Source organism: Scleropages formosus, chromosome 2 (genome assembly GCF_900964775.1).
Source record: "Scleropages formosus chromosome 2, fSclFor1.1, whole genome shotgun sequence".
Lineage (NCBI taxonomy): Eukaryota > Metazoa > Chordata > Actinopteri > Osteoglossiformes > Osteoglossidae > Scleropages > Scleropages formosus.
In genome coordinates, this window is record NC_041807.1 from 41772070 (window position 1) to 41884410 (window position 112341).

General features: G+C 48.3%; 5 protein-coding genes across 7 annotated transcripts; 3 read left to right on the top strand and 2 right to left on the bottom strand.

Annotated features, from left to right (window-relative positions):
• Positions 1-3527: 3527 nt before the first annotated feature.
• LOC108923278 (sortilin-like) lies at positions 3528-17940 on the top strand. Its single transcript, XM_018733942.2, has 20 exons — positions 3528-4153; positions 8869-8928; positions 10267-10340; positions 10446-10548; positions 10719-10880; positions 10969-11042; positions 11134-11183; positions 11284-11411; positions 11493-11637; positions 11760-11915; positions 12037-12143; positions 12227-12329; positions 13681-13852; positions 13959-14149; positions 14276-14465; positions 14552-14668; positions 14768-14876; positions 14981-15087; positions 15342-15468; positions 15877-17940. Exons 1-20 carry the CDS (start codon positions 3836-3838, stop codon positions 15889-15891), a joined length of 2508 nt encoding a protein of 835 aa, XP_018589458.2. The 5' UTR covers positions 3528-3835; the 3' UTR covers positions 15892-17940.
• On the bottom strand, positions 17855-20286 carry ngrn (neugrin, neurite outgrowth associated). The gene is given in 5 exon segments (XM_018733885.2): positions 17855-18287; positions 18289-18607; positions 18987-19097; positions 19174-19414; positions 19745-20286. Coding segments are annotated over 4 exon segments (915 nt in total). The 5' UTR covers positions 19371-19414; positions 19745-20286; the 3' UTR covers positions 17855-17999.
• A 555-nt stretch (positions 20287-20841) lies between these two features.
• Positions 20842-24315, bottom strand: LOC108923257 (uncharacterized). The gene is made up of 2 exons (XM_018733899.2): positions 24231-24315; positions 20842-23414 (listed from the first exon to the last, which is right to left on the bottom strand). Exon 2 carries the CDS (start codon positions 22042-22044, stop codon positions 21055-21057), a length of 990 nt encoding a protein of 329 aa, XP_018589415.1. The 5' UTR covers positions 22045-23414; positions 24231-24315; the 3' UTR covers positions 20842-21054.
• A 1236-nt stretch (positions 24316-25551) lies between these two features.
• ahcyl1 (adenosylhomocysteinase-like 1) lies at positions 25552-60943 on the top strand. 3 transcript variants are annotated; one of them, XM_018733947.2, is made up of 17 exons: positions 25552-26050; positions 45141-45258; positions 45872-46015; positions 46573-46673; positions 47138-47240; positions 51766-51860; positions 52325-52431; positions 53112-53228; positions 53304-53367; positions 54004-54092; positions 54495-54565; positions 54716-54810; positions 55063-55161; positions 55409-55477; positions 57120-57198; positions 58762-58882; positions 59210-60943. In XM_018733947.2, exons 1-17 carry the CDS (start codon positions 25895-25897, stop codon positions 59214-59216), a joined length of 1635 nt encoding a protein of 544 aa, XP_018589463.1. In that variant the 5' UTR covers positions 25552-25894; the 3' UTR covers positions 59217-60943. The 3 variants fall into 3 exon arrangements, with proteins under 3 accessions (XP_018589463.1, XP_018589464.1, XP_029104002.1); XM_018733948.2 differs by having other exon boundaries at positions 45144-45258; XM_029248169.1 differs by lacking the exon at positions 25552-26050 and adding an exon at positions 38181-38216 and having other exon boundaries at positions 45144-45258.
• Positions 60944-71050: 10107 nt separating this feature from the next.
• On the top strand, positions 71051-78657 carry LOC114909265 (zinc finger protein 134-like). Its single transcript, XM_029247110.1, has 3 exons — positions 71051-71114; positions 71816-73434; positions 78571-78657. Exons 2-3 carry the CDS (start codon positions 71884-71886, stop codon positions 78655-78657), a joined length of 1638 nt encoding a protein of 545 aa, XP_029102943.1. The 5' UTR covers positions 71051-71114; positions 71816-71883.
• Positions 78658-112341: the final 33684 nt, after the last annotated feature.

The following is a 112341-nucleotide window of genomic DNA, read 5'->3' on the forward strand; positions in this document are numbered from 1 at the left end:
CATGTCATGTTTCCATGACGCTCCGCAAACAACAGCATTTTACCTTTTATCTGCCCCCCCACAGCGCTCCATCTGTCCACACAAGATTACATTGTCCAGGTTCCACCGGTCTGATCCAAACAGCACCGGTTCCACACGCTAATCCTAATTAATACAATTAATACAGCTCCCGTCCTACAACATCAATAAATGCCACTTTGTAGTTATAGAGATACCCGGAAAAGGCATCAATGAGTTTTATAGTTTATAGTTTGGCTCACGAAAGTGTCACCAGGTGCAGCTGGAACCTGGACCGTGTCCATCTCCAGGGGTCACCAGAGCGTTCCCACCCCCAGCTCTGTACAGGATATAGACAAAGCGTTTTTATCATTATCGTGTTGTTATTATTGTCATTATGAACTTTTCTTCAAGGTGAGTTACAGTATGACTTTTCTACACTAAGTTGCTTACACTGATTTAACCATTTAAACAGCAGGGTAATCTTTCACTTGCGGGGGGGCGCGGCGGCGCAGCGGCGCAGCGGGTTTGGCCGGGTTCTGCTGTCTGGGGTTCGAGTTTGGGGTGCCCTCCGGCGGACCGGTGTCCCGTCCTGGGTGTATCCCCTTCCCCCCCCGCCCTGCGCTCTGTGTTGCTGGGTTAGGCTCCAGTTCACTGTGACTCCGCTCGGGACAAGCGGCTTCAGGCAGTGTGTGTGTGTGTGTGTGTGTGTGGGTAATCTTTAATTAATTTATTCCGAGTAAGTTCCCTCATCAGGCTACTACAGCAGGAGGTGGGATTCGAGCCTGGGTTCTGCTAACTAAGCTTCTAACAATAAAAAAATGACTGAAGTACATGGTGCTAGAGCAGGGACCTTGATGGGATTTGAACCAACAAGGCACAGTGTGCGTTCAGTCGCTGAGATGTAGCCGTTATCCAAAGTTCCCCGATGCGAGAGCTGGCGTGGCGTCCGTACCGCGGTGACACCGCGCCGTAGCTGTTCCGAGCTGCTGCAGATCTGGCGTAACCCGGGGATGCGTGTTAACGGCAGGCCTGAACAGATACACACACGACACACACTTAGCGGGATTAACGGGACTCGGGAGACTCGGAGCCCGGTGTTCCTGCGACCTCATAATCCCAGGCAGACGCTCCCTCCCATTCGCGAGCCGTGTGCGCCGCTGCCTCTTCAGTCCACTGCACTGTAATATTTCACAATACATTTATTTAGAGTACATTCATTTTTTTTTACATTTATTTAGCAGACACTTTTCTCCAAAGCGACTTACAATGGATACTATGTAGTGTCATCAGCCCACACACCTTATTCACTGCAGCAACTTACACTGCTAGATACACTACTTACAATGGGTCACTCATCCATACATCAGTGGAACACACTGGGTCACTCACACACTATGGGGGAACCTGAACAGCGCGTCTTTGGACTGTGGGAGGAAACCAGAGCACCTGGAGGAAACCCATGCAGACACGGGGAGAACATGCAAACTCCACAAACTGAGCGGGGATCGAAGCCACGTCCTCTCGCACCACCTAGGCGCTGTGAGACAGCAGCGCTACTTACTGTACCACCTGTTTTTTTTTTTTTAAATTAATTTACATTTATTTATTTAGCAGACTATATTTATTTATCTGACACTTTTCTCCAAGGTGACTTACAATGTTAAGCTCCTTACTATTATTTACCCCGTTATACAGCTGGGTAATTCTACTGGGGCAATTCAGGGTAGGTACCTTAGCGAGGGGTCCTATGGCTGGAAGTGGGAATCAAACCTGTGACCTTTGGGTGCAAAGGCAGCAGTTCTAACTACTGTGCTTCCAGCTGCCCCCCACACCCTGTTCATACCCTTTCATTGTTGTACCGCATTCAGCAAAATTATCACAGAGCGCTACATTAATACATGGGAAATTTAAGTGGCAACGAACTTGGTGACGTGCGGCTTCTGAAATCAGCACAAACGAATCCACACTGAAAACAAGGACGCGACGTCGAGAGCCGAACAAAAGTGCGTTTTTAGTCTCAACGCTGCAGCGCCGCGACTCGGACAAAAAGGCATGTTAAAAATGTTATGTCGAGCCAGCGGTTTCTCTAACGGGAACTTCGGCACAAAACATTTTGTGCAGTCCAACGCTAATAAATCACTCCATTCCCCATCAGGACTCTGCAGTGATGACTGTGCGGTATGAGTCATCAGGGATGCTCAGATTGTCGTGCACTTCCAGAACTCGAAATCACCCGGTATTCAGTGTGTACCCTCCACAGACATGCATTATGCATGTATGACATATGTTTCATCTGATGTAAGAGCTGGAAGTTCCGCCACACTGGAGTCACATAAGGGGCGGGGGGGATTGAGGCCCCTGATGGACTGGGGGTGTAAACCTTCGTGACGCCCACTGGCTCAACAGTGTAAATGCGCTCTGATGGACCTTGGCAAGAAGAATAAGCCGAAAGGACAGGCCGGGAGTCTCGGACCGAAATCACAGGAAGGCCCAGAGCCCCAGCGGTCTGGCTGGACCCCTCGCCATGGCAACCGGAGCCATGATTGCGCAATACAGGTCTTGTTCACATCGGTGTGGAAATGATCTGGTTGGGCCTGCGGGCCTCTTTCTGTCCTAAGTTCTCGATCAAGAGTCCAAAAGAAGGCAAAGTGCAGAACTGAGCCCTTCCAGACATGCAAACAAGTGGCACTCTTTCGTACCCGTTATGTTTCATCGGGGATGCGGAAAGACAGCGCTGAGCAAGAGCAGGTGTCGTGCGTTTGGACTGCAGCGGTCACACTCTCCGAGGTGGGGGGTCCTCACACATCTCAGCTGCAGTGAAATGTGGAAATGAATGAAGCGACACGTTGTGTGCGTGCGCACAGACACACACACACACACACACACACACACACACACACACACACACACACACACACACACACTCTTCCCCAGCCTTGAAACCCACCCCCACAACTTTCCACATTTCAAACCCTGAAGACCGTGGATGCTGCTGTGTTAAATGTGAGCAGAGAACACAACAATACATGCTAGGGGCCTGTTCGAGGACACACACCGGTAACCTTCCGGTTGGAGTTGAGGACCCTTCTGTTGTACCTTCACTTTTACCAGATTATTTATCTGGTTATGCAAAAGTGCAACATTTCCATTCTCTGCAGAGCTCATTTCAAGGGCGATTCCTTATGATAGCTTCTAAAAGGTTAAAAATAGCTAAAAAAAACCCGAACTTAAACTTTTAAAATAGGTTTGATACATGTCATGTAAAAGCATCCCTGATGACGTCATGACATATGTTGGACACATTCATTTTCGCATTTCCGAATGTCTCATCTTCATTTCTTCGCGCTAAGAGAAGCAGGCTTGAGAACAACTGCACATCGACATGCAGCGCTTGGAAGCAAGTAAATTCCCAGTGCGCCATTTGTCATAATAAATCAATGTAATGCGATACATTCAACCAAACTTGATTCTCAGCATGATCCCGGGGAACAAAAACAGTGTCCCTGATGTTACCGAGCGACGACGAACACCAATCAGAAAAATCGATGAAAAAACGTGTTGAGAAGTAGCCAATCGGCGCTCGATCTGGGTTGGTGGGCGGGGTTTCCCGCAAACACAATAAGCGGTGCTCGGCGGAAGAAGACGCTGCCCGGGCTGTTATCCCGCATCGCCGTTAGTGGGAGGGAGCTGAGCTCTGCGGTCGTCCGCGGCTTTCGGCTGTGACGAAGCGGGCCTGTGTGGCTTCGGGCCAAGCCGGACGCGCAGCTCAGCCTCAGCGCTTCCTATATGGGCGCCTAGGCTACGCTGCGGCTGCGAAGCTGAAGCTGAAGAAAAGATGAGCTCTGCGCTGAGGCTGAGGCGCTGCCTGTTCGCGCTGCTCGCGCCGCCGCTGCTGCTGCTGGCGCTGGGCGGGAATCTCGAGGACTTCGCCGCGGAGGAGCGAGGCGGCGGCGGCGGCGGCGGCGGTGGCGCGGTGCGGACCTGGCGGCTGGTGCAGCGGCCGGTGGAGCGGCTGCAGCGCGTCCGCGGCGCGCCGTCCGCCGTGCACGACGAGCACCGCGTCCGCCGCCGGAGGAGGAGCGCCGAGCGGGACGGAGAGCAGTGCGCGGGACTGCGGGGGTTCGAGGCCGCGCTCGCCAACAACACGCACAGCGTGAGTCACGTGGTACCGGGGCGGCGAGGGGTGTCGGGCGCTCTCCTATTATTTACAGTACTTGTGTGTGTGTGTGTGTATCAGAGAGAGGAGTGTGTAAGAGACTCAGAACCCAGCACTTCTGTCCAACAGCTCAGGTCCACGAGATTTTCCTCCCTCCAAGGAGGCACGAGACACACGCACAGACCGCTGGGAAAGGACTCCGTTGTTCTTCACACCTCATTTTCTATTGACCCATGATCATGTGGGGCCAAGTGGCCAAAGTTCTGCAGGTCCTTTTATCTCGATCTTATTATCAGTAACACACCCAGGCCATGATGTGCACTGGGTGTGTGTGTTCCCACAACGAGCGCACACTCCTTCAGTGCCATGATGCATGGCATGGATTTTACATGCTGACCTAACCAGGTCCTCACAGGAGCTCCATCGCATCGTCCCTCGTCCCAAACTGGTTGTACGGTGTCCGTGTGATCCAACACGCACGTGTGTGTGTGTGTGTGTGTGTGTGTGAGAGAGAGAGAGACAGAGAGACAGACTGTAAACGTGCCCTTGCTGCTTGGATACCGGCTGTGTAGGTCACTAGATCCAAGTGCATGCGGACAGTCGATCTTTAGAAGGTCCCCGCGATGACCTCCGAAGAGCGGCTCCTTGTCGTGGGACGGGCTGCGACGTCGCGCGAGGAGAGATCGCGCGGCGGAGAACGTGGCTCCTCGGCTCCAAACGCAGCTGAGACGGAAACTTCCCTACGCAAAAATTACCCGTCTGTATGAATGTGTAAATCCTCGTAAGGAGATTAATGCTGCAAATAAAATGCACATAAAAGGAAAAAGTAAAACAATATAACTTGCTATGTCCATAAATTGTGGTCAGAAGTTCATAATACAGGCACTACTTGATCTATCTGCAACACTAGACAGGAGTTGTAAACACTGTGGAAGTGAGTTGAATCGGTAATCCCCCCACACACACACACTGCTTCTTCCTCTCTCTATCGTCTTTACTTGGCCCGGAGGGTAAATACAGGTTGTGGCTCCGACTCCTCGGTCGGGAACGGACTGAGCGCAAATGGCTTCCGGGGAGCAGCGTTCCGGAGGGAAGCCCTCTTCTCCGAAGAGAACGTTCCGGCACAGCTCGGTTTCATTTGGCTGAGGTGACCAGGTCCTGTCTGCGTGATGGCTAACGTGTGCCTCAAGGTGCGCGAAAACCTCTCGCGATGTGGTGACGAGATCTTCGGAGAGCTGCGTGCGAACGAGTGCCTCCGACCTGGCCGAGCGACCGGGGGAGCTTCTGCAGGCGTGTGGTGCGTGTTTTCACACCTGGCTTCGGCGTGTGGACCTGCTGACGCTTGTGGAACCCTATCGCGTTGTTCGCGCCGAGTACGTCACACTTAGACCGTCTGTGTGAAACCCGAGTAGATACTGAGTGCAGCCCACGTTTGAGCCGTGGGAATGGAAGACGGCACCTTGGCCCGGGGGGATGACTCGCTCGCCCCGTGTGTGTGTGTGTGTGTGTGTGTGTGTCCAAGGATGTGGGTCAGAGATGACTGTACGGTGCGGGAGAGGGGCACCATGCGATTGCTGCTCGCTGAAGGCTGTCGTGATACTGTGGTACCGAATAGTTCTTACCTTATCGTCTTTTCCCCCCCCCCGTTGCTTTTCTGTCATGTCCAACATGAACATCTCAGGTTAGTTTGTTCAGCTTCTCATCTGTTTTTTTTTTTTTTTTTTTTTTTCTTTTTTTTTTAAAACAGCCCTGCCCTGACCCTCCTGTAGGAGATTAACTGACTCCACCTGGTTGTGGGGTCACTTGCATTGAGCCCATGACCGTGTTCCACTGCACTTGACGCGAACAGAATCTAATTGCGGTTGTTGAGCTACGGCTGCATAGAGAGCAGAGTGCGGTGAGACATTGTTTCCTGTGCGGGTAAATGGTGCCGTGTCATTAGATCTGTTTCCGACCTGCTTGCAGGACTTAGTTACATTTGTGTGTAGGGAGGAGTGTTTTTTAAAATAAGACCTCTCCTCAAACCTGCAGCTACACCACATGGTGGCGGAATATTCAGTTGTCTGTCCATCTTTCTTTCTCTTTTGAACCTTTGAACAGCATGATATTGGAGTGTTCAGCTGCTATCAGTCCATCTTTTTTCTGTAGTTTCTTTAACCCTCCCCAACTTGCGAACAGACCACATGATAGCAGAATATTCAGTCGTTATCAGAACCTCCACTCCTCATTGGCCTGTTGCTGGTGGAGCTCTGGTGTCATGCATCTCTTCCCCCCTCAGTACTCTTTGAATATTGTGGGCTCTGAGTTAACGGTGTATTGTTCCAAACGTGTGGTCATTGACACCGCTGAGGTCAAGTAGCCTCCTCCAAGGTACAATAACTGGGCCCTCGGAGGGGTAAGTGGTGGCCTCTGGGTGTCAAGTGTGGGCTCTTCAGCGCTCGTGCTCAACTGCCTCTTGTTCAGCTCTGTGGTGTTGCAGTAGCTCTCAAACACCTCTGGACCGCATCCCTCCCGCTCTCAACATTGTCGCTGCGCTTGAGCTCGTCAGCCGCAGAGTTTGTCTGAGACGCCTTGCGACGGCGTTTGCCTTTACCAGGAGAAGCTGATAGAGCCCTAATTTCCTGCTGATGCTCTGCTGAATTCTCGTTCCCCCTTCATTGGGATTGTGCTGCAGAGGAGCAACGAGCGTCTTTGCTGCAACACCGAAACATCACTTCAATGCGGTGAAAAGTGTGCTGCTGTTCTCAGCATGTCAGCTGCTGCGCTTCCCGAAGTTTTCCCTCTTGTACGCGTTTGTTTCTCCGTGTATTACTGTGTTTTAGGGGTACGAGGAGCAGCTCAGCAGGTAGCGCTGGTGCCTCACAGCTGCTGGACTCAGGGTGGGAACCTGGCTCAGTTTGTGTGTTTTCCCTGCATTCGCGGGACTTCCTTTTAAAGAAGCGTGTGGAACGAGGCGATGGTGAACCGCTTCTGCACCCTCCTGCTTGGGGTGGAGTCCAACACGGCATGTTCTACTACACAAAAGTACGTGTGGAACATGAATATGAAAACATGTTTTCCGTCCAACTCAAACTCATGATCGGTGTTGCCTGGGGTGTTGGCCCCCTCTCTCCTGGCAGCAGTGGTGTGAAAAGGAAAAAGAAGAGAGAGGGGGGAAAAAAAAAATGCAGAGCCCGGGTGACGTGTGCAAGAAGGGCTGCCGTGCTTTTCTTGGATCGTAGCGCTGCAAGGGAACTGTTTACCGCGCTTCCTGTTGCTTGTGTGAGGCACTGGAGCGCTTTAGGTTTGGGATTGTGGAGGAAACAGTCATGCAGCGATCTGAGTTGCCCATCAGCTCGGGTGAAGTATCAAGCAGCAGGGGGTGGAGTTGTAAATACGGAGCTGACACTGGGGCTTTGGGATCTGCTGGGCAAGAATGAATTCAACACTTTAGTGTGCTCTCTACACGTTGTTAAACACCCACGTACATGTGTGAAGACTATTTCTACTTTTATTTTACATATTCGTACAAGCAGCTCAGGAAGAAGGAATAACATTCGACTTCAGAAATACGTTTTTTCAGCCTTTCTGCGGGGACACACCCTGCTTGTTTGTGTCCTGTTGGAACATGGGAATCGGAGACGTTCCTCTGCGCGAGACCCTGTTTCTACCGTCGGCTACAGTACTCACCCTTTGCACACTTGGCTCAGACAATGCCATTGAGGACACCCTCCTGCGGTTGCTTGCATCATTCAAACCCTTAAAGCTGCTGGAGATGAAATGAAAGTGAGCTCTGTAAAAAGGGAGACGGGCTCATCTTCGCCGTTTGCAGTTCGTTCTGCTCCGACACTTGATGTGCAAATAGGGTTGTGTAGTTTTGTCCTAATAAGCAATGGCTGCTGTTCAAAACGCATAGGCTTCCGCAGACTGTGTCAGCTGAGTGGGGTTTTAAGTCTTCTGGATGGAAGCTTCCTACACGATGCGGTCTCATCCAGAAGGCTTAAAACCCTAGTCAATGTCCACTGTTTGTACCTCATCTTGGAAAAGTATAATGTCAGAACCTTAATCGCCTATCTCAAGGTGCCACCAGGACCTCCACTAGTTGGACCAATTGGCTGCCTTCCAGCCTAGAGCTCTTTCCAGGATATTGATAATGGTGTTAACTACTACGTGACAATATTCTCCAAAGTGACTTACAATGTTAGGTTTGTACACTGAGCCGTTCAGTGATGTACCTATCAGGGTAAATTACTGTCAATTCAGGATGAGAACCTTGGTCAGAGGTACTGCAGCAGGAGCAGGGATTTAAACCCTGGGGCCTTTTTTTGTTTTCCTTGCCTCATTTGCCATATGATATATCTTGATACAGTTCACTCACAGCTGCCTTTGTACTTTATTGCCTTATTTTTCATTGGTCACTCAAATGTTAACTTTTCCTTTAAGTACCACTCTGTGAAAAGTTACTGCAGTGTCCAGTGACACTACTTCATTTTGTGTCATCGCAGCATAGCGGATTGTCTGCATATTCTGCCTTGTATTAGTTTACCATGGTAAACAAAAATCTGAAATTATGGCCTAGTGCTGGTTTTCACATCCAGCTTGGCGGGGTTTTGTCCTGAAACCCTTTTGTTGGGGTGTGTGTGCGTGCGTGCGTGCGTCTGCTCTGGTAGGCTCACACGCTGACCTTGTAACACAGCTCTGCTGATCTCTGACCTCTGCCTTTCTCCCCACAGTACGTGTTCGATGCCCTGAGTGGTTCTGTGTCGCTGGCCTGGGTAGGAGATGGCACTGGGGTGAGTACTGTACCTCTGCGCTCCCAAGATTACAATGATGCGCAACACTGTGACAGCTGCACATGAGATGGGCTCAGTGTGTTTTTCATTGTTTGGTTTCCACTGGGACAGATGAGGTTGTTCTGTGTCTGTCTACACTGTAGGTATACTAGACCAGTGCAGTGAGAGTGAGGGAGATGGCTTTCTGGGTCTGGTGCAGGGTGCCTCATGCTCTACTTGTTTAACCCTCTGTGTTTCTAGGCTCCAGAAGGGTGTGTGTGTGTGTGTGTGTGTGTGTGTGTGTGTTGCGGGGGGGGTTATATTTAAAAACAACAAAGGTGGGTGTTGCGGACCGCACAGGAAAGAAACATTGCGCAGAACTGGTAGAAGCACGTTGTCAGTTATGTGGCTTAATAAATGCTGATGTGATGGTGCTGGGAGTCATGAGGAACTGACCTAGCGTGCCTGCCCCCACACACACACTTTCACATACTCGCTCGTTTTGACTTCCTGAGGGCTCATTGTCCCTTCAGTGATAGATGACCACAATGCTAGTTATTCGTTATTGCTCCATTGTAACCTGGGTCCATCAGAGAGAGAGAGAGAGAGAGAGAGAGAGAGAAACAACAACATGGATGCAGATGGTGGCTAGATGTGTGATCGTACAGCCTGGTCCCTCACTCCCTGTCTGTCCACCGACTGTGAGACAGGAATCTCCGGAGCATTAAGAGACCTTCACCCTCTGATCTTGCGCAGCTCTTCAGTCCTTCATGTTCAAGAAGCAGTTCTGCTGCTATGTACAGAAGTTGGGCCTCAACACGGGCAGCGAAAAATGGCAAAACTGAACCGTGACTGTAAATTGAGTTTGAGGTTACAAACTCGGATCATAATCTTAATACAGACATTTCCTGGAAAAAGTTGTTGATAGTTTTTTTTTTTTTTTTTTTTTTTTTTTTTTTTTTTTTGAAGTCTAAGCTACATTAAAATGGGTAAAAATAAAAAAGGCATTTTACAAACTCTTATTCTGATTGTCGACCAGTTCATACCATGAACACCATGTTACAATGTTCCTCATCTTATTGATCAGACACTCCTGCACACCAGACAGGAGCTGTAAACATCGTAGAAGTGCATTGGCATCAAGGTGGTCCCACGCTCCCATTCTGCCTGGGCACTTTTTATTACCGGTATTTCAGGACTTGGAAGCTAAACGGAGATGCTGAAAATGGTCATGTATCTTCAGAAACTAGACCGCTGATGACAGGAGGAGCCCGTGTACAGGCTGCATTACTGTACACGGCAGCAGAATGGCTGGCTGGGTTGATTAGAACTGTTGTTAACCCCTCACTTTGCACACAGGTGGTTCTGGCACTGACAACATTTCAGGTGCCGCTCTTCATGATGAAGTTCGGCCAGTCCAAGCTGTACCGAAGGTGAGCGCCAACAGTTGCCCCCCCCCCAATGAAATTGTCTGTGGATAGATGCACCTGTCCAGGTTTTCAGTCTTAATTGATGTGTTGCCATCTCCCTCGTCTCAGTGACAACTATGGGAAGTCCTTCAGGGATGTGACACATCTCATCAACAACACCTTCATCCTCACTGAGTTTGGCATCGCCACCGGCCCACAGAATTCTGGGAAGGTGGGGCAGCATCCTGCTGTGCTTTGTATCTGGTGTGCACACAACTGTCTTTCTGCGTCTGAGCGTTCTGGGGGCTCCAACCAATAACCTTCTGGGGACAAGTTCAGAGGATGGAACCCAGGATCTTTGTGGCCAGTTCTAACAGCAGTGCCACCTGCTGTCCCTCCCAGGTGATCCTCACGAGCGACGTGTCAGGGAAGCAGCGAGCGCGCATCTTCCACTCGGTGGACTTCGGCAACAGCTTCTCGCACTCGGACCTGCCCTTCCAGCCACTGGCGCAGATGGCCTACAACCCGCAGGATGCCAACGTGTTGCTGGTCATCAGCGTCGAGGTGAGAGCCCGCCGTCAGTCTGCAGTCTTGCCTGGGTCACCAGCTGCCTCTTCTGCTAGCCGACGATCTCCTGTCCCGTGTGTTTCAGAATGATCTGTGGATCTCGGAGGACTTTGCCGCAAATTGGAGGAAGATCCACGAGAGGGTGTGCCAGGCGAAATGGTTGGTCTGGTAACTCCACATATCAATCTGACAGTTAATTGCAGTCATTGACTGGTCGGTTGATTGATTGAGTGATTGATTTTTTTTCCAGGGGCTCAGGCAACACCGTGTTCTTCACGGCAAACGTGAATGGATCCTGTAGTGAGTGCGCCTCCTTGTGATTGCCATGATGAGCTGCTGATGGATTCCACCACCCTCTGCTGATACGTTGTTGTCTCATCTTCATTGTGTTTGTCGTCAGGTGACCGTGGGCGGCTGGAGCTCAAGAAGACGACCGATTACGGGAGAACCATCAAAACGATTGGCACCAGGATCTTCTCTTTTGGCCTGGGGGGGCGATTCATCTTTGCCTCGATCATGACTGCGGAGGTGCGTCTGTCTGTCTGTCTGCACTGTGCAGAGATACATATGGGTGTATGTAGCTGCCACGGGTGGTCTTTCTTCCCCCAGGGCACCACGCGTGTCATCCATGTCTCAGTGGACCAGGGAGATATGTGGAACATGGCCCAGCTCCCAGCCGTCGGACACGAGCAGTTCTACTCTATCCTGGCCGCGAACGACGACATGGTCTTCATGCACGTGGATGAGCCAGGAGGTCAGTCCGCATTCCGTCTGTCTTCTGGGGCTTCAACCCCTGACCCTGCAGATCCAGCTCCTGCTTCACTCTCCCTCTCGCTCTCTGCTTGTGTTAGAGCCGTGTATGTCTTGGGTTCGCAGACACCGGGTTCGGCACCATCTACGTGTCGGACGACCGCGGCACGGTCTACTCCAAGTCGCTGGAGCGCCACCTGTACACCACCACGGGGGGCTACACGGACTTCACCAATGTGACTTCGCTTCGCGGTGTCTACATGACCAGTGTGCTGGCCGAGGGTAAGGAGACCGCCAGTCTCGCCATGCTCTGCTTAATGGAGTCTGAAGGAAGATGGAGAGGGTTGTTCTAGCAGAACTGACTGCCTGAATCCCCTCTCTCCCCCCCCCCCCCATCTCTCAGACAACTCGGTCCAGACAGTGGTTACCTTTGACCAGGGGGGCGAGTGGAGGCCGCTGCAGAAGCCCTGGAACAGCCAGTGTGACTCCACTGCCAAGAACAAGGATGTGGTACGAGTCTCACGTGGCTGGCTGGCTGTTTGTGTAAGACTGAAAGAAGAGCTATGACCATCTTTCCTGTTTTTCCCCCACAGTGCAGCCTCCATATCCACGCCTCCTACAGCATGGCCATGAAGCTCAACGTGCCCATGCTGCCACTGACCGAGCCCAATGCTGTGGGACTCATCCTGGCACATGGTAGCGCCCCCTTCCTGCTCGCACCCTCTATAACAACATGGGGTCACACCCAAACACATGACGTCATCCCAAAAACTCCCAGCTGGCCATGTGTTCCTTATTTGCATTTATTCAAACTCCTCCCTTAACTACTGCTGTGCTACTAACAGTAATACACAAGCAGGCTAAGTAGGGGGGGGGGGGTCCAGTCATGTGATCGATTGACTGCTCATTCTAGTGCATAATATGATTTCTAACCATTCTCACATGATTGTAATCTTATTCCAAGTGTAACAGCTTCTTTACTTTTTTCCCCATTGAGTAAGACAAAATAAAGGCCACGTCGGATGGTAAAGCGTTCACTGTGCCACATCTCCATTATATTTTGTTATTGGTAGTTTTCTGTAAGTAATTCCCTTCATCTACTGCAGTAAAATTTAACATTGTTTTACATTTGCTTTTTTTAGTTGGTTTTCTCCAAAGCAGTCTTGGGCTACATGCTGTGATTTACCCATATAGCTGGGTACTTTTTACTAGAGCAATTTAAAGTACCTTGATTACGGAGGGGGCGCGGTGGTGCAGTGGGTTGGACCAGGTCCTGCTCTCCAGTGGGTCTGGGGTTTAAGTCCCGCTTGCGGTGCCTTGCGACGGACTGGCGTCCCGTCCTGGGTGTGTCCCCTCCCCCTCTGGCCTTACACCCTGTGTTGCCGGGTAGGCTCCGGTTCCCCGCGACCCCGTATGGGACAAGCGGTTCAGAAAATGTGTGTGTGATTAAGGTTGCTTCAGCACTAGGTGAGATTTGAACCTGCAACCCTTGTTACCAAAGGCTACTGACGCTCTGACTACTATACTGTCAACTGTCTCACTTTAGCAATTTTTTTTTTAAAAAAAAAAAAAAGGATATTTGTTACTGGACTGACTGCTCTTCGATATCAGGGTTATGTGCGGATGGACTATTGTATAGTAATAACAAAAATGTAGCCCCACCTGCATGGTAGCATCACTGCTGCACTGGACCCATGATGACCAGTGAGGGGAGTGGGGGGGGGATGGTGTTGGGCTCATGTTTCTGGAAGGTCTCTTGTGATCTTACTATGATGATAGTGTCATGCTGTGTTTTGGCTCCTCAGCTAAGGCCCGTTCAGTCAGTAAGCTATAACTGAGGCAGCTCGCTGGGTTTGAGTGTCTGTGTGGCAGAGCTCTGCTGATTGTCCTGCGCTCTGCTCGATGTTCTGTCTGATTTGCATGTGCCATCAGACTGTATGTATTCTCCATCTGCCGCCACTTTGCTAAGTAAATTCAATGCAATGGCAGTGTGTCATGCCCATTGGTCAGCTGTTCCAGTTTGACCTCTGACCTCCTGTACACCCAGGGAGCGTGGGCGATGGAATCTCAGTGATGTCTCCCGACGTGTACGTGTCGGATGATGGGGGCTACTCCTGGCTGCGGGCCCTTGAGGGCCCCCACCATTACGCCATCCTGGACTCTGGGGGCCTGCTGGTGGCCGTTGAACAGACTCTCTCCCAGCCTATCCACCAGATCAAGTGAGTGCTCCCCCGTTGGCGAGTGATGCGTATCTCTGGGTGAAGAGTTTTTGCCAGAGCAACGTGTAATGGGGCTATAGCTAACTGGATGTCCGTGTTCTGGCAGGTTCTCCACAGATGAGGGACAGTGCTGGCATGTCTACAACTTCACACGCGACCCCATCTACTTCACGGGTCTGGCCTCCGAACCTGGGGCTCGCTCTATGAACCTCAGCATCTGGGGCTACCGGGAGTCTCTGCTGAACCAGTACTGGGTCTCCATCACCATCGACTTTAGCCGGATCTTCAGCCGCGACTGTGAGCATGGAGCTTCCTTCTGATTGTGCACTTGTTTACCGGAGACTTCCTGCAGTTTATCAGGCAGCAGTTTATGCAAATGAGTAGCTGGAAAATGACACAAACGGTGATCCGCCTGCCCCTCAGGTGACGAAAAGGACTACGTGCAGTGGCTGGCGCACTCTGATGACCTCAGCAGTCCGGACAATGGCTGCATGCTGGGATACAAAGAGGAGTTCCTGCGGCTGCGCAAGGACTCGGTGTGCCTGAATGGGCGCGACTATGTCATCGACAAGCAGCCGACACCCTGCCTCTGTACCCTCGACGACTTCCTGTGGTAGGTTTCTCCGCGCATACATAGTTGGCAGTTGGAATTTAAACTTGTAGCGTTCTGCTGTCATTGTGATGTCCATCTTCCCGCAGCGATTTTGGTTACTACCGGCAGGAGAACAGTTCGGAGTGCATGGAGCAGCAGGACCTGAAGGGCCACATCCTGGAGTTCTGCCTGCACGGCCGAAAGGAGCAGCTGCAGACGACAGGGTACTGTGCTGTCCCACTCCTTTCTGCACTTCCACGAATGTTTTGTAACGCTATCGATTATTCTCTCAATCTGATGGATCCGCCCTCGTCTGCCCCCAGTTACCGGAAAATTCCTGGAGATAAGTGCGAGTCCGGCATAGTCCCGGAACGGAAAGTGATAGACCTCAGCACCAAGTGCGTCAGTAATCTGCTGGAGCCGGAGCCGCTGGTGAGTTCTTCAGCATCATCTTTCTAATGATGGAATTATTTACCTGGGATTTATGTAATGATAAAGTTTGCACCATCTCATCGCGATGTCTCGCGCTGTCCAAGGCGAGCTCCTCGAGCTCAGCCACCATCGTGGTGGCCGTCGTCCTCGTCCTCCTAGTCAGCGCTGTCGCTGGAGTGCTTTTCGTCAAGAAGTACGTCTGTGGCGGGAGGTCAGTGACTCTGGTTGTGCTCTTCTCCTGGGGGAGGGGCCAGACCACAAAATGCTTCCTGGGAGGGAGGGCTGTTTTTAGCATTTAGCTTTGAGCTCCAGTTCTGTTAATAAGGTTTACTATTGTCAAATGCTGTGGGTGCTGTAAATAGCAGTAGTGGGCGAGGTGCTGTGTGACATCTCGAAATGGACTGTAGCGTACCCATCCCAGCAGGGATCCAGTCATATTGACTGTGTCCTTTTGTATTTGTGCAGGTTCCTGGTGCACCGGTACTCAGTCCTGCGGCAGCACGCCGAGGCTGGGGGCACTGACGCTCCGGATGAGTTGGACAACCAGGTGGCCACACCCACAAAGAATGACTATCACGACGACTCAGATGAGGTATCAGCATTGATCACGGTGGTGGTCAATACACAAACGTTGGCCCCCCAAACATGTAGGACAGTCAACATAAAAACACGCGTCCATGTTCATCACTGACAATCAGGAACAAACTATAAGCACTATGGAAGTGACTTGAATTAAGGTGGTTCCACACCTCTGGTTGCATCAGCATGACACATTTATACACACACTGTGTTTGCTCTACTGCAGAAAGACATTTTAGAAATTAAATTTTAAAAAAATTGCAATGAAGTGTATAAGCGGGAAAATCTAAGTCAACCGTTGGTAACCCACGCGCTTGTCCTGCACTGCTCCTTCAAAAAGCAGCCACGTCTATAAACGGGTTGAAATTCTTAGCTTGGGAAAGTCTGCTTAACAATGATGTCATAATCTGTCCATGTGCAGGATCTCCTGGAGTAAGAGCAGCAAGTCGGAGGCCACCGTCGCCCCTGGAGAGACGAGTCAACGTGTTCTCCTCATCTCCATGGCCACAGCCCCCTGCTGCTCTGTTTGCTGATCCCCTTCAGACTCTCCTTCTGTCGGTTTGTTCCACCTCCCCCATGCTCCTTCTGTTGGCCTCTTGGCCCCGCCCCCTTGTGCTCCCTCTTAGCTCCGCCCCTGGTGTGCTGTAGCGGCTTGACCAGTGGGGGTGAACATGAGCTCTCACTCGATCCAGCACGTCCAAGGATTTGGTGTGAGAACCTTCTGCCTGCTCGCTCCCGTCTTCCTGGAGAACCTCCTTCCCTCTCGACACACGGCTCTCCGAAGTGCAGATGGAGACGTGGTGGGACGTTGGGTCAGAGCCGTGCGCCGCTTGGAGAGACTTTGACTGAAGCGCTATGTGCTGCGGAATTCAATAAGGCAAAACCACAGGATCTCCGCAGCAGTCTGAGGACCTGAAACAGGATGGTTAAGGTTATCTGTGGTAATCCGTCCTGGAAGTGTTTGAGTGGACCTGCATTTTTGGTTTGTAGTTTACCTTTAGAGATCGAAATTTTTTACTTTCTTTTGTGAGTAAGGTTTGTTTTTCCCTGTCTGCTCTCAATATCTCAGCACTCCACACTAACTTGGTTATTAGCAGGTGCGGGGCTCAACTGAGGACATGAATGTTGACAACGTCCACATGTATAAAGCAATATGAAAAGTAGACGCAATACATTAATAGCCCACCAGATACGTAGATCATGCTTAAATCCTGTTTTACAAGGCACCCGTCTATTTAGGGTCTTAAATACCGGTTTTAATGCAGATGAAGTGCATTATCACTGACAGTGCTGCATGCCCATGACTTACGGTAGACCCTGGTTGGCTGGGAGGGGGGTGATCACATGATCATGTTAATTATAATGCAGTAGAGGAGGAGGGATTGGGGTCACATGATCACTGTAGTTGTGCTGGGCTGTGTGAAGTTGACCACTGGCCCCAGAAATGCGACTGTTTTTAATGAAATTCCTACTGTGCCGTGCTGCACTATATCCTAAAACGTGGTAAGTTTGCAGTGACCGACTGTTCAGCTGTGGCAATCATTTGGGTCTTGTCCTTTAACAAGTTTTGGAAATGGTTCAAGAAGAGCCCCCGTCTTACTCTGCCATTTGAGTGGGTGAGCACAAGGGACTGTGGGTAACGATGTTAGCTGTGCAGGGATACTAATGGTCGACAGAGGAGGACCCTGTGAAGCTCTAACAGTCTGCATGGCACCCCCACACTGGCATGGACTTTTTAAGGTACTTTTATGTTAAAACACATTTTGTTCCTTAAAGGGATTTTTTAATGTGTGAGGTTTGTAAAGTTCATTGAACATCAGTACAGTATAACATTATTTATAAATTAGGTGTGTAGTTCTGCGCTAACCAGCCTGTCAAGCGGAGGGTGAGGTGGAGTTGTCTCAACTGCCTGTATCATTAATCCTTCTTTGTGAACTTTAATATAATCATGTGAGAGTGAAGGAACGTGGCTGACCTTCTGTCCCATGTGGGGTTTTTTTTTTTTTTTTTTTTTTGTGAGTTTTCAGTTTATACTCCAAGGTCAAACATTTATATGGTTGTGAAGTTACGTCACTCCTTTGTTTCATTACTTTGGTCTGTCTGGCTGGTGTAAAATCGACTTTTCTCAACGCTGGTAACGAGACATGAACTATAAAACACAACAGCTATGAAATCTATGCAGACGTGTAAGAGGTGCTGACTAAGTGTGGACTAACTGGGGGGATTCGGGTGTCCCGGAGACGAGATGCTGGGTCTGATGGAACTCCACACGTGGTTTGACTTCTCATGTTTTGCTGTTTTAAACAGATGTAAAATTCAAAACTGAAATGACTACTTAACAGTTCTGTTTGTATATTGGAAGGCAATACCTGTAGTTTAAATAAACTTTATTGGTACTTTTCTCCTTCCTCTTGTCGAAGCCATTGAGTGTGAGTTTAGAGCAGTCCCCAAGCTGAGTTGTGACAGAATGTGGTACAGAGGCCGCTGATCGTCTGAGACGCCTTTCCGTGTGTGTAAAGATGCTGCTTTTCACCTGGAAACGGATCATATTCGATAGAGGAAGTTACCACCGTGGTCGAAAACCTCCTGGCCTTTCCTGACCACAGTGTCCTGCCGAGGATGGGCTTTGTGCTGCTCAGCCAGCTCCTCCAGCTGCAGGTCCGAAAGCACAGTACCATCCCAGCGCTGTTCCTCATCCTCTTCCTCCTCTGCTGTTTCTCTACACCCTACCACCTTGGTGCCCATGGCTGTGCTCTCCAGCTCTGGGGAGGAGGGCTGGTTGTGGGGAAGAGGTCGCTGCTCGTAGGGTACAGCAGCAGCCCTGCGAGAGTTGAACCCCACGGGATAACGAGATGCCGCAACCACCTTGTCTAGTCCCCCAACCAGGGTCAGAGCTGCACCCCCATTGCCTGGGGCCAGCATCGCTTTGGCTCCAGCCAGCAGTCCAACACGACCCTCCCCTGACCCCAGCGCCGGGGGGGGGGGCCCTCTGCCCTGCTGTGGACGTAGCCCTGGCATCCTGCCGCTCCCGTCTCTCTGCAGGGGGGACAAACTTGCTCCTTAGGACCCGGCCGATGACGTCTCTGCTCACGGAGAAGCCCTCGGCCAGGCGTTCCACCGTCCACTCCTCCGGAAACTCCTGCTTCAGGTACCTGCAGGTGGAGCACAATGAGTGCGCTGAGCTCTGAAAGGTGGTGTAGCTAAGGCAGGGGTCTGAATCCCACCTCCTGCTGCAGTAGTCTCAGTCTACTGACCCTGCAATGACAAACTACGCAGTTCTAGGAGGGGTAAACTGTACATGATGCTGTGTGTCACCTTGGAGAAGAAAGTCTGGGGGGGGAAAAAAATAACACACCAGTCCACAAATCTGTGAATTTTTCTTCAACTGTGAAATCAATAACAGTCACCTGTGAATATAGTAACACGGGAGTAAATATGCCAGGGAGGGAGGGACAGTGATGAATGTTTCCCTGCCGGGACTGTGGAAGGGGCTCCCATCTTTGTTAACGGTAAGAGGAAATGTCTCCGTACCGGATCTGCTGGATCGCATCCCAGGTGAGCCTCCGCGAGGGCGGCCCAGGGGGTGTCATCTGCCTCCTCGCCCGGTGGAACCTGATGACCTTCTGGCGGCGCAGCTCCTCCCTGCTTGCAAACACACACTCGGTAGGATGAACACGTGGCTGCTGCACTTAACTCAGACAAGTACAAGATCCCTTACTGCAACAAGGCTTTCAGCTTCTCGGGGGGGTCTCGCTCCTCCGTGTCCCTGTCCTCGTCGTACGCCTCCGTCCCGCCCCTCCCCCTAGCGCGGGAGCCGGAAGCCACGGCGCGACGGCCCGCTCCACGCACCCAGGGGCCGCCGGAGACTCCGTACAGCCCGAGGCTCCTCATGGAGAAGAGCAACCCGGGCAGCATAGCGCCACCTAGGGGCTCGGAGGCCGCCCAGCGCGGGAAAGTACCTTTAAAAAAAAGGAAAAAAAAGGCAGCCAACGTCAAGCATAAAGAAACTAAACGACGCCCACCCTCTACAGAACACACACACAGCTGTACACACAGCAGAGGCACCATGTCAGGCGCGCTCCCGCCTAACTAGAGCTGCTGACACACCCACTGCGCGTCTTGTTCTACTGCTGCACGTCCATATGGACGGAACCCTCGACTCCCCGCTCCAGTACAGCGGAGGGAGGGGGGAGAGTTTCTAGAACAGTTCTCTGCATCCACTGAAATAAAAGAATTCACTAAACTTTATTTATTTATTTTTTTTTTTTCTTTCCTCGTCACATACCTACCGGAAGGCGGGAAAAGGCGTCGCGCTCAAATGTTTCCGTCGAGCCGCACGAGTCTCCCAAAGCGACGAAAGGCGTTTACACTATTAAATATATTTCCCTTCCTCCGGGCCGGTGCTCAGCCGTACTCCGAAAACTGAACCATGCGGTCGGCACGAGCAGGGCGGAAGTGGCCTTCGCAACACCCGTGACGTCACAAGTGGGCGGAACGTGAACGTGCGATGCGCAGCGCCCCCTGCAGCGCCGGCGGGAAAAGCGGAGCGACGCGTCACTCGGCCAGAGTTTGTTTGGAGCCGTGTTCGAGAGCGCGAGACACTTGTCGGACCTCTCTTTAGTCTCTGTGAGGTTCGTGGAGGTGCGGAGCTTGTCCCAGAATCACGTGGTCGTCTCGCGTCCACACGTTCATGGCGCGAGCTGCAGCCCCACCCCCCCGTCCTTTAGGCTTTGTCTGTCCGCAAACTGGGTTGGTGGAACAACGTCGGCGGTTCCTTTCACTCTTTATCTAACTAAGCCGTGGAACTGTGAGACTTAAGTCCAGGGCGGCACAGCGTCTCACAGCGCCTGCGTGGTGCGCGAGGGCGTGGATTCGATCCCCGCTCAGCTCAGTCTGTGTGGAGTTTGCATGTTCACCTCCGAGTGCTCCGGTTTCCTCCCACACTCCAAAGACAGGCTGTTCAAGTTCCCCATAGTGTGTGTGCGTGTGTATGTTCCACTGATGTATGGATGAGTGACCCAGTGTAAGTAGTGTATCTAGCAGTGTAAGTTACCGCGGTGAATAAGGTGTGTGTGCTGATGACACTACATAGAGTTCACTGGAAGTCGCTTTGGAGAAAAGTTTCTGATAAATAAATGTAATTCTTTTGGGACCGGTCACTAAAGAGCGAGTGTGTTCGACCCCGGTGACGTTTTGTCGGGTCTCTTTAAGTGCAGGTCTGTGGCTGCAGTTTAACTGTCAACCGCCAGGGGGAAACAGCGCGTTTAGGCTCCAGTGCTGTAGCTGATGCTGTGACCTTTGACCCGTGACGATCCCCTCTTGGACACGAGTGAGAAAAAGGAAGACCACAAAAAAAAAAGACATAGAGCCTGCTGTTCAGTGCCCAGGAGCTTTTATTTTTGACAAGTGATTCGAAAAAATTTCAAACACTTTGTGTAAAAGTTCTTCACACATGAATATAATCAATGTCAAAAAGTATAACTGCGGTGGACAGTACACTGCAGACGAGCTAAATACACACTGTCTGTCGCAATAGGAAAACGTGTCATTGTAAACGATGCCGCCACATATACATATACGCCGACATGTCGAGGAGATCTTAATGAGGGAGGGTGAAAGTATTATTGCGCTGTTCTATGAGAGAATCCAGGTCATATTTGGTTTGAGAGAAGTACCTCTTCATCTCTGTGAAATCCTTATGATTGGACATCATGTAGCTCACGTAATTACTTATGAATTCTGTATTGTCCCACCAAGATGAACAAAATTGTTTTGAAACAAGGGCTCCGCCAAACTCCCTGTCACAAAAGTAACAGTCTATCAACGTGGCTAGACTGTCTCTCCTCCTCCTGTTTTGCTTGCACCTCTGTGTTAAGAATTTCTGGAAGAAGATGTTGGACACTTTTAAGGCCTTGTAGGAATCCAGCAGCTGTTCCAGGTCCCTCTCATAGGCGCCGACGGCTTTCCTGGCGGAAGTGCTCCCCTTCCGCTCCAGGCGCGCCAACTGGATGAGCATCTGGATGTGGAAGGCGGCTCCGTTGACCCACTGTTTGAAAGCCCTGTCGTTCATCTGGCCGTCCTTCAGTATGGCGTTCCTCACCCGGGTCAGCTGGACGCTCAGCTGGCGCTCCAGAACCTGCGTGTCCTTGAGGAGCTTCTCGTCGTCAAGCAGGTGCATCTCGTGGCGCTTCAGGTACTCGTCCATCAGGTCCCGCAGCTCCGACACCTTCTGCTCCGCAAACACCCGCCGAAGGAGGTCTTTGTGGCTCCCTGTTGGAGCTCGATAGGAGGCCGCCACCGTCTCGATGAGCATGGAGATCACCAGGGCTCCCAGACCCACGGCATTCGGCACGCTGGTGAAGCCCCCTATCGTGGTCGCCAGCTCCTTGGCGTATCGCATGCCGTTGTCTCCCAGGTGTTCCATCATGCTGGAGGAGTAACTCTGCAGCACGGCCGTGGAGTCCAGGCCTGAGTAGCTCAGCAGGGATGGGTCTATGGCCACGTTGGGGAGGTGACCTTGTTCCTGTTGATGGTTGTAAATGTAGACGGTGGTTCTGTCTAATTCCTCTGTTGAGATGGACATCCCCATTTGGACAGTTTGTCTGTCTGCGTGTGTGTGTTTCAGAGTCTGTCTGCAGCGTCTGAGCGGTAGGGCCCCTCATTCAAGGCATTTATATTCTGTGTGTGTGTGTGTGTGTGTGTGTCTGTGTGTGCGTGCGCGCGCACTTACATTTACGGGAAGTGGTCTGTTTTCCCAGCTGCAACTCTTAGTAATGCAAATACTGAACAAAGAAAAATATTACACAAAAGAACAAGTGGAACCAAACAGAAAAAGAACACAAACTACAGAAAAAAGTTTGAAATATTCACACAGCTCAGTGTGACAGTTTACACTTACTAGAGGTCAACATGATATTTATATACTTTGTACTCTGTGAATTTTTCAAGATATGAACATTTCAAAGTTTATTTATTCACTTTTCTTCTGTTTTCTTTTTCTGCTCTATTTTCTTAAATTTGGGTGAAAATGACCCGCCGTTTGGCCTTCGCTTCAGCAAAATGTACTCTGGTAAACCCGGAACTCAAGCTGTGTAGTCAGCATTTTCATGTATTTTTTTCATTTTTTATTACTACATCCAGAAACTGCCCTTTGAATCAACAGTTATGTTTCCATTATTAAGCTATGTAATTATTTTTTAAAGGAAGGAACGCGGTACGACAGCGGTAAGTTAGTGTCAACGATGAAATATGCACTATTGTTTCCTCTACGCTACATATCGCACAGTAAGTTATCGCTGTATCTGCATGTTTTTATAGTACAAATATGTCTTAATAAGCATGATCTCCATAGCAGATCTGGGGTCGCTTCAGGGCGTCGGCTAAGTAGCTTAAGGTCCCCCATGGTTTCCCAGAACACTCACCAGCGCTCAAGTTTGCCCTGCAAAGTGCTTGGAGAGGCGCAAGAGAAAATATCTCCACTAACATATAAAGCAAACATATGTTGACTTATTCCGCCCTGTAAAAAGAAATCACTGCATTTTGTCTCTTTGCTCCTCAGTTACAGTTGGAATGAACGTCCTAATTCCGTCCACAGGCATCTAGATGTCTCGTCACTCTGTGGTCACTTCTAGTGGTGGAAATACCTCTACTAGGCATGATCAGATGTTTTTTGGTCTGCAGGTGGCGTAGTGGTTAGAAGGGTCTCCACATTTGCAGAAGGTTCTGGGTTCCAATCCCCTTTCCTTCTGTTGTGCCACAGGTCAAGACACTTACTTTGTGTGGATAGAGTAAGAATGTTCTGCTCTCTTTTTCTCTTGCCTTGGAGAAAGGTGTTTGACTACAAAAAAGAACAATCGCCGCCTGCAGGTAACATCACAGTTAAAGGTTTCTGCCTCAACTCAAAGGAGTCAGGTTCAAATCCTTCTTGCTGCTGTAGTGTCCTTGATCAAGGTCCTGGCCCTGAAATGATACAATATAAAATCATCCTGCTGTATACATGAATGAAGAAAATACTAAATTAAATGTATTAAAGACGCAGGCACCAGCGGATTCCATCCACCAGGGGCGCTCTTCGTCAAACAGCAGGTTGGGGCACCAAACCGGGGAGGGGAAGTGCTGGCCGGGTCTGGAGCTCAAATCCCAGCGGACGGCCGAGCCCTTCCTCAACACCACATGTATGTTAGTGCAATGTGCAGCGTTGTGCTTGGCCTACATGTGTAAAACAGTGTACAGTTGGTGTTAATTGAAATGTGAGACAGAGCTTGTGCTGCTCTCTCTGTCACTCTTACTGCGCTTCAAGTTTTAGGGCTTTTTCAAGCCCACAGTTTGTTCTTACTGTGATTATTGATTACTGCGTGTGTGTTGTCGGTGTACGTGTTTCTCAGTGTTTCGTAATGTTACGAAATTGAATAAAGTTTGCTCGGTGCGTAAGTGGGAACGGGAGAGGGGACACGGCGCCACTGGACTCACTTGGCTCATCATTATTATTATTATTATTATTCTTGTCAGTTTTATTACATTTACATTTATTCATTTAGCAGATGCTTCTCCAAAGTGATGTACATGTCATAGATAATACAATTTGTGCATTACATTAGGAGAAAGAGTCATGGCTGCAGACGTGATTTTTAAGTAAACCTAGTTTGTTTCTTTTATGCACCGATGTTCATCGCTGGAGTGGGTGCATAAAACTCATAATAGATGATTATTATTACTGTTGCTCTAGTTGAGCTGCGTCTGTGCCCCAGGTGACCCACGAGGACAGTTAATACTCACACACACGCTACTCGGTGAAGGCCACGTGTTTGTGCAGCGAATACTGTGCTGTACCACATACTGCACTCCACACGTGTCCGCATGAACTAGGTTGTCTGAACACGCAGCGTGTGAGTGCGCATGCGCGCGCGTTGTCCTCGTGGCGCGCAGACGATGCAGCTTTAGCAGCTGGAGCGCAGCTCAGGGACACGGTGCGCGAGTGGAGCTGCGCATCTGCCTTGTGTTGCGTTTATATCGATAACCAGTGTGTCTCCTTTAGTCTGTGCGCGCGCGCTCGCGTCTGTATGTGTGTGTGAGAGAGAGAGAGAGAGAGAGAGAGAGAGAGACTGTGTCAGTGTGTGACACACACACAGCAGCACAGGGGACGCGGCAGTGTCACGGTCCCAGTGACCTTCATCCAGTCGTAATCACTCCGGAAACGAGTCCTGCTCTGATCTCGTGACTTTGCCAATATAAGATCAATAACAACACAGTATCGATGAACAAGGCCGGTCGCGAACCGAACCAGCTGTGGAAACCGCTGGAAAAGAGAAGGCAGAGGGCGCGCGCACGCCAACACTCCCGCGTTCTTGTGGGCTTTCTGTGTGATTTTATTTAATTTTTCAATTTAATCTTTTCATAAGGTGAAATAGAAAACACGTTTAGTCCAAAGAGTCTCAATTATTATCCCGCTGAACTTTACACATACACATACAGTACAGTATAAGTATATTTCAGTGGGGTCCGCTCGTCCTTTCCCCCGTTTTACCTTTACTTATTTGGTCTCTCTATATAAAATAGCATAGATATACTGTATATTTATATATAAAATATTTGCACTAGGAGGGGGTGCGGTGGCGCAGTGGGTTGGACCGCAGTCCTGCTCTCCGGTGGGTCTGGGGTTCAAGTCCCGCTTGGGGTGCCTTGCGGCGGACTGGCGTCCCGTCCTGGGTGTGTCCCCTCCCCCTCCGGCCTTACGCCCTGTGTTGCCGGGTTAGGCTCCGGTTCCCCGTGACCCCGTATGGGACAAGCGGTTCTGAAAATGTGTGTGTGTGTGTATTTGCACTAGTTCGTACACAAGACAGACTGTCCTGTCTCATCATGTCTCGGACACGTAAAGAGGCGCTTTTGTTCACATTTTCCCGCTACTTCTTACTGTCCTTGTGATGGTTATGAAATACTGCTCTTGTCACATCTATATTCACTTCTCCTCGCTATCACACATGAACGTGTGAAATTTCCCACGCACGATCCCGCCGGCCTCTCCACAGTCACTCAAAATAACATGACCGCCCCCGCCTGTCAATCACCGGGGAGCTCCGCCCACAGCGCTTAGCGCCGCCCCTCCCGGACGGTCGCGCGACCGTTCCCGTTGAAAAGGGACGGTGGCCGCGCGGGCTGCGGTGACGACACGATTAATATTTAAAAGGAAACGGAGCGAAAGGACAAATGCGCGGCGCGCGAGTCACACCGCAGCGCGAGGCTCGCCGGGTCTGTCCGCAGCCGCAGGTGCGGAGAAGGGCGTTCGTATAACGGGCAGTGAGTGCGGAGGAGGAGACAAGAAGTGTCACTGTGACTGTCACTGTCATCGTCACCATCATCATCATCATCATCATCATCACCATCATCACCGCGGGAGCGCTGTAGCGGACGCGCGCGCGGGACGGGACGGCTGCGCGAGGAGGATGTCCGAGTCCGCGTGCGACGCCAAGGCCAGCAAGGAGGTGAAGGAGAGCGAGAACGTGGCCGAGAAGTACTCCAGCATGAGCGCGACCCGGAGCGGCGGGGACGAGCTCTCGTGCGCCTTCAGCGCCGTGCCCGCGCACAAGCCCGTAAAGAAGGTAAGAGCCGGGAGCACCTCTGCCCTGGCTGGAAGGAGCCCTGCTGGGGGTCACACGGTGTGTCGTGTTGTTTTATGCCTAGTGTGCGTACCTGCACATATCTACTTCTCTGCGTGCGTACCTGTGCTGTGTGTAGCTGCGCGTACCTGCGCGTACCTGCGCGTACCTGTGCGTATCTGTGCGTATCTGATATGTGCAGGTACACACAGCACAGGTACATCATGCAGTGTACACTCAAGTACACAGCCACAGGTATACACAGAGTACTTGTGTGTATGTACCTGCCTGTACCTGCGCGTACCTGTGTGTACCTGTCTGTACTGTGCGTACCTGTGCGTACCTGTGTGTGCCAGTACCTAGCTGTGTTGTGTACTGTCCTGTACCTGAGACAGCTGTACAGAGACGTGGTGGAGTTGGGCTGTGTATATACACACAGACAGACAGACACACACACACACACCTCCAGACCACCTGAGCACTGCACATAGGAAGTCCAAAAATCAGTGCCAAATCTGAGCACTGACTTACACAGTGAGCTTCTTTACAGAGAGGTCAAATATGAGGGACAGACGTGAAGGACATTTTCACTTCCAGTGATCGGTAGCTCTTACACGTGAAACACCAGGTTATGGCAGTAAAAAACGCGGTAGCTGTAGCTCTGAGCGCTTTGCTCCGACACAGGCGCCTGCAGGGTGTTGGTTTGCTACTCGTGTTACTTCACATGGGATTGTGGGGGTCCGGTGACTGCGCTGCTGGCTCTAGACGAAACCCGTTCGCGGTTTGCACTCGAACTTATAGCATCCCGCCCCCGAAGCACTGCGCCCCCTGCAGTGTGCGGGGGGAACAGCAGCGCTCTGTTCGCCGGTTACTCATAGAGCTCCAGGAGACGGAGCCAAATGCCACCGTGTGCTCCTGCCGCGTTGCCCTTTGGAGTGACGGCCGAGGCGCCGCGGTGAGCTGGGCTCGGTGCCCCGTGCTCCTCTGGACCCTTTAATCTCCTTTGACCGTTTCTGCACCAGCGCAGCTCCGGTAAAAGCGCTTAGGGGTTGCGTCCCTCTCTGCTTCTCCTCACGCACTTGAGATCCGGTGGGAACCCCTGCTTCGCTCGCACCCGTGTCCGGACACGTATCTGTATCTTGAACATTGACTGAACTAAAGGCTGCTGTTCGAATCCCACCTCCTGCCCTTGTGCCCTCGACCGCTTTGATCGCGGTACTTAGGCTGACGTGGCGCAGTGTAAATTACCCTGCTTTGTAAAGGGGGACTTTACGTTGTGAGTAGCTTAGGAGGAAAGTGGCACATACATAAGCACATGACGAAATAACAATAAATAGGAAGTGGATATGTGAAAATACTGGAATATGGACGTGAGTATGAATATGGACGAGCGGAACATGATGCGGGATCAAAGCACTGTGTTGCAGCAGAGACGCGGAACGGTGCCACTTCTTGGACTTTATTGCTACTTGCTGTCCAGTGATCAACCCAAATTACACACACACACACTGTCTGAACCACTTGTCCCATACGGGGTCGCGGGGAGCCGGAGCCGAACCCGGCAACACAGGGCATAAGGCCGGAGGGGGACACACCCAGGACGGGACGCCAGTCCATCGCGAGGCACCCCAAGCGGGACTCGAACCCCAGATCCACCGGAGAGCAGGACCCGGTCCAACCCACTGCGCCCCCTCAACCCAAATTATTATCCAACATTTCCACCGCGTTATTATTTTTAATGAACAGTTCGTTGTCGCTCCTGTCCCAAAGACGCTGGTCCTGGACGTGATCGTCTTCAGCGGGAATACGTCCAGCTGTGTGGCCGAGTCGAGCTGTGGGAGGTCCTTTCCGTCGGCCGTTTTGGTCCCGTGTCGCCCAGAGGACAGAAAGATCTCCTTGAGTCACTGGGGGCAGGAGTAACTGTTATTGTTCCCGTGGGCGTGGTTTAAACTGCAGCACCAGCCAATAAGCACTTTGCTGCAGTGAGTGATCATCTGTTCAGCCAATCAGGGCTCATTGTTGCCTGTGTGGCGCTGTGACCCGAACGGTCAAAACGGACCAAGTTCAGATGGACAGTGCCGTATTTGTAACACCGGTGCAGCGAGCACATGGTTGGTTGGGTGTAGGACAGAGTTGGAGGAGCTGTACTGAGCAAGGGGGAGGAGCCTCCTCTGTCCCCTTCCCTGATTGGCGGAACCCCGGAATGATGACCCTAAAGGCCGCAAGCTGGGTCCTTCCCGTCCGCTCGTTCTGTGGGGGCACCGCACTCCTTGGTGAGAACGTGGAGTGAAGGTCACTGCCCTCCCTGGGTCTTCAAGGCGCCTCCTACATTCCCTGGATGGAGGTAGCGGTTCTCCAGGAGACCTCACAGTGAGTCTGCCCTTTGCAAAGGGCCGTAGAACAAGGTGAGGACAAGAACGGCGTGTTCACCCCCTGCGGGGACAATGTAGGCGTGTCCCCCGTTCAGCCTCTTCAGAGTGCACCCCCACCTGCGGAACGGTTCACAGGGTCATGTGGTCATGTAGCAGACCGCACACCTTAGTCTTGTGGGTGGGGGGACTGTGCGGGTCATACATTTGGTTGCCATGGCGACTGTGTGGGACCACAACCCCAGCCTGAGGTGTGTCCTGGGGACATGTGGAGACTCTAGTTGGTGTTGCTCATGTCCCATGGAGTCGACGTCGACTTTTGTTGACCTCAGAGGTAGTGTCCTTCCAGGAAGTTCTCTTGTCCACTCCTGTCCCTGTCCACGCTGCTGTTGAAAGCCATGTGCCCGTTGCCTCCGTGGTTGGGTCCTTCCGTCTGGCTGTCGGGGGTCCTCGTCTTCCTCCAGCTTTTCCAGTCGCCGTCCAGCTCAGAAAGAATCCCATCTTCTCCCGACGTGACCGGCGTCTCATCTTTCGTGTTTCCGGTGACCGTTGTGGCTCATTCGACCCAACATCCATCTGTCTGTTTTCCTGGGTGTCCCCGGCGTCCATCGAGGTCCCCTCCAGTGCCGCTTCCTCGGTGTCCACCTTCCACACCCACGCAGCGTCACTGGGAACTCCACTGGCTGATCAGAGCTCGTCTTTCTACTGGTACGAGCTCCTCCGAGGACCTTCCGCAGATGTTCGGTGCGGCTCTGCCAAGCGCGTCTCCTCAACCCCCTTCACGGTCAACGACTTCCGCGTCCTCGCGCTCAACTCTGAAGTTCGCCGCGGTTCCACTCGTCACGACTTCGGTTTATTCCACGCATTCGTTACCGTCCCGTTTCTTCGGTCTCCACCTGGACGGTCTGGACAGGACTCCAGTGTCCTCTTCATGTCCCGCCCTTAGTCCTTAGTGTGGAGTAAAGGGTGTCAGATAGACTCAAGGTGAACAGAGTCTTTGACTGAACCCTTTGAATACCCTCACATCTGTGTGTGTGTGTGTGTGTGTGTGTGTGCGTGTGTGTGTGCGCGCGTGCGCAGCTCTACTGTGTGTATGACATAGTGTGAAAGTGTGTGTTCTGTTAGACAGGCTGTGTCTCGGTAGGATGAGTCTCCTGAGCACATAAACACTGTAATTAGAGGAGTGATGTAATCGCAGTGTGTGAGAACCGTGTCGTGAGCTTGTGATTCACTGGGAAACTGCGAGGGACAGTGAGCTCTGGAGGAGCCTCTGTGTGTGTGTGTGTGTGTATATAATTACGCCCCCCGGAGTCCTGCCGAGGACACTGCGCCGCTCCCCACCCCCCGTGCTGTGCGCTTTCAGCAGCATCTCGAGGGTTAGGGGTTAGGGTTAGGGTTGGAGGGTGGAGAAGAGCGATGTGGGAGAGGGCCCTCAGTGCGTGGGTCAGCGCACAGTGCTGCAGCGAATCCCTCCTGTAACGCAGTGCAGTAACACCCCACCGCTGGGGGTCTCCTCCACTGATTCCCCTTTGAAGGAACGCAGGCCCCCCCGCCGTGCGTTTCCTACCTGAAACCTCAGGAGGTGCTTGTGCGGCTCCGAAGAAGGGCCCCGCGGCGCACGGCGAATAACGAACCTCACTGCTTCCTTCCCCGTTTCCCTCTTTTTTGTGTGGGCCAGCAGGGGGCGCAATGGCGCTCAGGGAAGTGCACTGTGGCTTTTATAAAGCGCCCTGTTGACATGCTCCTCAGGCTGACATTTAACCTGAATTACTCCAGTAAAATACCCTGCTGTAGTAATACCAGGCAGCACAGTGCTTAGCGCTGCACTCGCAGGACATAGGTTCAAATCCCACCTCCTGCTGTAGTACCTTTGATCAAGGTATTTACATTTCTTTAGCAGACACTTTTCTCCAAAGCAACTTCCAGTGAACTCTATGTAGTGTTATGAGCCCACACACCTTATTCACCAGGGTGACTTACACTAGGTCACACATCCATACATCAGTGGAACACACACACTCTCTCTCTCTCTCTCTCTCTCTCTCTGTCACTTACACACTATGGGGGAACCTGAACAGCATGTCCTTGGACTGTGGGAGGAAACCAGAGCACCTGGTGGAAACCCACACAGACACAGGGAAAACATGCAAACTCCACACAGACTGAGTGGGGATAGAACCCACGTCCTGTCGCACCACCCAGGCGCTGTGAGGCAGCAGTGCTACTTGCTGTGCTGCTGCGCTGCCCGTTCGCTGTGAACTGATACAGTAAAAAATGGGCGCATTTTAAGAAAAATCTGTTGAGCGAATCAATAATGTACATTGTTTGCGGTTCATGCCAGAGCGAAGACACAGCGGACACAAAAAAACAACAGAAAAGAACACAAACATTCTGTTGCTGCTGTTGCCATAGCGACCGGTATACATGCCAGTACAAGGAAGAAAATGACAGAATAAAGACGTCCCAGTGGAAATAATTATTAGACATGTCCTGGAGGTGTGAAGCGAGACACGCTGTGGGAAAGACAAGTCTGCAGCTGGTGGCACCAGGAGTTGACAGACAGGTCTGCAGGGGTTCCAAACCCCCAGTTTAATCCAAGCACAAGAAGAAGCACTCAGCACCCAGGGCCAGTTGGAGTTGAGCTCTCCCCCCCCCCCCCTTTTGGTGCGTCTGCCTCGACCGCAGAGCCACGCTCCTCTCTTTGCAGATGTAGGGTGTGTTGATGACCAGCTTCGCTTCTTGATGAAGAGGGTTATACTCCTTCATTGCCGAGGTTACCGATCAGGTGGCGCACAGTACCTGTTGATCGCATCCGCTGGCTTCAAACCTGTGACCTCCAGGGCGAAAGGCAGCCGCTCTAAGTGCACTACTTCACCACTGGTGGCACAGCAAGTAGTGCTGCTGTCTCACAGTATCTGGGTGGTGTGTGAACAGGGGTTCGATCCCCGCTCGGTCTGTGTGGAGTTTGCACGTTCTCCCTGTGTCTGCGTGCGGGTGCTCTGGTTTCCTCCCACAGTCCAAAGACATGCTGTTCAGGTTCCCTCTTAGTGTATGAGTGTCACAGAGAGAGTGTGTTTCACTGCTGTATGGATGAGTGACTCAGTGTATCTAGTAGTGTAAGTTATCTTGGTAAATAAGGTGTGTGGGCTAGTACACTACAGAGTGTAAGTTGTTTTGGAGAAAAGTGTCTGCTAAGCGAATAAATGTAAACCTCCCAAAGAATGTATTTTTCCATATTGTGAGTGTTGAATTTTATAAGACTCAATGAGGGTTAGCAGTTATTTGGCGAGACGCTCTTGTTTTATGGTCTCTTCATAATAGGCCACTATTAATTTAAAGGTTTGAAAGGAGCTGTAAAAAAGCACAGTGACTCATGTTACTTAAATACACTCAAAGTGTTATTTACTTTTTAAAGTATCTTAATTGTAACAGCTGCTGGAGAGCTGCGATCAAACCGCTAGTTATACATACACACATATATATATATATATATAAAAATTTTTTTAACAAAAATATAATGTATTTTTAAATTATTTAAAATGTGATTTGAACTAATTTATGTGAGTTAATAATATATTTGTACATGAGCCTTGAGAGTAACAGTCTCTGCACTGTACAGAAGTATTTTTGGCCATTTATTATTATTATTATTATTATTATTATTATTATTCTAAATGGTCTGTTATCCCTTTATTAGAACAACACGGTGTTTGTGACCGACAACAGTCCCAGTTTAGTCCTCATTCCCTTTAGTTGACATTCATAATTTTGTGTTTTACTAACCTTTGAATGCTATGGATAGTAAAGCTGGGTATTTTCAGTAAAATGATAGTAAAGCTGAGTATTTTTCTGCACTTTATTCCTGTTCCTCCTCACCGCACTTCGCTGCACACACTGGATCCAGCAGCAGCAGTTGCAGCGAACAAACTGCAACCCCGTTCGGAAGCCCTTATTCTGGGCGACCGCTGTCCGGCCGGACGAGCAGACGTTCGACCGCTCTTCGGGTTTTGGTCATCAGCTGACTGGCCTTATTTGGGCGGCGTTTCCTTGGGTCTGTGCTTCCTTGTCCTGCACCGGTCAGCAGTGCGCTTGACCTGTGACCTGTGGTTGTCAGTACGACTCCCGCTCCTGCCATTCGAAAAGGGGTCGCATAAATGTCAAATGAATGGTGATAAGAGTGTGTCTGGGGTCACGGTGGCCTTGCAAACAAAGGACGTGAGTTCAAATCCCTGCTCCTGCTGCGGTACCCTTGAGAATTGCGCCGGTAAAAATTACCGTGCTGTATAACTGGAGAAATGACTGTAAGTAGGGTACTGTGGCGGCATGGCGGCACAGCGAGTAGCGCTGCTGTCTCACAGCGCCTGGGTGGTGTGAAAGGACGTGGGTTCGATCCCGGCTCGGTCTGTGTGGAGTTTGCATGTTCTCCCTGTGTCTGCGTGCGGGTGCTCTGGTTTCCTCCCACAGTCCAAAGACATGCTGTTCAGGTTCCCTCATAGTGTGTGAGTCGCACAGAGAGAGTGTGTTCCACTGATGTATGGGTGAGTGTCCCAGTGTATCTAGCAGTGTAAGTCACTGTGGTGAATAAGATGTGGGCTGGTAACACTACATAGAGTTCATTGGAAGTCGCTTTGGAGAAAAGCGTCTGATAAGTGAATAAATGTACTGTACAGTCCTCACACTGTTGTTGTCTCTGATAGGTACATGTCATGTAAACTGTGGTCATTAAACCAGCAGACCGTGGTCATACCGATATAGATAGATGTGCATGTCATCCCACCCAGGGTGCACCCCCCTCAGCCTTGCATGCGGTGTCTCTGGGATAGGCTCCAGACTGCTGTGACCCTGATGAGGACAAGTGCTTAATGAAAATGGATGGATGGATATAAGTGTGTGTCGGTGGTTCGGAAAGCCTTGTTCGATTATGTACTTACGTTTTCCATTTGTACTTTTTTACTTGTACTGATGTACATCTTTGGTGAAGCGCTTTTACTTGAGTCATTTTGTTAAGCTAATTACTTGAATGTTGTTTCTGATTACATAGTGATCAGCAACACTGAGGAACACCAGACACAAGCTGTAAACAGCATGGAGGTGAGTTGAAATAAAGCAGTCCTCCACATTGCAATGCAGTGCAGAGCAGAACAGTAGTGTACAGTGCAGTGTACACGTACACACACACACACACACACACACACACACACACACACACACACACACACACACACTGCTTTTCCCGAGTGGGGACGTAGCGAACCAGAGCCTAACCCAGCAACACAGGGCGTAGGGCTGGAGGGGGAAGGGGGCGCACCCAGGACCGGACGCCAGTCTGTCATAAAGTACCCCAAGTGGGACTCGAACCCCAGACCTGCCGGAGAACAGGACCCGGACAAACCGCCACACTCCCGCCCCCCCCCCCCGCGGAGCAGTACAGCACAGTACAGTGCAACAGTGCAGTATAATACAGTGCAGTACATTATGGGTCACTTTCATCAAAGTGTCACAATTAAGGATTAGTTATGAAATGCAACTGGGGACAGTTCGGAATGCAGCGAGCACAATAAACACAGTGTTCCTACAAGATTGCGGACCGACCGCTGGGCCTCAGGTTTCTGTGGGAAGGACCACTGGCCGCTGTGCGTGTGCGTGTGTGTGTGTGTGTGTGTGTGTGCGCAACCCATATGCAACTTGAGCTGTAAGCATATTAACATTTTTTGCGGGATTTGTGCAGAACTTACAGCCATGCCGCACTCACACCGTCGCGACCGCCGTCAAGATCTTTCTCCCAAAACGTTTGCGGGCTCGTCACCTCCCGCAGCCCCCCGGACTGCGGAAGACTAGAAAATGAGCCACGTGCAACATTTTAGTGATTTTGAATGACCTACAGCAGTGCGGTGTTGGGTCTGGTACCCGGCCGCTGCTCTTAGATGGGTCACCGGGGTCTCCGCTCTGTCCTTTTTTGATGCCACTTACCATTTAGCAATGTGAACACGTTCAGTGGGATCGAAGCGATTGTTTACTGAAGCCCAGCGGGCAGCTTCGCGCAATGCAGCGGCACCGGTAGGCTGCTGGTTCACATCCCCGTCGAGGCGCCGTCGAGTGAAACAGCTGCCCGCGGCTGCACTGTCCATTCCGTGTGGAAGAGAGGAATGTAATATTGCAAGCTCCAGCAGATGATTCTGGATAAAAAGATTCTCTGGAGCCATAAAGTTATGTAAAGAGAAAAACATCAAGGGCGTCCGACAATCGCGGCTCAGTGGGATCACAGCGAGGGTCCCGGTGCACGGTTGCCATGGTGATTAAGTACGAGAGAAACTGCTGGAGGACTGGAGGCTGGCTGTCGGTTTGAACTGATAACGAAAGGGAGTCGCGCACTTTCCGAACCGTACGGGCTGTTCCCAAGGTCCGTGAGCACTTTATTAATTCAGCTGTGACTGGAGCTTTATTAAAGTGTACAAACAGAGTGCCGTAAATAACGTACATTTACACTTCTATGCATTTGGCAGACAGCTTCCCTCAAAGCGAGGTACAGCTCAGTGTAAATGCAAGTGCATCATCAAGAGACAGAGGGCTCAGATACGAACACGGTCACTGAGGCACAGCTTGGCCGTTAGTGTGGTCATAGCGCTCATAGAGGTCATAGCGCCGCACTCCGGCAGCTACCTGTACGGGTGACGTACGAAGAGGGAAGTGGGGAGGGAGATGAAGAGCAGCGGGTGGTGAAGGACTAACTCACAAAGGGTTCAAGAGCTCAGGAAAGAAGTGGCTCTGAAAGAGGTGCGTTTGAGACCCTTCCGGAATGTGCAAGGGATTCAGCAGCTCTGAGGGACAGAGGGAGCTCATGTCAGCACATTGGGGCCAAAGCTAAGAACCTGCTGGCTCAGAGGTCCACCAGCTTAGCCTGAGAGTCCTGGTTCGCTCCTCTCTGCTGCGCTCTGGAAAGCGTTCGTGAAGCCCCTACGTGACTACGGCAGCGGCGAAAAAGACCGCGTGGGACTGACGTCGTGTTCGTAGCTGTTTGAAGATACCAGCATCTTGTCAGCTCAGTGCCCCACACCTGCTCTTAGAGTGTAGCGTTCCTCGCGGCGTGAGTGTCTCACCTTCAGCTCATGAGTCGTGCCTCGCGAAAATTGCCGCGGGCTGTGAAGTGCGATGCGGCTCTGCCGACCGTCACTCGTCCAATGTCAAGCAGTTTTGTGGAACTGCGTTACGTGTTCCCGATCCCCCCCGTGGACACGCTGGACGCCCAGGTGCTTTGAGTTGCTCTCTCCATATAAATGTCAGATGTGAGCCGTAGGTGTTTGCGTGGGTTGTTCAAAGGTGACCTTGGAGAGGAGGGTGACTCAGATACCAGTGCGGCGCATGGTAAATACCCGGTAAAGACAGATACCTCGCAGGAAGAACGTGTGTGCGTGCAGATGGACTACGTCTCATTTGCATTTATCTCGTAGTTTCCCCCGAGGTGGCTCAACCTGATTTATCCATTTATACAGCTGGGTAATTTTTACTGTTTCAGTTCAGGGTAAGTGCCTGGATGAGGGGTTTTACAGCAGGAAATGGCATTTGAACCCGGGACCTTCAACCTTCAACCTTCAACCTTCAACCTTCACACCACCTGCTGCTGTCTTTATGAGAGCACACGACCTTTCGGGCCTGTTTGATCTGTCAGGAGGGACCAATAGAAAGTGTATCAAAAAGGAGGCGCGCACCACGACCAGCGGACCTCCTTCGTATTTTTTCGAACCCGTTCCGAATTGCAGCGCGCGGGTGATGTAACGGCAGAGATGCGCTCCGGTGTTCCACGCAGTAACGGCCCACGCTTTCAGGAAAAAGCGAGAACGTGTCGGCTGGATTGTCCGCTTCTCGCTGCCCCCCCCCCCCCCCGGCACGAGTAACACGCTCAGTGGAGCGTGGGCGCGTTCGCCGCAGGGGCGCGTGGGAAATCTGAGAGCCATTTTGCGCATCCTTAGCGCCACCGAGCGCTTAGCGGACGGGGCATTCGAATGCGATCGGCCTGCGATCGGCGCTCGCTCTCCCCATCCTCCTGGTGTCGTCCATCTCCGCGTCCCTCCGTCCGCCGTTGTCTTCAGCGGCGGACACTCCTCGGTGCGGGCCCGAGACCGGTCCGCCACGGTGCTTGTGGAAAACGGTGCGGTACGGCCTCGCATGTGGAAATGCGGCGGTGATCCGGTTGTGCGATCTGCCCCAGCGGGACGTGATTCCCTTCTAGAGCAGACTGAAGAACGTTGATGTTAAAGGTCTAACAAACACATCAATAAGTCACTTGCAGGAAGCAGAAATTCTCTTCAAACATCGTCGAGACCCTGCCGGAGGCAGCAAGGGGTGCGGTGGTTAGAGCCATGGCCTTGTACTCGAAGGATACAGGTTCGAATCCCACCTCCTGCTGCAGTAACCTCAATCTAAGTACTCGATATGATACACTGATACAGTAAAAGTCTGTATTAATGGTAGATGAGTATGAACAGCTTCGTATACAAACCTCACACTGTACTTTGCCTTGGACAAAAGTGTCAAAATAGATGAATAAATATAGAGCAATAACCAATTGTTTGCAAAATGTTACAGGAGATGCTCAGCTCGCGCAGTAAATAGTCTCGTGGTGAATGAGTAACCGGTGGGCGTTTTTACTATTTGTTTGTTGCGAATTCGGACGCGTTCCATTCGGCATCCACGCAGCACCGCGGTGACGGCGCCCCGGCCTCTACGACGAGGTGTCGCGGACACGTTTCCCCGTGAATTTCGGCCCTCCTCCTCGTGTGTTTAACTAATGCGAGGAGCGCCGTAGCGGCTGCGCGCGCCGGGGCTCGGATGTGTTCTCGTCCATTCGTTTCCGGAGCCGTTTAATAAAAGCCGACCGTCGCGTGAGCGGACGGGACAAGCCGCCCTCGCCGGGTGCCCTTGGTCGCAGCCTCCAGATGGGCCCTCCAGATGGGTTTGTTTTCACCGGGGTTCACGAGCCTTTCCGTTAAAACCCTTACCGAGCCTCCCGTTTGATCCCACACGCACCTGGGCTCCGTCGATTTGTTATGTAAAGTATTCGGCCGAACTGATATTTTTGAAAAGAAACCACCGGTTCCCTTCCGGTGTCCCGTCTTCGGTCCGAGCGCCTTTGGTTCCAGCGTCGAACACGGAAAACAAGCTCGGCGCGCGGGGAGAGAGGTGTAAGGTGGGGGGTGGTGTGGCTTGAGGGACTGCGGGGGGTATTAATGGGGCAGGATTAAGTGGCCGACACCTGCTTAGTGCTCCCCGTGCAGTCGTGACTGCGGCAGCCTGAACCGTATCCCTGTCATCACCTGTGAGGGGGCTCCGTACTCCGCCCGTACTCCGTGACCCCACCCCCGGGAACAACAACCGGATTCAGGACCCGGCGACCCTGGAAATAGCCGATGGAATGAGAGTTTAAATCGTACGGAATCCTGTTTGCTTTAAGACCGTCGGCCGGGCCTGGCACCGACGAGGCTCCCGGTTGCCACGGGGACTCTGGTTAAGCTGGATGAGGGTGGGGGGGCGTGGCCTCGGGGGCGGGGCAGCACCGGGCAGGTGCATGTGGCGTGGCGAGAGGGAGGCATGATGGGAGGGAGAGATAAAGTAGCCGCTACTGTTGGTGTTTGGCGGAGGCCGTGCCCCCCCCGCCCCGCCTCGCCTCCTCTCCCCCAGGGGATTACAGCTGCTGCGCGGCCGGGTCTGCGGCGTGGAGACGCGCACGGGACACAGAGGCGCACGGTGGCGGTCGCGGAGCCGGGGAGGCGCCGAAGGGAGTCATGGCGCATCGGCATGGCGGGGTGAGTGGCTCCTGTCCTCTTGCCATCATGCTTTTTTTCACATCCCCTTACATTCTGTCCTCGCTCCAGGACTTTGAGCGATGCGTAGACCGCTCCGGCGATGGAACTGGATGATTTCGGTGACAGGATTGAGGTCACGGCAGGAATTGGGACACGAACCCCTAACCTCGCAGGTGCACGGATGTTGCGGCGCTTTCGCGGCAGACCTCGTAGGAGGAAGTGCTGAGGCCACGTGACGTGGAAGCGGGAGGGTCGCGTGTGCTCCTACCGCAGGGGACGGGAACGCCCGGGAGTCCACAGCAGGACCGTCCCGACACGGCGTGCGAACGGAGCACCGATTGGCGCGTAAACGTAGAGGTGAACGGTGGGGTCGAGGTCAGACGGGGCCGTCGTGCGTGACCGCTACGGCACTTGGAGGGACGGCTGCGCGCGAGAGCTTATCGGTCACGAGCGCATGGACACACACGGCGTCTACGAGCGGAGCGCGAGGTAAACGGAGACCTGCGCGCGGACGGCCGAACCCGGGGCCGACGGGGCTCCTTTCCGGGGTGACGCGCCTTTGTCGCGTGGCCCGCAAGCGTAAAATCGGCACGTGTCGATCGACAAACGCGTCCTTTTGAGCAGCAGCTTCGCGGGATTCGTCAGAGCTGGAGTGTCAATAAAATGTCCATCTTTTAAATGGTCCGCATGTTTATGGAGGGAAGCTTCCAGGAAGAGAAAGAGAGAGTCGTTAGCCTTCAAACCGCAACTTTTTCGAAAAGGAAGTTGGGTCGCGCGTCGAGAGGAAAACAGATGGAGACAAGTCAGACTTTTTGTTACCACTTTTTGCATCGTTCTTGAACCCGAGGCCACCAGACCCGTATCTGCAGAGCTGCGACGCCCCCAGGAGCCACTCAGCTCCCTTTCTGCATCGTCACGGTACGCCTTTGTGCACCGATACAGCGTTTTTACTCTGTTGTTCGTTTAAACACCTCCGCCCTCATACCTTCAGGAGGCTTTAGAACCGAGAGGTCCGGCGCCACGCAGGTGTGTCGAAGGGCGCTTCTCCGGGACTGGAACCAACAACCTTTTGCCCGGGTTGTTGCGGGACCAGGTTCTGTGTTGATGCCGGGAACGGGGCCCCGGGCCCCTTTCATCGTTTTACATCGATTTCGTGTAAATGTGGATGACAATGTGTCTCTCGTCCCACTCCGGTCCACCTTCACCGCGGACAGACGTTCACTGAAACATCTCGTGACATTAGTCGTTTTTAACTCTACCGGTTGACGGTTTGAATTCCGACAAGGACGTGATGGCTCTCCACTTACTCCCGTATAAACTCTTCCTACCTTCTGATATGCGTGTTTACCCAGCATTTACCGTCTATTTACTTCCTGCTAAGAGTCCTGCCCTTGTCCCGCCACTGTTAACTTCTGGAACTGGCCATGTTTTTGTTGCGTCAGCTCCTTAATCTCGTCCCCAGGCGTCGAGATGCCGCCCGCCCGCCCCCCCTTCCTCCACCTCGCAAATTCGCACCCGGCTCCCGCCCCTTTCGCAGGGACTCCCAGCACGGCGTTCCCGGGGAACCCGCTCGGCGCACGTGGGAGGAGGGCGGCGGCGCCAGCGGCGTCTCCGGCGTTAGCAGGGCCGGGGTGCGAACTGGAAGAGCATGAAACCGTTACTGTTCTTGATCTGCTGCTTTTGTGCAAGGTGACGCACGCTGTTTGTACATTAAACTGCTTACGGTGATTTACAGATCTGTACAGCAGGGTAATTTTTACCACGTCAGTTCAGGTTAAGCAGTGTGATGAAGGGTAGCGGAGCAGGAGGGGACACTCGGGAGACGGTCCTATGGCTGCGCGGCGTCAGCACTCACCACCGCACTACAACTGTTCCCCAGGCCGCTGCGTCAGTGCCGTTCTCCTCCTCGGCGGGACACCGGGTGGGGCGGCGCTTAACGGCACGACCCTCTGTCTTCGCTCGCCTCTGCTGCGTTAACACCGTTGCGAGGTGCTCTGGGGACAGACGACAAATACAAGTGGCAGTAATATTCATTCACACCGAATGCCCGGTGTTCCTCTGATGTCCGTGAATGTTCCGGAACGGAAGTGGCGTCGACGTCCGCCGAGAGATCAGTCTGCGATGCCGCGTGCGAAATAGCGTCGCCTGCCTGGGCTGTGTCGGCAGCACGCCGTTTTTTCCCCGAGGCTCTGCGTGAGGGGATGCGACGTGTGCGAGGCCAGCGAGTTCCCGTCCGGCAAGGTCCCGTCCCGTCGGCCGAACGCTACTCGCTTTGAGCCGGAAGTCGTCGTTCCGGCCGAATTCTAGAGGATCGTTGGCGAGCTCCATTGTCGGAGCCGGTCTTGTTTCTCCAGCCTGTTCTAGAAAAATTCGTTCTCGAGGCCGTTCCGAGTACGGTAAAACTCCGATTTACCGCGAATTCGGATATAACGCGATGGGTCATCGGGCCATTTTTTGCAAACCGTCTTAGAAGCATTCTAGCGACGTGCACGTTCGCGCAAGGAACGCAATCGCTTCTTTAAAAAATTAACTGTAAATGACGATTGGTGATACGCCACCCTAGTTGGTAGTGTTTACACATACGGTGCATGTGTTCATCAAAGTTTTCCTTGTCCAACGAACCCTTGCATAACTTGCGTGAATGTGAACGTAGTTTTCAGCCCAAGGTACTTGTTGCGTTATTTCAGTGAAAAAATCTAATATGAATTCATCTGTGTTTTAATTTCCACTGTAACAACAACCTTTAATTAGCAGAATTCTTTAATTCAAAGGTAATATACTTGTCAGAAGGTAAACATGTAAAAAACAGGTTAAATAGGGGCAATTTTAGATGTTCGGTCAACATTCGGTCAGTTTGAACACTGATTTTCTTGAACCTCTAATTCAGTGCGATCCTGCTTTTTTCATGATGACATTTTTATGATTATTTATCTAATGATCGCATTATAACGAGGTTACACTGTATTCAGCGTTGGGAAACATGCAGCGTGTAGATGACGTATTAGTGTCATACGTGTGTGTGCGCGTTGGCGAAACAGCAGCATCTCGTCTTATTACGTTTGTTTTTGCGCCTCGTCGACACTTTCGTCGTCCACTTTTTATGTGACATTTGGTCCAAAGTGACTTGCAGCGTGAGGCCCATCCGCTAAGTCACTAATCGGGATTCCCCCATTTGTACAGCAGGGTAATTTGTACCGTGTCGATCCGGGATCGGTATCGTAAGCACCGCTACAGGGACGGAGATTCGAACCCGCGTCCTACGGTTACGAGGCGATGGCTCTCGCCACTTTGCCACCCGCGGCGTCACTCGGCGATCCTTCGGTGGACTCGGCAGCGGCGCTCCTTCGTTGATTTACGCTGTTTTTCCCCGTATTCCTCATTCGGCCTTCGACTTTTTGGTCGCCATTCCTCAGCAGCGCTTTGCGCAGCATGAAAGTCGCACAAAACCATCCTTTCGTGTGAAGACGACGACGACGACGACGACGACGATGATGATGATTATTATTACTAATCAGACAGCGATGTGTGGATGTCTCTGAAAGCTCGGGTCATTCCAGGCAGAACGTGCCGCAGCGTCTACGACTCCGTCCTTCATCTCAGCATCTTCTGTCATTTTTCACACGGGCCACAAGGCTTTTTGTGCTTTAATCCCAAAATAAAGAGCACCTTCGTACGACACGGTGCGACAGTGACGGCTTGTATGACAGTGCGACAGTGAGTATGACAGTGCGATGGTGGCAGCGTGTCATCGTTGCTATTGTCGATTCTGAGCAGCTTCTTTGTGCGGTTTGTCACTTGTATCACTTAAGAATCACGCGTCTGCATCTGAGCGTCTCTTCCTGCTACTGCGATGAACACATTGTATTTTCTCTGAGATGTTTGTCATTTTGGAGAAAAGCGTCCGATAAGCGAATACATGTAAATGTGTGGCTGTGATGGTTTTGCTCAGAAAGGTTGACCGTAATTCCCCATCACGTAAACCAAGCGACACGGTGACCGTATTTACCGTACCAGTTGGGGTCACGAGGTACGTCAGGCCCTTAATGACCTAAATCTATCATATTATGTGTAATTTGAACTGACAAATTGGCATAATGATCTCGAAGTGAGGAGGGACATTTTTTACGAGGACGGAAAGAAATTTCAGTTAAAAATAGGACGACCTCCTTCGTCTCGTACCCGTGTGTCCCCCTAGAAACCCTGTAACCTTTTCTCGTGGTCTATAATCATTATCTCTCATAATGATGAGCCCTTAAGCAAGAATAATTTTGAAAGAAGGCAAAGGAAAGCCTTACCTATCAGTTTAAAGTTATTCACTATTGCTGTCACGAAGGAGCAGTTAGAAATGGCTCCTCAGAGAGGAGATATTTACATTTTACATTTACATGTATTTATTTAGCAGATACTTTTCTCCAAAACGGTTTCCAATGAACTCTCTGTAGTGTTATCAGCACACACACCTTATTCACCGCGGTGACTTACACTGCTAGATACACTACTTACACTGGGACACTCATCCGTACATCAGTGGAACACACACACACACTCTCTCTGTCAAAGATTCAGATATGAGTTATGACGAGCGTTGTGGGAGATTATAGTAATTACATTAGGAGAACTGCCTTGTTAGGTACAGTGGTTTTGAATGAGACTTTGTCAGTTTTTAAAATATTATGCAGGACATTTTAAGAGAAATTATTTGATGGGCCATTATATTTTATAGCCTGTATTTGTTTTTTTTTTTTTTAAATTTATTTCATTATTTATTTTTTATCTATATATTTAAACAGACCAAGGGGGTGCGGTGGCGCAGTGGGTTGGACCGGGTTCTGCTCTCCACTGGGTCTGGGGTTCGAGTCCCGCTTGGGGTGCCTTGCGACGGACTGGCGTCCCGTCCTGGGTGTGTCCCCTCCCCCTCCGGCCTTGCGCCCTGTGTCGCCGGGTTAGGCTCCGGCTCGCTGCAACTCCGCTCGGGACAAGCGGTTTCCTGGCTTTATAAGCACGACTTCTCGGCTTACATCTTTTTTGTAAGCGACGTGGGTTCGGCTCACTTTTCCACTTATTATTTATCCCGCTTTCACCGTTGCAGTATTTACACCCTTGGATTACATGCCGGCAGAGTATGAGGGGGGTATCATCACGTCCTGTCGTTTGTCCCATAATCCCCTGCAAAACCTGCCGCTTTGCTCTCCTGGTGAACCGGCAGTGCGGCGCTCACCCCCACCGTGCGGGTCGACCTGCCCCAACTGATCCCAATTAAGAGAGATCGTCTTAGCGGGTCTCCCGCACGTCTACAGCTGGGCCTGAGCGCAGCGAAGCGAAGGGAGACTCCATATGGACCAGCGCTCTGTGTGTTTGTGCTCGAACAAAGCTTCCCGCATTTCTCTTTTTTTTTTTTTTTTTTTTTAAAAAAATTCCTGTGTAACTTGTCCTGTTATTGTTTATTCACCTTTCCGCAAGGCAGCTGACAAAGTGAGGGCAGGGGAAGGGCTCTGCTCAGGGCTATGGCAGGGATTCGAACCCAGCTTCCTGCCTTCACCCACATTAAGCTCCACTGTAGCGCTGAGCGTGTCCACGGTGAATAACTGGAGCTCTTACGTAATCCCACGTACTGCGGCGTGTGTGTATATTTACCGCGCTGCTCGAACCGTCTCATTCCTGTCATAGACAGACGGACAGAGAGACACGTTATTGATCCCACGGATGTCTGCATTTTTCCACATTTCAAGCACCCCGGGTTCAGACACAAGTGCCGCGACAGCACTTTGTCGCTGTGATCCCTCCGCAGGTGAGGCTGTTCGGCGACGGCGCGTCCCGGACAAGACAAGAGCGGCTCCCCGGTTCACCGCTCGAGCGGTTGTGTAACAGGAAAGCGTTCGCGTCTCAGATGCACCCACGCGCTCCCTCTTGTGCCCAGCGCTCGGCGTGCAGGGAGTTGCGGGAAGGCGGGCCTGGCAGCGACACCCGGGCCCGGTGGGCGGAGGGTTCGAGAGTCATCGATAAATGAGCGGCCAGAAAAAGGGCTGCGGATGCCGGACGAGACGGACGACTTGACGACGCCGTCGTCTCCGGCCGAGAGTAATGAGAGGAGAGACGCGGGATGAGGAGCAGAGCGGCGGGGAGGAGTCCGCTGGGAAAAGGAGATGAGATGGTGCCGTATTGACGGCGCTATTTATGGGACGAAACGTGCTGCATCGCTGGCCTCGCCGATTCTATTTATAGCTCTTCACACAAGTGGAGCAGGAACAGAGACTCAGGTGACACTTCTGAGCACTTGCACTGTACAGCTGGGTTCTCAGCTCAAGGGCTTTGCTCAAAGGTGGCACTGTGTGCCCTTTGGGTCGACGCCCCAGTCCAAGGGTTTGGGTCCAAGGTACCGCTTCTGCGGTTACACTGACGTTTTGTGCCTGCAATGATGGGCATTCAGTGGGGTTACACTGATTTACCCAGTTATGCAGCAGGGTAATTGTACTGCATCAGTTCAGAGTAAGAACCTTGATCAAGGAGGTGGGTTTTGAACCTGCAACTGTTGCTTGTCTGGAGGAATCGCTAACCGCTACGCCGCCTGCTGCCGAGGACTTGCCCAAGACATTATAAGATGGTGTGCCCTATAATGGCAGAACTCATCACGGGATGTGAACCTATAACCTTTTGGTGTCAATGCTACTTGCCACTGAATAAGCGGTGTGTGTGTCTACAGTCAGGTGGCCTTTATAAGTGCAGTGAAACAGCAGGACATGGACATTACTCACAGCGACGTAGAGAAGCCCGTAGCGTGAGGGACACAGCGTGAAGAGCAACGTCCTCATGGTACCCAGCTGCGTGCTGGTCGACGCCCTTCCCACACACCCGGCGCTAACGAGGATGCGTGTGTTGCGGGTGGTGACGTCGCTCAGCTCCGCGCTTCTCTCCCGTCTCCCACAGCAGATCCAGTTTGTGACCTCAGAGGAGAAGCAGGAGTTCAGCAAGTTCCCCACCAAGGCTGGACGCCGATCGCTGTCCCGCTCCATCTCTCAGTCCTCAACGGACAGCTACAGCTCAGGTACACACACACACACACACACACACACACACACACACACACACACACACAGACTCATTGTCTTTTGCACGGTTAGCGACAGGATTAGGAACCCAAACACTGCCGCTAACCACACTTTTCCACTAACCAGGGGACGCATCCCATCCAGTGAGCTCCAGTTATTTCAGTGTAAATGTGCTGTGACAACTTAGTTTGCATTGAAAGTTAACATGAATTACAAAATGAATAAAAAAAAACATTAAATATTTTAAAATACACGTGTCATAATTTCGTATCGTTATAAAATCAAATTTGTCCATGCAGGACATCACGTGTACATGTTCATTTTACAGTTAATTTCCCTGTATCTTTCATTCCTGCCCCAACGAAATGTAGTGATTATACAGCCACGATGAGCGCAGGTGTGTGAGCTGCCCACCTGCACCGAGACCAGTGTTTCTGGTGGTAGGTCCACAGGTTCGCTCAGAGGCGTGACCGTTAATGAACACAAAGCTCCTTCTGGGTGCGGTTGCTAAAGTGAGCATTAGTGGACCGGGTTCAAAAGTGGCATGGCCATCGTGGACCGCGCAATGGCTGTATCTCCAAGTGGAGCACTGACCCCCTTCCCCCCCAGCCGCCTCCTACACCGACAGCTCGGACGATGAGACGTCCCCCCGCGACAAGACTCAGGTCAACTCCAAGGGCAGCGGCGACTTCTGTGTGAAGAACATCAAGCAGGCCGAGTTCGGCCGACGGGAGATCGAGATCGCGGAGCAAGGTAGGCGCCAGTCTGTACGCAGACACACCCAGCCAATTAGGGAACACAGGTGGCATTGGCTGCAGGTTGCCGCGGCGACAGAAACGCCGGCGTGTCTCGAGGCTCACGCTTTTGTCACAGATTAGAGGTGTGAATTTATGCGAGCGGTCGCACACGGTCAACAGCACTCACTGATTTACCAGCTGCATCGGCGTAATTAGGTTGCAAGAGTGTGTTTACAGTTTTTCCCCAACATTGAAATATATTAATATTTTTACAAAGTGATGCACAACTCAGAGTAAAGAAGAGTGCATCAACAAGAGAAGAAGAGCTTTATGCACAGACGCTTGAATCTGAGTAGAAGATATTTCCCTACAGGCCGCAGATAAACCATAATAATAAAAAAAAGCGTACAAATAGATTTGAGGTCTAAAGACATCAGCACTGTCAACTATGCTACCAGTGTTTTGTGTTTTTTCAAAACCTCTCTGTCTGTCTTTGTATCTGTGTGTGTTGTGTGTCGCTCTGTCCCCCTGTCCCTCCTGACAAATGACAAACACGCTCTCCGTGCGCCTCAGACATGTCGGCCCTCATCTCCCTCCGGAAGAGGGCCCAGGGGGAGAAGCCGCTCGCCGGATCCAAGATCGTGGGCTGCACTCACATCACGGCCCAGACAGCGGTAAGTCCGCTCTGGGGTCCAACACCACCTGGCACTCCTCTCCCTCCCATCGTGTCTGAAGGCACCACCAGCAAGAGACCTTCTCATTTTCTTTTAAACCTCTTCTCTCTTGTAGCACCTCTGGTCCTTGTTGAAGCTCTTCTCTGCTCTTGTTGAGACTTTTGTCCGTTTTGCCGAAGAGAGGAATCGTCCTCTCGTTGAAGCTCTTTTCTCACTGAAGCTCTTCTCTCCTCTAGTCCTGTCCCAGCTCTTCATCCCTTGTTGAAACTCTTTCTTCTTGTTCAAACTGCTCTCTTAGGTTGTGGAACGTCTCCTCTCTTCTTGAAGTTTTTCTCCATTCTTCTCTTGTTAAAACTCTTTTGGAACCTCTTGACTCTTCTTCTCTTCTTCTCTTCTCACAGCTCTCCATTCTGCTCTTGTTGAAGTTCTTCTCACATCCCTGTCTGTCTTTGTTACCTGCCAAGGTCTTGATTGAAACGCTGGTTGCCCTTGGAGCTCAATGCCGATGGACCGCCTGCAACATCTACTCCACGCAGAACGAGGTGGCGGCTGCCCTCTCAGAGGCAGGTAAGGCTCTGCTTTGCAGGTGCTCGGCGAGGTCACGAGGCAGGTGGAACACGTGCGTTGCGTTTAGGCTCTCCTTTTGAGGAAGGAGACTTGGAAAGCGCTGATGTTATGGTTCTCACTGTGGTAAAAGGCAACCCCAACAAGAGTAATACTTGGTCTCATGTGTGGAGCATCTTGTGGGAGTCTTTAGTGAGTCAGTGCGGAGTTGGGTTTGAGCTTTCAGACGGGACCTCCACACGCACCCAAGGACAGCGAGAGGCAGCAAACACATGAGTAATCATCACAGATGGCGAGAGACGCTATTTTTCACCATTTGTGCCAATGCCTGCTGTTTTTTGGATGATCTAAAGAGGTGCTAAAAAATGAGGCAGGGATTTGCAGTGAAATGGAAATCGGAGGCCCAAACTATCTCATCTTGAGATGCCGAAACGATGTTCTGTGGCACTTGTCGTAATGTTAAAATGAACGCGCCGGCCTTTGGGTTTGTGAGGTGTTGAGCACGGCAAAAAGAGCCGGAATCGGTTGCTGAAGAGGCTTAAAAAATTGGCTGCATCATCTCCAGGTTTTTATGTAAGCGATTCTGGTACTTACATGCACAATCAAGGGACCAGCAATCTGGTGTTTTACCCTGGAGTTTTACCTACGTCCAGTCGGTCATCACTGAACCACCTGCTGTGCATCTGGCCCCACTGCTATTTAAAAAGAAAAAAAAAAACAGCTCTGTTCATCTTTGGTAAACCATATTTTTTACTATAGTCCACTTCCTTTTAGAAAGGAAAGGACTCATTGTGGTGCACTTTTCCGCTCTGTTGAGTGTATTTTTGTACAGTCCCAAATGAACACTGTGTCTTGGAGAAAGCAGTGGGTGGAGAGGCAGATGGACGGGCGCTACTTGTGTTTTGAATGAGATGCTACCAGATGGTCCCAGCAGATGTGGTGTTCCTCAGGAATCATGGCAAGCCCAAGTAACAATCCACTGCAGCTCGTCTTGGGCAAGAAACAGTTCGAAGGTGCAGCGCGGTGTTTGCGCAGCTGCTGGAGCCACGGACACCAGGGACGTTCACATGCTTATATAATTACTCTGGTTTCTATTCGTAGTGCGGTCTTGGTTTAGATCCAATCTGTTTTTGGTCTACAGGCAGTTCTCAGCCCGTTCCTCAGTCTGTCTTTAAGTCGGATTTGTACGTAAGTCGGAACGCTTACCGAAGGTACGGTTTGTGTCTAACATCAGTTGTCTTAGTATATCATGTATTGCCTACCTTTCTATGCATGAAGACATTAAAAAAAACACTTCCGGACACAGTAAAACATGTTAAATATTACAAACAGTAATAATAATGTAATGACCCACGTTACTGTGAGTTTGAGCGGGAAATCCGTTGAATGTAAATAGTTGTATTATGGGAAAATGTAAATAAAGTGTACAACCACTGGGGAGACTTATGGGGAAAATAAAGGGGTGACCGTGTTTGCGAGTGGGAAAGAAAGCCTGGGGGGTGCTAAGCAGGCTGGGATGTCTGGTCTGAAGTGCAGGTCCTTGAAGGACCGGGGTCTTCAGAACGAGAGTTTTAGTTCCCTGTGTGCCGGTGTTCTCATAAAATGTTTATTATGAACACTGCCTGTGTGGCCTTCTTTGCCCAATCTGAACCCAGAGTCGGGCACACCGCAATAACACTAACACACACACACACACACACACACTCTGAAGCTGCTTGTTCTAAGTGGGGTCGCGGCAAACTGGAACTTAACCCAGCAACACAAGGCACAAGGCTGGGGGGGGGGTGGGGACACTCAGGACGGGACCCCAGTCTATCACAAGGACCCCAAGCGGGACTCGAACTCCAGAGCCACCGGAGAGCAGGACTCAGTCCAACCCACTGCGCCACCGCGCTCCCTTTATAATACATTGTAATAATAACAATTAGCGTTACTACAGTATTTATAATACAGAGTGAGGAGGACGACAGCGAGAAATTGTGTCTGTAGAAATAAAACACGTTAAAGAAACTTTAATGATCTCTTTTCCAATGTTCGTTGGCGTTTCACCTTTTTCCAATCGCTTTATTATTTCCGCTTTAGTTTCGAACGTGATCGTTTTCCTTTTCTTGGATGCATCGCCATCACTTGCATCATATTTACGCTTTGGTGCCATGGTTATGGGGGTAAAAACAAGAACGATTAAAGGCAAATACAGTAACACACATGAGACACTGTTAACAGCAACATGGTCCGACTGAAAAGAAGAAAGTCTTTGTCCTACCTCGGGCCCACGAGCCGATGAACCGCTGTAGATGTGCAATGTTTTGATGCCTGATGCAAAGTAGCACTGTTTGTTACTACGAGCCATTGCATGTAACTCCATCCATCCATTTTCTTGGCTGCTTAGCCCTTCTAGGGCTGTAGTGGCAGCAGGGAGAGCAAAGAGACCCAGCTGCCCCTGTCCCTCACAACTTCCTCCAGCTCAACCCAGGGGATCCCCAGCCGCTCCTAGGCCAACTGGGAGATATAATCCCCCCAGTGGGTCCTGAGCCGACCTCGGGGTCTCGTCCCAGTTGGCTGTACATGGTATACCACCAAAGGGAGGCTCACAGGGGGCATCCTCTCCCGATGCCCAAACCGCCTCAACTGGCTCCTCTCAATCTGAAGGAGTAGCGGTTCTACTCTGAGTTCCTCCCGGATGTCCAAACTCCTTGCCCTGTCACGGAGAGTGAGTCCCAACACCCTGTGGAGAAAACTCATTTCAACTGCTTGTATCCTCGATCTTATTCTTTCGGTCATTACCTCCCTAGATGCAGTTCATGACCATAGGTGAGGGCAGGGACGTAGACTGACTAGTAAATAGAGAGCTTTGCCTTATGGCTCAGCTTCCCCTTCACCACTACAGTCCGGTACAGCGACCGCATTACTGCTACCGCTGCTCCGAGTCTGCGGCTGATCTCACGCTCCCTTCTCCCCTCACTCGTGAACAAGACCCCAAGATACCTAAACTCCTCCACCTGGGGCAAATTCTCCCCTTACCTGGAGGGGGCATGCCTTCCTTTTCCATGAGAGAATCATGGACTCAGACTTGGAGGTGCTGATCCTCATACCAACCACTTCACACTCAGCTGAAAACCATTCTAGTGCGTGTTGGAGGCAACCATGTGACGGTGCCAAAAGGACATCATCTGCAAAAAGCAGATACATCACCTTCCGACCACCACATAGAACGACCTCCTGATCTCCACCACGCCTTGATATCCTGTCCATGAAGACCACAAACAGGAGTAGGGACAAGGCACGACCTTGGCGGAGTCCAACACCCACATCGAATGGGCTTGACTTAATACCGAGTATGCGGACACAGTTCTCGCTCCGTGTGTATAGAGACCGAATGGCCCGCAGTAGTGGCACCGGCACCCCAAACTCCCGAAGCACCTCCTCAGAATTTCTTGGGGAACACGGTCGTAGGTCTTCTCTAAGTCCACAAACCACATGTAGACTGGATTAGCGAACTCCCATGCCCCCTCAGTTATCTGTGAGAGGGTAAAAAGCTGGTCCACTGTTCCACGGCCAGGACGGAATCCGCATTGTTCCTCTTCAGTCTGAGGTTCAACTGTTGGCCGGAGCCTCCTTTCCAGCACCCTGGCATTGGCTTTCCCCAGGGAGGCTGAGAAGCGTGATACCCTGAGGGTTGGCACACACTCTCCGGTCCCCTTTCTTAAACCGGGGTGCTGGTCCCTATCTTTGCCAATCCGAAGGAACTTCCCCCAAGTTCCATGCAACATTGCAGAGGCGTGTCAGGCACGACAGCCCTACAACATCCAGGGCCTTAAGCAGTTCCAAGCGAATCTCATCCAGCCCCTTGTGCCTTGCCACTGTGGAGCTTTCCAACTACCTCAGTGACTTCTGCCAGGGAAATGGGCTCTGACTCTGTATGTAAGTCAAATTTTTAATACAATAGGCTTCACGGGGGGTGGTTCGTAACTACAGGTTGTGCGTAAGCCTGACGTCCGTAACCCAGGGACTGCCTGTAGACCCACTTTAGTCCTTTCCCTGTTCAGTGTTACGTTGTCTGCCTAGGAAACCCATCCAGGCTCTGTTTAAACAAACCTTCTGGTTTTAAAGACTGGTTGTCCAGTTTTGGATGAGGAACATGCTGCTTTGTTGCGCAGGCAACGCAGTTCCATTTTGGTGCAAATGAAATAAAAGAGGATTTAAGGTCACTGAAGGTCACACTGGAACCACTGGAATTCCTGTAGAACAATGCTGGGGAACCATCCCGACGCGCCGTATACGAAAGGTATAAAAGGTCATGAAAGTAATTCGCTGACATTCAAACAAGGTACAAGCAACATAATTCTGCAATTCCTCATGCAGCTGTAGTCACTCGTGTTCAGGTACAAGTTTTGAGCGGGCAAACTGACACTGTCTTCAGGTCCCGAGCGCAGATGTGCTTCGCACATTATGGTGCACAAGCGGAAGATGGTTCGTCATGATCTGCTGCGAACGAAAAAATCTAACAAGCATTTTCCCGACCCCACAGGAGTGGCCGTGTTCGCCTGGAAGGGGGAGTCCGAGGCCGACTTTTGGTGGTGCATCGACCGGTGCGTCGGCACAGAAGCCTGGCAGCCCAATATGGTAGGAGCCGCTGAAGCCCGCGGTCACGGGTGTTTTACTGCGTTTTCGTGATTGACAGCTGCTTCACTAGCGTTTTCTCATGCACGTTGTAACGATCCGGCTAAGCTAATGAGTTAGCCCAGATCCTCACGTGGATTCCAGAAAGGCGTAAAATTATATAAATCCAGATGGACACGGACAAAAGGACGCTCTTCTTTTTAATATCTTGTGGGAAACTATGGATAACATATTTCACACAGCTGTCCTTACAATAAAATAACCAACATTAAAGCAATCTCCAAAACGTGCGAGGCACAAAAGGTGTACACGGCCACGTATATCAGCCTGCGCGCCCGGGAGCCAGCATCGAGGGGGCGGAGCAACCCCTTAGTCTCCACCATGATACGTCATCATTACAACGTGGTTTGCTTTCACAACCCCTTCACTCGCGCTCTTTGCCTGAACTGCGTGGTTGTCCTGCTCAGATCCTGGATGACGGGGGTGACTTGACACACTGGGTTTACAAGAAATACCCCAATGTCTTCAAGAAGATCCGCGGCATCGTGGAGGAGAGCGTCACCGGTGTCCACAGGTGGAAAAGTGCACGCTTCCTATGAAAGAGTCACGAAACATTACTTACGTTACTGTGTTGATCACCGAGCATAATTTACGTTACTGAGTAAATCATTAAACACTTATACTACTATATCAGATATTAATTGTAATGTAATGGATTAGTGCTTCAACGGTATTTACATTTCCACATGAATTTTAAATTGATTATTAATTTAAATTTACAACATCAACTATTAATATTTACATTAGTACTTCAAACATGAAACATTATTTACTCCATTAAGAGTTATTAACATTACTACTTGAAATGCTTATGCAATTTGTATATCTATATTTGTGTTTTGTGTGGGACGGCTGTTAGTGTAGTGGTTAGTGCTGCTCCCTTTGGATACAAAGTTCGCAGGTTAGAATCCCCCCCTTCAGCTGTAATACCCTTGAGCAAGGTACTTACCCTAAATTGGCCCAGTAAAATCACCCAGCTGAATAAATGGGTAAATAATTGTAGGTACCTTAACGTTGTAAGTTGAAGAAAAGTGTCAGATAAATGTAAGGAATCAGCCAGTTGTTGAACTCATTTGTAAAAAATAAAGCTGCAGTTCTCAAGAATACAACAGGCCTCGAACCCTCTTGGTAAAAATCTCGTGCGCGCAACCATTACACCACCTGTTGAACCTTTCGTGATTTCTCTGCTGCTAGGCTGTACCAACTCTCCAAGGCCGGGAAGCTGTGTGTCCCCGCCATGAACGTCAACGACTCGGTCACCAAGCAGAAGTTCGACAATCTCTACTGCTGCCGGGAGTCCATCCTGGATGGGTTCGTGCCCCTCCTTCTTCCCGTGGTTCTCGTTTCCCAAGAAACACCGTTTTACACGTTCTTTCTCACCTGTAGGCTAAAGAGGACCACTGATGTGATGTTCGGTGGAAAACAAGTGGTGGTTTGTGGGTATGGAGAGGTAAGAGACTCCTGTGTAGATGGATAAGTAGATTGGTAGCTCACTGAATAAGGCTCTACCGGCAATGAAAGGCTGGTGGACATATTTCTAGGATTTCTGGGAAGTTTTCCAAGCCCCACCCATAAACATAAACAATTATTAAAATGCACAGAATGTCTTCTGTAGGGGGGGCGCGGTGGTTTGGACCAGGTCCTGCTCTCCGGTGGGTCTGGGGTTCGAGTCCCGCTCGGGGTGCCTTGCGACGGACTGGCGTCCCGTCCCGGGTGCGTCCCCTCCCCCTCCGGCCTTACGCCCTGCGTTGCCGGCTAGGCTCCGGTTCCCCGCGACCCCGTATGGGACGAGCGGTTCACAAAATGTGTGTGTGTCTTCTGTAGGGTGCAGTAGCACAAACAGTTCAGGATACACTTAGAACATGTACTATATGTCCTCTAGAGTGGACAGAAATGAAAGGCTTTGTCCCAGGAGCTTCGTGCATTTTCGCTGATGCTTGCCGAGTTCTTGCTGACGCTGTTCCGTCTTCCCCGAGTCCTCGAACCGTTACAGAGCCTTTAGGAAACGCCCGCTTACCGTTTACTGAGCCATAGTAAGACCAACCTTATAGCGCGTAGCGAGTCCTCACCGAGTCCTGTGCCGCAGGTGGGGAAAGGCTGCTGCTCTGCCCTGAAGGCGCTGGGGGCGATCGTTTACGTCACGGAGATCGACCCCATCTGTGCCCTGCAGGCCTGGTGAGCACCGGAGAGTTCGCACCCCGAGAGCAGAGCAGCACGCGCACCTTGAACGCACCGAGATGCCTTTTCACACACGGCCTCACGTCTCACATTCAGGATGTAAAAGAGCAGGCGACGCATGAACCCAAGTCCTTTCTATAACCTAGATATTATGAACAGCCCTCATTAGTGCTGTTTCTCTTAAATATTAGTGGGATGCACTGAGTTTACTGTAAAACGCTTTATAAGGCATTCATCGGAAGCAAGAATGTAAACGTTTGGTCCCTGCAGCCTCTCGTGGTCCTTCTGGTCCAGGTCTTGGCGGCTCATTACTTAAAATGATGCTTTTGTTAGAAGTGCGGTTTTCGGTCACATATTGCTGATGCGGTCACACAGCTAACGCCCTCGCTAACCCCACAGCATGGATGGCTTTCGAGTGGTCAAGCTGAACGAGGTCATTCGCCAGGTGGACATGATCATCACCTGCACAGGTAAACCATGGTCTGAGCTGTGAGCCCAGCGGTGTCCGTAAAGTAGGAGTGCTGGAGCGATACGTGATCACCTGACCAAAGATGAGTCCGGAAATGTACGGTGTGTTACGCTCAGGCTGACCAGGTGTGCTGTAATTTTTTTCTCCGCAGGGAACAAAAACGTGGTGACCAGAGAGCAGCTGGATCGCGTGAAGAATGGCTGCATCGTGTGCAACATGGGCCACTCCAACACGGAGATCGATGTGGTGAGACGCTTGGGATGGTTGCGCACATTGACGCGCGGCGTGGAACCGTGTGAAGCGTTAAAGCACGGTACACTCGTCTCACCCGTGTGGTACATCTTACCCGTGCGCTCTTGGCAACGTGGCGTGAGCCGCTCCGGCACCATTCGGCGACATCATGCTGGAGACGGGGGTCGGATTTCCATCGAAGAACCCCTCTCTGCGAATGTGCGTGAGTGTCGGTGTGTGGGGCTGACTACCGTACTCCTTCCCCAGGCCAGCCTGCGAACTCCAGAGCTCACCTGGGAGCGGGTGCGATCGCAAGTGGACCACGTCATCTGGCCCGATGGGAAGCGGGTGGTCCTGCTGGCCGAGGTTCGACGCCGGGCGCTCGCCGACACGCACCCCCTCCCGGTCCTCCCTTCTGTCTAGTGTGAACGTTACAAGGCATATACGTTCCATCTTTTGGAACTGGCATTGTGGTAATTCTAGAGAATACAGACTAAATCCTGCAGATGAATTTGAATTTTTACATGTGCATCACAGTTTTGATGTTTTGAAATCGCTGCTGGGCGATTTTCTGCTGGCATCTCACTGGCTGGTGTCGCGTCTCGCTTCTAAGGGCCGCCTGCTGAACCTGAGCTGCTCCACGGTGCCCACGTTTGTCCTGTCAATCACAGCTACGACCCAGGTGAGCTCATCTGAAACTGTGTGTGTGTGAGAGACCTTCCTTTTTCCCTCTTCATGTGGACAGTGCTTCTCCTTTCTCTGGGATCGCTGGAGAGCTGATCTGAGGTCAGTGTCTTTTGCTGACCGGGGAGTGTTGAGGGTCACGAGGCGGGGCTGCGGGGGTTGTGTTCGAAGAGAAAGGGCAGCTGCTGCCCCGGTGTGATGTCGTTCACACGGGACTGAGACGCCTTGCAGCCGCTGCACAACCGGCAGTCTTATAAATGGCACAGTCAAACATTCTGGCATTTTCTGTCCACCCCCACCTCCCCCATCATGTTTCCGTGCCCCATCGTCACGAACTGTCACCTGGCTCACCTGCTCCACGCTCTCTGTCACCCACATTCCCAGTATTGGATCACTAAATACTTTCTGTTTTAACCCCCTTTTGTATTTCCATAATCCCATTTTGTGTAAATCGGGATGGTAATCCAACCATATGTATTTAATATCTGTCCACTTGCTGCGGTGTATCTCACAAACATGAAAGTGTCCGGATCAGATCTCAGTGTGTTGAAAATGTAAGCATCCTACTGTGATATAAACACACACACACACACACACACTGTCTGAAACCGCTTGTCCCAAGCAGGGCTGCAATGAGCTGGAGCCTAAGCTGGCAACACAGGACGTAAGGCTGGAGAGGGAGGGGACACACCCAGGATGAGATGCCACTCTATCACAAGGCACTCCAAGCAGGACTCAAACCCCAGACCAAACCCACTGTGCCACTGCACCCCCTTCAGTATATACACACACACGCACGCTGTCTGAAGCCGCCCATCCGACGCAGGCTCGCAGGGAGCCAGAGCCTGACCCGGCAGCACAGGGCATAGGGCTGGAGAGGGAGGGGACGCACCCAGGACAGGACACCAGTCCGTCACAAGGCACCCCAAGCGGGACTTGAACCCCAGACCCGCCAGAGAGCAGGATCCGTTCTAACCCACCCCCCCCAATATATGCAGTATATTACATTTACATGCATTCATTTACCTGATGCTTTTCTCCAAAGTGACGTACATCTCATAGAAAATACAATGTGTTCATTACATTATTACATTAGGAAAAAGACAGCTATAGGTGTGTGATTCTTAAGTACGGTTAGTTTGTGTCCTTCACCGTATGAACCGATGTTCATCACACAAGTAGCTGCATAAAACTTTACCAGAATATCGACGATTTCCAATCACTTTCCTAGTTATTTTTTTTTTGAGATACATATAAACCTTTACGCTACAGTAGATATGAAATTCAAATTCAGTGCTTTGGATTCTGTACCTGAGGCTCCTTTGGATGATGAGTCTGAAAAACACTATGATGTGAAGCTCACAGCGCACATAGTTGAGTCCCGCTGAATTGGCCGCCTTTTTGTAAGAACAACATTAATATTAATGGGAAATTTTCTATGTGATAAACAACAATGCAGTGCAACGCAATAAAATCAACAGATTAAAACGTAAAGAATCACTGTTACTAATTTTGACAGGAAGGTTTTCCTGTGGCGTTGCTCCGATTTGTTACAATGGAATGGTCCCATTTGCTGGAACATTAGAACCCAAGCTAACACAGTTGTGTGTGTGTGTGTGTGTGTGTGTGTGTCTGAGCAGGCTCTGGCTTTGATAGAGCTCTACAACGCACCTGAGGGCCGCTACAAACAGGACGTCTACCTGCTGCCCAAGAAGATGGGTAAGACCTACTGGAGCTTTGACTCCGCCTGGCCACTTTGCATCGCCGTTGTCACGGCGTCATCACCGTGTGCCAGACCGTAAAGCTGCACCCTGCGTCCGTCATCCTCACCCTCAGATGGAATTAATTTTCCAGCTGCTGGTATTTAAAAAAAGGAAAAAGACCAGGTCCTCATGTTACCATGAGCTCGGGATAGAAAAATGACCAGCTTGTATGGTGAAGAATTTGGCTTATAAAGTGCTAAGTTATACAGCTGTACTTTGCTTCATTTTATGCACCAATATTCGCCCCAGAAATACTCTTGGACGCTTTGCTTTGAGGAAACTGAGACTGTGTGTGGGCTCTTTGGGTGGCGCTTGGCTCCCTCTAGTGTTCTCATTGCTCATTAGGGACAGAAAGTGGACAAACTGCACAAACAGAACCTGAGGATGGAAACCAGAGCAGATGGGGCCTGTGGTGTCCAGGCGGGGACAGGTCAGGTCAGGACTTAGCGACTAGGTCAAGCTCAGCTCCTCTCTTAATCGGGGTCAACTCTGAAACGAAGCTAAGGCTCTCTGGTTCGAAAATGACCTGTGATATGTGCCTGCTGTTACTTTTCGGAGTTCTCTTCATGCTACTTCATGGAATAGTGAAGCTGATCCACAGGTGGTTTTGGTTGCTCTCCATAGCCAGTGCAAGTAGGTGTTGCGAACCTGCTCAGATTTCAGGTCTGTCTGGCTCAAAAACTTCACCTTGGCTTTGGCCAGGTTTCATTACATGTCGAGTTCAGACCCCGATTTTGTACCTGAGTCACACCCTCGTTCAAAGAGAACCAGAAGAATGAGATTTCATAATAAGACTAATTTGGTATTAGGATTTTTTTCTCCCCGACTTCTGTTGCGTAAGACCGCGGTAACCGTTTCCTATCAACATTATTTCTGCCTTTCCTGTGGGCCAAACAAGGTGAACATTGATACTGGAATAAGTTCAACACTCTGGTTATGTCCTACAAGAGAGTCAAATGATCCAACACCCCGTCAACAGCAGTAAGCACCTCCATCTCTGGCCACTTGGTGGTTCCACTAACAAGGAGTCCAAAATCAAAAGTGCACTGGTTTTCAGTTTTGGCCCCAAGGTGGTGGAATGAGCCCCCTTAGTCCCTCAGAACTGCTGAATCCCTCCCAGCACTTAAGGAGGGTCTCCAACCCATCTCTATTAGAACATGCCTCTCCTGATCTGGCAGCTCCATTAAGGAGTCCAACAGCATCTGCTATGAGTATCTGTGTATTTGCTATTTGAATGTTACTTCTGTAGGAGCTACTGGAGGGATGTGAACCAGCAACATGGTGGTGTCAGACAGACAAGATGTGTGTAAAGCAATTCAGCTGCAGCTGATGCACTTTTGTTTAGTCTGAACTGAAGAAGTGTTTGACAGTTGAATAAATGTAAGTTAATACTAAACCATACATATGACATTAGGGAATATATGTAATACACCCTTCGCACAGAATGTTACATCGTAGACCTTGACGGGCATTGTGCCTGAGTGTGTGTGTGTGTGTGTGTGTGTGTGTGTCTTTGCAGATGAGTACGTCGCCAGCTTGCACCTGCCCACCTTTGACGCCCACCTGACGGAACTGTCTGACGAGCAGGCCAAGTACCTGGGTCTGAACAAGAACGGGCCCTTCAAGCCCAACTACTACAGGTACTGGAGCAAACGGCGCGTGATGGAGTTCTCGTCGTTTCCGCCCTTCCGGCATCGTCACGGCAGATCGGCCCGTTGACACGCCATCGATAAACGAGTCGCACGTTACATGATGCCACACGGTGTACAACATGTGCGCGCAATGCGCAACCACGGTTACTCTCAGCAGGGTATTTTAGCGTGCGGCCGGCACCGTAGCATCAGGCTGCGCAGTCACGCTGATTCAACTGTTTCGACCAGTTACTTAGATGACCGGTTGTGCTCACAGTGCAACCAGCAGGAAAAGGTGACTGCAAGCGCTGTAATAACTTGCGTCCATATCTGCAGGTACTAACATGACGGATGGATCCTGCGCGTTGCAAACCCGGCAAAGCTAGGAGCCTTCCGAGAGAACCTGCTGGCGTCCGAAGGTGTTTTTGAAGACCGGCGTTGTCATAGAAGATAAACCTCCATCAAGCTGAATGTTGACCCCTTTCACGCGTGCTTTCCTTAACACGGAACCGACCGCCTTCCGTCTCACCCAGGGTCCGGACTAAACGCGGACTCCACACGTACACACGCTCGCTTAGATGCGTCCGTAGGAACCGTAAGCGCAATAGCAAGCGTCGCTTAGCTGCGCGCACAGAAACTCATCTCGTGTCCCTTTTGTTCCACTTCTCCAGTACAAACGTTCTAAATTCCTTTACGGTTCTTAAAATCTTTCTATGTCAAGGTAGTTCGGTAGCTAAGAAACGTGCTACGGTGCCAAACGCACACCAAGTGCAACAAGAAGGAAACGATCTGGCCGTGCGCCTTTACTGTGCTCGTGTCACTTTGTGGTCACACTCTGGTCTGCTGCCTCTGGGCTTTCACCGCAGCTTCTCAGACATTCCTCAGCGAGCTCTTCCCTCGAACCCTGAGCCTCCGCTCTGTGCGCCGAGGCTTTCAAGTCATTCCTTCATTTAACTATTTGCGTCTTCGTGTCGGTGTCCTTATTTTCTTCGCTCGAATTCCCGTTGACCTTAATGCGTAATGTGAATCGCACGTTCTTTTTCTGCCTTCTCGGCTGTGAACCTTTCTCGTTGTTTGTTGGTTGCGCACACACATACACACATGCACGCGCGCGCACACAAAAAAGTGTAACATGCTGTTGTTTCATAGTGTTTCAACAACAAAATATAGATACTTGTGAGCTAGCCCTTGGAGATTTGTGTCAATGAAGCCTGTGGGAAGAGCAGGTACTGTTCAGTGATGGGAACAGAAATTATGGCACCAGCTGTTGGGTTGAACTGAACCATTAGTGAACTGTTTCACCTGTAGTCCTGTTGACCTCAAAATTTAACACAGGAAGCAATATTGTAGATTTTCACCTGTAGGCCACTGCGACCAGTGTTTTTAAGGCAACTGGTCAACAAGAGATAAAAACGAAGCGTGTCAATTATGGGGCCCATGTTTCCTCTGGGTGCTCTGGTTTCCTCCCACTGTCCAAAGACATGTTTCAGATGAACTGGTGAAAACCGCCCGCGGTGTGTGATTGCCCTCTGATGTACTGGCATCTCATCCAGGGATAATGATATGAATGAATAATGTCCTTAATGGAAAAAGCTGTATATTTTAGTATACCCTTCCATAATATTATTTTCATGCATGCTATTCCTAAATTGATCCGTTTTTTTATTACAAATGTATACACATAGTACATAGTGTGAATTGCTTTTTCACAATGGGGGCGACCCCACGCTGTATTTTAACCGATTCGCCCAGTTTTCAGCTGCTTCATATAAAATATTGTTTTTCTAACCTGGATTATTTTTTAAGAAATTGTAAAATTAATGAACGTTCAACGTTTTTGTGAAACATTCATAAATGCCATCCACGTAATGCCTGGAGCATTTGCACTGCGTTTGAAATCATCTTTTCTACGTCCTCACTGGTGTGGTCAGTGTAAACTCTGTCGCAAATCACACTTTGTTTGTGTTTGTTGACACCCAGTACTAAATTGACTGCATTATGTGTTCAAGACCTCGGTAGCTTTTTTTGTACCACCTAGTGCCCAGAGGAACTTTAAAGAGTTATATATATATATATATATATATATATATATATATATATATATATATATATATACTGAATAGAACAACTTCTCTTAAAGCCGTCGCAACACAGCTTTGATTTTGCTTTTGTTTCTCCATAGTTGCTGGGCTTGTTCTTTTCTTTTCTTTTGAATGAACTTCTTGAAAATGCCATATGGTAAAATGAGTTGGAACCTTCCTACTGGCCTTGAAGCTAAGTGGCTGGATGTAAATGGTGAATGTTTGATGCCAGGTGATGTTTTGATGTTCATTTTTACCTTTATAGTTTTGCATGTGCTGAGCTACTCGGGGTTTCCACTGCACCTGTAGTTACTGCACGGGCAGCAGGAGTGTGGTGGGAACGTGACTAGAAAGATCAAGGTGCAGGTTCAGTTCCCTGTCACCTCCTGCTGTCCTACCGTGAAGTGAAGTACTTAGCTGGAAGTACAGTGCCCCACTATTTAATGGAGTAAACTGTAACACTAGAAGCCATGCATTTCGCTCCAGACCAACACATCTGCCGAGCGTCTTACAAACAACCATACGCAGCATCCACATTATCCCTTTAACGTAAAGTGTGGTTTGATCCAGGGCATCGTTGGCAACAAGACCCCAGTGGATGACACTGGGTGTGCGTGGGGGGAGCAGGGAGGGACAAATAGTCTCCACCCCTGCGAAAACACCCCACTGTGGAAAGCATCTATCACTGTGATGTGTAACTTGGGGTGGCCTTGTCATTCTTTCACTGAACACTTTTTATCAAAAAAATTTAATCGAAATTACCGGAGCCTTGCTTACAAATATTTTGCTTAGATGTTTGCTTTCTGTTTGAAGATCATTTAAAATATGTATTACAAATTACCTGTACGCTTGACAAACATGAATAACTTAGCTAATAAACACGTGGCCTGAACTTCTGATTGTTTATGTGAATTAATATGTTAAACACACAATTTTTTTCTGCTGTCGACGTAAAATTTTGTGAAAGGTTACCAATAATATGTTCACATCTGAGCATTGTGGTTGAAAGAAATGTGTAAATAGATATGTATGAAAAAACACAAAGGAGTCCTCTCAATAACTGGTACCAGTAAACATACAGTAAAGTAAACAGTGAAAATGTCACTTAAAGACAAAAAAAAAATCAAATCACTGAATCGAAAATGATGGAAAATTTTTCAATTAAAATTACCTGTTACTAGTACGAGTAGCTTAGTGTGCAAGCCATACACTGCAAGGTACCTTGGCGTCCGATAAACTGATTTTTTTCTTGATTAAAATCTTTATTCAATAGATAAATCCTAAAAACTGTTATGCCAAAGATAAAATCAAAAATAAAAAATTGAAATCAATACATTTACATTTATTTATCAGACGCTTTTCTCCAAAACGACGTACATCTTATAGAAAATACAATTTGTACATTACATCAGCAGAAAGAAAGACGTTGTCATGCCCACAACCTCGGCGGAACAAGGAACACCTGCGGTGGCTCACGGGGCAGAAGCATAAAAGGCGTGCGCAGAGCGGGGGCGAACGCAGAACCTCGTTCAGCCTTGCTCCTCGCTCATCTCGTGTAAATCGGCTTCCCTACCTTTCCTGTCCTGCCCGTCCTAGACCTTGTGCCCCGACTCCTTGGTATCTTCAATCACTCGCTTGTCTCAACGGATTATGGCTTTTGGATTGTTCCATTGACCACGTATGTTCATCGGTAACCCTTTGCTTGTCTTGTGACCATGTCTCTTGGAGTCCCTTAATAAACACCACCGCTCTGCACTTGGGTCTGACAACTTACTTCTGGAACGGAAACATGACAGACGTAGTTGCAGGTGTGTGATTCTTAAGTAGCTGGGGGTGCGGTGGCGCAGTGGGTTGGACCACAGTCCTGCTGTCCGGTGGGTCTGGGGTTCAAGCCCTACTTGGGGTGCCTTGCGATGGACTGGCGTCCCGTCCTGGGTGTGTCCCCTCCCCCTCCAGCCTTACGCCCTGTGTCACCGGGTAGGCTCTGGTTCCCCGTGACCCCGTATGGGACAAGTGGTTCTGAAAATGTGTGTGTGTGATTCTTAACTAGTGTTTGTTTCTTTCACCATATGCACCAGTGTTTATCACACAAGTAGCTGCATAAAACTTTATAAGAATATCAACAATCCATGATCACCTTCCTAGTAATTTTTTTTTGAGATACATATAAACATTTACGTTACATTACAGGAGTAGCTGCGTAAAGGATTGGTCTGGGCATTGTTTTAAAGTTATAGTGAGTGAACATTGACATCTTACATGAACTTAAGAGATCATGGACAACGAAGTGAGTCTGGAAGAGGTGAGTTTTAACACCCTTTATAAATGTGGACAAATATTCAGCAATTCTGACTGAGATGGGGAGGTCGTTCCACATCAACACGATGCATCGCAGACGAGCTAATCGGCATTGCAGACAAACACAGCCGGATGTACAGCCTAAAAAAGTAATAAGTGTCACGCGGAACCAAGGACATGGGAATGGCTGGACCCAAGTGCAAGATCATTTGTCAGAAACTGAAGGGTCAGGCAAGTTCTTGTTGTCGGGGACGGGCGAAGAGTCGGTCGATCGGTGGTCAGAACGGCAGCGAAGATCCATGGACGTAGTCAGAAGGTGAGGCAAATGGTCAGAAGCCGGGGACCCTAAGAACGGAAACTGGGAACGAAGAAGATCAGGCTATGACCGCTAAGTAGGACGGTTATGTCAGAGATTCTGCAAGTGTGAAGGAGCTGAGGAAGGTCTTTTAAAGCTGTGTGCTCTAATTGTCATCAGGCACTTGATCGTCTTCACGTGCTGTCGATAGCGGTGCGGGCGTGGATGTGACAATAAGTACATCGGAAAGAGTGGTTGAGGCCTATGTGTTCTATTAGATTAGTTAGTTTACACTTCAGAGAAAGCTAGACATGGCCTGAGGGACAACTATTAAACTGGGTCTCTTCTGTGCAATTTAGAGCAAAGATGGGAGCATGCACTCAAAAAAAATCAAAAATCACTTTATTGTCACTTCACCGTAACCACAAGTGTACAGAGTACAGGTGGTGAAAATCTTTGGTGCATCCTCCACAACTGTTCGGCATAAGTTGCAAGTATGCAAACCATGATATACACAATACACACAATAAATACCTGTACAGTACTCACATAACACAACATACATGTACAAAGTCAGAGTCCATTGTTAATGATAAAGTGCAGTACATGGGAGGTAGTGTGGGTTGTGCGTGTGGTGGCGTTATTAGTTAGAATTCAACAGTCTGATGGCCTGCAAGAAGAAGCTGTCCCGCAGCCTGCTGGTACAGGAGCTGATGCTGCGATACTGTCTGCCTGATGGTAGCAGCAAGAGCAGCCCATGGCTCGGATAGCTGGGGTCTCAAATGATCCTCCATGCTTTCCTCACACACCACCTGGTGCAGATCTCCTGGAGGGAGGGAGGGAAAACCACCTCCAGCGGTGTGCTGGGCTGTCCACACCACTCTCTGCAGAGCTTTGCAGTTGAGGGCGGTGATGCAGTCAGTCAGGATGCTCTCCACAGTGCAGGTATAGAATGATTTGAGGACACTGGGGCTCATACCAAACTTCCTCAGCTGTCTGAGGAAGAAGAGGCACTGCTGAGCTTTCTTCACCACTGCCTCAGTGTGAGTGGACTATGTGAGGTCCTCAGGGATATGAACACCGAGTAACTTGTTGAAGCTGTTAACCTGCTCCACTGGTGTCCCATTGATGGCGATGGGGGTGTGCCAACTGTCCTGCCTCCTAAAGTCCACTACAGACAGGGAGAGGTTGAAAATGTCCGTAAAAACACCCGCTAACTGGCCTACGCATGCTTTGAGAACGCAGCCAAGGATGCCGTCTTGACCCGCTGCCTTGTAGATATTTACCTGTCAGAAGGATCAAGTTACGTCCACTACAGCGACAGAGAGTGTTCAAACCTCTGCAGCATTAGCTGCAGGAGTGCTCTCCGTGGGAGCAGAGCTGTTCGCCTCGTCCGGTAAAGAAGCAGTGATGTTCACAGCGGAGTATTTATTTCCCTTAAAGTCTGTGATGTTAATTTCCTGCCACATGTCTTATGTCGGTGGTGTTGAACTGTGCTTCTATGTTGTCTCCGCACCGGCATTTTGCCATTCTAACGGTTTCACGGACAACATAACTGACTTGTTTATACTCCTCCGCATTGCCGGAATTAAAAGCAGTCCTTCATACACGTATATAAATATAAAAACTATATTTAAAAACTAGCGGGGGGCGCGGTGGCGCAGGGGGCTTGGCCGGGTCCTGCTCGGGGTGCCTTGCGATGGACTAGCATCGCCTCCAGGGTGCACCCCCTCTCCCTCCAGCCTTACGCCCTATATTGCCGGATTAGGCTCCGTTGCAGCCGCTGCGGACATACCTGCCTGTCCCGCATTGGATTTGTCAGCCACGTCGAGCCTGCAGCAGGCACGGGCAGCCCCCTACCTAAATCTTCGTTTACGGAGCCAAGCCATTAGGTCTTTCATTGTATGTATTCTTTCAAGTTCAGTGTGAAGTTATAACCGTCTGTTGCTCTACGACATGTTTAGCGAAGCTAAAAACCTTAACTAAGTAGAAGCCATTGATTTTCATGAATTATCTCATACCTGTGAAGAAACATACATTTTGTTGTATATTTGGTCAAATGTATGTGTATTCGTATCATTCACCTCTTTTACTAACATGTCAATAGGGGAGACATGTTGTGAAAAGAGAAACACCCAAGAATGGTAGGTAAGGTGTATGGTAATACCCTGGGAACAGGCCAGCGGACTGCCCCTCTTGAGCAGTGGAGTTGCCAGGTAAGTTCCTTTTAGTTACAGTTATTAGCCTTGGGGTATGTCTCCCTAGTGTTTTAAAGGTCCTATCATGCAGTCCTTACATTAAGGGGTCTTGATTTTACTGGTTTTATTTTCAATTTTATCATTAGCCTGACAGTTTTCTGGAATTTCTTTTGAATAAAGACTTAAATCATCAGAAGTGATGAATTGAGAAATTTAAAATCTCTTTCTACCACCACCACCAGTTCCATCGCTTCCCCCAATGATCAGGGCCGACAGGGGTGAGCAAGCTGAACATGCAGGCGGAGCTGATTAGTGTGAGTGCTTGAATAAACTGGTCCCGGGCCAGCACCCTTCTGTTGGACGGCACGGATATATTATAAGCACATCAAATGCTTTCGATGACATACACCAGTGTTCGGAGAGACTCACCGGGCTGCCTGATGCAGTGTTTGAACTCAAAGAGCTGGGAATCTTGCAGGATAATTCCTCAAGCTCAACTCAAGTCCCTCTGCTCTGTCACACCTCTCTCTCCTGGCTCAGCAGTCAATGATAAAGCTAACTCCTGAGCATCTTATTTTTCTGTCCAAAAGCTGCAGCATCTAGAAATTCGAACTGAACGAGAAACGCCTCACAACTTCCATTACCCGAAAACTTCGGTGTCTCTATGTCAACTGGTCTAGAGCACATGGCGCCGCCATCTTTGTTTACGTTGTTTTCCGCGCCCCGGATATGACGTGACTGTAGCGACCCGGCGCCCTCCTGGTGGCGCGAAAACGCGAGTCTTGCCGGTTCTGGTATGTACGTTTTACAGTCCCTTGGCTCCTTATATTCTGGTTTTACCTTGTGATAGGCTTCTTTTTGTCCGAGCATTCTCGAATACTTTTTGTTTTTCCTCCGACAGGAAGTCGCGGTGAATGGGTTCCGGAAAAAAACCCGGGCTTCGGACACCAGCGTAATCATCCCATAATGACCCGAATGAGCACAGAACCGTACTAGGCTCCAAATTGACCGGGGATTATTAAGGTGCTAATCAATAAGACGGGCTGCTGTCTCTTCCGCAACCGGTGACATGAACACTTATTTAAGAATCAGTGTAACAGACCACGCGCGCACTTGCAACTTCCACACAGCTCCTCACAGTCCCTCCATTCGCTCTCACACATGCGCACTCGCATACCTCTTACGTCACACGCATTTTCTGAACTCCGCCCTCAGGTAAAGAATAAAATAAAACACAAACGTGACAACAAACTATTTACAATTAAATAAAATAATACCGCAGGGTATTACAATATGTTTTGTATGTGACAAATTCACTATACTCTAGAATCACGTGTCTGCATCCAAATCTATCTTGCTGGTGATGTAATGTAATGAACTGTTTTTCTCTGAGTTGTCGTCGCTGGAGAAGTGTCTTAATAAATATTAATAAATGTAAATGTAATTACTGAGAACTGCTGAATCCCTCTTGACATTCAAGAAGGGTCTCAAATCTCTAAAGAAATCTCTTTCAGACCCAACTTCCCCAAGTAAATTAGCAATTGTTTAAGCAATACAGTTATAATTACAATTACAATTGCAATTGCGTGCAATTGCGCAGCTGAAGACCTGGGAGGAAATTCTGCTTGCTAAACTTAACCAACTGGTGTCTTTAGTGCCCAAATGCTTAAAAAGTGTTATTAAAAGACATGGTGATGTTACAGAGTGGTAAACACTCAACTCTCCCAAATTTTTTAATGTGTTACAGACATCAACTTTGGAATAAATGTATATCATCAAAAAAACAATGCAGCTGATGTGTAAAACATGAAATCATGAGTGACCCAGTGTAAGTAGTGTATCTAGCAGTGTAACTCACCGCAGTGAATAAGGTGTGTGGGCTCATATTAACACTACATAGAGTTAACTAACTGGGAGTCGCTTTGGAGAAAAGCATCTGCTAAATAAATGTAAATGAAATACCATGTCTTCATACTGTTTTTGTTTGAATACAAGTCAAAGTAAATTTACGAATCAGTCCTTTTTGTTTTTATTAGCATTTTCTACACTCTCCCATCTTTTTTTGGAATTGGGGTTATATATACCAGTACGACACAATATTATGTGTATTTAAACTTTAATTCTTAATTACACCAATTGATTTCTTAACAATGTATATAAATATTTACCAGTGTGACTCTCAACACAGACTAAAATATTCTCAGAGCTCCTCTCCCACTTCTTCATTTTTTTCTGATGCAGCCTCCTCCATTTCTTTACAGTCCGCAGCGGGACTCGTATCCACAGCAGTGCGTTTCAGGTGAGGGCAGCGGGCAGGCAGAGGCCGAAGAGGTGAGTCGATCACGGGTGTTTGTGAGCTGCACACCTACAACTATCACAAACACAACACTACTATCACATCTACAACTATCACCACAATCAACACCGTAAGACAGTGCAGTGAATGAACACAATGTCTCAGTGTGACCAGTTACAGTAATAAGTTACATTGCACTGGGTTCTGGTGAAAATACTCACAAATATTACATTTTACAGGGTAGTATCACTACTTTGATGTGATGTCAATGTTCTTATATTTTCTACCATCACCAGTTCAACAAACATCAGTGACAAAGCAATGTGATGAAAGGCAGCTTCACTGTACATCAAATTCAACTCAAAGGAGTCTGAAATGTTTTGCACTCTTCTAAATGAGAAGAAAACTTAATACTGATTTCTTAACAATTTATAAAAATGTTTCCACACACCTGTTGGTGTCATGCCAACAACTTCACGCCGATTGGACGCGCCTGTAGCGCATCAAGGAGACAAGGCATAAAGGGCTGCCCTGACATCCTAGGTGGTGGAACCTCATTCGAGCAACCACAGTTATTCACGCTTCTTGTTTTCCCGTTTCCCTGTTCCCTCCCGGTACCTCCCATTCTGATCTCCTGGCTCCTCACTTCCTGCATTTGCCTCTTGACCAAGACTCTGGCTTCTTTCCTCTGGATGACATTTGCTAATTGGTGACCTCCTACTTGTTTTTGATTGATTTTGCCTGCCCCTTGTCTGACCACACAAAAACGTGCACCTTCATTTCAGTTCAGTTCAGTTTATTTTTATAGAGTGCTCTTCTCACGCAGTGGCACAGAGCACTTTAACACAGACATAAGACAAGAAAAACAGATACAGACAAAGAAGACAGCTGACCTAATAACTACCATAATATGGTACTTTCATAGAGCTATAAGTATACCAACTGGTCATGGAGGAAAGGAACAAAAATTCCCAACTGAAAGTTGAGGGAGAAAAAAAAACCTCTGGGGGTCCAAGGACCAGTGGTTGCCCACCCCTCCTGGGCATTCTAGATTAAGTAACAATTCTAAGACAGTTAACAAGTAATAATGATATTGTTGCTATAGGCTATCTTGGATCCCCAGTTCAGCATGGAACAGCTCGTCCCTCACGGCAGTTGGTCATCATCTTCAGTCGGCATGGGATTCGTCTCTCACCACAGGCTGGCCTCCTTCAGTCTTATGTAGCAAGGCAATGCTCAACAACAAGTAAGAACTGAGTTAGTAATTTGTAACTTAATTCAATTTAATATGGATTTGTATAAAGGTGGTAAAAACAACCAAAGCAAGTGGAATTACATTTCGAGGTGGAATGCCTGAGTGAACATGTAAGTCTGTAGTCGGGATTTGAAAACAGAAACAGACGGGGCATTTCTTACAATAACTGGCAAACTATTCCAGTATTTATAACTAAAGGCGTGACCTCCTACTGAGGTCTTATTGATCACAGGTACTTTAAGGTAACCTGCATTTAATGAAGGGGGTGCAGTGGGTTGGACCACAGTCCTGTTGTCTGGTGGGTCTGGGGTTCGAGTCCCGCTTGGGGTACCTTGCGATGGACTGGCGTCCCGTCCTGGGTGTGTCCCCTCCCCCTCCGGCCTTACGCTGTGTGTTGCCGGGTAGGCTCCGGTTCCCCGCGACCCCGTATGGGACAAGCGGTTCTGAAGAAAAAAAAAAAAAATGCATCTAATGAACGCGATTGCTTGCGATAACTAGTTCTGTCCACAGTTTTCCCGTTTTCCTGCTCCCTCCCGGTACCCCTCCGCTCTGATTTCCCGGCTCCTGACCTCTTGCATTTGTCTCTTGGCCAAGACTCTGGCTTCTTCTAAAACTAATTAATAAAATTGCAATACAGAGATTCATAGTGTATATACTGTATGTATACTGGTTAAAAAAAACTGTTTTATCTATTAGATAATTAATAGATCAGACAGAAAGTTTTTATTTTTTACATTTATTTATCTAGCAGATGCTCCAAAGTGAATTCCAATGAACTCTGTGTAGTTTTGTCAGACCACACAACTTATTCACCAAGGTGACTTACACTGCTAGATACACTACTTAGAATGGGTCACTCAGCTATACATCAGTGAAGCACACTCCTTCTGTCACTCCCACACTATGGGAAACCTGAACAGCATGTCTTTGGGAGGAAACCAAAGGAAACCCATGCAGACATAGGGAGAACATGTAGACTCCCCACAGACTGAGCGGGTATTGAACCCACATCCTCTCACACCACCCAGGCACTGTGAGACAGCAGCACTACTTGCTGTGCCACTGTACTGCTTTTTAATTTAAGCATCAAAAACAAAAAAAAATACGAAGAAGAGTACATGTAGTATTCCACAAACATATTAAGTGAAAAAAAGTGAAAAAGCAAAATCAGGGGTCCATATTACAACAGAAGATTAAACAGAGTAAACAAGGATAAGGTACACCTCACTAATCATATTTGTACAGTTTGAAATTACTTGCACTTAATCCTTTATGTCTAAATTAAAGTGAATGGAAATGCCAAAATTATGACTCAATCAGTTACAAAACATTTTTACATTATTTCCAGTGGGACTACAGTTCCTTTAAAAGGCTTCCTCCTTCTCTCCATTTCTTTGAAAAGTACCCTAGACATTTTTGAGGGATACTTGGATGGTATTTAAAACTCACTATCATAATCTTGCCTTGGCACTTTTAGGGTGTCCGTGGAACCTTGAAAATTTGCACCAGCATTGAGTGAGTTTCAGTGGGCGTGGCCCCTGGGTATAAAAAGGCAGTTGTCCAAAACGGCAATACAGTTGACTGGGAACAACTAACAAATACCTCATTCATGTTCTTCTACCTGACACACTGTTTCCCGAATCACAGCCCCTGTGGGTGGAGACTGCATGCAGCATCCTTCCACAAGCACGGCGAGAGTCCTAGGAATTCATTCCAAGAAAATGTTTCTTTGTTCACAGTTCTGAAAGCCGTGACGTGAGATCAGACCTGGGGAGTTGTTATGGGGACCATTGCTTAAGCTGGGGGCTGTATTAACAGGTTAGGAGCTCTTGAAAACAACTTGTATGTGTTACTGTAACAAGACTATGAAGAGCTTCAGGTAGCATCCCCTTCTCAATAGCAACTTATTTCAGCTGGAATATATAGAGCGAGGGGGTGTGGTGGCGCAGCGGGTTCGGCCGGGGCCTGCTCTGGCGGGTCTGGGGTTCGAGTACCACTTGGGATGCCTTGTGACAGACTGGCATCCTATCCTGGGTATGTCCCCTCCCCCTCCAACCTTGCGCCCTGTGTTGCTGGGTTAGGCTCTGGCTTGCCGCAACCCCACTTGGGACAAGCGGTTTCAGACTGTGTGTGTGTATTTAGAGTGAATGTCTTTGTTCAGCATGAAAATACAGCAGTACATTTCCTTCTGTTGATGTAATGTACTCATTGTATTTTTCTCTGAGATACATGTCACTTTTGAGCGAAGTCCCTGCTGAATGCATGAATGAAAATGTAAATATAAATTTTTCGTTAAACCCACATCTTCTGCTTTGTTTAACAAGAGCTTCCCTGCAAAAAAAAGGTGCTAGTTTGAAAACTGTGTCATGAGCATCCAGATCATTCAGTTCCAGTATTATTCACAGATCATTTTCATGATTTCATGATTTGTGTTGAGCATGTTTTGTGCCAAATACATACTGATACATGTAACATATGGCAGATACTGATGTTATTGCCCTTCCTCACCTATCCCCTAGCATGTATTAACCCAGGAGTAGAGGAGAAGCACCAAGGCAGCAGGAGACAGGAGACATAAAAGATCATCATGGCAGAACCAGGAGGTGAACAATCTTCAAGAACACCTCATGGCCTCCTGCCAGAGTTGGACTGTTCTGGGAACCTAACGACCCCTGACTCAGAGGTTTCAGCAGTCATGGACATGCGCATAAAAACTGAGCCTGTTGAGCAGGACATGTCTCAACCTGCATATTGTACTGAAATACAGGGCTTCAGTGCCAAAGAGCTGGGCTCAGGGCTGCACCTGTGTGTTGACCAAATTAAACAGGAGTCTGTGCTTCTCAACATAAAGCAAGAGAGTGATGATGGAGAGCTGTGCAGCACCACAGAGATGATCTGCTTTCCCTCAGAGCAGTTAAACTCTGGTACATGTCTGTTAGCCAAACAATGTAGGTCACAGACAGGTGAAGTTATGGCAGAGCAGACATCTTTGTTACAGGAGCCCTCTGTTTCAAACACAGAAATGCACGGAGCTGCATTTTATCCCATAAAAGAGAAGCATGAGGTCATAGAGGGGTATCAGTTAAGCTTCTCTCCGTTAACTGAACAACATAAACAAGAGACAGATGCAGTGAAATCAGAGCAGAATTCTTTACCAAATGACCTTTCACAGAAGAGTTTGGTTGAGCCAAATAGCAGTTCAGCTGCTGAAGGTGCTTTGGAACAATCTATGAGACCTGGCACCAGTGTCATAAATCACAAGACCAGTAAACAGCCATTTCATGATAGTGTCATTGCTGAAGCCCAGAATTGTAAGATAAAATTTCAATGTATTCGGTATGGAAAGAGTTTTTCTCAAGTAAGTACCCTAAAAAAGCACCAGGTTGTTCATTCTCGTGAAAAACTGTTTGGATGTGATAAATGTCCAAAGAGTTTCTCCCATGCACAACACTTAAAAAAGCACCAGGTTGTTCATTCTGGTGAAAAACCATACATATGTCATCTTTGTGGAAAAAGATTTAGCAACAGAAGTATCTTGAAAAAGCACCACCATGTTCATTCTGGCGAAAAACCATATGAATGTAGTCATTGTGGAAAGAGCTTTTCTGACAGTGCCAACTTAAGAAACCATCAGGTTTTTCATTTTGGTGAGAAATCATACAAATGTAGTCAATGTGAAAAGAGTTTTTTCTATCAAAGTGCCTTAAAAAAGCACCAGGTTGTTCATTCTAGTGAAAAACCTTTTGGATGTGATAAATGTCCAAAGTATTTCTCTCATGCAGAATACTTAAAACAGCACCAGGTTGTTCATTCTCCTGAAAAACAGTTTGTATGTAGTGAATGTTCAAAGAGTTTCTCCCGTGCTGGTGCCTTAAAAAAGCACCAGATTGTTCATTCCCATGAAAAACCGTTTGGATGTGAAAAATGTCCAAAGAGTTTCTCTCGTGCAAGTCACCTAAAGCAACACCTGGTTGTTCATTCTCATGAAAAACCGTTCGGATGTGATAAATGTCCAAAGAGTTTCTCCCGTGCGGAACACTTAAAAAAGCACCAGGTTGTTCATTCCCATGAAGAACCATTTGGATGTGGTAAACGTCCAAAAAGTTTCTCCAGTGCAGGTGACTTAAAGAAGGACCAGGTTGTTTATTCTCATGAAAAACCGTTCAAATGTGATAAATGTCCAAAGAGTTTCTTCAGTAAAGGTGACTTAAAAAAGCACCAGGTTGTTCATTCTCATGAAAAACCTTTTGGATGTGATAAATGTCCAAAGAGTTTCTCTCGTGCAGATAACTTAAAAGCTCACCAGGTTGTTCATTCTCGTGAAAAACCGTTTGGATGTGATAAATGTCCAAAGAGTTTCTCCTGTGCAGGTAACTTAAAAGCGCACCAGGTTGTTCATTCCCATGAAAGATCATTTGGATGTGATAAATGTCCAAAGATTTTCTCCCGTGCAGATAACTTAAAAGCGCACCAGGTTGTTCATTCCCGTGAAAAACCATTTGGATGTGATAAATGTCCAAAGAGTTTCTCTCGTGCAGATAGCTTAAAAAAGCACCACATTGTTCATTCTCGTGAAAAACCGTTCCGATGTGATAAATGTCCAAAGAGTTTCTCTCGTTCAGATAACTTAAAAGCTCACCAGGTTGTTCATTCTCGTGAAAAACCGTTTGGATGTGATAAATGTCCAAAGAGTTTCTCCTGTGTAGGTAACTTAAAACAGCACCAGGTTGTTCATTCCCATGAAAGACCGTTTAGATGTGATAAATGTCCAAAGAGTTTCTCTCGTGCAGATAACTTAAAAGCGCACCAGGTTGTTCATTCCCATGAAAAACCATTTGGATGTGATAAATGTCCAAAGAGTTTCTCTCGTGCAGATAGCTTTAAAAAGCATCAAGTTGTTCATTCTTGTGAAAAACCGTTCAGATGTGATAAATGTCCAAAGGGTTTCTCTCGTGCAGGTTCCCTAAAAGCGCACCAGGTTGTTCATTCTTGTGAAAAACCGTTTAGATGTGATAAATGTCCAAAGAGTTTCTCTCGTGCAGGTGACTTAAAACAGCACCAGGTTGTTCATTCTCATGAAAAACCATTTAGGTGTGATAAATGTCCAAAGATTTTCTCTCGTGCAGGTACCCTAAAAGCGCACCAGGTTGTTCATTCTCATGAAAAACCTTTCAGATGTCATAAGTGTCCAAAGAGTTTCTCTCGTGCAGGTGACTTAAAACAGCACCAGGTTGTTCATTCTCATGAAAAACCTTTCGGATGTGATAAATGTTCAAAGAGTTTCTCTCGTGCAGAACACTTAAAAAGGCACCAGGTTGTTCATTCTCATGAGAACCCACACTGAGAAAAGTGATTTGTTTGCTCTACAAGCATTACTCATGAAAATCAATGGCTTGTACTTTGTTAAGATTTTTAGCTTCACTTAATATTCCCAGAGTAACACAAGATTATCAAGATCACACTGAACTTGGATGAATACATACAATGAAAGAACAGCTGTGAGTTATGTCCACATTCAGTTGCCTTTGAGTAAACCCGACACGGTGTTTTAAGTGTCGTGGATGGCAAACCATGTGCTGTACTGTGTAATTGTGTAAACACTTAAAGTATCAAGTCAACTGAGTCATCTTTGCTCACCTGACCAAAATACAGTCCTTTTTTAATTTTCCTCACTAGTTATGTTGTTCTTATGCCCTTGACCAATATTCAAAACTCCCTCCCTTCCCACTGGAGATGTTCGTAGAGATAGAGGTGGACATGGGTTCACCCTTGGGACTGTTTTAGGGACTGGTCCCAACTGGGATTTTCTTAGCAGGGAGTAATGTAGCATTCTCAGCCTGTTAAACTTATTTTTGGTATAGTATAGTATACGGGGATGTTGTTTTATAAATGCTTCCTTCCTTTGTTATGGTTTATTTATCAAATATAGATTTAAAATGGTGGAAGTGATGAATTGAGAAATGTTATCTGTAAAAAAGGTTTTCAGCCTGAAGAAGAAAAAAGGAAAAAAAACTTGTTAAACTTGTTGTTGGTAGAGTATATCATATTGGGTTGTTGCTTGATGTTTTATAAATGCATCATCATTTTGTTACTCATGTGTGATTGTGTTACTGATTATTACCAGAATTCTGCATTAATGCAACCCAGTATGAATGAACTAAATGTACCTGTCAACCTGAAGTCAGACTATGAGGTTGAAACAACTTACCTTTAGTACTTGAAGTTTGAGTGAACCTCGTTGACTTGTGCATTGTTAAGGAAAGTTTAGTAAATTTTACCTAAATCCGACTACTTTTGCAGAGCATTGCCAAATTGAGCCAAAGTCAGTGATCATGTTCTGTGGACCAGTTTGCTATACGTTTGCGATAACCATATTACAATGTTATTGTGTCATGTTACCTGTACGTATGACAGTCATGCTTCTGCTGTGCTACATAAGCTTGAGATATTTAGCCAATTTTTAAGTTATCTGAACTTGCCTATGACGTGCAATAATCCTGCTTAACTAAATTAAATAATTAATTCAACTTTTAATATGAGAAAGTTTTGCTGAGTTTTTCTTCCACCACAATTTACTTTAAAAGCTGCATGCAAACATTTTACAGAATTTCTTTAAGTGTACCCAACACTTCATTTTTAAACATGTTATAAGTTTTCATGGAAAGCTCGTTGATATCAATAACGGCCCTCGTCAAAGTCTGGAAGTGGCATCTAAAGGAAGTGACTCTTTGTAGACAAGGGCCTTCACTGATATCACTGAGCTTTCCACGACAACTTATAATTTCTCCATTCATCACTTCTGTCTGTTTTCATGTAAAATTCAGGTTCAAGGTACAAACATCTGCAAAAATCTGTCTGTAGTTAGACCAATTATAAATTTGCAACATCCAAAGAACAGCGCTGAGATATTGAAAGATAAGATAATGTCTGAAAGAAAGAGGTACACAGAGAGCCAAGGAGGTGATTAAGTGATGGACAAGGAGTATCATTACAGCTTTTTCTTTTATAAAGAAAAGAATGGTGCATGAGCACTGTAGCAATGACCTCAACTGACCTTGGCCTATCCCCAAATAAATTCTCTAAAACCTGAAATTCATTTTATCTCAAGTGGATTAAAACCCAGGCATTGAATCTATAACACAGTATGTATGCAATGTAAACAATGAAAACATACCAAAAAAGTGAGTATTTCAGATTTCCAGATGAAATACATAACATTATTTCAAGGAAAATTCATCTATCCATTTTCTTGCCCACTTTCCTTCTAGAGTTGCGGCGGCAATAAGGAGAGCAGGGAAGTCCAGATGTCCCTGTCCCTCGCAACTTCCTCCAGCTCAACCCGGGAGATCCCCAGCTGCTAACTTTTATATTTACATTACATTTATTCATTTAGCAGACACTTTTCTCCAAAACGACGTACATCTCAGAGAAAATACAATTTGTGCATTACATTAGAAGAAAGAGAGAGTTGCGGATGTCATTTTTAAGTAAACTTAGATTGTTTCTTTCCACTTTGTGCACCAATGTTCATCGCACAAGTAGGTGTATAAAACTCAACAGACGAATCCTAACGTCATGTTCATTAGGATGATGCAGACCCGAGTGAGGTTGCACAGTGTTATTCTATACAGAATCAGCAGGCAGAATGCGCTTTCATTGTCGTAGGAAAGGTCACCAATAAACAAACATCAATACCAGGAGATTCCGAAGCCTTAATCCAGGAAATTAAGCCAATGGTCAGGGAATGAAGAGAACGAAGAGACAGGGGGACTGGGTTTGAGGAGGAGAGGAACAAGGCGAGGTAGGAACAGGAACTGGAACCAGGACAGGTACAGGAACAAGGACAAGGAGGAAAAACAAGGATACAGGAGAAATCATAGGAGATGGCAGGTGTGGGTGAGCAGATGGCTCAATGAGGTTCCAGGATCTGGGCGGTCCGGTGTCGTCCTTTGATGCTTCGTCTCCCTGATCAGCCCCAGGCGCAATGTGTTTCAAGGAGGTCATGGGCGTGGGCATCACCTTCATACAAATTTCTTTTTTAAAAGGTACACAAACATTTACATGGTCTGGATTGTGGCTTCGATATGCTGAGAGAAAGATAGGCTTGAGTTAATCATCAGTCCCATACTTTTAGCTGAGGACGAAGGCAAAATGAGTGAGTTGTCCATTTTGATTTAGAGACTGTGCAAGAGTTCCGGGGAGAGGTTGGTAGGAGTGATGATGGGAATGGATCAAGCAAGCAGTTGCTGGCTCTGTGTGATATCAGGAGGTTGGAGATTTCAGATTCTGAGAGTGGCTTGAATTCTGAGAGTGTGACTTCGCAGGGAGGTCCAGCGAGAACAGGACAGGGTGATGCTGAGAACTTGTCTGTAATTGCGTTGACTTTGTCTCTGAAAAACAAAGCAAGGTTATCAGCAGTGAAAGATGAAGGAGGTGGGGGCGATGGAGGACACAGTAAGGATGAGAAGGTGGTAATCAGCCATAGTTATGGGAAAATACAAGGTCACGGCCATTGCCTGCTTTGTGAGTAGCAGGGGACTGGGACAGGGTTGAAGTCAAAGGACTGTTGGAGCAGCAAAAGGCAGGTTCCATGAATTTCCTCAACATGCAGGTTGAAGTCACCCAGGAGAATCAATGGAGTGTTGTCCCCTGAGAGAGAGCTCAACAAGATGTCAAGGTAATCCAGGAAGCAGCTGGAAGGGCCAAAAGAGCGGTACAGAACAACCACAACCAGAGTGATTGTGTAGCGCCTGGACGAGAGCGCGACACAGACGTGCGTGCTGTTACGTCCGAACACGGACAAAAAGTAAAATGACCCCATGTGCAGAGTGGTTTTAGAAGTTCACAGTGCAAACTGTAAAGCACTGGGTGAAGGTGAAGCAATGAACGCGGGACAAAAAAAAAAAAACAGTGTATTCGCACAAAGGTGAAAAGTGAAACATGAATCTGTGAGTCGTGATGAAATACCGGACTGGAATACTGGACCAGGACTGGAGGACAAGAGGTAGGATTAGACAGGACGGGAGCTTGGGACTGGAACATAAATACCTATTCAACAAACTGAGAAAACAGGGAACTACTGATCGCAAGGAGAGCACTCTAGAAAACGCTGATTAAGAATCCGCAACGTGTCCTCTGCCACTTGCTCCTGTTATGCCTCAGCAACTACGAGATTGTGAACAGGTGCATGGGTCTGGGCTAGCAACACTGAGTGGCACCTCCTCTGGCTAGTAGGGGTGTTATTCCCGTGGGTTGTGACAGTACCCCCCCGTAGGAGTGGCCCCAGCCACTTGACGCCGACGGGCAGGTGGCCGCCCCCTTTGTCGCCAAGCTAGATGACACCTATGAAAGTCCGCTCTGACAGTCGAGTCCATTATGTTACATGCCGGCACCCAGGATTACTCCTCCAGGCCATAGCCCTCCCAGTCAACCAGATAGTATAGAGTGCCTCTACGTCGTTTGGAATCTAGGAGGGCCCTGACAGAGTAGGCAGGAGAACTGTCTACATCCAAAGGTGGAGGAGGGGAGACTGCCGGACTCTCCAGGATGGAAACACAGTGAGGCTTGAGGCGTGAAACATGAAATGTGGGGCAGATACAGTAATGAGGTGGTAACTGTAAGTGGTAAGAAGCCGGGTTGATCCTTTTCAGTATTTTGAACGGGCCGATGAAATGGGGAGTTAGTTTCCTTGAGGGCAAACCCAGTTTGATGTCCTGCGTAGACAGTCACACTTTTGCCCCGCTTGGTACAACACTGTCCTGTGTCTTTTGTCAGCCTTCTCCTTTTTGGAGGACACCGTCTCCTGGAGTTAGAGATGTGCAGACTCCCACACCAATTCATTCCTCTTGTACCAGTCGTCCATAGCTGGCACCTTGTTGGTTTCTGCCATCCATGGGAACAGTGGAGGTTGGTAACCTAGCACGCACTAGAAAGGGGTTAGGTCAGTAGATAGATAGATAGATAGATAGATCCTACAAGGGAAATTATTATGTTACAGCAGCAGAACACAAGTCTAAAAAATACTTGCTATATATATATTTACTTGCTCTCTCTCTATATATATATATATATATATATATATATATATATATATATATATATATATATATATATATATATATATATATATATATATATATATATATATATATATATATATATATATATAGGGGGTGCGGTGGCGCAGTGGGTTGGACCGCAGTCCTGCTCTCCGGTGGGTCTGGGGTTCAAGTCCCGCTTGGGGTGCCTTGCGGCGGACTGGCGTCCCGTCCTGGGTGTATCCCCTTCCCCCTCCGGCCTTACGCCCTGTGTTGCCGGGTAGGCTCCGTGACCCCGTAAGGGACAAGCGGTTCTGAGAATGTGTGTGTATATATATATATATATTACCATACCATATATATATATATTACCATCAAGCTGTATGCCAAATGAGTGGCTGGATGGTGTAGTGGTAAGATTGCTACCTTTTACCTGGGAAACTGGGGTTTGAATCCTGGTCATGGCCTACCCTCCACTAGGGGGTCCTTAGGCAAGACCTCCTCATGCTTGGCTCTACCTACCTTAGATATGAGAGTGAAACAAACAAACAAAGAGAGTCATGCTGGCTCAGATGTTGCCTGGATTAACAAGGTCTGTGCCAGATGTTGGGGAACCAGGACATACTGATAATAAGTGGGCTACTGGAACTAGAAGAAGGCATGCATGGACAAGAGATGAGAATAGGGAACTGTTGGAATGCTACTACACAAGTAACCCCAGCGAAAGGGGTTATATGAAGAGGATGTGGGACCTATGGATACTTTGAAACCCAACATCAAGACTAATGTCTAAACAACTAGTAGCTCAGTATTACAATTGCTATCACAACTAGAGATCGATGAGGTACAACACAAATGTTATGGCAAGGGGGAGCTGGGACAGGTCAGGGGAGAGATATCATCATCCCCACACTCTGAGATTGGGTACCAAGCCCCAAGAACAATGAGCCCTTGTAAGCTGAATGCAAGAGCAAGCTGACCTAAGAGATAAGATCATGGCTAAGAAGGACACCTGGAGTCCCCATTGCTGATTACTAAGATGTTCTCCACAGAACCATCCAAAGTGTACTCTCAGTGGCAGGGTAATAACATGAGAGCAGACCCACCAAGGTTGGAGACTGAGCAATACTGGAAAAACATATGGGAGAAGGGAGAGAGAGAAGGAGGCATCACATAACAACAAAGCCCAGTGGCTAGTGGATCTAAGAGCAGACCACAGCAACCTCCCTGAAGAGGATCCAATAACCATCACACTGGCAGGCATCCAGGAAAGAGTCTCAAGTATGAAGAACTGGACAGCACCAGGCCCTGACATGATCTATGCCTTCTGGCTAAAAAAGCTAACTGCATTCCATGAGTGCCTGGCAACACAAATGAACCAGCTGCTAATGGATGGGACCCACCCTGAATGGTTAACAGAAGGCTGGACAGTCCTGATCCTGAAGGACCCCCAGAAAGGAGCAGTCCCATCCAACTATCTCCCAATAACCTGCCTCTGCACAACATGGAAGCTGCTCTCAGGTATCATAGCGGCTAAGATGAACAGGCATATGGCTCAATACATGAGAGGGGCCCAGAAAGGAATTGGTAGAAACACCAGAGGAGCAAAACACCAGCTACTGGTAGACAGAACAGTCCCTTCAGACTGCAAGACCAGACAGGCCAACCTGTGCACCGCCTGGATTGACTACAAGAAAGCCTATGACTTGATGCCTCACTCATGGATCCTGGAATGCTTAGAACTATACAAGATCAACAGGACACTAAGAGCCTTCATCAGGAACTCAATGGGGCAGTGGAAAACAACCCTAGAGGCCAACTCCAAGAAATTGCACATCTACCAAGGAGATGCATTGTCCCCACTGCTGTTCTGCATAGGCCTGAACCCCCTCAGCCAGATCATCACCAAGACTGGCTACGGATACCGACTACGGAATGGAGTAAACATCAGTCACCTCCTCTACATGGATGACATCAAGCTGTATGCCAAGAGTGAACGAGACATCGACTCCCTGATCCACACCACCAGGATCTACAGCAATGACACTGGAATGTCATTCGGATTAGATAAGTGTAGCCGGATGGTAACAAAGAGAGGGAAGGTAGTCAGAACTGAGGGGATTGTACTACCAGAAGGCAACATAGCAGATGTTGAGGACAGCTACAAGTACGTTGGAATCCCGCAGGCGCAGGGGAATCATGAAGAGGCCGCAAGGAAAGCAACAACCGCCAAATACCTGCAAAGAGTAAGGCAAGTCCTGAGAAGTCAGCTGAATGGGAAGAACAAGGTCCGGGCTATCAACACTTATGCCCTGCCGGTCATCAGATACCCCGCTGGCATAATAAGCTGGCCAAAAGAGGAGATAGAAGGAAGCTCCTGACAATGCATGAAGGGTTTCACCCCAAATCCAGCACCCTGAGGCTGTACACTAAGCGGAAAGAAGGAGGCCGAGGACTAGTTAGCGTCAGAGCCACTATCCAGGATGAAACAACAAAGATCCTTGACTACATCAGGAAGATGGCCCCGACTGATGAGATGCTTAGTGAATACCTCAGGCAGCAGAAACCCGAGAAGGAGGGCGAGGAAGAACAGGAACCATCATGGAAGGACAAACCCCTACACGGTATGTACCACCGGCAGATTGAAGAAGTGGCTGATATCGAAAAATCATACGAGTGGCTGGACAAAGCTGGACTGAAAGACAGCACAGAGGCACTAATCATAGCAGCACAGGAACAAGCTCTAAGTACAAGATCAATAGAGGCCGGGGTCTACCACACAAGACAGGACCCCAGGTGCAAGCTGTGCAAAGATGCCCCTGAGACAATCCAGCACAACAGCAGGGTGTAAGATGCTAGCAGGCAAGGCATACAGGGAACGCAATAACCAAGTGGCTGGCATAGTGCACAGGAACATCTGTGCCGAGTATGGGCTGGAAGTCCCAGGATCAAAGTGGAATACACCCCTAAGGGTGGTCGAGAATGACCAAGCTAAGATCATGTGGGACTTCTAGATCCAGACTGACAAACTGGTAATGGCTAACCAACCGGACATAGTAGTGGTGGACAAACAGAGGAAGAAAGCCGTAGTGATAGATGTCGCCATCCCAAGCGATGGCAACATCAGAAAGAAAGAACATGAGAAGCTTGAGAAATACCAAGGACTGAGAGAGGAGCTAGAAAAGATGTGGAAGGTGAAGGTAACAGTGGTCCCCGCGGTAATCGGAACACTTGGGGCTCTGACCCCTAAGCTGGGAGAGTGGCTCCAGCAGATCCCGGGAACAACATCCGAGATCTCTGTCCAGAAGAGCGCGGTCCTAGGAACAGCTAAGATACTGCGCAGAACCCTCAAGCTCCCAGGCCTCTGGTAGAGGACCCGAGCTTGAAGGAGTAAGACCGCCCGCAAAAGGGGGCAAGTGGGGAATAATATATAAAAACATATAAAACAAGTGGAAAAATACAAGATAAAAAAAAAAATATAAGTATGTACAATTATATATACAGTTGGAAGAATAAAAGAATAAAAAGTATATTAAATAAATAAATTAAAATTAAAATGGACCAGGAAGCTTTGGGCATACTCTGCCCAGGGGAGGAATCTGTTCCAGTCGGTTTGGTTCTGGCTACAGTAGCTTTGCAGGTAGCGCTCAATCTCCTGGTTGAGGCGCTCCACTTGCCCATTGGACTGCGGACTGCGGATGATAGCCGGAAGAGAGGCTGACTGAGACTCACACGCGGGAAAAGAAGGCCTTCCAGACTCTCAAGGTAAACTGAGGTCCCCTCTCTGAAACGACATCCTCTGGTATGCTGTACAACTGGAAGACGTGTTGAAACAACAATTCCGTGGTCTTCAGCGCTGTGGGCAGACCTGTCAATGGGACCAATCGACAAGCTTTAGAAAAGCAACAGATGACCACCAGTATGGCGGTGTTCCCATCAGAACTAAATAGGTCAGTAATGAAATCAACTGCTATATGGGACCATGGGCGATTTGGAACTGGCAGCAGTTCAAGGAACCCTGCTGGAAGCTGTCGTGGAACATTGGCCTGGGCACATGTAGTACAAGCAAGGATGAAGTCTCTTACGTCCTGCTTCATAGACGGCCACCAGAAGCGTTCTGAGAGGAGTTTAAATGTTCGGTTGATTCCAGGGTGCCCTGCACTGGGACCATCATGGGCCCAGTGTAAGAGCTTGGACCAGACAGTAGAAGGGACATATTCCTTATCTTGTGGCTGCTCACTGGGACCGGGTTCCTGGAGTTGGGCTGCTTTGATGTCATCCAACAAAGCCCAACAGATGGGAGCTACAAACTGCACTGGTGACAGGATGGTGTCCGGTGGCTTGAGTCTAGATGAAACCTCGAACAACCGGGAAAGAGGATCAGTCTTGCTGTTCTTGAAGCCAGGGCGCTAAGTCACCATAAAGCGGAACCTGGTGAAGAACATGGCCCACCGTGCCTGTCTGGAGTTGAGCCTCTTTGCCTTCTGTAGATACTCCAGGTTCCTATGGTCAGTCAACACTAGAAACGGATTAGTGGCACCCTCTAACCAATGTCTCCACTCTCCTAAGGCTAACTTTATGGCCAAGAGCTCCCTGTTTCCCACATCATAATTCCTTTCCATGGGTGACAATTTATGTGAAAAAGAGGCGCATGGATAGAGCTTAAGGGGATTTCCCTGGCGCTGCGAGAGCACTGTCCCTACCCCAACTTCCGATGTGTCAAGTTTTACAACGAACAGCAGCTTGGGGTCAGGGTGCTTCAAGATTGAGGCAGAGGTAAAACGCTTCTTCAGGTCTTCAAAGGCCTGAATAGCATCAGGAGTCCAGGTCAGTCGCCTGGGTGCTCCTTTTAACTGCGCTGTCAAAGGGGCTACCAGGGAACTGAAGTTCCTGATGAAGCGCCTGTAGAAATTTGCAATACCTAGGATCCTTTGCAGGTCTTTTACGATCTTCGGCTGTGGCCAGGAAAGGACTGGTGAGACCTTCTTTGGGTCCATAGTAACCCCATTAGGTGTAAGGATGAAACCCAGGAAGTCCACAGATTCCATATGGAACCGACACTTCTCTCCCTTCATGTACAGCTTATGTGCTGCCAGCTTTTGTAAAATCTCCCTTACTTGTGCTACATGCTCCTCATAAGACTGAGAAAAGATCAGGATATCATCTAAATAAACCAACACCGATCAATTAATCATCTCTTGGAGTGCTTCATTAACAAATGCTTAGAATACTGAGGGCACATTGGCAAGGTCAAAAAACATGACCAGATACTCATAATGGGCCAGGGTGGTGGTAAAAGTCTTCCACTCATCCCCCTCCCAAATATGGATCAAATTGTATGCGCTCCTGAGGTCCAGTTTTGTGAATATCTTAGCTCCGGTGACCTGTTCAAGGGCAGAGGTGTTAAAGGGTAAGGGGGAGAGGATACTTAGCTGTAATCGCATTTAGTCCCCGATAGTCAGTACAAGGGTGTAGTCCCCATCTTTCTTTTCTACAAAGAAAAAGCCAGCAGATGCCAGAGAAGTGGATGGATGGCATATCCCTGCTTTCAGTGCCTCAGCCTTATAAGCCTCCATACCCTCATGTTCTGGTTGGGAGAGGGGATAAACACGAGGGGATAAACGCCCTAGGGGGCGTTGTGCCAGACAGAAGAACTATAGTGCAATCCTAAGGTCTATGAGAGGGCAGTTCAGCAGCCTTGCGTTTTCTAAACACCTCCGCTAAGTCTGCATACTCCCCCAGAATCTGCAGGGGCATATCTGCATTAGGACTCTCTATGGATGTGGCACTACAAGGCACATTCAGAAGGTGTTCGGTACACTGCTTTCCCCAAAAAAGCAACTGACTGGTACTCCAAGAAATAACAGGGTCATGGGTGATGAACCACGGATATCCTTGAACAATAGGGTTGAAGGGGGATTTGACCACATTAAACCAGATCTGTTTTGTGTAGGACAGCCCCACCTGCAGAGTGACAGGTTCTGTATGGTGTTCCATGTGGTCAGACCCAATTGGTCCTCAATCTATAGCACTAATAGCTAAGGGTTTTGAGCACAGAGTACAGGGCAAACCCCAATACGCAGCAATATCGTTATCCATGAAGTTCCCAGCAGCACCACTGTCCACCAGAGCTTTCACCTCGTGTGTCTGCAAGCCCTATGACAATGTAGCCACCAATAATAGCTTGGAGGCACTGTGAGAGACACCACTCACCAGTAGATTGGGTCGTCAGGATCCATTAGATGTTTGCACCGGACAGACCTGAATGTGGTCTGCAGCTCCACAGTAAAAACACAGATTCCACTGGATATGGCACTTTCTCTTTTCCTCTGTCAAATGCCATTCATGGCACCAACCTGCTGCCTGTTTGCTCATCAACCGAAACGCAGTTCAGACTGCTGTATGTTTTCACTTGGTCTCTGTCACACTGGGGAGCCCGACGTTCAGCGCTGGGGAACAAAGGGGTCAGGGGTACTTCCAATGCACAGTTGTAGACCGACCGGACTGACTGACACTGGAAAAATGGGGTCTGGGGCACATTCATTGGGTTAACACTAAAAAGGACTCAGTGATATGGAGAAGCACGTTTTGGCGCACAGTGAGAAGTTTTATGTTTGCCTCCCCGTCTCTGTGAGTTCACGCAACACTGCTGAGGTCACGTTAGAAGGCGGATTCTTCTGTAGCGTCAGTTCTAAATGACTGGTAGGGTGTTTAGCTTTTAAATTGGAACATTTGTGGGTAGTGCCCACTTGAAACTCACAAGACTAGGGTCTGTTAATGACCCAATATTCAGCTACAATTGGAAAATGTTATTCAATTAACCTGAATGGTATCCTGTTTTCCACAATTAGTGGTACTCTAATGACCCAGTAATTTGAATAATATTTCCAATTGTAGGTGAATTCAGCTTTGATCTTCGACATGCTTGACACTTCCTGGATCAGGGCCCTTCCTGTATCAGGGGACTTGTCGTGGCGGAAGGGCTTGCGTGATCAAGAGATCTCAAGAGCTATATCGTCGGGAGCAGTATACTCCTGATACGGTCTCCCATGGCGACCAAGTCTGGAGTGAAGATCCAGACTAACACGATTTAAAAAACCCCTATGGCAAACATAAACAAGTCAACGTTTACCCTGCCCAGAATAGGGTCACCGGGACCTATCCCCGGAGGCAAGTCTGAGGGTGGTGTTCCTAGTCGAGCGCCTGGTGGCCATACAGCCTACGTAACCTGGCTCAGCCCAAAAAGACAACATGGGGGGGCGACATGGGCCCACCACCCGTAAAGCCCATCATGGGAGTCAGGTGCAGTACCTTTCAGGCAGCAGGAGGGGGCAGGGTGGCGCATGACATCACGGACCCTCGCAGCAGAAAATGCCTCTTGGTATGTGGAATGTAACCTCACTGGGCGGACAGGATCCAGAACTGGTGCAGGAGATTGAGAGATACCAACTAGATATAGTTAGGCTCACCTCCACTGACACTGTTGGCTCTGGAACCAAACTCCTCGATAGGGGGTGGTCCCTCTCTTACTCAGGAGTTGCATGAGGTGAGAGGCACCAGGCGGGTGTGGAGATACTCACAAGCCCCCGGCTGGCTGCCATACAGTTGGAATTTGTCCCGGTGGAAGAGAGGGTCTTCTCAATGCAACTTAAGGTGGCAGACAGAAAAACTTTGACTGTTGTGTGTTCTTATGCACCAAACAGAAGTTCAGAGTATTCAACCTTCTTGGAGAGAGTGGGTGGGGTTCTGGACAAGGCCCCACTTACAAACTCCTTAGTCTTGCCGGGGGACTTCAACGCTCACGTTGGCAATGACTAGGAAATCTGCGGTGAGATGACTGAGAAGAACGGGTTGCTTTATCTAAAACCGAATGGTGAAATCTTACTGGACTTCTGTGCTAGTCATGGTTTGTCCATAACAAACACCATGTTCGAACACAAGGATGCTTATAAGTGTACTTGGTACCAGAGGTCCTTGGGCCAAAAATCAATGATCAAGTTTCTAGTTGATGGGCGGCATGGTGGCACAGCAAGTGAGCGTTGCTGTCTCACAGCACCTGGATGATGCAAGAGGACATGGGTGCGATCCCTGCTTTGTCTGTGGAGTTTGCATCTTTTCCCTGTGTCTGCGTGGGTTTCCTCTCACTGTCCAAAGACATGCTGGTCAGGTTCCCCCATAGTGTGTGAGTGACAGAGAGAGTGTGTGTGTTCCACTGATGTATGGATTAGTGACCATTTGTAAAGTAGTGTATCTAGCAGCGTAAGTCACCTTGGTGAATGAGGTGTGTGGGCTGTTAACACTACATAGTAGCCACTGGAAGTCGCTTTGGTAAAAAGCATCTTGAAAATAAATAAATGTAAATGTAGTTTTTTCATCTGAATTAAAGCCACGTGTTCTGGACACTCGGGTGAAGAGAGGTGCTGAGCTGTCAACCGATCACCATCTGGTGGTGAGCTGGATCAGATGGTGGGAAAGCCTGGCGGACAGACCCGGTAGACCCAAGCGTATAGTGAGGGTGTGCTGGGAACAACCGTCAAAGCTTTTTCCATGTCTCGGAGGAGGCAGTGGACATGGAGTCTGAATGGACCCTGTTCAAAACCTTAATTGTCAAAGCAGCCAGGTGCAGCTGTGGCCAAAAGCTTGGTGGCGTCAGTCACGGCGGCAATCCAAGGACCCGCTGGTGGACGCTGGTGGTGAGGGAAGCTGTCAAGTTGAATAAGGGGGTCTTTAGGGCCTGGATGGCTCTGGGGACTCCAGACTCAGCAGACAGGTACTCGCAGGCAAAAAAGACGGCAGCAGCTGCAGTTGCAGAAGCAAAATCCAGAGCATGGGAGGAGTTTGGAGAGGCCGTGGAAAATAACTTTCATTTTGCCTCAAAGAAGCTCTGGAAAACCATCCAGTGACTCTGGAGGGGTCGGAGGAGCTTCACTCAAGTTGTGCTCAGCAAAGGTGGAGAAACTCTGACCTCAAATGCGGACATTGTTGGGAGGTGGAAGGAGCATTTTGAGGAACTCGTAAACTTGAGAGATCTGCCTCCCTTAGAGGAGTCAGGGCCAGTGGCTTCCAGGGTATCAGCATCCATTTCCCTGGTGGAGGTCACTGAGGTAGTTGCAAAGCGCCATAGTGGCAAAGCACCGGGGGTGGATGACATTCAAACGGAACTGCTTACGGCTCTGGATGTTGTGGGGCTGTCATGGCTGACATACCTCTGCAATGTTGCATGGACCTTGGGGACAGCGCCTTTGGACTGACAAATTAAGAAAGGGGACCGGAGAGTGTGTGCCAGCTATTGGGGTATTATACTTCTCAGCCTCCCTGGGAAAGTCTATGCCTGTTTAGGTTTTCATGGACAGGCTATCAAGGCACAGCCAAGGTTAGGAGAGCATTCTATATGGGAGCCAGAAGCTGATGTGTCTGCTCTTTGTGGATGATGTTGTCCTCTTGGCACTGTCACATGAATGCCTCCAATGGTATGTTACATTGCAAACATGCTGTGTTATAGAGTCAATGCCTGGATTTCAATCCACTTGAGCTAAAATGAATTTCAGGTGTTAGAGAATTTATTTGGGGATAGGTCAAGGTCAGCTGAGGTCATTGCTACAGCGCTCATGCACCATTCTTATCTTATGAGAGAAAAAGCTGGAATGATACTCCTAGTCCATCACTAAATGAACTCCTTAGCTCTCTGTGTACCTTTCTTTCAGACATTATCTTATCTTTCAATGTCTCAGCGCTGTTCTTTGGACGTTGCAAATTTATAACTGGTCCAACTACACAGAGATTTTTGCATATAATGTAATGAAAACTTATAACATGGTTAAAAATGAAGTGTTGGGTACACAAAGAAATTCTGTAAAATGTTTGCATGCAGCTTTTAAAGTAAATTGTGGTGGAAGAAGTGGTGTATAAGAAAAACTCAGCAAAACTCTTTCTCATATTAAAAGTTTAATTTTTTAATTCAGTCAGACAGCATTATTGCATGTAAAAGGCAAGTTCAGGTAACTTAAAAACTTTCACTCTGGCAATGTTCTGTAGAAGTAGTTGGTTTTAGGTAAAATTAAGTTTAAAAAAAAAAAACTAACAATTCACAAATCAATGAGGTTCAGTCAAACTTCTCAAACTTCTCCAAATACTAAAGGTAAGTTGTTTCAACTTCACAGTCTGACTTGAGGTTGGAAATTGCATTTAGTTCATTCACACTGGGTTGTATTAATGCAGAATTTTGCTAACACTCAATCAGTTAGTAACACAATCATATATGAGTAACAAGGTAATGAAGCATTTATATTTAATGAAGATTTTATAAAACATCAACACTCCAGTATGATATACTTTACCAACAAGAAGTTTAAAAGGCTGAGAAGCCTTTTTTTTTTTTTTTTTTTTCCCCCACACACAGTCCAAAATTGCTCATCCCGACTGGGGTTGCGGTGAACCGGAGCCTGACATGGCAAAACAGGGTGCATGAGGCTGAAGGGACACACCCTGGACGGGACACCAGTCTACCAAGGGCATCCCAAGCAGGATTTGAACCCCAAACCCACCAGAGAGCAGGACCCAGCCAAACCCGCTGCGCCACTACACCACCCTAGAAAATATACAGATGGACACAAAGCACTGCTATAGGCATAACTGCAGCATTACACACACAGCTCAAACACTGCCCAGCAAAGGATCAAACCAGAGTCTCCTACAAGAAAGGCAGGGATACTCACCGCTATACTAACAAGGAGACTGAAAAGCCATAGCACTCCCCTACATCCAGCATTCTAAACACTTGTCTCAAAATACATGTACTGCATGTACAGCATGGCCAACGCATGGGGGGTGTGGTGGTGCAGTGGGTTGGACCGGGTCCTGCTCTCTGGTGGGTCTTGGGTTTGAGTCCCGCTTGGGGTGCCTTGCAACAGACTGGCATCTCATCCTGGGTGTGTCCCCTTCCCCTCTAGCCTTATGCCCTGTGTTGCTGGGTTAGGCTCTGGCTCCCCGCAAGCCCCATAGTGGACAACTGGTTTCAGACTCTGTGTGTGTGTGCGTGCATGTACAGCAGATGGTTTGCCATGCATGGCACTTAAAACACTGTGTCAGGTTTACACAAAGACAACTGAATGTGGACATTACTCACAGCTATTCTTTCACTGAAGGGGGGTATTGTGGTGCAGCAGGCTTGGCCTGTGCCTGCCCTCTGGTGGGTGTGGGGTTTGAATCCTGCTTGGAGTGCCTTGCAGTAGACTGGGATGCAGGTTAGGCTCCAGCTTGTCACAAACAAACTTAGAACCAGCAGTTTCAGTCAGTGTGTGTGTGTGTGTTCTTTCACTGTATGTATTTGTCCGAGTTCAGTGTGAAGTTAATTATGTGTCACTGCGACATATTAAGTGAAGCTAAAAACTAAGAAGAAAAAGCCATTGATTTTCATGAGTAATGCTTGTTGAGCTAACAAATAATTTTTTTCAGTGTGGGTTCACACAAGAATGAACAACCTGGTGCTGTTTTAAGCATTCTGCACGAGAGAAACTCTTTGGACATTTATCACATCCAAACAGTTTTTCATATGAATGAACAACCTGGTGGGGGTGCGGTGGCGCAGTGGGTTGGACCGCAGTCCTGCTCTCCGGTGGGTCTGGGGTTCGAGTCCCGCTTGGGGTACCTTGTGCTGGACTGGCGTCCCGTCCTGGGTATGTCCCCTCCCCCTCCGGCCTTACGCCCTGTGTTGCCGGGTAGGCTCTGGTTCCCCGTGTCCCCGTATGGGATGAGCGGTTCTGAAAATGTGTGTGTGTGTGTGTGTGAACAACCTGGTGTGATTTTAAGTTACTTTCACGCAAGAAACTCTTCGAACATTCACTGCATACAAATGGTTTTTCACGAGAATGAACAACCTGGTGCTTTTTTAAGGCACTTTGATAGAAAAAACTCTTTTCACATTGACTACATTTGTATGATTTCTCACCAGAATGAACAACCTGGTGCTTTTTTAAGGTACTTCGGTTGCTAAACCTCTTTCCACAAAGATGACACGTGTATGGGTTTTCACGAGAATGAACAACCTGGTGTTTTTTTAAGTCAGCTGCACGAGAGAAACTCTTTGGACATTTATCACATTTGAATGGTTTGTCACAAGAATGAACAACCTGGTGCTTTTTTAACATACTTTGATAGAAAAAACTCTTTTCACATTGACAACATTTATACTGTTTTTTACCAGAATGAACAACCTGGTGCTTTTTTAGGGTACTTACTTGAGAAAAACTCTTTCCATACCGAATACATTGAAATTTTATCTTACAATTCTGGGCTTCAGCAATGACACTATCATGAAATGGCTGTTTACTGGTCTTGTGATTTATGACACTGGTGCCAGGTCTCATAGATTGTTCCAAAGCACCTTCAGCAGCTGAACTGCTATTTGGCTCAACCAAACTCTTCTGTGAAAGGTCATTTGGTAAAGAATTCTGCTCTGATTTCACTGCATCTGTCTCTTGTTTATGTTGTTCAGTTAACGGAGAGAAGCTTAACTGATACCCCTCTATGACCTCATGCTTCTCTTTTATGGGATAAAATGCAGCTCCGTGCATTTCTGTGTTTGAAACAGAGGGCTCCTGTAACAAAGATTTCTGCTCTGCCATAACTTCACCTGTCTGTGACCTACATTGTTTGGCTAACAGACATGTACCAGATTTTAACTGCTCTGAGGGAAAGCAGATCATCTCTGTGGTGCCGCACAGCTCACCATCATCACTCTCTTCCTTTATGTTGAGCAGCACAGACTCCTGTTTAATTTGGTCAACACCCAGGTGCAGCCCTGAGCCCAGCTGTTCAGTGCTGAAACCCTGTATTTCAGTACAATCAGCAGGGTGAGACATGTCCTGCTCAACAGGCTCAGTTTTTATGCGCATGTCCATGACTGCTGAAACCCCTGAGTGGGGGGTCATTGCATTCCCAGAACAGTCCAACTCTGGCAGGAGGCCATGAGGTGTTCTTGAAGATTGTTCACCTCCTGGTTCTGCCATGATGATCTTGTATGTCTCCTGTCTCCTGCTAGCCTAGGTGCTTCTCCTCTACTCCTGGGTTAATACATGCTAGGGGATAGGTGAGGAAGGGCAATAACATCAGTATCTGCCATATGTTACATGTATCAGTATGTATTTGGCACAAAACATGCTCAACACAAATCATGAAATCATGAAAATGATCTGTGAATAATACTGGAACTGAATGATCTGGATGCTCATGACACAGTTTTCAAACTAGAACCTTATTTTTGCAGGGAAGCTCTTGTTAAACAAAGCAGAAGATGTGGGTTTAATGAAAAATTTATATTTACATTTTCATTCATGCATTCAGCAGGGACTTCGCTCAAAAGTGACATGTATCTCAGAGAAAAATACAATGAGTACATTACATCAACAGAAGGAAATGTAGATGGAAATGTACTGCTGTAAGTCATTCACTCTAAATATTCCAGCAGAAATAATGCTAAAATACAAAATTAACTAAAATTGCTCCAGTCAAGTTACCTATCTGTATAAAGTTGTAAATAGCTGTAGATAACTCCACAAAGACAACACCTTTAAACACTACTCCCCCTGCTGGCTCAGTAAGTTGCTATTGAGAAGGGGATGCTACCTGAAGCTCTTCATAGTCTTATTACAGTAACAAAGAAAAGCTGATTTCAAGAGCTCCTAACCTGTTAATACAGCCCCCAGCTTTAACGATGGTCTCCATATCACAACTCCCCAAGTCTGATCTCACGTCACGGCTCTCAGAACTGTGAAGAAAGAAGCATTTTTTTGGAATGAATTCCCAGGACTAATACTTTTCAGCTATTAGTGGTACAGTAGCTCTTCTGTGGGATCGGACCAAATGGGCTAGCCTTCGCTCCCCATGCGCATCAATAACCTTGTCACCAGTTCACTGGTTGTCCTTCCTTGGACCACTTTTGGTAGGTACAAACCACTGCACACTAGGAACACCCCACAAGACCTGCTGTTTTGGAGATGCTCTTACCCAGTTGTCTAGCTATCACAATTTGGCCCTTGTCAAAGTCGCTCAGATCCTTACACTTACCCATTTTTCCTGCTTCCGACACGTCAAATTCAAGAAGTAACTGTTCACATGCTGCCTAATATATCTCACCCCTTGACAAGTGCCATTGTACCGAGCTAATCAATGTTATTCACTTCACCTGTCAGTGGTTTTAATGTTTCAGTTGATCGTGTATATTTATTATATAATAATGAAAAGAGCTTAACCAGGGCTATGTATTTTGCCTCAGTTTTACACCCCACAAGGGCTTTCCTCTCAAACTACAGTGCATACAAAGTCAGAGACACATACAAAGTATAAAAATACAACATTACTTTGATGCAAAGAAAGAGCTCTTCATAAGCCTGGTTAAAAATATTACAAACCATTTAAATGTTCCATTATTACATTACATACAAGCCTTCCATATAAAATGCAATCCAAATAAAATTTTGCAAACCATTAAAAGGTAAAATTACATAAGGGAAAATAAAACTATTGTCTTGTGTTTTATGTGACCTTACTGATCAACACATCAAATGTCTGGTCCCTGAACCTGTCATTGATAGTGTTGCTGCCATACGCATTACCTGCCTTTCCCTGAGTGTTGCCCTTTGCAACATGCACACACAAACACACATATTAGTTGAAGCTGCTTGTCTCAAGCGGGGTCACGGCAAACTGGAGCCTAACCCGGCAACACAGGGTGCAAGCCGAAGGGGGAAGGGACACACCCAGGACGAGATGCTAGTCTGTCACAGGGCACCCCAAGCAGGACTCGAACCCCAAACCCGCCAGAGAGCAGGACCCGGCCAAACCCACTGTGCCACTGCACCCCCACCTCTGCAACATGTCATACCTCTATTAATGTATTCTTAAGTACACAAAGACAAAACTGAAAAAGTAATACACAACAAAGGTCTTAACAACATAAGAGTAAAATAAGGATTAAAGCTCAACAGACCATGTTGGGGCCCAAGGTTGAAGGTGTTTAACCTGTACTGTTGATCACACCTACAGCTATGAGAAACACATCTGCAGACTGAACAACAACTGAATTAAAAACGATCTTGAAATTTAGCTGTTCCAGAGTCACTTTGCCCATGATCTCTTAAGTTCATGTAATGTGTAAGTGTTCATGCACTATAACTTTAAGATCACGGCTGGATAAACCTTTACTATCTCCAAAGAAAAAAAAAATACTAGGAGGGTGATCAGGAATCATGGATATTCTGATAAAGTTTTATGCAGCTACTCATGCGGTTCATATGGTGGAAAGAAAAACTAACTGCACTTAAGAATCACACACTGCAAGTTTTTCTGCTAATGTAATCGCACATTGTATTTTCTATGAGATGTAGGTCACTTTGGAGAAAAGCGTCTGCTAAATGAATATATGCAAATATACTATACCGTGGTTCGATGAAGTGTGACATCACAGCAATCGCATGATCTCAGAATGAGTATCTCATTCTTGCCACCACTTGTGTCGTCACTGATGGAGTGCGCAAAATAAATATAACATATCAATATTTGTTATTTGTCCATGTACTTCTAAGCACTTTAATTATTACTTGAAGTGTTCTGTACAGACCAGTCTTCATAGAACTTTCAAATGGTTTCGGGAGTTTTTAATATAGATTGTTTGGAATTCAAGCTAGATAAATATTCATGTACTGTTTTTTTATTTTAATACACTGAAATTTTTGTGGAATGTCCAACAACTATGTGGAAACATTTAAAAAAATTTTAATAAATCAGTATTAAGTTTTTTCTCAGAAGAGCGTAAAACATTTCAGACTCTTTTGAGTTGTATGTGATGTACAGTGTAGCTGCCTTTCATCACATTGCTTTGTCACTGATGTTTGTTGAACTGGTGATGGTAGAAAATATAAGAACATTGACATCACATCAAAGTAGTGATACTACCCTGTAAAATGTAATATTTGTGAGTATTTTCACCAGAACCCAGTGCAATGTAACTTGTTATTACTGTAACTGGTCACACTGAGACATTGTGTTCATTCACTGCACTGTCTTACGGTGTTGATTGTGGTGATAGTTGTAGATGTGATAGTAGTGTTGTGTTTGTGATAGTTGTAGGTGTGCAGCTCACAAACACCCGTGATCGACTCACCTCTTCGGCCTCTGCCTGCCCGCTGCCCTCACCTGAAACGCACTGCTGTGGATACGAGTCCCGCTGCGGACTGTAAAGAAATGGAGGAGGCTGCATCAGAAAAAAATGAAGAAGTGGGAGAGGAGCTCTGAGAATATTTTAGTCTGCGTTGAGAGTCACACTGGTAAATATTCATATACGTGGAAAAAAAAATTGATTTTAAAAGCTTTACTATGCCTACATGCTGCGATAATGGAATGTTTAATAATGTTTAACTGCTGAACAGCCTATGCAAGAAAGTGCCACATTCCAGGCAGCAGTTTAGCAGTTTGGTGTCATTTTGCCCCTTTCTGTGTCAATGAGATATCAGAGGAATGCAGATTTACGTAAAGCCCAGAGGACTGTTTTGTGTAAGAAAAGAGATAAACTGGTGACTGTTGGAAGTGTTTTACGAGAAAATGAGAGATTGAGGGGCACAGTGACATACCTGGAATGTTGAAACAAAACATGTATCTTACCCATGCTTGCAAAGATCCGCCCTAGAATGTGTATAAATATCTGCTTGCTTAGTTGCTGCAGTGTGACTCCCTCTAGGAGGCTCACCCATGTGCACATAAATAAATGAAGTTTTCTGCAATCTGAGTGTCTGATCACACTGAGTCTTTTCTTCCTACCACAGAAATCAACTGGTGTAATTAAGTACACACACACACATTTTCAGAACCGCTTGTCCCTTACGGGGTCACGGGGAACCGGAGCCTACCCGGCAACACAGGGCGTATGGCCAGACAGGGAGGGGACACACCCAGGACGGGACGCCAGTCCGCCGCAAGGCACCCCAAGCGGGACTCGAACCCCAGACCCACCGGAGAGCAGGACTGTGGTCCAACCCACTGCGCCACCACGCCCCTGCTGTGTAATTAAGTATTAAAGTTTAAATTCACATAATATTGTGTCGTACTGGTATATATAACCCCAATTCCAAAAAAAAGGTGGGTCAGTATGGAAAATGGTAATAAAACAAGAAGGACTGACTTGCAAATTTACTTTGACTTGTATTCAAACAAGGGGCGTGGTGGTGCAATGGGTTAGACCGGGTCCTGCTCTCACATGGATCATGGAGTGTTTTCTGTTTACTGGAATGTAGCCTCTTTAATATTAACACTGTTTTTTACGACATATGTTTTCAGTATTTTTTACGAGACACCATCCCTCAGCACCGTGTCAACTCAACAACTGGCTGACGATTTGAATGAGTTTATTGCAGGTTTGAGAAACCCTGTTTCACACACCACACCCATTCTGACTTTCTCTCCATGCATCCACCAACACCTCCAGCAACTTCACTCTTCCCCCCTCCTACACTTTGGGTCTGTGAAGAGAGGTGCGTCGGGTCTTCGGGAAACAGAAGACAAGGAAAGCACCAGGCCCAGACGGCGTCTCACCGGCCAGCCTAAAAACCTGTGCTGACCAGCTGGCCCCTATCTTCACAAAGATCTTCAACAGATCACTGGAGATGTGCGAAGTTCCTTCCTGCTTCAAATGCTCCACCATCATCCCCATCCCAAAGAAACCCAAAATCACAGGACTTAATGACTACAGACCTGTCACCTTAACGTCTGTGGTCATGAAGTAACTTGAAAAACTGGTGTTGGACTACCTGAAGGACATCACTGGACCCTTGCTGGACCCCCTGCAGTTTGCTTATCGAGCAAACAGGTCTGTGGATGATGCAGTCAACATGGGACTGCACTACATCCTGCAACATCTGGACAAACCAGAGACTTATGCGAGGATCCTGTTCGTGGACTTCAGCTTGGACTTCAACACCATCATCCCATACCTCCTCCTGTCCAAATTAATCCAACTCTCTGTGCCCACCTCCATCTGTCGGTGGATCACCAACTTCCTGACAGACAGGCGGCAGCTAGTGAGGCTGGGAAAATTCTCATCCAAGACTCGCACGATCAGTACTGGCGCCCCCCAGGGATGTGTGCTCTCCCCACTGCTCTTCTTCCTGTACACCATCTTCTTGCACCACCCAGCCACTGTGAAACAGCATCATTACTTGCTGTGCCACTCAAGTGTTTCTCCAAGCACTCATACCTGATCAGCTCCACCTGCATGTACAACTTGCTCACCCCTTGTCATTGGGAGAAGCGCTGGAACTGCTGGTAGAAAGAGATTTGAAATTTCTCCATTCATCATTTCTGACAATTAAAATCTTTGTTCAATAAAGAAATCCTAAAAAATGTCATGGCGATGATGATGATGATTTAACCGTTCAGTCGAGGCCGACTTTCGGTCACTTTATGGACCATCATTCTCCACGATTTACGATTTTTGACCATCTCTTTTAATTCTTTCAAGGGCATGTTTGTGTCAGCCTTAATGATGTCCAGCCAGTGTGTTCTTGGATGTCTTCTTCTTCTCATCCCACTGACTATGCCAAGCATCAATGTTGTTTCCAAGGAATTAGCTCGCATGATATGACCAAAGTATCGGAGCCACTGCTTGGTGATTTTGCCTTCCATCAATATCTTTGTTTTGACTTGCTCTAGGATCATCTTGTTTGTGACCTTGGATGTCCATGGAATGCGCAGCATTCACCTCCAACACCATAGTTCGAAAGCATCCATTTTCCTTCTGTCTGCCTTTTTGAGTGTCCAGCTTTCACATGCATACGTGGAGATCGGGAAAACAATTGTGTTGGTTATTCGGATCTTTGTTGCGATGCTAATAGCTTTGCTCTTCCAAATTTTTGCCATTCCTTGCATCACGTTATGACCAAGTGCAATTCTTGTGTTGATTTCTGGTCCCGATAATTGCCCCAGCAGTTAATTTTGTTTCCAAGGAAAAGGAAGTCTTGTACTGATTCAGTTTATTCATTGTCGATTGATATGTGAACTGTGCTATTGTCATTACCTTTGTTTTCTTGATGTTAAGGTACAGTCCCATGCCAATGATAAAATCGAAAATAAAACAACATTTATGGATGACGTGACAACCATTACGGCTACACCTCCTTGTATGCATCGTTTGTTGTCTAAGCTCAACAATAACTTGAAGTGGGCTAAACTGAAGGTTAAGCCAAGTAAATCGAGTACTCTCGATTGTTGGTGGGAAAGTGGTACAGGAGAACCTTTTCATCTATGAGGAAGTAATTCCTTCTATTTTGGAGAAGCCAGTTAAGAGTTTGGGTAGATGGTATAGTTCCGTGTTAAGTGATAAGGAGCAGGTTGTGGTACTAAAGGGAGTAGCTGTGGAAGGCATAAAGAGAACTGATGTGTCCCTCCTCCCTGGGAAGTTAAAGTTGTGGTGTCTGCATTTCGGGCTCTTGCCACATATAAAGTGGCCAGTTATGGTATATGAATTTTCTGTCCGGGAGGTGGAGAAGCTAGAGTGGGTTATTGGTACGACAATAAGAAGATGGCTGGGAGTGCCACGCTGTTTAAGTAGTGCAGCATCATATGGTAAGGGCATGTTGGAGCTGCCGGTATCAAGTTCGGTGGAGGAGTACAAGTGTGCAAAGGTGGATTTGGAGCTGACTCTAGTGGAGTCAAAAGATGAGATTCTGAGAAAGATGGTGCCATCAGTGAGGACAGGTAGGGGGTGGAACCCCAGGGATCCAGTCCAGAGCAAAAGGGGCACTGATGTTGTTGGACGTGGTTGGGCATATACAGAGAGGGAAGGCAAGGTTTGGCTCTGGCCATTTGTGGCGGATATAGACTGCTGCCCCGGAGGGAGACAGATGGTAGTTGGTTGTTGAGCAGGTCCGGGGGCAGGAAGAGGAAGTGAGGCATGCAAAGGCGGTCGCATTAGTGAAGCAGGGTCAGTGAGTGAACTGGGAAGGCATGGAGAGGAGGAAGTTATGCTGGCAAGATGTGTGGGCGAAGGAGGCGAGTCACCTTAATTTTATTGTTGGAGCGACTTATGATGTGCTACCAACACCACAGAATGTTAAGCATTGCGCAGGTGGTGATGGTTCTTGTAAGTTGTGCCTCAGTGTTGCCACACTGCTACACATTTTGTCAGGGTGTAAGGTTAATTTGGGGCAGGGGCACTATACTTGATGCCATAATCAAGTTCTTAGATGTTTAGCAAGTGTGTTTGAGAGTAAGCGGAAAGTTGTGAATTCTCTGCCTATTGGCAGTTTAGCTAGTTTAGGTTTTGTGCGGGCAGGAGAGAGTAGCACTATGCAAGGGCAGATGTGCTTTGGTAGGTGGGGTAACGCACGGGACTGGAAGCTGTTGGTTGATTTGGGCAAGCCGCTCCAGGTTCCGCAGGTCATTGCTGTTACTTCACTGCGTCCAGACATGGTGTTATATTCGGAGGGTGAGCGTTCTGTGTACTTTATAGAGTTTGAGGATGCTATTGGAAGGCATACGAGCAGAAACTGTTAAGTATGTAGCTCTGGTGGCAGAGGCAAGGGACCGTGGATGGCGGGCTCATGTGAGGCCAGTAGAGGTAGGTGTTAAAGGGTTTGTGGATAATTCAGCTACAGCATCGTTGGGGGAGTTCAATATTAGAGGCAGCTCATTAAAGGCAGTGGTGAAGGAGCTGTCTGAGGCAGCTGAGACGACAAGTCAATAGTTGAAAAGAGAGTAGGGTAGTTGGAGTTACAGGCTGGAGGGAGGTGTGTAATGGTGGAAAATTAGTGGCAGGTGGTGAGTAATAGGAGGCAGCTGGCAATAATTTAGGAGGTGTGACCTTGTTAAGTAGGATAGTTTAAATTTGTGGAGTGGTGTATTTGCAGTTGATTTGGTGGCAGGTATGGAGACAAGGTTAGAAGGTATATATGGAGCTGTGGTTTAACTGGTTGAGTTAGTGGGGTTGCAGTATTTGTTGAGGGTGAAGGGTATGGAACATGTGTGTGGAGGAGTGTGGGTCTGAGATGCCTGACTGCACTGTGGAGTCTTCTAGAGGTGTCGTGGGGCTAATTCAACAAAACACCAACGAACAGAGGTGCCCATTTGATAACCTCAATGAAATCCTCATGTTGGTACCTGGATGATGTAGTTTGTTGGTTTGGTTGGTGAGTTAGGCTTGGTCTGTTGATTTGGCTTTGTTGGGTTTGGGAGATGGGTTTTTTTTGTGTTGGTGGTTAGCCTTGGTTTGGTTTGTTGGTGGTGGGTCAGACTTGGTTTGTTGGTTTAGTTTTTTGTTGGTGGGTGTGGTTTGATGGTCTTTGTGTGGGTGGGTTAGACTTGGTTTGTTTGGTTTTGTTAGTGAGTGTGGTTTGATGGTTGGTTGTTGGCTTGGTTTTGTTGGGGGTATGGTTTGATGGGTTTGAGTTAGTGTTTTAGATTTGGTCTGTTTGATGGTTGGTTTTTGTATTGGTAGGAGTAGACGTGGTTGGTTTCTGTTGGTGGTTGAGACTTGGTCTGTAGGTCTGGCTTTGGGGGGTGTGATTTGATGGTTGGTTATTATTAGTGGGTTGGCTTGATGGCTGGGTTTTTGGGTTAGGCTTGGTGTGGGTGTTTTGATGGGTTAGATCTGGTTTGTTGGTTTGGTTTTGTGGGTGGGTTGGGTCAGTTAAGCTTCTTAGTCTCAGGTTATGAAGATGTATGTTGGACATGCTGGGTGTTGTTCTCTGCGGCTTCAGGTTGGTGGTTGGACTGGATCCTTGTGTGCAGCTGTTGAAAAATAACGCATGGGGTCTAACATCTTTTCCTGTATATCTTGAATCCCAATAAAATCAATAAACCCAAGTACATTTATTCACTTAACAGATGCTTTTCTTCCAGGTGACTTCCAACAAATTATGTAGTGTTATCAGCCCAAACACCTTATTCACCAAGGTGATTTACACTGCTAGATAAACTACTTACAGTGGGTCACTCATCCATACATCAGTGAAATACAATCTCTGTGTCACTCACACACCATGGGGAAACCTGAACAGCATGTCTTTGGACTGCGGGAGGAAGCCCACACAGACAGAGGAAAACCATGTAAACTCGACACAGACTGAGGAGGGATCAAACCCATCTTCTCTCGCACCACCCAGGTGCTGTGAAACAGCAGCACTACTCACTGTGCCACCGTGCCTCTGAGCTAATGGAATGACTGCATGACAGGACCTTTAAAACACAAAGCAACAAACCCCAAGGCTTAAAACTATAAATAACTAAAAGGAACTTGCCCAGTAACTCCACTGCTCAAGAGGGTCGATCCCCTGGCCAGTTCCCAGGGTGTTACTATACACCTTAGCTTCTGTTCTTGGACGTTTTGCCTTTTCACAACATGTACCCCCTATTGACATTTTAGCAAGACAGGTAAATGATACAAATACATATATATACACACACACATACATTTTCAGAACCGCTTGTCCCATACGGGGTCGCGGGGAACCGGAGCCTAACCCGGTAACATAGGGCGTAAGGCCGGAGGGGGAGGGGGGACACCCAGGACAGGACGCCAGTCCGTCGCAAGGCACCCCAAGCGGGACTCGAACCCCAGACCCACCCGAGAGCAGGACCGTGGTCCAACCCACTGCACCACCACACCCCCTACAAATACATATATATTTGACTAAATATACAAATGTTCCAAGTCCCAAAAGCCAGAGTTGGCACCCGGGCACTCGGCCCCGACCACCGCCCAAATCACAACACACCGGCCCCTTACGTCCTCTCCAGCAGGTGGTGAGCCCACCAAAGAGCAGCTCCACATCTTGGCTTCGGGCTGAGCCCGGCCAGGCCCCGTGGGCATAGACCTGGCCACCAGGCGCTCGCATGCGAGCCCCCCCCCCGCCCCAAGGCCTGGCTCCAGGGTGGGGCCCCGGTGACCCCATACCGGGCGGGGTAAACGAGAACCTTGATTTAATGGTCATAAGGGGGTTTTGAACCGCGCTTTGTCTCGTTTGTCACCCAGGACCTGTTTGCCATGGGAGACCCTACCAGGGGTATATAGCCCCAGGCAACACAGCTCCTGAGATCATTCAGGCACTCAAACCCCTCCACCATGTTAAGGTGGCGGTTCGCTCTCACCATGCTGCAGTTGCGGGCAGAATGGATGGCTGGTCAGTTTGTGCTTGTACAGGACCACTATGTCTGGCAACTTGCTTTGTAAACAATGTCAGTTCAAATCTTGCAGATGGTGGTCTAGGTCCTTTGGCTGAATCCTGGCCCATGTGCCTTCCTCAAGCCCTAAAAGAACTCGAGTTCCTCTCCTCTGAAGCAGAGCCTTATTCAAGCCCCTTTGCTTGAGGACGGTCTCCACCTTGACCCCGGCTGCAGTAGTCTTACCCTACTTTACAGCATGGCTGTAATGAGCAGGGTGTGTATCGGCGTTCAGCCTGGTGTTAGGCCAGGACTTCACCAACTGGCGCATCAGAAGGGTCAACCAAAGACACAGAAAGTACAGGTGGGGATGCTCGATCGGCGCTATCAGTTGGTTACATAACTGAGAGAGGAACAGACAATCCAGTTCAAGAGGAATGTCAGGCACATTTCTCTCTCCCTTCTCCTTCGGAAGGTACATGACCGCAACTGCCTCCGTACTTTGCCACCTAAAGTAAGTGGCGTGCTTCATTTTCAGCCCCATGCCACTGGTGGAGTGCTCCTCATAGTCTGAAGATCCTCCCAGAGCAGCGGAGCTCCTCTTCTCGGTCCTGGCCACCTCGTCTGCAGGTTAGTCCATCGTTGCCTCCACCCCCGCAGTTATCATCTTCGCCCCAGTCTTCGTCTTCACTGCTGCTGCCACCTCCATTGCCGGTCTTCCTCTAGCCAGCGTCGTCTTCATCAACAAGATGCTCTGATGTCCCCGGAAGTCCTTCCTCTAGGGAGCTCTTCCAGGTGGATAACCCCTCAGGGAGATCAGCATGATACTACTTCCCTGGAGGAGACGGCCTCACCTGGCCTCCAGCGGTCATCTTCGTCTTCACCGTCCTCGCTGCCATTTTCTTCGCCGGTGCTGTCGTCGTCGTCGACCTCCCTGCTAACGTCTGGGATGCCTTTTTCCCCCGTACAACACTGGGCCAGGTTGTAAGTGCAAAAAAAAATTCCTGAAAAAGGCTGTGGAAGCGCTCTTTTATCGTCCCTTTTGGCTGACCATGGTGCTATATCAGATCTGAGCCAAAAGCCTGTGAAGTGAAGTAGAAAAAGATACTGCGGTATGTGTTACAAAGCAGGGTAGACCACCTGCTGTGACAACAGCCACTGCATCAAATGTGTCGGTGTACAGACCATCGTGGGTGGAGGATATTCTGCGTGCAGTAGCATCACAGTCTCCCCAACCTGGTCGGGGTGTCTGCTGGGGGTGTTGTCAGCCTGGTCACCTACTTAGCCACTGCCCCTTAGCCAACAAGCAACAGGAAAATGGCAGGGGGGCACAGCCCAGACAATGTGGGCCCCTTTGTCCATGAACTGGGAATCCTGTTCAGCTGGCAGTGGTTCCAGTGGATCCAGTAGTGACTGTCAGATGGACTAAGTGTCACAGACTGAGCTGTGACAGGCAAGTTGGTTCCAAGGAATCAGCAAGATGCCGGCGAAGTACCATCAATGTAACGCTGAACCTTGTTGCTGTTGCCTGTCACATGCATTTTATCTTGTATTGTTAAATTGTTTGTTCTGGTTTCGTATTCCATTTAACACTGTTTGTTGAACTAGATTGGGTGCCGGGAAAGGCCTACCGGTATCTGTCTGGTTGTCATTAACTAATATTTCTTTTATAAAGATATGGCAGGTATATGTAACTGTGTGGAGAGTGAATGTATTTATTGTTTTTAGAAGAACATTTCTGTAGACTTTTTCCTTACCATGTAGCTGTCTGGTGTTCTGTTTGTGTTTGGTGCCTTGTGTTGTAAACCCGATGGCGTGAACTGTTTGGGGTATATCTAGGGGGGAGTCCTTGGGCACAACCAACTAGGCAGGGGTGTTTTACTGTGTAGTGTGAAATGTTTTTATAAGATGTATGTAGGGATTTTTATAGTAAAAAATGTTTAGTATTGTCTGTATGTTTTAGTATTTATTTTAGATGTAATTTTTGGAGGAAATGTATTTTGAAATAAATTGAGGCTGTTATGGTATAATCAGAGGGCGGAGCTATTGCTATATAAGTTTGTATTAGGGCACTAGTGAGGGAGATTGATACAAACTTATGTAGTTACTCTCATGCAGTGTATAGGAGAGTTATGCATTAATGTTGATATAAGGGGTTAAGCCCATGGCTCATAGGCCTCATGTTCTTTATAACTTTATGTTTGTTTTCTACTTGGTTGAGGGTTTATGTGTTTTGAAGAATACTTTTTAGTAAAGGGAAATAAACCTTTTGGTCCACTACTTCAATTCTCCACTGCTGCTTCCATCCGTCGTCCATACCTTCACACTAAGGTTGAAAATTTTTGCTAAGTTCCGTCTCAGTGGGGGACATGTCCTGTACGGCTCTGGTAGACACAGACTCAACAGTCATGTTGGTGAGGGCTGATGTTGTTCTAGCTGGAACTGTCTTGGAACAAACCTCTGTGCAGCTACAGACTGTGACAGGTGACACGGCACCCACGGAAGGGAGAGGGACAAGTTTCCCCACTGTCTACCTCTGTCAGCACAACGACCGTTCCAGCAGTAGACGAACCATATGCAAACATTGATAACGACCCCAATATCTTCCCATCAATACTTGCCCCATTTCAAGTGCGCAGGCCATGCTAACACCACCAAACCCCTCTGCTTTTCACCCATGTGTACCTCAGCCCAGTAGCCTGCAGGAACCAGTCGAACAGATGGATCGCCTCGCTGCAGTTAGGAAGATTTGGAGAAATAACTAGTGGTCTGGATACCCAACAACCAGGTTCTGGATGAGTTTAAAGACGTTTTTGCCGTCAACAACAATGAGGTGGGACTCGCGCATATTGTCCAGCACCGTGTGACACAGGGGACACCCAACCCATCAGAACACAGCCCTGCTGTCTTCTCATGGCACAGCAGGAGGTTGCTGACAGAGAGGTGGATGCAATGATGCAGGCAGGAATCATAGAGCTGTCAGGTAGACCCTAGTCCTTGGTCATGGTTATAGTGCCCAAGAAACGGAACACAAGATGGAGGTTTTGTGATCACTACCAGCCTTTGAACAAGGTCACAAGAATATACTGCTTCCCTTTGCAAGGATGGATGAAACACTGGACCTCGTATCTGGGTGCTCCTGGTTTTCCTTCCTGGACCTACGCAGGAAATAGTAGCAGGTGCTTCTTTCACCAGACTCCAAACCACAGACTGCACTCAGCACCACCAAGGGACACTGGCAGTTTAACGTGCTTAGCTTTGGGCTTTGTAATGCACCAGGGGACTTTTGAGAGACATATGGACAAGGTGCTGTCTGCTGTTTCCCGTCAACAATGTCTGGTGTATCTGGGTAATGTTCTCACCCATGAGGAGTCATTCCAGGCTGTACATGACTGGCTAGTGCCCTCCAACCAGAGGCAGCTCAAGCATTTCCTGGGGCTGGCCTCATATTATTTGATGTTTGTAAAAAGTTTTTCCTGTATTGGTGTTCCGCACTTCAAATTCCTGCAGAAAGACTGCACTTTCACATGGACTCCCGAGTGTCAGCTTGTATTCATCATACTGAAGCAAGCACTCAGCGATGCACCAGTTCTTTCCACACCTGACCTCTCTTTGCCTTTTGTCCTGGACATGGACACTAGCAATGGTGGTATGGGTGCAGTACTGTCACAGGTAGCACCGGAGGGGGAACGAGTTGTGTCCTGCTTCAGTCGGGCCTTTGACAAGACTGAGCGGAACTACTGTGTGACCAGAGAACTGTTGGCTGTTGTGGCGGCAACCTGGCATTTTAGGTACTACCTGTGTAGCATGGCCTTTACCATCAGGACCAGTCACGCAGCACTCCAGTGGCTCATCTCATTTTGAGAGCCAGAGGGCCAGGTGGCATGGTGGCTGGAGGAGATGCAGGCCTACAATTTCACCGTGGTGCACAGGAGTGGGGCTAAGCATGCCAACGCTGATGTCCTGTCTCAGCATCCATGTGCAGTAGTGGGCTGCAGTTAGTGTGACCGGAGAGATGCTTGAGAAAGACAGCTGCAGGGTGCGCAAGCCACTGAGGAGCCGATATTTCGCCTGTAGCTGGCAGTAGATGCTACGGAGTGGGCAGCAAGGCAAGAGCTGGATGGTTACCTGCAACCATTGTGACAGACGGTGGAGGCTGATCAGAGAACACCCTGAGATGAGGTGCCGGGACTTTCCGTGGTTATCAAAGGTTTATGGAGGAGTTTAACATGCTGCACCAAAAGAGGGGAGTTTGCAGTGAGCCTGGAAGGAGCCTGCCACTGGGGAGGAGATGTGACAAGTTGTGGTGCCTAAAGCACTTAGAGATGCTGTGCTGGGGGCTTGCCATGGAGGAACAGGCTCAGGATGCTTCAGGGTCTCCAAAACCTTTTGCAGACTGAGGCAAGGCTTTTATTGGGGACAGTACCGCTATAACGTGGACGATTTCTGTAGGAGATGTGATGTGTGCACAGCCAACAAATGCCCACCAGACTAGTCCCACGTGCCACTACAGCAGCAGATAGCAGGAGCACCAATGAAGAGGGTGACTGTTGATGACATGGGCCCCTTCCCTGCTACTAAAAAGGGGAACAAATATGTACTGTGTGCAATGGACTACTTTACAAAGTAGCCTGAAGCTTATGCTCTACCAGACCAAGAGGTGGACATAGTGGTAGATGCATTGCTGGAAGGCATGTTCAGTCAATTCAGGACACTTGAAACCATCCACAGTGATCAGGGCAGGGACTTTGAATCCAAAGTTTTTACTGCCATGTGTGACTGGCTGGGCATACAGAAAACCCACACTATACCACTGCACCTCCCAAGCGATGACCTTGTGGAGAGGTTCTGTAGCATGCAACAGCAGCTTGCTATCCTCACTGCCAACCATCAGTGTGACTGGGACAAGCATATCCCCCTTGTTCTGATGGTTTATCATTTTGCCTTTCAGAACTCCACAAACTGCACCTCTGCTTTGCTGATGCTGGCAAGGGCAATCAAGACGAACATGGAGCTTGGTTTTGGTAAACCGTCGGACTCTCTTGTCGAACAACCAAGCCCAGGGTATGCTTGCAAGCTGCAGGACCACTTGGAGAGTGTTCACACTTTTGCTAGAGACCAGCTGGAGAAAGCAGGCATGCGGCAAAAGTGCAATTTCAACATCAGAAGCGAAGGGAGACATTTTGAAACAGGACCATTAGTTTGGGTGTATACCCCTAAACAGAAGAAGGGCAGGTGCCCCAAACTTGACAGTCACTGGGAAGGCCCATCCAGAGTTCTAGAGCGAGTGGGGTAGGTAGTCTATAGAGTATGGGTTCCTCCGAAGAGTAGGAAAGTTGCCCTACACAGGGACATATTGGCTCGATATAAGGGAAATGCTATCACTGTGTTTGTAAGGATGGGGCCCTTTTAATCTCTGGAGCTCTCTCAAGAAATGGATACCCTGCCACCTTCTGATTCGGTACCTCCCAGTTCCCCTGGAGCCACATTTAACTTTTCTCAGGACACTCATCTAATGGGGAATCCTGATCACTGCTCTGGAGAGGACTGAGTAAGACCAAAAGGACAAATGCAGAGGCCTGCCTGTCTAAATGACTTTATTGTGAACCATCGGGGTCGAGGGTTTCTATAAGGGGGAGGGTAGTGTCATATCTTGTGGTATCATTTGTAAATAAGTAATGGTTGTGTTTTATTGTGTGTGGTATCTCAGGGTGTGGTTGAGAGAATCCATGTGATGTAACAGGTGCAGGAGTGCACATGTGTGAGAGCAAGTGGAGAGACAGAGAGGAGCTGTATGTGAGTTGGAAGTGTGAGGGTGGTCTGTTAGAGTTGTTCTTTAAAAGCGTTTATGGCATTTGGTTGTGGACGAGGCACTTAAATAAACCCTAGACAGGGGCTGCGGTGGGTTCAGCCGGTGTCTGCTGTGGGGGGGTCTGGGGTTTCACAGGGACCATCTGATCTGGGGCTTGGCGAGTCTGGATGGTCCCTGTGAAAATCAGAGATCAACCCCGGGTTAAGAATGTCCCAAGCAGGTACGAAACACTGCTCTTCCAGACTGTAGCCCTCCCAATATACCAGGTACTGTAAGCCCCCCTGCCCGGACCAAGTAGGTGGGAGCATCTCCTACCTGCACAGATGGAGGAGTTGCGACTGCCTGAGGAGCCTGAAAGAGGGATGTGCGATACGCCTTGAGGAGGGACACATTGAATGTGGGACATATACGCATGAGCGGTGGCAGTTGTAGCCGATACGTCACCAGGTTGAGCCGACGGAGCACCTGGAAGGGGCCGATGTATTGAGGGTTGAACTTTTTGGAGCGGAGCTGCAGTTTGATGTCGTGAGTGGACAACCAGACTCTCTGTCCAAGAAGAAAGGAGAAGGTGTGGCGGGGCCGATCGGTCTGCTGTTTCGTCCGCCACATGCTCAGTTGTAGATGCTCTCTTACGGCATGCCAGGCCTGTTCACTGCTCCGATGCCAGGTATTGACCACTGGTACTTTGCTGGGTCTGGGATGCCAGGGGAACAATGGGGGTTGATAACCCTACAACACATTTGAAGGGGAAGACCACCATAGAGGCGTGGGATAAGGCGTTGTGTGCATACTCGGCCCAGGGTAGGAACTGGGACCACTGAGGTTGTCAGTGGAAACGATAGCTCCTGAGGAATCAGCCGATGTCCTGATGTAGCTTCTTCATCTGCATTTGCATCAGGGGTGTTCCCCCGACATGAAACTCACAGACACCCCTGATTTATGCCAGAACACTCTCCAGAGCTGGGAGAACTGGGGTCCTCTGTCAGTCATAATGTCTTCATGGAGACCGTAGAACTTGAAGACATGGTGGAACAGGGCCTCTGCCATCTCGAATGGTATAGGGAGCCTGGGTAGGGGGAATCAGACGGCATGCTTTGGGAAAGCAGTCGATCATAGTCACGACTACAGTGTTACCTTTGGAGGGAGGCAGATCCACCAGGAAGTCAACTGCCACGTGTGACCTGGGCCGAGTTGGAACCGGGAGGGGTTCTTCCGAAGCGGTTCTTCTACCCCGCACTTGGGTTCTTCCGTCCCATTTCATCGTGACAGAGGCAGGGAACAGATGGAAAGGTCTCGTGGAAGAATATTCTTGAGGCCATGAAGATGGACATCTGCTTTATGGAATAGCATGCCGTTATTAGGCCCCTACTAAAGAAATTGGATCTAGATTGCAATAACCCACGTAATTATAGACCGATCTCCAATCTACCGTTTTTATCCAAAATTGTAGAGAAAATCGTAGCTTCCCAAATCGTAAACTATCTTAATCATCATAATATATTTGAAAAATTTCAATCTGGTTTCCGCACTGGTCACAGCACTGAAACGGCGCTCACACGTGTTGTTAATGATATTCTCATCTCTTCTGATGCTGGTCAGATCTCTACTCTTATGTTACTGGACTTGAGTGCTGCATTTGATACTGTAGACCATAGTATCCTACCGAGTAGACTTGGAAACCTGGTTGGACTAAGAGGTACTGTTCTGAAGCGGTTTGAATCGTATCTAGCTAACCGTGAACAACTTGTACTGAAATCTGATGACCGCACCCCCTCCATCTCAACTGCGGTTCAGTATGGTGTGCCACAGGGCTCTGTGTTGGGGCCATTACTGTTCTCACTCTATATGTTACCATTGGGTGACATTATTCGCAAACACAATGTGAATTTACATTCGTATGCTGATGACACGCAGCTTTATGTGTCGTTTAAGCCTGATGATCCATCACATGTGGTGTTGTTAGCTAATTGTTTTACCAGTATAAAATTATGGATGAGTAAAAATTTTTCATCTCTAAATGCCAGTAAAACAGAGGTATTATGGTGGGTGGTGATGCCAAAACTCAACATAATCACACCAATCTCTACAAAAAGTGGCATTAGCTTTAAGTGTACGGATTGTGTCAGATTTGGGTGTCCTGTTGGATGAGAAGCTGTCATTTGTATCTCATGTAAATGCTTTGAATAAGTCATGCTTCCTTCAGTTAAGAAACATAGCTAATTGTGGCGATTTCTATGTAGATGGGATGCTGAGAAACTGGTTCATGCTTTTGCTTCCAGCAGGCTGGATTACTGTAATGCTTTATTGTTGGGTTGTCCATACCAGACTGTATCCAGGCTACAGTTGGTACAAAATGCTGCTGCGAGAATTGTTACTAGAACTAGCAAGTTTGACCATATAACACCGCTGCTTAAATCGTTGCATTGGCTCCCGGTCGCATTTAGAGTTGATTATAAAATCCTTTTTTCGACCTATAAGGCAATACATGGTATTGCTCCGGCTTACCTTTGTGACATTATTGACTCTTATATCCCAGGACGATATCGCCGTTCGTTAGATGCAGGCTACCTTAAAGTACCTGTGATTAATAAGACCTCAGTAGGAAGTCGCGCCTTTAGTTATAGAGCACCTAAACTATAGAATAGTCTACCAGTTACTGTCAGAAATGCCCCGTCCGTCTTTGTCTCCAAATCCCGAGTAAAGACTTACATGTTCACTGAGGCATTCCACCTCGAAATGTAATTCCACCTGCCTTGGTTGTTTTTTAACCACCTTTATAAAAATGCATAATAAATTAACTTAAGTAACAAATTCCTAACTCTGTTCTTTCTTCTTGTTGACCACTACCTCGTTACATAAGACCTGAGGAGGCAAGCCAGTGGTGACAGAGGAATCCCATGCTGACTGAAGATGATAACCAGCTGCCATGACGAACAAGACATTCCATGCTGAGCTGGGGATCCAAAATGCCATTTAGCAGCATTATCATTATTATTTGTTACACTGGCTTACAATTGTTACTTTCTAGCTTGCCAAGGAGTGGTGGGCAACCACTGGCACATGGACCCCCAGAGGTTTTTTTCTCCCTCAGCTTTCAATTGGGAGTTTTTGTTCCTTTCCCCAGTGGCCAGTAAGCATACTTATAGGTCTATAAAGTACTTTATTGAAGTAGCCATTAGTCGACTGTCTTCTTTGTTTGTATCTGCTTTTCTTGCCTTATGCCTGTGTTAAAGCTCTGTGTCACTGTGTGAGGAGAGAGCTCTATAAAAATAAATTGAATTGAATAGCACCCTTTTAAAACATATTGTTCTTTCTTGCACCTTACCCCCTTGTATATTTATAGTTTTTTTTTATATGTTTTATTTTTTAGTATGTGTGGATTTTATGTGCATGTAGGATTTTCTTCAAAGATTTTCAGTAGCCTTTGTTTTACCTGGCTACCTTGAGCACCTTTAACTGGTTTTTGATATTGATGATTATAATATATTATATGTGTATGTCTTTTTTTTGTGTAGAGATTATTATCTTTATTTCATGTTTTAGGGGGTGGGGGGCACGGTGGCGCAGTGGGTTGGACCAGGTCCTGCTCTCCAGTGGGTCTGGGGTTCGAGTCCCGCTTGGGGTGCCTTGCGACGGACTGGCGTCCTGTCCTGGGTGTGTCCCCTCCTCCTCTGGCCTTACGCCCTGTGTTGCCAGGTAGGCTCCGGTTCTCCGCGACCCCGTATGGGACAAGCGGTTCAGAAAGTGTGTTCTAGGGGGTTGGTAATGTTTTACATTGTATTTTAAAAGAATTATTTTATGTGCTTTGGAGATGTATGTATGTGATGTTTCAGGTTAGGCTGGTAATGGAGGACAGTCCTTTCATAAGCTTGCTGGTGTGTGGAAGATGTGGGTCAGCTGTATTTTTTGATTCCAGTAAGGGGATTTTGTTTTCGTTTTGTTTTTGAGTCCTCAGTGTATGTTATTGGAGATAGACCTTATGTGATTTTAAAATTTGTTTAGATTTTCTGTGTAATATTAAATAACTTTATTCTAATCAAGTTTAAGTTAA

What these genes read in the sequence shown, in the direction of transcription:
- LOC108923278 (XM_018733942.2), top strand. Translation starts at nt 3,836, where the DNA reads ATGAGCTCTGCGCTGAGGCTGAGGCGCTGCCTGTTCGCGCTGCTCGCG. An exon ending in AGGGTGTGCCAGGCGAAATG is followed by an intron (nt 11,043 to 11,133) that starts GTTGGTCTGGTA and finishes TTTTTTTTCCAG; the next exon opens with GGGCTCAGGCAACACCGTGT. An exon ending in ACCCTCGACGACTTCCTGTG is followed by an intron (nt 14,466 to 14,551) that starts GTAGGTTTCTCC and finishes ATCTTCCCGCAG; the next exon opens with CGATTTTGGTTACTACCGGC.
- LOC108923257 (XM_018733899.2), bottom strand. Translation starts at nt 22,044, where the DNA reads ATGGGGATGTCCATCTCAACAGAGGAATTAGACAGAACCACCGTCTAC.
- ahcyl1 (XM_018733947.2), top strand. Translation starts at nt 25,895, where the DNA reads ATGTCCGAGTCCGCGTGCGACGCCAAGGCCAGCAAGGAGGTGAAGGAG. An exon ending in GGCTGCCCTCTCAGAGGCAG is followed by an intron (nt 47,241 to 51,765) that starts GTAAGGCTCTGC and finishes CCGACCCCACAG; the next exon opens with GAGTGGCCGTGTTCGCCTGG. An exon ending in TGGTTTGTGGGTATGGAGAG is followed by an intron (nt 53,368 to 54,003) that starts GTAAGAGACTCC and finishes CCTGTGCCGCAG; the next exon opens with GTGGGGAAAGGCTGCTGCTC.
- LOC114909265 (XM_029247110.1), top strand. Translation starts at nt 71,884, where the DNA reads ATGGCAGAACCAGGAGGTGAACAATCTTCAAGAACACCTCATGGCCTC. An exon ending in GTGACTTAAAGAAGGACCAG is followed by an intron (nt 73,435 to 78,570) that starts GTTGTTTATTCT and finishes ACCCCCCCGTAG; the next exon opens with GAGTGGCCCCAGCCACTTGA.